The sequence below is a fragment of the Coenobita brevimanus genome, chromosome 108 (genome assembly GCF_032717465.1).
Source record: "Coenobita brevimanus isolate Jiangsu-jjx chromosome 108, ASM3271746v2, whole genome shotgun sequence".
NCBI classification, from domain to species: Eukaryota; Metazoa; Arthropoda; class Malacostraca; order Decapoda; family Coenobitidae; genus Coenobita; species Coenobita brevimanus.
Window position 1 is genome coordinate 738,587 of NC_137061.1, and position 120,837 is coordinate 859,423.

Here is a 120,837-nt window from a genome sequence, read left to right on the forward strand (position 1 = left end):
TGAGAAGAGCCGTATGTGGGAGGTCTCCCCACACGAGAGCTGTACTCTACACAGAAAAATAAAACCCATATACAAAGTCAACGTATGGAAGTGAGGCATGGACCTTGCAAGAGGGGAACAAGTCAAGAGTAAGAGCAGTGGAAATGAGTTACTTGAGAGAAGCATGTGGAGTGACATGGAGGGACAGGTTGACGAATGAAGTGAAGGAACGCTGTGGGGTAGATGTGGATGTGGTTGAGAAGATTAGGAGAAATACACTGAGGTGGTTTGGACATGTGAAGAGAATGGAGAATGAAAGACTGACTAAGAGGGTGTATGTAGGTGAGGTGGAGGGAGGGAGAGGGAGAGGTAGACCGAGGATGAGGTGGAGGGATGGAGCTGAGAGGTATATGAGGGAGAGGGAGGTGAGTTGGGGGGAGGGTAGTCAAATGGTGGGTGACAGAGCGACTTGGAGGCGTTTTATCTGCGGCCACCCTTTGCGGGATTAGGGCGTCGGGCTATAGATAGAATAGATAGATAGATAGCGTCTGGATTGACTCAATCGGATGCGTTTATGTGAAGTTACAAAACTTAGTGAATATTTTTGGCATATCCGATAAAGCCTGGATTCCGAGGGCTTAAATGATGAGTGAATGGAAGCGTGGCCCATTGGATTCGGAAAATTTGGGTAGTCTGGACACTGCTACTCCTCACCCTGCCCTAAGGTGGAGTCAAAGGCTTTTCGTCTCATTAACTCTCCTCCTCTTACTGACTCCCTTCAACCTCTGTCTCTTCGCCGCACTGTTGCATCTTTATCTCTTTTCTATCGCTACTTTAATGGTCACTGCTCCTCTGAACTGTCTGCTTGCATTCCTCCACCTCTACGACGGGCGCGTAGCACCCGTCTGGCAGCAAACTCTCATCCCTTTTCTGTCCAACTCTCTAATGCAAGAGTTAACCGTTACTCCCAGTCTTTCATTCATGCAACAGGTCAGCTCTGGAACTGTCTCCCTCTGTCTGTATTTCCTCCTGCCTATGATCTCCAGTCTTTCAAACGCAGTGTGTCCAGGCATCTCAAAATGATCGGATCTTGAATTTGGCTCTCTATTGTATTTTGTTTTTCTCTTGGAGGGAACTGTTACTGCGGGCTCATGGCCTTTGGTTCCTTCTTCCTCGCATTAAAAAAAAAAAAAAAAAAAAAAAAAAAAAAAGCAGGTAAGGATGATGATGATGATGATGATGATGATGATGATGATTTCTTTTTTAACCCCCTGGTCTTACCCTCAACTGAATGGAGACATAACTGGGCCGACATCTATTAACCGAACAGACACAGCTTAACTTTTATTTTGATTTACCGTCCTATCAGATGCATACAGGATTGGGGCTACATTATTGTACTTTCAATATAGGATAACCACTTACTAACCAAGGAGCACCATCATTATTGTTTGTTATTTTTTTTTTTTTTAAGAAACCACAGGCCACAAACTATCAACCCCAATCACCAGCATTCAACCCCTAAATCACTCGCTCAATCACTCCTACATCACCCCCTAGATTTCACCCTTCCTCTCCAATGATTTATTTCTTATTTTGGTCTTGGAAAGTAATTAATGGTGAATATTAACGTGTTACACAAAAATGCAATGATCTACCGGTCAAATATGTCCTTCTGCCGTCCACCATCCTCCTTTTAAGGGTCTGGGAGGGGACTGTGCAACTTTTTTATAACCTGGAGATCTATTTCGCGGTTACATCAGTCTTAGAACATGAAGGCGTCCATCACCAAAAAATATACGTACGGAATAAATGGGACGCAAGCTAACCAGCCGTAACATATGCCTGAAATTTCTATCACCCAGTGATCGACACATCTCACTATATTACATAAATTAAACAACAACAATTTACTCTCCACAGAGTCTGTAACTGGTACAAGTGCTTACATCAGCTTTAGATGGGCAAAAACAGGTATGCAAGTCTATAAATATGAGCAATCTTACCCGTATAGATGGCGTCGACGACCGTAGGCGACGGGGATCTGAAAATAAAGGGTGCGAGTTCAGTAAAACTTCCAATCGTTTAACTATACCTTAATAATTATTCGGAAAAATTATGTCATCTTTCCAGCTAATTCTTTATGCAATGTATCAGTTATATAATGTACGGGTAGATTTATAATTAGCGAAAAGACTTGACTCACTGCCCACCACTGAGCTCTCGAAATGATGGGGGCGAGTGTTTGCCTTACGGTCGCCATATTGAAACACAAGCACTCCACCCCCCACAATCATTCTTGCTCTCTCTGTTAGTGCTGCTTCTATGTACACATACAGTATATATCATAATACAAACATAGATAGATAGATAGATATAGATAGATTATGATTTTCGCTGCCTAGCTCAACGAATTATATGAGGGTACATTTAGCCAAGAGTAGGAATAAACTGCGGACGACAATAAAAAAAAACTGCGGTTGATGAAAAGTGCACATAATTAGGTTATAAGGAACATGTGTAACCAGTGATTTAATGAAATCCCAAGGGAATTCGCGAAATGAATTAAATTAGGATGGGTTAATTAAAGTCAGGTCAATTTAGGCTGAGGTTTTGTTAGGCTGGGATAATCTAGGGGTCAGGTTAGGTTAGGTTAGTTAGGATTGGTTAGGTAAGGTTAATTTATATAATGCTAAGTTACTGTTAAGAGTTCATCTATATTAACCTAACCTAACCTAGATTATTCCAGTCTAACCTACCCGCAGCCTAATTAACCTAACCTTAATTAACCCACCCTAATTTAAACTCATTTCACGAATGCCCCAGGGACTTCAAGAAATCACTGGATACACAAATTCCCTGTAACATATAAGCACATTGTATAGTGTATCTATCTATCCATGTCTATCTATCTATCTATAAGTAGCTGTCTATCTATATAGATCTATATATACATATATCATTGACACTGAAGCACTGAACTCTGTATTACAATCTCTCTCTCAAATCACCCTATCAGGTTGCCCTCTCTCCATCACGTACCAACTTCTCCACCCCATCCCTCCATTTCACCCTCGCTCTCCCCCACCTCCTTCCCTCCCGTCCACCTCTCACATAGCTTACACTCCTCGTTAGTCTCTCACTGTACATCCTCCCCACTCCATCCCTCCATTTCATCCTTGGTCTGCCTCTCCACCACACTATCATACACTCCTTGTTAGTCACTCACTCCCATCCTCTCCATTCCATCCCTTAATCTCATCCTTGGTCCCCCTTTCCACCACACTATAATATACTCTCCTAGTTAGTCTCTCTCAATCCTCTCCACTCAATCCCTCCATCTCATCCTTGGTCTTCTCGTCCACCTCACTCACATACATGCCTAGTTACTCTCTCACTCTCTATCTTTTCCACAAGGCCTATCTTTCCATGGTCTGGTTGCTTTCACCTGACAGTCTGTATATAATTCCTTTTCAGTTTGGTGCTGGAGAGGGACACCTTCACGCGGTGGCACTGATATAGCTGGTCGGGTCCACTGCCTGGTTATACAAGCGTCTCTCAACTCTCTCCCTATCACTCGAAGAGAATGGTGGACTGCAGGAGAGCAGCTTCACCTTGCAGTCCACTTGGTTCACATTTCAGATGAACTTGGGGTTATTACTGCTGCTGCTGTTGCTACTACTACTACCACTACGACTACGACTACTGCTGCGACTACTCAGTTCAGCTGATGGCCAAGAGTAGTAATTTAAAGCCTGACTAGTAATCAAGGTCAGTCACCCGTCCCTCATAACCACTACTCGTCGTATCTCATGCAACCACCACGTAATATTAAAGGTGCGGGAGTTTACCCAGTCTCGTCAGATAAAAACAGACCAGCTATACGTTATGAGTTAAGCCCATCAATCCCATAACATATTTCATACTGTATCGTTCGTACCGTATCGTTTATAAAGGCTCCAGCATGCTTGAATGTGTCGGCATTGGTCACCCACGCTCTCCACGGTGCTCCATTTCTGGTAGCCTCCCTCTTCAGTCCCTTATCTCTGAGGTCACACTCTGTGACCTCGTCCCAGGTCTTTTTCAGTCTGCCTGCCCCCGATGTTCACGCTTCTCACTTTCCGCACCCAGTTGTCAAACCTCCATCCTCTCCACATGCCCAAACCATCTCAATCTACCCCTCCTCATCACAACACCAATACACTTCAATCCCATCCTTCCTCCCAAACCATTTCAATCTACCTCTCCTCATCACAACACCAATACACTCCAGTCCCACTCTTCCTCCTAAACCATCTCATACCCCTCCTCATCACATGACCAATACACTCCAGTCCCATCCTTCCTCCTAAACCACCTCAATCTACCCCTCCTCATCACAACACCAATACACTCCAGTCCCATCCTTCCTCCTAAACCACCTCAATCTACCCCTCCTCATCACAACACCAATACACTCCAGTCCCATCCTTCCTCCCAAACCATCTCAATCTACCCCTCATCACAACAACAATACACTCCAGTCCCAACCTATCTCCCAAACCATCTCAATCTACCCCTCCTCATTACAACACCAATACACTCCACTCCCATCCTTCCTCCTAAACCATCTTAATATATCTCTAATCACAACAATAATCCCATCCTTCCTCTCAACTCTTCCGTCGTAAACCTAGCCCCTCCAAGGACTCGCATTCAAGGACACTGCACATCCACCAAATCATTGTCATATCTGTACATTTGTGTCTATGAATATCCTCTCCCTTTCCTGCTTGGTCTCACTACCATACAGCATTACGCTCCTAACACCGCAAACTTGCACCGAACATTTTCAACAATACTGAATATTTATGGGTGCCACCTATCCATCGTCGTGGGCAACGGGAAGACTATTCTTCCATATTTAAGCATGGCTCACGAGCGAATGTGATCAATCGTTTTGCTAAATTACATGATTTGGTTCTATGTTCTTGGCAAATATGCTGTACTCTTTAGCGTGGGCAGGCTGTCAGTCTGGGGACGGTATTCTGGTACGGTCAGGAAGCTTTAACACCTCTTTCTTACCGATTTTTTTCTGATTCTGCTCCGTTACTACATTCTTTTGTACTGATCAGGGAAAAGTGGAGAAAGTAGTGTGTGGTAACCATAGGGGCATTTGTGTTCTTAGTGTAACAGGAAAAGTATAAGGTAGGATACTTATTGACAGAGTTTGGGAGAAAACAGAGGAATTAGCTGGAGAAGAACATGGTGGTTTGACGAAGGGAACAGGTCGTAAAAAATACTGTATACTCATTCTTAGATCTTTAGTGGAAAAGTTTTTAGAGAAGGGAGAGAAGTTGTATGCTGCCCTCATGGATTTGGAGAAAGCATATGACAGGGTGGATAGGCAATTATTCAGATTATATGGAGCAAATGGGAAGTTGTTGAAAGCAGTGAAGAGTAGGCTACGTATGAGGGTGTTAAGGCTGCAGTGAGCGTGGACAGTGAGCTGAGTGAATTTTTCTGTTTGAATGTTGGATTGACACAGGGATGTGTTATGTCCCCATGGTTGTTCGATTTGTATATGGATGCGGTTATAAAAGGGATACAAGGCAGGGCAGTGGATGTTGGAGCGACCCTAACGAGAGAGGGCAGCGTTTGGAAACTCCCTGTACTATTGTTTGCAGATGATACTGTGCTGTAAGTGAAGGCGAAGGGGAGCTGCAAGGCTTGGTTAATGAGTCCGGGAGTGTAAGAAACGGAATCTAAAGGAGAATGTAAAGATATGGGCTTTGAGAGAAGTGAAGCCATATGGATGTACAGTGAGGCTGGATGAGAAGGAAATGGAAAATGTGAGTGTGTCTAAGTACTTGGGTAGTGTGATGAGTAAGGATGGAAGTTTAGAGGATGTGCTTGAAAGGGTACAACAAGGAAGAAAGGTTGCTGGTTGTTTGAATGCAGTCATATGGAACAGGGAAGTGATTAGTTTGTGGTCACCCCTTATGAGATTGAGGAATCTAGCATTGTTAATAGATAGATGGATCTATGTCGATTCTGAATAGACATAAGCAAGCTAGGAGATATTAATGTGTAGTTTGAAAAATAAATCGTTAAGGAAGACGTGTTGGGGGGCCTGCTTCCCGATGAAAATACGGGCCCAGGTGAGGGACTGGAAGCTGGAGGTAGTCCCCCTGTGACGACCATCTTGTCTGTTACGCTAAAAGTCGGCAGGCCAGGGAATTAGACTCACTCTGGCACCAATGTTCGCTGCTTTGTTGACTACTGTGGCGGGGTTAATGAGGTTGAATGCCTTTGAGAAGTCAACGAAAGTGGCTGCAACGGAAGTTTTTCACTTTTCTAAGCGGGTGTAAATGAAGTCTAGCAGGCTGATTAGGCAGTGGGTGGTGGAGGGTGGCTTCACGTCGCCAAACTGCTGTGTACAGTATATGTTTGGTGCTATGTCCTCATAAATCCATTCTGCAATAAAGTGTGTGTGTGAAGTTGAGGGAGCGAGAGGCAGGGGTAGACCTAGGACGAAATGATGGAATGGAGGAATGGAGACGTATGTGAGTGAGAGGGGTGTAAGTTGGGGGGAAGGGCAGCGAAATGGCAGGGGACAGGGCGACATAAAGGTGGTTTGATTGTGGCTGCCCCTTACCGGATCAAGGCATCTGGCTATAGACAGATAGATAGATAAACAGATAGATAGGTGACCTCCTAGGTGGGAAAATGAAAGTCTTGTGTACGGTGGAGCTGAGCCTGCAGATCTGAGGTGTCTACTAAATTGAAAATGGGAGAAATGGAGTTCCCCCGAGCTAAGCCCTGTATTGGACTATATAGCCCCGCTAGGGTTACAGGAGGGAGCTACCCCTCCCGGCACGGCAGCCCGGGCGAGGCTCGAACTTGCAATCCCCCGATCACAAGTCCAGCGCGCTACCACTGTGCTACCGCGCCCCCCATCTACTAAATTGAAATGTCCGCAAATGACGAGTTTTGAAGAGAGGTACGTAGGTCTGTATTGTTTATCAGATGAAGCAGCAACAGATCCTTGGCGGCAGCTCGAAGTGGGTGATATACCACGCACTATATAAATGAGGCGGAATGGCCTGGGTGCTGTGGCAAGGCAACACGCACCCACAAAACCTCCACATCAGCTGCAACTGTGATACCCAGAAGGGATGCGCATAACGCAAATTGCACACCACCACCACCACGCCTCCACCTGTCCGTGCCGTGCGTACATTATGAAAGAAATCGTAGTTTTGCATGTGTAGTGTCCTCATTTGCCACGCCTCTGTGATGGTAACAACGCCAGGACGTGTGGTGGCCATCACTGTGGTTAGTTCATCCAGCTTATTGTTCAAGGACGTTACAGTCGAAATTATTATTGCGGGAAAAGCTGTAAACCTCTGGCGGGACATTCAAAATGCTTGTATGGCTTGGAGGTAGCTGTCGCCGTTCACTTTACTGCCGTTTGATTCTAAAACCTACTTCACTTTGGATGAGTAACGTGTATCTCTATATGGCCAGAATATACACCGACTGAAACTCTTATCTTGCACCTCAATCTTACCTCAGTGTCACCATGTCCTCCACTGAGAGGCTGCCTTATCTCAAACTCACACACTCCTCTCGTATAAGTCTCCACCTCGTCACTCCAACTCATCCTTGGTCTCCTGCTCCTCCTCCTCCCCCTCCAACTCAGTCACATACACTCTCCTAGTCAGTCTCACATACTCCATCCTCTAATCATAATTATCTGAGCATAACAGTGAGGATATCAAATATAAATATATAGATAGATAGATAGATAGATAGATAGATATAGATAGATAGATATAATCCACTCACTTGATGTAGTGCTGCCTACTTCTTCCTTAGCCTTTATCATTCTTTTTTCTGCGCCTTCCCTCCTCTCTTCCTATTTCTCCCATCTTTCCTGTAACTTCTTATTGCTTTTCTTTCCATTACAGGTGGCTTTACATTGAGTGGCAAACCAAATGGTTTCCTGTAAGCCAAGAAACCATTTACAATGCTGGGTGGTAACCATATAACCAAACCATACGTGCTTCCTACGTGTCAACAAGTGGGTTGGTGAAGGGTTAGTGCCCCTCCCTGTCAAACAGATAACTCAGAGTCAAATGGCCACCCCTTACGTGATTATGGCGTCTGGCAATAGATAGATAGATAGATAGATAGATAATAAATAAATCATATATATATATAAATAAATTATATATATATATATATATATATATATATATATATATGAGCCTCTGTAGTACAGTGGTAGAGTGTGCGTTTCGTACACGGGTGGACCAGGGTTCGCGCCCCACCAGGGTAATAAACTTTGGGAGTGTTCATCCGGCCACGTACTGCATTGGCGGACATAAGGGGTGCTGTGGTTGAACCAGTGTCGCTTACTGTAAAGTATGCTCAACCCAGTCGGCTTGCGTGGGCCAATTACACTTGGTTCACAGACTACACACACATCCAAAGCCACTCCAACACTACAATTACACTTACAAGCACTTCTCACCCTACATACAATCTCTACCAGACAGCCTAAGCCACTTGGTAGAGATACATTGGCTGTATCGTCCCGACTTCGGTCGGGATAGGCCGGTCCTGCAGTGGATACTCAAACGGCTGATGATGATGATGATGATGCTATATATATATATATATAGAGAGAGAGAGAGAGAGCAGTAACGACCTAAAGCACTCAAACACCTGATTTCATTTGCTCCACCACCTGTTACCCGACATCTCTTAGTAGACAATTAACCGGAGTACAGAGTCATTAGTAGTAGTAGTTATTGTGGTAGCAGTAACAGTAGTAGCTGTAGTAGTAGTCATAGTGGTAGTACTGTAGTAGTCATCTTAGAAGTAGTAGTAGTACTAGTAGTAGTAGTGGTAGTACGAGAGAGAGAGAGAACAGGTTCACGGATAATTAGGCCTCGGAGAATACAGCAGGTCCTTGGTGACAAAAAGTACGCCATCCCATGACGAGGAAATAGGCCCATCAGGGAGTTATTCACTGAGGTGGTTTGGCCATTTGGAGAGGATGGAGAGCGAGAGACTAATGAGGAGCGTGTATGTGAGTGAGGTGGAAGGAGGGAGAGGGAGGGGATGGCCAAGGATGATATGGAGAGATGGAGTGGAGAGGTATATGAGAGAGGGGGGTGTGAGCTGGGAGCAGGGTAGTGAAATAGCAGGGAACAGGGCAATGGAGGCAATTTGTTTGTAGCCACCCCTTAAGGGATTGAGGCGTCTGGCAAGACTGACAGACAGATAGCAACATTTAAATCTTGCCATAGGAGGAACATAGCCCCATCAAGAACACGAAGGGCTCCTTGAAGGGATAGTAGGTCTACAATGGAATACGTATGTCCCCAAGAGTGATATGTATAGGTAATGGGGGGATAGGTATGTCCTGCCCCTCCAAAGCAGTGGAATGGGTCCATGGGGAAATAGATCTGTGCCACATTAGCGGGAGCAGAACCAGCAAAACCAGGAAGGAAAGGTTAGCTGGCTTCGTGTGGAGAAGCAGAATAACAATGGATCCACACGATGCCCACTCACAGTTGAATAAAATAATCAGGAAATAGAAAGAACAATAACAAGACATCCCCAACGTTAAGTAATTAATATCTACATCTGCATAGACCACCTCTGCACAAGCATTCTACCTTCAATTCTCTGATGCTTAAAAAAATTAAACATGACTGACTCTATCACAATTTATACAAAAGGCTAATTGTAGCCACAGTTTCATCTGGATGTGAACTCAGTGGACTGCAAGCTGAAGATTCACTTTTCCTACAGTCCACTGTCCTCCTTCTGAGGGATAGGAAGGAAACTGGGGGATGTCTGTAGTTATACTGGTACCACTACATGAAGGTGTCCCTCTCCAACGTCATAAATGTTAAGATGATAATACAGCATTATACAGTACGGTATTATAAAAATTTACTTCATGTTTCAAAACGATCTACAATACCCCATCAACGTAATAAAAATACACGGGGGTACTTGCCTTACCTCAGTCTTTCCTTACGTTCAAAAACAGTGTTCTACCTTACAAATGCACACTCCAGTGGCTATGGCTTTGAGTCATGCATAATATTGCAGGTTTATATCCAAGGGGTGGTTAGGGTTTACTGCTCACGTAATCCTACTCAGGGATGAAGGAGGCTGGTCACTCTCATCTTAAATGTCAACCAACTTGCCTAGCCCAGGGCTTCTATGCTCCTCATGGGCAACACTGGAATAGATGATGATGATGATGATAAAATATTACTCAATTTAACTGATGACAAAATATTACTCAATTTAACTCCTTCACTATACTGACATACCTTTCATATTACTTATTTGGTAAGTGGGAGCACCCATCAACCACTCACCTGATGTAGTAATAGACATAGATGACTCTACATGAATGATAAGCCTAAAGGATGCCTGTATAACAAGAAAATATATCTGACATTTGCTGAAATGGGATACCAGAGTTGTCTCTACCCTAAGAGGAGTATATTATTGACTTTTATTTTGTCTATGCCAACAATATCAATGTCAAAAAGATATAAAAGATATGCAAGATATTAATATCTCCTTCACTATTACAGTATAATATATTTAGCCTTTTCATTCTTGTTACCTTAAATGTACTGCATTAATCAGCCTGAGGGAGACATCAGTGAGGCAGAGTCCAATGCAGCTATGGTCTGGTTATAACCACTTTTCATACACAGGGTGGTCCATATATATCATTCCTCTTTCATCAGGCAATTTCTCATGTGTTGTGGCAACAGCTCATTCAGCATTACCAGTGCCTAACCTACATCATTTATTCCTTTACTATTCCTTTTACCAAATCCCCAAGCACATGAGCAGACTGAGCCATTGCCACAACACAAAATTAATCAGGCAAGGTTCTAGTGGAGTGCTATTTACATGCCACCCAGTATATATCAGAGGACAAGCCTATCAATATATAGCAATAATTTGAATTGTCAGCTTCTCTGTACAGTACAGTTCCCTATACAGGTATGTACAGTATATTAATAAAGCAAATACGGAGAGTAATCCGCATGCAACAATTTTTTAAAATGTCGATAAAAAATTCTACTTTGAACAAAGTACAGTGTAAGTGCTTATTCCTCTAACCCATTAGCTATTTGAAAGTTGCATGACTAAATAAATACACTCTCATCAACTGTAAATGCATTAAAATTACTGAGGGACATAATTATATAATAGTTGTTGTATAATAACCGTAGTCCCAGGTTCATCCGAAATGTGAACACGGTGGACTGCAGGCTGAAGTTGCCTTCTCCTATAGTCTACCATCCTCCTTTTGGGGAACTGGGAGGGAGTCAAGGAACACTGACATAACTGGCCAGAGGAGCAACTCAGTTGTTTTGGTGCCACCACATGAAGGTGTCTCTCTCCACCACCAAATAAAGCAATATAATAGCTAATTTAAAGATACAGTATGGGTTTACAGAAAGATCATTATCAAAAAGTGGTAGGTGGGGGCACTCACCATCCACTCATTCGATGTAGTACTGCTCTCGGGTAGCTGCCCTTTCCTCTCTTCCTTCCTTCTTTCCATTCTTCCCCGTATTTCCTTCTTTCTTTCCTCTTTCTTTCTGTCTACGGGTGACTCTGCACTGAGTGACAAGCCAAATGGTTTCCTGTGCACCAGGAAACCATTTACTATGCTGGGTGGTAACCATATAACCAAACTATGGCCCCTAATGGTTTAGTGGGTAATTAAGGCACTCCAACCGGATTCAGCCTGTGTAGGTTTATATCCAAGGGATGGATGGGGTTTACTGCTCACATAATGCCACTGAGGAATGAGTAAGGCTGGTCACTCTCATCTTTAATGCCAGGACCAACTTGCCTAGCCCTGGGCTCCTATGCTCATAATGGGGCAATGCAGGATTAGATGATGATGATGATGATGATGATCAAACGAGTGAAATCTGTAGGCTTCTAATGATGTACCAGGTAGTATTTGATATCAATATCTGTAACTGTACAAAGCATTCATACCTTTTGTTACTTGGATGCTGGCTTGTCTGTGACTTCTTCTAGTGTCATCAAACAATTTCATGTGTACATTCATATACAAAAGTCAGTCACCTCTCCAGCCTCTCTTTCATGACTGAACTGATGGGCACTAGGATGTACTGTACTGGACTGAGGTATGTATCATCATCCATTTATGGGCGATAATATGCACCTTTATCCACTAAATGTTATTCGATTATCTATGAATTTATCAATGACAGACGCAGGAGAGGCAACTGTACATTAGTATTTGACTGTACATGCACTTTACTCATTAATTCCAATATTCACAGACTTATAAATTAACTGCAAGTATGATTCTTGTTCAAAATTTCAGACACATTCCCTTATTCAAATCAAATATGTATGGACTTACAAATGACCTACAATCACAATCATTCCTGCTCACAATTTCAAGTACAAATTTTCTTACTCACTATGGGCTTGCACTATCAATCTTGTTCACAATTTCATGTACACATTCCCCTATTCATTTAAACACTTATGGACACCAAAATGACTCCCCTACACAATCACTCTTAATCAAAATTTCATATACATATTTCCTCACTTTTACACTTACAACTTTCAAACATAATCATTCTTTAAAAATCCTTTATTCAGTCAACAATTATGGACCTATAACTATCTTGCAAACACACTCACAACAGGTCACTCACTTACCTAAACACTAATGAAAAAATAAAAAGTGCTTCTTGTTCATCAGTAGTATGCTCGTCTTGGGTTATTCTGTAAAAAAAATAAATATATAAAATAATAATAATAATAATAATAATAAAACTGATATTACTGTTGTATGGAACATCATCAGTATTTTTCAGCATTTTAAATATTACCATTACTACCTATAAAGCTGATCTGCAAGTTTCTACCAATTTACTGTAACAACTGTATGGGAAAAATGGTGATATATTGGAAGCTGGAACAATTCCCTAACTTAAAATACACACTGCCTGGATGGCTTGTGAGCCATGATGGTCCTGACAAAATTCCAGGAATTAATAGTTTGATAACTATATGCAGTAGTCCTGAACAGCCCCAAGTCCCTAAGGAAGGAAACGGCTGAGACAGGGCTTTCCCACACAGCTCTTATGGAGTGTATGTTTTGTTGTGCAGGCAACTGTGTGCAATGCGGCCTTCCATAATGTGCTTAATAGTATGGGGTGCTGTGTTGCATCCTGGACAGGCATCAGTAACAGAGCTATCCAGCCTCTTTTGATAACTCAAGAGGGCTGGATGATGCCCACATCTCAGCCTGGCCAGGTGGACCCTGTCCTCAAGAGGGAGGTAGGATTCAGAAGAGTGGATATTAGGAGCCCAAGCATGCAGCTCTGTGTTGTATTTGAGTGACTGAATGGAGCAGTGAGTGATTTGAGCATGGATATGGCTCTGGAAGTTGGTTTGAGGCAGGCAAGAGGGTAGAGATGACTGTACTGTATTTTTGTATGACACTGTGTGCTGAGTGATGTTTTGATGATCTTTGGTGTGTGTGTGTGGATGTGCTGCCATGTACTGTAGTGGATGGTGTGGGGTTGTGGAGGCTATGGCAAGAATTTGTGTGCCTCTCGTGTCTAAATGATCCTTGACTTAAAGTATATGTTGTCACAGTTGCTGAGCCCCCAGACTCATATGAATATGGACTCGGTGGACTGCAAGCAGAAGTTTGTCTTCTGCAGTTCACCATTCTCCTTCCTAGTGATGGGGAGTTCAAAGATGTTTGTGTGCCAGGTAGCAGTCACCCGGTTACATCAGTGCCACTGCATGAAGACATCTCTCACAAGCACCATCACGTTATTAAAAACTATAGGATTATCTACACACCAGTGGGTTTGGTCTGAATCGATATGCCAACATCATGCGCTTCCTGTATGCATCGTACTCGTCATCCTCCTCGGCGAGAGAGTCTGGTCGATCCACACCCAGGCCCTGGCTCTCAGACCGACCATTCCTGTGCAGGTAATACAGTCTACTACAGCATCGAGTAATCATATTTATGGCTGTTCACCTGACAGTTCTCCTCAGCCTTGCTCTGTTCTGTGCCAGCTCTCTGGTAATGCCTCTGGATATAAGATAAGCATACACCTCTCTGTTGACAGCCTGGTACCTCTATGCTTCTACACTTCACCAAAATCCCCAGGTCTGTTCTCCCAAACATGTCCAAATCACCTAAACAGGAGAAATGCCTTAGTCCTTCAGAGAGGAGTAAATGATGTAAAACTGCATCGTCCATCACAATCATGAACAGTAGAATACCATCAGATATGAGGCACTTTATCTCTTTACTATCGCTACTTCAGTGGTCACTGCTCTGCCTAACTGCTAATATCCTCCTCCTGCTGGGTCAGGCTCATGGCACCCATCTGGCTGCACACTCTCACCCCATTTCTGTATAACTTGGATGCATGAGTTAAGCAACACTCTCAGTCCTTCATTTATGCAAGTCAACTCTGTCCAGGCATCTCAAAAAAAAAAAAAAAAAAAAAAAAAAAAAAAAAAAACCCTCTTTTGTCTACTTTTATCTTGGAGAGAACTCTGAGGGTTTCTAGCCTATTATTCCTTCTTTGCATCAGGGAAAAAAACAAGCAACCAACTGGTGGCACTGAGACAATCGAGATTTTCACTGCTGCATCCTAGCTGTACTCAAACACTGTAGCTATCTTGCATTTTATAACAGTAAAATGGCAGAGGACAGGATGATATGCAGGCATTTTGGTTGTGGCCACCTCTTACAGGATTAATGTACCGTATCTGGCTACAGAAGGACGGGGGGAGGGGGTGAAACTCACTGGTTAACAGGTGCAGTGATTCCCTTGCCTTCTGCACCCAGTCCCATCCCCTCAGTCCATCCCATACTCTTCAACATGCGGTACCCAACGTTCTCCTCCGTCAGCTTGTGATCTTGGTAGTCTGACAGATCTGGGTCACGCCCCTCCTTGATGGCACGGAACTGGCAGGGATGGAGGTGACAGAGTTGGTAAGAAAATGTGATGGAACAGTACTGAAGGGATGGTGGGTTGACAAATAAAAGTGACTACTGTGCATGATACCTGTGAAGATCAAGAAACAGTGATTCAGTATAAGTATATGATTAGATGGTACTAAGAAAAGACTGAATCAGAAAGAAAATGTGGCTGCATGGTATTGGGTGGATGAAGAGATAGGGAGCTGGTAATCGACTGTGACTGCATGGTATTGACAAAGACAAGGAGATAGAGAGAATATACTGTGCTGCAAATACCTAACACATACATACCTTCTCCATGAACCTGGCCAACTCATCAGGAGGCAGAAAGTCCCCGATATGGTGCTTGCCCTCCCCCATGCTGGTCAATTCTGCTGCCTTGGCCTGTGTCTCCTGCATCTCTACTGCACGTCTGACAAGAAGGAAATAATGACAGGGAAGCATACCAATTCCCCCCCCCAACCCAAAGACTGATGAGTTCTCATTCTATCAGTCTTTTTTCTAGCTCTCTGGACCCTATCTCACCCCATCCTAGGGTGGGATAGGAGGTCCGGATGATGATAATGATGGTGATGATGTACGTTTAACTGTTATCATTCATTCATCATCCATGCCCGTGTTGCCCCATGAGGAGCACAGGAGCCCAGGGCTAGGCAAGTTGGTCCTGACATTTAAGATGAGACAGACCAGCCTCACTCATCCCTGAATGGCATCATGTGAGCAATAAACCCCAACTACCCCTTGAATATTAAGCTGCCCAGGCTCAACCTGACTGGGGCACCTTAACTTTACCACCCAGCATAGTAAATGGTTTCCTGGTGTACAGGAAACCATTTGGCTCGTCACTCAATTGAACAAATCACCAAATAGGATTGCAGCACCAAGAAGAACTGCTGGGCCTTAGGGAAATGACCAGACCTGGACTCACAAAAGAAAGAAAAAAAAAAATCAGAAACTTACCTCAGCTGTGATCATGCTTGTTGGGTGTGCAAAGCTGCACAAAGGAAACATTTCTAGACAAAATGCAAAAATTAGAAACCCTGATACTGAAGGTTAAGGAACACATGAGTGCTATCATGAAAATTATCTGGACAACAGACTTGAAGAGAATGTGCTTCATGGTACAGTCACTGGGAAGCAGTATGTATAAAAAAAGCTGCTGTTGCTCTGCCCTGGTCTATCTGTCTGAGCAGACCCAGCAACCGCATGGAAGCAACTGCTTTCCTGCAGCAGACAGTGCCTCGCCAGCGTCAGAAAATGGTTCGTCTGCATGGCAAGGTGCAGGGAACATGAAGCAGGCATAGCCCCTAAGAAGATGAGCTGTGCATCGAAGATTAGCTGTACTTGAGCAGTGGTCTCAGCCTGACCTCTGACCAGATGTGGTTAAGTACCCCAACTGGGATTGCTGTGCAAGGCCAGCCTCCAGACCTTGGTCCCACAACACTCCTAGAATAAGGGTTACCACCCGCCCACTACCTTTTTCACTGGCTAATAGGTGCTACACCTTGCCCAAGGGTGACCCTAGACTATGCAGGGCAGGGGCATCCATCTTCCCTGAGACAAATACGTGACCGCCGCAAACCCCATTATCTATGCTAGAATCTGCCCCAGTAGTAGTATTTTTATTTCTATTTTTTTTTTCTTTCTCGATTTTTACCAATGAGCCTAATCATGTATCACTGTTTCATTTTCCCTCTTCTGAAAATAAATACCAAAATCAATGTTTTTAGACATTTAAGTTTTCCTTTTAATTGCCCTGAGAAGGCAGAAAATCCAGTTTCAGTCACTTAATATTTCCAAAATTTTCTGCCCCTTTCCCCCCCCAAAGCATAAGGTCCCCCAAATGGCAAGGATCAGCCCTGATAACAGAAGCCTAGCCTGGGGCCCTGCAGTCCAAGGGGCTTAATAACTCACCTCTTATGCTCCCAGGTTCCACCTTCAGTGTCTTCATCCGAATCATACTCATACTTGACCTTGCCTTGCTGCTCAAGACGCTCTGCCTCTCGTTTCTTGGCCTGAAGCAACTGATACACTACATTCATCTGCAAGCAAAACATTCATCATCCTCATCACTGTCGTCACCATCATTGTCATCATTCTCATAATCATCTAGACCTCTTTTCCCACCTAATGAAAAAATCTGACACAAGGAGAGCCAGCAAAAGTTTTGTAAAACATTCTATCTTGCTACTTTTCTCATTTTCAAAATTGTCTATCTATCTGTTGCCAGACGCCTTAATCCCGTAAGGGGTGGCCACAAACAAATTGCCTCCGCATCGCCCCGTGCCCCGCGATTTCACTGCCCTGTTCCCAGCTCAAATTCCCTCTCTCTCATATACCTCTCCACTCCATCCCTCCACCTCATCCTTAGCCTTCCCCTCCCCCCCCTCCAACTCACTCACATACACTCTCCTTGTCAGTCTCTCACTCTCTGTCCTCTCCACATGGCCAAACCAGCTCAGTGTGTTTCTCCTAATGCTTCCTATCACATTCACATCCACACCACAATGATCCTTCCCTTCCTCATTTGTCAGTCTGTCTCTCCATATGACTCCACATACTCCTCTCAAATAACTCATTTCCACTGCTCTCACTCTTGACTTGTGTCCCTCCAACAAGGTCCAAGCTTCACTTCCATACATCAGAGTTGGTATCACAATACTGTCATGTAGTAACTTTTTCACCTCCATGCCCACTTCCCTGTTTCTTGTCACTGTTTTCAAAGAACCACCAAACTTTCTTCCTTGTTGTACCCTTTCAAGCACTTCACCCTCCAAACTTACATCCTTTCTCATCACATTTCCTAAGTACTTAAATGCACTCACATTTTCCATTTCCTCCTCATCCAACCTCAATGTACATTCAGTGATTCATTTCTCTCGATGACCATAATTTTACTCTCCTCTACATTCACTTTTAGATTCTGTTTCTTATACACTCTCCCAACCACATTACCAAGCCTTGCAGATCCCCTTTGTAATCACTTAAAAACAAAATATCATCTGCAGGCAACAGTACAAGGAGTTTCCAAACACTGCCCTCTATCATCTGCAAGCAACAGTACAAGGAGTTTCCAAACGCTGCCCTCTCTCATTAAGGTCGCTCCAACATCCACTGCCCTACCTTGTATCTCTTTTATACTCCCATCCATTTACAGATTATACAACCATGCAGACATGACACATCTCTGTTTCAATCCAACCTTCAAATAGAAAAATTTACTCAGTTCACTGTCGACATGAACTGCAGCCTTAGCACCCTCATACCTAATCTTCATGGTATTCAACAACATCCCATTTACTCCATGTATTCTTAATACTTTCCACAATCCTTACCTACCCATCCTGTCATATGCTTTCTCCAAATCCATGAAGGCAGCATACAACTTCTTTCCCTTCTCTAGAAACTTTCCCACTAAAGACCTAAGAATGAATATCTGATCTACATAATATCCTCCTTCCTAAAACCTCCCTGCTCTTCTCCAACTAATTCCTCTGTTATTTCCCTAACTTTGTCAGTAAGTATCCTACCATATATTTTTCCTATTACACTAAGAAGACAAATGCCCCTACAATTACCACACACTTCTTTTCCCCTTTTTCCTTTGTACAGAGGAATAATTATACCTGGCTTCCTATCCTCCCGGACTTTACCTTCCTCCCAGGCCAATCTGCACAGCTTCCATATCCATTCTACTACTATCTCTCCCCCATGCTTCAGCATTTCATCACACACTCCATCAATTCCTGGGGCTTTCCCCATGTTGACTTTCTTCACTGCTTCCACGACTTCCATTCTACTGATTTCTTCCTCTCTTCTCACATCCCTCCTTCTCCCAGTCATTCCTGTCACTTGTATTCGCATTATTTTCATTCTCTTTGTTCAATAATTCCTTAAAGTGTTCTCTCCATCTGCTCACTTTTTCTCCCTTCTCCAATAGTAATATACCATTTTTACCTTTCACTCCCCGACTAACTTCTTCAAAATCTTCATGATCAAATTATGCATATTCTGAAGGCCCTGCAAATAACAGTCAAGTCTATATATGAAGGCAAATTTCTCCTTGCTGTGAAATAACTTTAAGCAAGAGATGCTTCTGGTTTGTGACTGAAACATTACTAAGACTTCAAGGATTTTTTACCCTTCAGCCAAGATGCGGACAGGCACTTTTACCTTACATTTACTCGTGGCTTGCAGTCTGATAGATGCTGAGTGGCCATGCGGAAACACAACTCAGTGACCGGGCAACTTTGAACGTTAGGAAGAGAGGCAGACGGTTGCTGTCACCGAACATGTACTCGTGGCTTGTGGTCTGTGTTTGATGGTGGTGACAGTTGGGAAAGACTTAGCCCAGTGACTGGGCGAAACTGGACGTTCGGTAGAGAGGCGGAAGGACGCTGTTAGCGAACATGTACTCGTGGCATGTGGTCTGTGTTCAATGGTGGTGGCAGTTGGGAAAGACTTAACCCAGTAGCCGCATGACACTGGACATTCAGTGGGGATGCGTATGAACATTCTGACAATGCTTGCGGGTTATAGTCGTATTACTTGGGTGCTGGAGGTTCACTGGGAGTGATCAGACGAGTGTGTGACTTTGACCATTCAGTACTGCGGCGTACGAACATTTTAGCTTTGGTTGTGGATTATGGACAACTTCCTGCTCATGGCTCAAGCCCAGCGACGACGATACCGAATGTTTGAACACGTTGGCTGGCTACCTGAAGTTCTTGGGGACTTTTACATCTGGATAATACCAAGTAAATGTAGATAATGATTTAACAGAGCCAAGATCCAGTGTCCAGACAATGAACACGTCCGGATGAATGAGAGACTACTGTATAAACATTTCGTCAATGCTTGCTGAATGCTCTACAACCTTCTCTCAACATGCACTGACGAAATGTTTATATATGTGTGAAATCGGCATTGAATAAATGAGTGATTGATAAAATATGGTAATTTCTTTCTTTCTTTTTTTTGTTTTCATTTATTAGGTAGATCATTTATTCACTTATAACATGCAGCAATGTCATAACAATACAGTTACAAATAAGGGCAGGGGAGAAAGTTGAATGATGCAATAGAAAACCATGGCGAAAAAATACCGCAACCTACATGGCCAGATGCAACCTGAGTCGAAAAAGTGCGATTGAATGGATTTCACTTGGACACAGCCTGCGTCGAAAATGTGCGAGTGGTTGGATTTTTTACCGTGCCCTCGTGTGAATGGGTTAAATGAGGGATAGGTGTTTAATTCATGAATAACTTAATAACAAAGCGGCCTGAAACAAGACCAGTAGTATAGTCAGGCCTCCATAAAAAGGGAGGGCCAAGGGGAGGCCAAGCCATATTTCGGGATGCCCCACTGCTGCACAGTGTGCACACATTAAATGATCAGAAATTCTAAATGGGGGGTTAATGAAGGGGGAGGGGCTGACTGAGAGAGTCCAGGACCCCTAAGGTCCCTTCATGGCTATGCCACTGACAACTACTATCTGTATTCTCAAACTTTTGGAGTTTATAAGTATAGACTGGCGAGGTTCAGCACAACAGATGCACCATAACCATTAGATTAAAAGCATTCACATACCTTCATCTGGTCCTCACATTGCCGCCACTGAGCCTCTGTCAGGTCCAGTGATCCAAAGACCTTCTGAGCATACGAGATGATTGCCGGGTTGTTGCGTGTGAGGCGGGTCACCATCACACCCTGGATGGCCTGCATGTGCTCACCCTCACCCACCATGCCCATCAGGTTCTCAGGCACGTTGAGACACACTGTACTGGGTGTGGCTGCACCTATTGAGAGAAAGTATAGTTAAATTTTTAATACAAGCACCATGCATGTATTCATCCTCATGCAGCATGCCCATAAGGTTCTCCTGCATGCTGAGATACACTGATGGTCATTCTGTACTGCTGGAAGGAAATGCAGTGTCTGCACCTATGGGAAGGGATAATATATATTAAGTTTTAGCTACATGTGGCCTGCATGTGTTCACACTCACCCACCATGTCCAAACAGGTTCTTAGCCTCATTAAGTCACACAAAATTATTGTACGTCATGGCTGTACCTTGGGAAAAAGATAAAGTACACTAAGTTCTCATTATACACACAGGCAAGCCTTGTTATATGCATTTTTTAAATTTTTATACTACAAACTCCTCCACGTTACAGAAGTGTGACAGATTCATAATGATAAGTGAATAAAAATGAGTGGGAAGAGAATCATGGGAAACTACTTACGGTATATTTATTAACACTTCAATGTGTCAGACTGCATACATCCCAACCTGAGATACATACATACATACATAAACACAGTTTTTAAGGCAGTGCTCCATGCTTGTGTAGGCCAGCCTCTCTTCATCTGACGACTGCTCTCTAGGCTCCACAGTCCCCTGCGGTACTCCAATCAAATCCCCTAATTAGCCTTCATGTGACGCCGGCAAGAGACACCTTTCTGTGGTGAAACCAACATAGCTGGGCACCTCCACTGTCTGATCATGCAAACATCCCTTACTTCCCCCCATCCTCTACACGGACGGTGGACTGCAGGGGGGCAACTTCAGCCTCCAGTCCACTGGGTGCAGAGCAGGACGAGTCTGGTGTTGTAACTATTAGTACTACCAGTACTACTGCTACTGCTAGCCCTCAAGTCCCTTCCCAGAACACCATCTTAAGTTTTCACGGGGTAAAGATTGTGGTAGGTGGGGGCACTCACCATCCACTCACTCGGTGTAGTCCTGCTCTTGGGCGACTGCCCTTTCCTCTCTTCCTTCCTTCCTAGTCTGTCTTTCTTCATTCTCATCTCTTCCTTCTGTCTATGGCTGACTCTGAATGACAAGCAAACTGGTTTCCTGTATACCAGGAAACCATTTATGATGCTGGGTGGTAACCATATAACCAAATTATGGCACCTGATGGTTTAGTGGGTAATTAAGGTGCTTCAATTGGATTGAGCCTGTGCAGGTTTATATCCAAGGGGAGGTTGGAGTTTATTGCTCACATAATGCCACTTAGGGATGAGTGAGGCTGGTCATTCTCATCTTAAACGTCAGGACCAATTTGCCTTGCCCTGGGCTCCTATGCTCCTCATAGTGCAACAAAGGATTAAATGATGATGATGTCAGTCAGAACCCTCCCTTCCACATCCAGGTACAGGATTTACATGGCTTCCCCCAGTTACTCTCACACATTCTCTCTGCATGTCCAGACTACCCCCAGCCCACCCACGCAAAGAATTTTATTAATACTCTCAAAGCCAAGTACCCAGTTAAATCTGCAGATGTTTTATCCCTTCATGAAACCCTACTTGCTCATCTCACTATTCTCATTTCATTATGCTCATTTCTATGAACAACTTCTCCTACACCCATGTTTCTGCTATGTAATTTGCAGTCAAGTTATCAATTTTGTGTATAACTAAGCCTGCTATTTGGCGCCCCAGCAATGATGTTTCCCATCCCCAAGTTAGATGTACACTGACCTGCAGCCACATTAGGTGTCGGTGTTGCCCCCGGGGCAGCCTCCCCCCAGCGGCTCTTCCTCTTCTTACTCGCCTGACTGTGGGTGGAGGAGGAGACGTCGTCGCTGGGGCAAGCTGAGAGAGAAACTAGCAAACCTCATCAATAAAGCTGCCTCGTTACTACCCTAGCAGCGGGAGGCGGGAGAGAAACAATAATTACCTCAGAGCCAACATACACCACCTGTTTCATATTAGCACCAGTAATTACCTCAGAGCCAACATAGATCACCTATTTCATATCAGCACCCATAAAGCATTACTTGTAGCTACTATACAAGTATCACTATTGTACATGATTAGTATCCTTTCTTTATTTATCTCTTACTCAGAGACTTGAGATCCCCATGCAGACTATATATAACCATGTTTATTACAACTCTAACACCATCAGTACAGATCATAGTGTACGGTAACTGGTGATTATACAGTAGCTTTGTGACAGTACAGGGGTAGTTTATATTTCTTCACTTTCAGCCATCGTCACTTTCCAAAACTATGATTTACTCAACACTAACATGGTGAGGACTTAGCTAATATGTTTTAATGAAAATTGATGCTTCCTTATCCCTACAATAACTTAAAAGCAATTAGTACGCATTAAACTGCTTCAACTGCAATTCCCTTTTTTAACAAAAACATAGAAAAATCAACACTGATATAAAACAAAACACTAAACTCATCTACCACATGAAAAACTCAAGACAAAGGAAATTGCTGCTGTTAATTATAAATAAAATTTACTTCCACTGCATACATCAGATACCACCATGATGCTACAGTAACATGAAAAAGTTACATCTTACTACTGCATCATTAACCTGGAAGATCTACAAGATACGTACTAGCACTTATAGTGAAAAGGAATTGTGCATGCTTACATCCTGCACTTGCAAGTCAGGAAATGTAATTAAATGATCATTCCATCTTGTTCACCACCATAAATATTAAAACTGTTATAGTAACAAAACTGAATCAAGAGAACACTACTATATATGTTTGTTGTACACTACAGTAGTCTTCTTATGACTTACAGTTCTCAAACTGGGAATAACTTTTATATATACCAAAGAAATCCAAAAGTATATTAATATAATGCCAGGGTATGATGAGAAAATGGTACAGAGCAGTTGACATTCTAACGATATATATTTCAAAATAGCTCTATCAAGTACTTATATTGCATGAAATCACTAAGATTCAGCTTAAAAATCATACATAACATCTACACAAAATGCAAACATTACATTTACTTGGGCTACATTCATCCAGGAACAGCTCAATGAAATGTCTAATGATGTTGAGAAAGCTGAATATTACTCAACATGAAGTGGTGCCAAGGCACAGCCAACCTGTCCCCAGCAGTCATTTTAGTGCTGACGTATAAACACAACAGGATATATAGTCAACGACGTCACATATCAAATTTGGAGAAAATCAAGTGAAAACTGACAATTTTATGCCCATCTGAAATTTTCAGCTCAACCAATCTGACACTGACCCCCCTACCGATAACTAGGGGGGTGACCCCCCTGATGTAATGAGGCATGTTATAAAATGCAGATTTGACATATGCACCATGAGGTTTTTGTTTCAGGTTGATATGATGAATTTGAAAGGAATTATGGCAGAAAAAATATATATATATATTTATTCTTTTTTTTTTTTTTTTTTTAACATTCTTTTTGTCCTACAGCCTGGGCCTTGGCCCATTTTTGGCCCAAAATTTAATCAGGTGATCAGGAAGTCACAGCCCACCATCCCTGTAATTTTAGTCAAAATCACACCAGTGTTTTTTTCCATAAAGTTGTTAACAGACAGACAAATGTTTTTCTTTTGGTTTTTGAAGGCTCCAACATGCTTGCATGCGTCAGCCTTGGTCACCTAATGACGGCTCTTCATGCTGCTCAATCCCTGGCAGCCTCCCTGTTCAGTCCCTTAACCCTGAGGTCACTCTTAATGACCTCATCCCAGGTCTTTATTTGGCCTACCACTTGCAAACCCACCCCTAATATTAACGCTTCGCACTGTCTGCACCCAATTATCATCCTCCAACCTCTCCACATACCCAAACCACCTCAATCTACCTCTCCTCAACACAACAACAATACACTCCACTCCCATCCTACCTCTCAACTCTACCATCATAAACCTAGCCCCCCCAGCCCTTGCATTCAGGGATGCACTGCACATCCACCTAACCATTGTCATTTCTGTACATTTGAGCCTGTGAATATCCTCCTCCTTTACTGCCCAGGTCTCAGTACCATACAGCATTAACCTCCTAATACATACTGCATACAAAGATCACTTAGCATGTAGGGAGAGCCCTCTCAATGTCAGGAGAGGCAACAGTTCCCTGAACTTCTTCAAAGTACTCCTTACCCTAGCCACAGAGCTAGTTCCAGCCCCACCTCCAGCACATAACATGTCTCCCAAATAACAAAACGCTTCCACACACTCAAGAGACTCATCAGCAAGTTCAATCCTTTCATGTCTGACAATCTCCACCTGCTCTCCTTGATACACCGCACACATAAAATCAGCATTATCTCACAGTCTACCTCTAATTCCACTACATCTCATATGCACCCACTTATCACAAACACTGCAAGATGGAATTACAGGCAAGTCCTTGTTAACAAGCAATCGCTGAACAAGAATTCGCTAATACGAGGTTTTGGAAACCACCGCCTGTTTAATGAGCAGGTAACACCCCAAATCCCAACTTACGAGAATTGAGACAAGGGTACAGTATTTGTATTTCATGTATTAATTCTTTATTCCTCCTTACAATTGTCTGTCACAGGTGCTGGTGGTCGGTGGAGGTTACTTGGCTGGTTGTTCACCCCATCCCCATTTTACCTATAATTTATGTTATTCTGCTTACATTAATGCTGTTTTTATACTTCAGGTATATTACCCTCTTGTATTAACCCTTTATTCCAGCTTAAAATGATCAGAAAGTCAGTTTTCGTGCTTTGGGGGGAGGTTGCTCGGAGGCATTGCTCCCTAACCCTAACTTTCCCATAAGTTCTTCACTTTGTTTAAAGAGAATTCGGCTAACAAGCAAAATCCTTGCTCCTAATTAGCTCATAAGGTTGGGACCCGCCTGTACTTCCCCCTTGTGGCAAAATGCACATGGTCACTCTCCCTCTTCTTTGACAGCTCCACCACCAACCCTAAATATGTCGCTGATGCCTGTCCAGGATGCAACACAGCACCCCATACTATTAAGCACATTATGGAAGACTGCATTGGACACAATCACCTACGCCAACAACACAACATACACTCTTTGAGAGCTCTGTGAGAAAGCCCGGCCTCGGTCGTGGCCTTCCTAAGGGACTCGGGGCTGTTCAGCCAGACTGCCTAGGGAACAACTACTACTACTACTACCCTAGATTTCATTACTTTTGTTTTGTCTGCACTGACTCTTAAGCCCTTGTGCCCAGTACCATCTCTACACTTCATAAATCTTTCCTCCACCTCCCTTTCATTCTCTGCAGTCAACACCAAATCATCAGCATACAGTACAACATCTCCCACAGGAGTCCATTTCTGACGTCACATGAGAGGGCTTCAAGTATCATGATAAACAAGAAGGGACTCAAACAAACAAACAAAAGACAGACAAACTGAGTGAAAACAACACCCGTCCCCGAGCCCCTCTGAGGCGGGGACAGATCATTAGAAATTGTGATTAGGCGAAGGCAATACGGTTGTGACTTGGCAACTAACCTTGAGATGTTTCCTGTAGCTCCTTGGCCTTGGCTTGTGCCCTCTTTAGTGCATCCTGGAACCAGTCTGGGTCACTGTCTGCCTTCCCATGGTCATCAGCACATTCATCCCTCTGTATACACACAAACAATTCATTATCCTCATCATTGAAATAATAATAATAATAATAATAATAATAATAATAATAACTACAGTACTTGGTCTCTTTCTCAAACCAGCCACTTCTGGTAAAGACCACACAAGCACAAAAAAGCTTGAAATAACAACATAACTATCAATCCACATGCAGCACTGCATCAGAAAAGTGACGCCTACTCGTATATTTTGTTTATCTATCTATTTCCGTATCTATCTGTCTACAGCCAAACACCTCACTCTCACCTACAAAATATTCTCAACTCACCTCAAAATCATCCTCAGTTTTGACTTGCTGTAGGTCTGCAGAGGAGGAGGGTGGAGAAGGCATGGAGGGTGTCATGGATACAGGAGTTTGCATCTTTTTCTTCGGCACCTGTGTTGACTTGGAGCCCTGCAAACTTTCACCACTTGATCGTTTCTCTTCCTTTATTTCTGAGGGAATAAAAGTATGGTAAACAATGAGCATAACTTGCACCATATTATTTTTTTTATGCTTTTTAGCTACGAAGTTGGCTTTTATCCTTTATCTCTGCTGAAAATGAAATAAAGTTAAATCTTTGTTATAATTTGCATAACCAAAAATCTGACACACTTTTTTAACGTTGACAGCATTTGGATTGGCTCTATCAGATAGGTATATGTGAAGCAACAGAATGTGGTGAAATTTTTTGTGGCCTGTGATGGAGACAGGATTTCAAGAGCTTGAATGATAAGTAAATGGAAGCATGGCCCATTGAACTGGGCAAACTTCGGCTGTCTGGAGGTTGCTACTCCTCACCCTGCCCTAGGGTGGGAAAGGAGGTCTGGATGATGATGATGATGATGATGATGATGAAGATGATGATGATGATGATGATGATGATGATGATGATGATGATGATGATGATGCATTTATTATCATTTTTTAAGATACGGAAAGGATGCGGGATGATAATTGGGATGATACTTGGGCACAGAAAGTTAGATGTGTTAGCGTTAGAGGTAGAGTTGTGAGAGGTAGACCAAAAAGGGCCTGGGACAAGATCACTATGGCCTCAAGGATAAGGGACTGAATAGCAAAGCCGCCACAGATCGAGCAGTATGGAAAGCCGCCATTAAGTGACCATGGCCGATGCATGCAAGCACGTAGGAGCCTTTACAAAACAAAAACAAGTGAATTACCGTACCCAACAAATGTGACTAAGTTCCACTGCTATCTATAAAGCTAATATGCCAGTTCCTGTTCCCCTATCAGAATGAATACTGATCCCCTTGGAAAACTGACCTACCTGACATAAATTAGGGTCTGAAATATTTACATGAAGTAATGATTTCCTGTAAAGATGGCAGCACCTTTAAACCAAATAAATACTTCTCGTGTACGCTCCAAACCTAAGTCCTCTACGCAGGGGCAACGCCCCAGCCTTTATCGAAAAAAGGGGAAACGGCAGTATACAAAAATATATATATAAATGTGGAAATAATATCAGGAGTCAATTTCCAGCCATATAACACATCACAGTGTAAAATTCATTTCTCCCATGGAATACCTGGTTTCTAAGCCAAACAATGAAAATCTATGAAAATGCATAACCACACTGTGTATTATTGTTATTTCTTTATCCTTCATTGTCCCTTTAAAAGCACGAGGATCCTTGGCTAGCCTACTTAGTGCTGGTACAACATTCAAGGCAAATGAAGAATCCCACACGTGGTTTTATGTGTGCAATAAACCTCAGCCTTTCCTCAGTTTTAAGTCTTTAAGTGCCATAACTGGTAGGAATGCCTTAACCCACTCTGCTACCCTGTCCTTATCTGTTGGCTACTTAGTAAACCTCTTGGTATGGGCTCATATGTAAGTAGGTCTATGGAGGATAAAGAATATTGAGTAGCTACATACCTGGTTCCTTTTTTGCCAGTTTTTTGAATTGTTCTAAGAAGCTGCCATCATTGTGAAACTTGTTGGGCACTTGAGCACCTGGTGAGCGACTGCAAAAGAAGGAAAAAGAAAACAATAGTATTTACATAGTGTACAATTTTAAGCCTTTCAATCAGATGACACATGTACAGACGCCCCTTGTATATTGTCAGTGTTAAGGAACGGACACTTCTTTGCACAGCAGTACGGTACTCCACAGATAACAAAAGCCCACTTAAATGAACCCTCAGTCATAAGGTGTCATGAGATTGCCCAAAAAACATTTGTGGTGCCCCATAACATTATAAAACATTAGATTCTTTGTGTTCAAGTATACTTTCTGATGACAACAAGAACTATTACCAAAATCCCACGATACATACTAAACTACTGTAGTCCGGGTTCAACTTTCACATGAACCTAGGGCTACTATTACTACTACTACACCAACCAAGGCTCCTGTAGATGGAATGGCTAGCACTCACCTGCCACTGGAAGACACAGGTGGATGAGAAGGTGGTTGTTTTGTTGATGACCCCGCTGGTCTGGTGACACTCTTGCCGCCGCTTCCTTGCTCCCTCATTTTTCTCTCAATCTCACGCTTCCTCTTCAATAATATCTCCTCCTGCTTGGACATCTCCCTCATCCTAACCTGGACGGGGTATTTGTTTGACATAGCGACAGTAAAACAAGCCACAAATACTTCAAAAACTTAATGGCCACTTCCCCAGCAACTGCGAGTCTACAGGAACAACACTTCGTCAAGCATTCATATTTCATAAATTATCATTGCTCACCAACTTTCTTCAAAGTAAGGATTAACTCTGATTAATCAATATTGGAATGGTTGCTTTATATATTAAAAAGAAAAAAAAATTGACAATACTAAGGAATTCGATTACGATTTGAATTTCCGTGACCCGCGACTTTCGAAAATTGATCACCCTTTTGCCACGACGTGTTATATCAAACCATTCATGGGATATATGTATCGTATGTTTTCTCAGCAGGGGTGGTCCCATGATTCAGTGGTTTGAACGTCCAGCTTGCGAATAGAGAGACCCCCCTACCCCCGAGATTAATTCTGAGTTTGTCACTCTGTGAATGTGTCCCTCTTAGCCCCATTCACCCAATTATGCAATTGGAAACTTGATTGTAACATCAATGGTTGTAGATCATGTTCTACAACGTTGACGGGGTGGCTTGTAAATGCAGTGCACACACATTAACTTACTGTACTGTAAAATTTCCAGGGAAGGAGGAAGTCAGTGGGGAGGCCATGGGCCTGATTAGGTAGGTCCAGGCCCCCCCATAGATATACCAATGAAAAAAAAAAAAAAAAAAAAAAAAAAAAAAAAAAATGCAGCCATTTTCAACTGTCACATGTATTTCCCTTCCATTCACAGTTCATTCATCCATCATCCATAGTCCTTTTGCTTCAACTTCCACACCTTGCATATTTTCAGTTTCATTTATCAATTCCATCCAGCTACTATGCAACTATGGAAAAGAAGCTTGGACTGCCTCCGACAACATCTCCACCACTACCACTCCTTTCTTGTTTCACCCTTTGACGCTGCACATTCACTCTGTTATGCCTCTCTCCTGAGGCTTGCCTCTCTTGCTCCTCCACAAAGCCCGAGCATTCCTCATCGAGCATGAGGTTGGCCACAGCATATTTTGCATATTTCAAACATACAAGCACCTTACTCCATTCCCATGACGATTTTATTTTTTAACTCGTCATCATACCTGCAGGTTTTCACCCCTTACAGTAGTCATGCTTGGCCTTCCCTTTACTGCCTGCTGTTCCACCTTCTTACACCATTTCCACTACCACCCGGTCCACCTCCGGCTCCACTTGAAGCACAAGATGACATACTAATTATTAATTACTAATCAAGGATGTGAGAGTGTAACACTCAACTTGCAAACACATTGAACAAGTACAGGAAACAGGCTGAAACTGAGTGTTGGCGCTGGCGTTGCCATGGCAAGAATCCAAACCTTGTGCTGCCGGAGGGCACAAAAGTGAATTTTTCAGTCGTGAATGTGCACTCATGGGAATATTTGATGGCTGCCACCAAAGTGCGATTTTGCCAGTCTGGATGCCGCAAAACCTAGTGCCTTGCTGTATTATACAGTATTTAGAAATGTGGTGGACTGATGCATACAATACAATAGGACAAATGATGCTGATACAGTACAGTATATTAAAAAATTATTTGACCTTCAGTATTTACTTTATTTACAAGGAAAATCACTGATGAACTACTGTAGTAAGTACAAGACATACAGTACTGTACAAATTCAACCACTGTCCAGTACATAGTGGCATGGAAGAAAACACAAACATAAAAAGGAATGATGTGAAGATTGGGAAAATGATAAATTATAGTACACTTGTGAACATGTATACCAAAACTTCATGATGCAAAATGATAATTCTCAAGCCTGTGAGATACATTTACAGTGCTTGTATTATGTATATGCTCCATGGAAACTTGACATACTGCTGCTGATAATACAAACAGTGTAACAGTCAATCCCACATTACCCCTTTTGAGGTGTAGGTGTCTGCATTAGGCTATGGCAGTCCAGTACATTTAAGGGAAGGTGACCAGCCTACTTCCCTTGGTGGAATTACTGGGTGCTCCAGGACATGATGCACCAACTTCAGGTGGTGATCCTAAGGCTTATTTTGAGTAGGAAATACTATACCAACATGGCTCCAATTCTCAACCATCATGGATTGATGTCCTTATGGGTGAATTATGATGCCGACTATTTTTGCTCATTAGGATATCAGTAACTGCAGCTCCATAACAACTGATACCTGGAGCCATGTTGATTAATAAGCCCTAGAATTGCATCCTTAAGTTAGCGCGGCAAGTCCCAGGACACTCTGTTTATGACTGAAAAACCTCCAGTCATCTCCTGGGATTAAACCTATGGAAGGCCGTCACTCTGACTGGAGCATCTTAATCACTAGACCACCAGGTGTCTCACATGCACAAAGTGTACTGTATTTCAGACACATTAAATTACAAAAAAACTAGCTTTGCATTTCATTCTTGAGCATATTATTATTCCTACTGCCACGCTTGGCATCGTATATATTCAACTCTAGGGATGACTATTAATAAAGTCAGCTTTCTGCAAAACTAATTAAATGAAAACCAGAAAAATGAAGACCATGTGCTTAACACTTTGAGCCATACTCTTGGTGGCACTACAGTATAGCCTCCAAGGCACCTTTTCTTAGCAATTTATTATACATATTACACATACTGATATTCTCTTTAATGTTATCTATTCATTTCTAATATGGACACTGCCTCAGTAATGTCATCATCATCATCATCATCATCATCATCAAGAACCTCCTTTCCCACTCTAGGGCAGGGTGAGGGGAAGCAACATCCAGTTTGCCCAATGCAATGGGCCACACTTCCATTCACTCATCATTCTAGAGAATAAAACAGTTACATGTAAAATAAATCACTATGGAAACCATGCTATGTCACCTAGAGTATGACCAACTACGAACGGGAAGCCAAGCCCTCAATTTTTCATAATACAGTACTGAAATTTTTGAAGTATGTGACCAAGATGGAACATGCCTAATCTTTCCATACACTATAGTTTCCATCCACTATCTTTAATGTGAGAAGCAGGCTTATCTAATTTAATGCACGCTTATCAAAATGACATAACCAAAGCACTTCACAAACATTCATCATATATAAGGGGCTTGCCATCCCTTCTGTGATTTAAGTTTTAACTCCTTCACTCCAAAGACATAGCCTTTATTACATTCTTACTACCTCGAAATAATTACAGGTATGTTATTCTTAGGAGCTATATTTCAAACTAAGGTGATCAGATATAGCTTTCATTACCCCTTCAATACAATGTATCTCCCCTAAGCTATATACAATCATCACGAAATAACAATAGAGCAAATAACTATGTTGTTGGAGTGAAGAAGCTATGCACATGACGGAGAATCGCAGCTCACTGCAAAACTATAAATTCAATAGCAGTACAAAAAACATGAGGTATTTTAAACATACACAATAAAATATTCAGCAGCTATTAGAACTTACAACACTGCAGATGAGCATTAAAAAAATAAATAAATTAAAAAAAAAAAAAAAAAAATCCTGCACAGCACTCTTTGAAACTTAAGGGCCTGAGACTACGCTGGTTTGTTCTTGCTACCCCCAGGCAACTTTTTTCATCTCAGAAGAAAGACCTTTTGGAGTTGTTATTGCTTAGCCTCATTCTGTCTGGCTGAGCAAACTCATGAACCACAGGTAAGCAACTGCTTCTGTGGCACCAGTCTACAAGCACAGTACAGTATGTACATTTAGGGATCCAGTTCCTCCTTGTAGCAGACAGCACCTCACCAAGGTCTTTCCCACGGCAAGGTGAGGGAAGGACGTTTTGTAGTAAAAATGGTCAGTTAAAAGTTATATCTAGCAATAGTTGCAACCGCTGGCTCATCTGAAACATAAACCCAGTGGACTACAGTCTGAAGATGTTCCCTTCCTGCAGTCCACTACCTTCCTTTTGGGGGATGGGGAGGGAGATGATGGATGCTTGTTTAATTGGGCAGCTCTACCACCTAGTAAAATCATGTCACCACTTGAAGGCATCCCTCTCCAGTACCTGAGCTTTTTTGAACTGTCCTAGTTCAAAAAGTCTCCCCTAAACTGAATAAAACCATCTGGAGGTAGGAAGAATAATATAAAGCACTTCTCTGACTCAAAGGTTCAAGGGTAGTTGACCAATCTACTCTTCGCAGTGGCATGGCATGATTTGGAAAACACTGTCACCTCTTTATCAAACCCAGTTATTCCGACTGGGGCTTTCTGACTACTAGACCACCTGGTAACCTTCCATTTATAAACAGTATGTACAGTTGGGGACTAAAGTTTGCCTAGTATTTCACCTCTTCTGCTTCTCACTTTCCTCTACTGACAAAAACTCTTAGAGAAGAGAGGCTTGGTATGTTTCTCAACCTTATACTACCCTTATTTTACCTCTCACTCTCCTCTGTTGGCAAATATTTCTCGGCTGAGAGAGGTCTATTATGTTTCCTATATGATATTTGATATGATGCATCTGGGATAAAAGTGACAGACATGTCCTAATTGTACATCAGATGCAGTGGAATAGCAGACCAAGTGTTCTCCCTAACTGTACTATATGCTAAAAAAATAATAATAATAAAGTCTTAGTCTAATAAAAAATACTAGGAACTTGAAAGCAAAGATCAACTTTGTATCACTGACACTTCCCCACATTCAACCTTTGTAATCTGATCCTGTATTTTTGTATTTGATTTTTATTTTTTTATTCCACCTGGTGTTGGAAAGAGCTACCTTCCCATGGTGGCAATGATACAGACATGCAATGGGGCTGCCTTGTTATACCAATGTCCCTGAACTCCTTCCCTGTCCCTCAAAGGTGAATGGTGGACTGCCAGAAGGGTAACTTCAACCTGCAGTCCACCAGGTTCATTTCAGTTGAACTTAGGGCTGCTACTACAACAACTACCACTACATTCGCACTACCTCCAGGCAATTATATTCGTTAGGAAAAACCTCTTTTACTCAAGGATCAATGATGGAAGCAAGTAACCCCTTCTGCTCAAAAGTCTATCCTAGGCTGTATAAAATCATAGGGATGTAGTAGTAATAATAGTAGCAGTTGTAGTATTAGTAAGAGTAGTAGTAGTTGTAGCAGTAGTAGCAGTCATAAGTAGCAGTGGTAGCAATAGCAGTAGTCATTAGTAGTAGTAGTAGTCATAAGTAGTAGTAGTTGTAGTAGTAGTGGTGATGGTAGCAGTAGTAGTATTATAAGCAGTGGCAGCAGCAGTAGTAGTAATGGTAGTGTAGTAGTAGTTGCAACCCCAGGCTCATCTGAATGTGAACCTGGCACACAAGGCTAATTACCCTTCTACAGTATTTGTCCACCATCCTTCTTCTAATGGGCAGGGAGGAGGCTGAGTGACATCTGTATAGCCAGACAGCACAGCCACCTAGTCACATCAGTGTCACCATGTGAAGGCATTTCTCACCAGCACCAATTATGAGACAGCAAGAAAAATAAATTAAATCCATCCATCATCCAATCCCATGTTGCCCCATGAGGAGCAAAGGAGCCCAGGGTTAGGAAAGTTGGTCCTGACATTTAAGATGAGAGTGACCAGCCTCACTCATCCATGAGTGGCATAACATGAGCAATAAACCCCAACCACACCTAGGATATAAACCTACAAAGGCTCAATCCGATTGGAGAGCCTTAATTACCCACTAAACCACCAGGTGCCATAATTTGGTTATATGATTGCCACCCAGCATAGCAAAAGGTTTCCTGGTGTACAGGAAACCATTTGGCTTGTCACTCAGTGTAGAGTCACCCATTAGCAGAAGGAAGAGAGAAGAATAAAGGAAAGAAAGACAGAAGAGGGAGTGTCATGTCACACACAGGCAGATGGAAGAGGAGAGGAAGATGGAAGAAGTAAGGAAGAGAGGAAAGGGCAGACACCCAAAGCAGCACTACATAGAGTAAAATAAGTAATGATAACAACAATAATAATGTCATCGGATTCGAGGGGTTAACCACTTACCGGTATCTACCTTTAAAGGAATGGATTATTTAATGTCTATATATATATATATATATATATATCCACTCACTCAATGTAGTGCTGCTCTCGGGTGTCTGCTCTTTCCTCTCTTTCATCCTTCTTTCCTTCTGTCCTCTTCTGTCTTTCTTTCCTTCATTCTTTCCTTGTCCTTCTGCCTACGGGTGACTTTACACTCCCTCTTTGGTCTTTCTTCCCTTCATTCTTTCGTTTTCCTTCTACCTGTGGGTGACTCTACACTGAGTGACAAGCCAAATGGTTTCCTGTACACCAGGAAACCATTTACTACGCTGGGTGGTAACCATATACTGTAACCAAATTTTGGCACCTGGTGGTTTAGTGAGTAATTATTGCATTCCAGTCGGATTGAGCCGGTGAAGGTTTATATCCAAGGGATGGTTGGGGTTGATTGCTCATGTAATGACACTCAGGGATGAGTGAGGCTGGTCACTCTCATCTTAAATGTCGAGACCAACTCCCTAGCCCCGGGCTCCTACGCTCCTCATGAGGCAACGTAGGATTGGATGATGGATGAATGAATATATATATATATATATATAAAATCTCACTTTTTTTTTTTTTTGGTGGGGAGGGGGGGGAGCACAGAGAGGAAAGCTGAAGAGCATTTGTAAAACCAGGCAGTGGAGACACCCAGTTAAATTGGTGCCACCAAAAGAAGGCACCCATTGCCAGCACCACGTCATCAGATTAAAGAGGCTACAGAGTAGAAGTAAGACATGTAAATTTATCAGCAATTTTATGTGAAACAACTATAGATGAGGATCAAGTGTTTATATCACAGAAAATGAATGTGGGGCAACCTCATGCCTCATGTAGGAAGACAGGTTGCTGGAATAAATCATAATAATAATAATAATGAAATAATAACAATCCTGAACTTTTTCCAACCAAGAATGCAGTATGGTATAATAATGATAAAACAATTACTATTACTGTACAAATAAAAAAATAATACTGCTAATAATAATAGAGGCAGTAGTAGTAGTAGTAGTAGCAGTAGTACTAGTAATAACAGTAGTAGTAGTACTAGCAGTAGTAGTAGTACTAGCAGTAGTAGTAGCAGTAGCAATAATAATAATAATAATAATAATAAATCATCCAATCCTACATTGCCCCATGAGAAGCATAGGAACCCGGGGCTAGGCAAGCTGGTCCTGATGATTAAGATAAGAGTGACCAGCCTCACTCATCCCTGAGTGGCAGTATGTGAGCAATAAAAACCCCAACCACCCCTAGGATATAAACCTTCACTGGATTAATAACAATAATAATGATAATGATGATGATGATGATGATGATGATAATAATAATAATGACTAAACTTTATGACATACAGATATTTACAGTAATTTGGGCAGTAGGGCTGTGTGGTTATACAAATGTCTCTCAATCCTCCCTCTATTCCTTGAAAGGGGGATGGTGAACTGCAGAAGGGGAACTTTGGCCTGTAGTTCACTAAGTTCACGTTTCAGAAGAGCCAGGTGTTGCAACTACAATAAACAGGGCAATCCTCAAGTTGCATAATACTGGCCTGTAACAATAAGTTAAAAAAAACATCACCAAGATTCAAAGGGTCACCAAGTGCTGGAGAGGGACACCTTCATGTGGTGGTATCAATATAACCAGACAGCTCCAGTGCCTGGATATGCAAATATCCCTTCACCCACTCCCTAACCACTTAAAGGAGGATGGTGATTACAGAGGGTAAATTCAGCCTGCATTCCACTGGCTTCATGTTTCAGATGAACTTGGAACTACAACAACAAGGGGTTAACCATGGTGTCATCCAACAGCACGTTTTTCTAATACCAATTCACCTGCCATGATGTGGATATCCACATTTTCCCACCCACTCACACCACAAAGCCAATCCTCATTGTACAATTTTATTCACAAAAGAGAATTTAAATAAGTTAGAATTAGGTTAAAAATGACTTATCAACATTCTCAGTAGGTCAATTCAAAATACTATACTGTGCTCCATCTTAGGGCATTATAATACAGTACTTGAATACTTTGAACATGCTCCCATTGACCTCAGCATATCTGGGATGCCTTGTGAGATTTTTGGAAGGAGGTAATTCTTCGGCTAATTCTGAGAGAGAGAGAGAGAAAGAAAAAATATATATATCAGCATGGGTCCAATTCTCAACCAACAGAGCTACCGGTACAATTGCTGATGATCTTGTGGGTTTATTATGATGGAGACCATTTGCAATGGAGGAACAGAAGAAGGGAAGGACAGGAAGAAATAGTCCATACAAGGAGGGTACCGTAGAAAGGTCGCAAGAGGTTGGAAAAATGGCAGAATATAAGAGAGAGATGGAGGAGCGATTCAGTAAATATGATTTGGAGCAGATGGGGGAGGTGGAAGAGGTGTGCATGATATTCACAGAAGAAATCTGCCCAGCATGTGAGGTGGTGTGTGGGATAAAGAAAAGATGAAAGGGGGTGCAAGGAAGTGCATGGTGTAATGAAGAGGTAAGACAAGCTGTGCCACATAAGAAGAAAGCATATAGTGAGTGGATGGCATGCAAAAGTGTGGTGGAAGCTGAGACACTGAAGAGAGAGTTATATTTAGAGAGGAAGAGAGAGATGAAGAGATTAGTAAGTAAGAAGAGAGTGGATGGGGAATTTGGAAGGAATTTGTGTGTTGAGTTGGGGGAATGCAAGAAAATGGTCTGGAAAGACGTAGAGTTAGACAAGGTGATAAAGAAGTAAGTTGGGAAGTGAAAGATAAAAATTATAACTTGCTATTGGAGATGGGAGAAATGTGAGCAGATGGAGAGAACACTTTCAGGAACTGTTAAACATAGAGAATGAAAGTGATGCAAGGATAAGTGGCTGGGGAACGGCTAGGAAGAGGAGGGAGGTGAGAAAAGAAGAAGAAATCAGTAGGACTTATATAGTGGAAGTAATGAAGAAAGTCAAAATGGGAAAAGCCCCAGGAATAGATGGAGTGTGTGGTGAAATGCTGAAGCTGGGAGAGAAATAGCAGTAAAATGGATATGGAAGATGTGCAGATTGGCCTGAGAGGAAGGTAGAGTCCTGGAGGCCTGGATGTCAAGTATAATTATTCCCTTGTACAAAGGAAAGGGGAAAAAGAAGCATGTGGTAATCGTAGGGGCATTTGTCTTCTCAGTGTAGTAGGAAAAGTGTATGGTAGGATACTTAGAGTTAAGGAAACAACAGAGGAATTAGTTGGTGATGAACAGGGAGGTTTTAGGAAGGGAAGAGGTTGCATAGTTCAGATATTCATTTTTAGATCTTGTGAGGAAAAGTTTCTAGAGGAGGGAAAGAACTTGTATGCAGATGACAGGGTGGATAGACAAGGAATGTGGAAAATATTAAGACTACATGGAGTAAATGAGAAGTTGTCATATGCCATGAAGAGTACGTATCAGGGGGCTAAGACTGCACTGAGTGTGGATAGTGAACGGAGTGAATCTCTCTATTTGAACGTTGGATTGAAACAGGGATGTGTCATGTCCCCATGGTTGTTCAGTCTGTATATCAATGGGGTTATAAAAGAGATACAAGGTAGGGCAGTGGATGTTGGAGCATCCCTAATGAGAGAGGGCAGCATCTGGAAACTCCCCGTACTGTTGTTTGCAGATGATACTGTATTAAGTGAAGATGACAGGGAACTGCAAGGCTTGGTCAATGAGTCTGGATGTGTATGAAATGGGATCTAATGGTGAATGTAGGGAAGAGTAAAGTTATGGTCTTTGAAAGAAATGAAGCCACTGAATGTACAGTGAGGTTGGATGATGAGGAAATGGAAAATGTGAGTGCATTTAAGTACTTGGGTAGTGTGATGAGTAAGGATGGAAGTTTAGAGGGTGAAGTGTTTGAAAGAGTACAACAAGGAAGAATGGTTGGTGGTTCTTTGAAAGCACTGATAAGAAACAGGGAAGTGAGCATGGAAGTGAAAAACTTACTACAGTAAAAGTCCAATTCTTTGGCATCCAATTCCCCGGCAAATATGACATTTCGGCAGTTTTGAGAAATAGTCCCATTTACGAAAATCTCTGATCGTTCGGCAGATTTTCCGATTTTTTTCGTCCCCTCTACTGCTGGGGACTTCTTCCAGCAGTAGCAGACTCCAATCAACCCCTTCTATTGTACATATGTAAATAAGGAACCTACTATAAGTTTAGGTAAGTGCATGTGAACTTGTAGGCCTACTGTATCATTACATTTATATACAGTATGTTCACTAATTCCTTTATTTTTCATATTCATATACTGTATAGTACTGTATTCATTACAGTATTGTACAGTATCAAACAGTATACAGTACTCTCTCCAAACACATTTGTAATGATATGAGTAGTGATGATAATGTTCACCGAAACATATAAGGTACTGAGTGGGTAGGGTTTTTGATAATTCGGCAATTTTGATATTTCGGCACTTGCCTGGTCCCATAGATGCCGAAAAATAGGACTTCTACTGTACATGACAGTACCTGTATTGTGATATCAACCCTAACGTATGGAAGTGAAGCTTGGACCTTGTTGGCGTGACACAAGTCAAGAGTGAGAGCAGTGGAAATGAGGTATTTGAAAGGAGCATGAGGAGTCAAATGGAGACAGACTGACAAATGAGGAAGTGAAGCACCACTGTGGTGTTGATGTGATAGAAGGAGTTAGGATAAATACAATGAGGTGGTTTGGCCATGTGGAGAGGATGGAGTGTGAGAGACTAATAAGGAGAGTGTATGTGAGTGAGGTGGAGGGGGGAAGAGGGAGGGGAAGGACAAGGATGAGATAAGAGGGATGGAGTGAAGAGGTATATGAGAGAGGGGTGTGTGGACTGGGAGCAGGGCAGTGAAATGGTGGGGGATCGGGTGACATAGAGGCGATTTGTGTGTGGCCACCCCTTATGGGATTATGGTGTGTGGCAATAGATGGACCATTTTCTCCCAGAAGGTTATCAGTAATTGTTGTTCTGTAACAATACAGAACTAGGCCTATGTTGCTATGGCATTTTCAACTCAATATTAGCCCTGGATAACCTATCAAAGTAAGTAGCTCTGTAACTAGGCCCATGTTGATATAATATTTTTAACTCTGTCAGCCCTAGGACAACCTTTCAAAGTTTCTCAAAAATCTCACAGGACACCTTGTACTTCGATGAACAAAAAATCACCTCCTTGGGATTAAACCTAAGCAAAACATTTTGCAGCAGATGACCTGCCTACTTCCCTTGATGGCATTACAGAAAACCCTCCAGCACATCCTGGGAGAGATGACCAGCATACTTCCCCCTATCACATTCCATTATCAAAAAAACTCCAGTCACTTCTTTAGGACTGAATTACCTAAGGCCATAACTATGACAACCTTGCTACAATTCTTCCATGTAGCAAGTCACAGCACTCTATGTCAAGACACTATTTTTGTGTCTGGATTCACACTGGCGAGTTCAACATATTTTCAATGGGAAGAATTATAGGTTTGCACATTTAGAACCTGACTTGGGTAGGGCAAATATAGCTTTACCTTCCCCATAAAGAACAGTTCCATATGTAAGTAAAATTCTCCCATGTACAGATTTCATATCACTCTGATCTCAAGACACACAATATTTTCGTGTCCAGATTCATACTAGTGAGTTTAACATACAGTATTTCGGAAGGAAGATTTATTAGTTTATACATTAGGAACCTGAAGTGGGTAGGGTAAAAATGGTTATACCTTCCCCATAAATGTCTGTTCCATATGTGGGTAAAATTCTTCCATATACATATGGTAATTCATGTCACTGATATCAAGACATTCAAGATATTGTCATGTCCGAATTCACACTGGTGAGTTCAACGTGTGGCGTCAGGTTTACAAGTCCAGACAGCTGCTGCACAGTTAGTCTCACTGGCACCCCACCACCCATATTGACAAAGGCATATATATTGTCCAGCTTTAGGGGTGGCTGGGGTACCCGATATACACTGAACCCATCCTCACTATCACTGCTTACTAGGGGCGGAGGACGAGAGGTTGATTTTAGAGCTACTCCAGGTTTCTTTGACCTTGTGAATGACTTTCTGGCTGTATTTTTAAGTCTAGGAACCTCTGGCACAGGCACCGTCGTAGTATGCAACTCAAAACTGCTCGATTCAGCTTCTGACGTCGTGGGAATCGAAGGAGGGGGTAGGGAGAGAGATGCCTGGCTCCTGACTTCCGTGGCATGGCTGGAAGAGGGGCTGTGAAGGGAGGACAAAGCTTCATCCATAAGGTTTGTAATGCTGTGCTTGAGGTGGGAGTGGAGGAAAGTATGGTGGTTGTGCATCTCCTCCAAGGTCTCGCCAACGTCCCCGCAGTAGTTGCACTTGAACGGCTGCTTGATAGGTGGCCGCATGGGGGACCCGAGGGCCAAGCGGGTGAAGGTGAACTCATCTGCCTCCGGGTGCTGTCGCCGGATGTGTTGGCGCACCGAGGACAGGTTCTTCACCACATGCCAACACACCTCACACCTGCTCACACCAATCCCAACACACCCAGTCCAGGATTAATGAACTTGTATACATTTCTAGTTACTCCTTGAATAATACTAACAATGCTGTACTATCATTTACTTTCCTCTGAATACAGGTTATGTTCTTTTACATTTGTTCTTGTTGCTCCCCAATTTTATTCAACTTAGGGCAGGCACCTCGTACTGGAGGGGCTTATAAAGGCTATATTAAAACCCATCTAGTATGAAAAGTCTATCCTAAGCTGAATAAAACTGTCAGCAGATGGCAAGAATAAAGTAAAAAAAAGATATCTCCCAGCTCAAAGGGTTATGAACAATTCATCATTATTATAAATCACTTTTTTTTCTTCTGTTAACAGTAAATTACAAAATGGCTGCCTATTATTACTCCACTGCCACCTATAAAAGTTGATATAAATTTTGAAACTCATACCTTACAATTTTTATTTTATTTTATTTTTTTAAACGTCATGTCCCCCTTTTTGGATGCAGGCTAAGGCACTGCCCCTGGGTAGAGGGCTATGGTTTTGGAGCGTGTAGCACTTTATGACTGGATGCCATTCCTGATGTCTACCAATGACCCTTGGGTGGACTCGAACCTCCGACCCTTCGGTCAGAGTGCTCTAATCCAGAGCCACAGCTGCTACAACCAGCTAGGTGACAGGAGAGTGCTACCTCTCCCGGCAAGGCAACTTACTCTGGCAAGTCACAAACTCACGACTCTTCAGTCTTGAGTCAGGTGCTCTACCAGTCTGTTCTTCAAATTCTTTTAAATACTGTATAGTTAAGGCCTTGGTATATGCCGTGGATGTTTGGGGGGGGGGGGGAAATGTTTACCTTTTATATAAAGGGTCCTGTAAATTAGGATTTACTGATAAATCAACTCTACACATAACAATGGAACTTTAATGGCTTTTTTTTCCACCAAAAACACTGCGGAGTTCACTGCATTTTTTTTTTTAGTACTGAAAGTGATTGGTGACGAAATATGCGTGATGCTGGCTGGCCATTATTCACATGTTGTTTAGGTCAAATTTTAGCTTGATTTCTAATGAGGACTTTCAAGAGGCTTAGTGGCAATCCTTGGTGATTAAAATTTTTATGGGGAGTATTAGGGGGCAAAACTAATCGGTTAGGTTAGGTTAGACTGCAGTAGCTATGCACTGATGTGTCCAGTCGGTGAGGTCGTATGTAAACACACTGTCTTCAGTGTCTCAAGGCAGACGTATTTCTAGTAACCTATCTTTAAATATATTTTTAACAAAAAATATGAGGCTCCTAGAACCTAACCCCCTATTTTACATGTAAATATATGTCACGTTTTAGTGTGAAATCGATTCTGAATGAGGTTCTGCATAACCTATCTCGTGTTGTATGAAGACTCAACTGTACTGTACTGCAGTTACCTGGATAACTGTACAGTACTTTACTACAACACCACACCTACCTGCTTTCTTTTGTTCTAAATATACATTTTTTTATTGATTTTGTATGTCTGCACATGTTCATATGCTTAAAAATGTGTTAAAATGCGTTAGCGTGAGTTCCAGTGGTATTGATAGGTGTAAGCCCCAATCAAATGGAATTTTGTTTTTTTCGGCACGCTCAGGGCCCCCTAGGGTGCCGTTAAATTGAGGTTTTACTGTAACTAGGCAAATCAAAATACTGTACTATAGCTTGTTGTTGTTGCTGTTGCTTAACTCCAGTCTGTGCAAACCCATCAACCACGGGTAGGCAATTACGTCTGTTGGGTCATCCTACAGGTACAAAGTAATACAGTTTATACACCATGTAGGTACCTGACAACCCCTTGCATTAGACAGTCCCTCACCATGGTTGGACAAGGGTCCTTCCAATGGTAAGATGCAGGGAAATATGAGGAGGTTTGACTCCCAGGTGAATGCCGCAGCTGTTCCACCCAAGGTGTACAGTGCCACTGCGTGTAACTCCTCATCTGCTCCAATAATAGTCAATAAAACTGCATATACAACTAATTTCTACGACTACTTCAAAGTATACTCAAAGAAAATACTCCACAGGCATTTATTCCAGTCAAATTAGACACTTTATTTGCAAAGAAAATGCTCTACAAGCACATACAGTCTGCCAGCTAAACATGCACAACCATTAGCTTCCCCCAATGTATATGTTTATCATGAGCAGATCCAGTGTCTAAACAAAGGCAGGGAAGGGGGACCAGCATCTCTTTACCCACTTATGATTGTTTTATGTGTATGAGTCAAATTTATTAAAGAAGGCATGGGAAAATATGCACTAATTATTGTTTGAAATATACAGTCCTGTTTTCCTATCCTTGTCTTTGACCCATAAAATAGTAATGTTAGTTATGAAATATCTTATAACTCTGATCTGACTCAATGACTGTGTGTTATCTGTTACTTTGATTAACTGACAGATTATTGTGTGTGTTTTCTGTTTGACTGATGGATTGACTGGTTGTGTGTGTGTGTTTTATCTGCCTGTTTGATTATGTGTGTGTGTGTGTGTGTGTGTTTTATTTTCTAACAAAAAGCATTGCTCTTTCCTCCTGTCATCATCGAAAAAAAATAAGAGCTGAGAAAAGTAGGTCAAGATTCCCAATCCCCCTTCTGGATCTGCCCCAATCAGGGCATGAGGAACACTGTCATTCCTTTACTTAACAATCTGTCTTCAGTTACAACCCTTCTCCCATTTTAACCAGTAAGAAGCATCAATCGTAATCACTGTTTCATATCTTCCCATATCTCCAGTAATTCCTTGCTTAACACATGCTTTCACGAAACTAATTTTTCATAATATAGCCTGTCCTCATTCATATTTGTTTCACTGAAGTTACTGCTGTTTAAACTGCTAGCAAAATTTTTTAAAAATCACTTAGAGATGCTTGAGATTATAAAGTTTTTCTGATCAGTTTTTCAAGATGTTTCATTATTACTCTGCTAATGAATTTAAGGCAAAAAGATACAGAAAAAATCACAGATGCATTTGATTAATTACAAAATTAGTCCAAAGAGAGATTTGATATTTTTATTTCTATTTATTAATCTATTTTATTTTTTATTTTTTATTTTTATTTTTATTTTATTTTTTTATTTTTTTGGTGCATTAAACCTGGTGATCATGAACCATAACTGCCATACAGTACGTCTAACTTGAAGTTGTTTCATTTATCTGAAGTTATAATTTGCCTATACACATCATAAACTTTAAGTAAGGACTGTCTGCATAGCTGATTAACATAGGAACACTTTTCAATGAAATACATCACTGTTCAGTACTGTATTAAGCAGTCAAGATGTCCAGTGGAGAGTAAGGAATGGTACAACTCACTACTAAATTATCAACAAATATCACTGGATTTTAGCCTGGAGAATTGCATTTATCTATGATTTATTTTTTAAACGTACTGTACTCATGGGCTTCAACATTTATGGTAATCACAAAGATACATCCAATTACAACATTAGCTGGATTCTGATAATTATTTGGAGCCTTGAATATGTTGTATATCTTGCTCACTGGAACACAACCCTCTATAAGAGCAGGTTTAACTCATCATCATCACCTTGACTGTTTTTTCCCCTCACCTGACCAGATGAAAAACATGGCAGTCTTTACAAACACATATATGGTGTTCTGCAAGGAATTACTGTACATACTTGTTATTGTAGAGTATACAAAGTCCTCGCTATATGTCATACGTTCAATTTGTTTTTTTTGGTAACTTCAGAAAATTACAGAAATATTGTCAGTTAAAAGTTTCCCTCATATCTGGAATTAAATTGCTAGTATCCCCATTTTACGGCACTACATATATGGAAAATGCACCAGAAGTATAGGAAAAGTTGAGATATTTCTAAAATAAAGTTTAATTTCTAAGAGGGACTGCTTACATCTGTCAGTTCCTTCAATTTGCAACACCAGATATAAGGAAGAAGTTGAGAAAATATTAAACATTTCTCATTTATGGGGAACAGCACACATCTTATTTCTTCCGGTTAAGAGCACCAAATCTGGAGAAAAATTTTGCAATATATTTTAACTATAACACATATCGAGGACAGCCTGATTACAACAACTGTTTAGTACAATGAGTAAGGCAACATACAGTCATGCGCATGTAGAGGAGAGCAGGCAAAGTAATGCGTCAAGAGTCGGCTAGGGGTGGAGAGTTAGCACCCCTTGGCACTTTTCTCCCGACACCACTGTAAAAGGAATCTGCGTCGGAGCAAGTGTCTCACGGCTATTACAGTCATCCCTGGTTTGCTGCAGTGTTGATTTTGCCATGTGTGTGTGTGGGGTGGGGGGTGTAAGGTGATAGGTGGCAGGGGAGAGGAAGATGAGATGGAGGGAGAGGGAGGATGAGTGGGGAGACAAGGAGGGGAAAACTAAGGATGAGATAATAGAAAAGGGGACACAAAGATGAGATGGGGGATGGAGATGAGGAGACCAAGGATGAGATGGGGGATGGGGAAGAGGAGACCAAGGATGAGATGGGGATGGGGAGGGAGAGACCAAGGATGAAATGAAAGGAAGGGAAGGCCAAGGATGAAAAGTGTAGAAGGGGTGAGGGAGATTGAGGATGAGATGGATCAAGAAGAAGGGGGCGACAAAGGATGAGATGAAGGGATGGAGTGGAGAGGCATCTGAGAAGGAGTGTGGATCAAAGAGAGGGGAAATCTGATGGCAGAAGACAGGGTGACATGAAGGCAACTTACCAGATTATGGCATTTGGCAATAGGTAGGCATATAGATGGATTCATTATACTGTATGCAGATTTCCACTATTCACAGGTGTCTTGCCCCCCCACCCCCCAAAGAAAGAAACAAGGGATGACTGTACACATTCTCATAAAACTGTTACTACAGAATTTTACATCTAAAGGGAAAGGAGGATACTACACAAAACTGTACAAATACTAATAGTTTGTTCACCTTAACTTGGCATTTTTTTTTTCACCTATTTCTTGTAGCTTAATGGCAGAGTTAAGGCAATATTACAGCTCTACAACCTCCCTATAGTACTTCTTTATGACTAGCATCATTTTCTAAGGTTAATCTTTACTTACAGGTCAGCATTCAGGATGGCGAGGTGGTAACTTTAGGCCAAGTTAATGTGTACATTGCACTAGTATGAGGTCCAGTCTTCTCTGCTTATGAGGCTTTATAACACTTCTTTCTTACTAATTCTTTTGCCTAATTCAATTTAACAACCCTATCTCATCTTTCATACCTCTTTAATCCCTTGGAAGGTGCTGCAGAGGAACATATTTATGTGGTGACACAAACATTCCTCAACTCCCTCTCTCTCCACCAAGAGAATGGTGAACTGCAGGAGAGGGGCAACTTCAGCCTGCAGGCCACTAAATTCATATTCACATAACTATTAATGCCATATATACCTCATGTGGGACAAGTAGGGGGTATACAAAGCTCAATTAAAGAGAGATTCCTTAAATTTGGATTTACAGGCCTGCAATTATGAGCCAGTAAGCAAGGGGCAGTGCATTCAGTACCTTCCCAGCATAATCCCATCTGAAGGAACTTTTGACCAAAGAGAATTTAATGTAGTAGTAGTAGTAGTAGTAATAGTAGTAGTAGTAGTAGTAGTACATATACATCACCTAATCCTGTGTTGCCCCATGAGGAATGTAGAAGCCCGAGGCTAGGCAATTTGGTCCTGATATTTAAGATGAGAGTAACCAGCCTCACTTATCCCCGAGTGGCATTACGTGAGCACCAAACCCCAACCACCCCTTGGATATAAACCAACACAGGCTCAATATGGTTGGAGTACCTTAATTACCCACTAAACCACCAGGCGCTGTAGATTGGTTATACTGTTACCACTGAGTGTAGTGAACGGTTTCCTGGTGTACAGGAAACCATTTGGCATGTCACTCAGTATATTGCCCAAAGACTGGAGGAAATGGAAAGAAAAAATGAAAGAAAGACATAAGAGGAAGGAAGGAAGGAAAGAAGAGAGAGTAATAATAACAATAATGATACTGTCTTTTGCTTCACAGAAGCACCAGTTCTTCCAAAGGAATCTGCAAGAGCTCATGACACATTTTCACTTTTACAATTACAATGTACCATATGCTGATTTGAAATTAGCATGGAAAACATGCCCAACAGCCTCATTAGCCGACAAGAACACAGATCTCTATGTGTTGTATGTGGGAGGGATAGGAGGAGGATGCAAAAACTAACTACAACTGAGCAAAGGGTCAGGGGCCCGACCTGAAGTAGATATTTTGACGAGGGGGTGGAGCTACACGGGAGATGTTGAGGGGCAGGGTCGGGTGGTTGGCCTTGTGGTGACGGTGGATTGGCTTATGACGTCCCCGGAGACCACAATGTCCACACTCATACTCCTGCCGGTACAGATCCTCGAACATCTCACGAGGAAGTTTCTTTATGGGGACTTTCCTGTCAGGATGGATCTGTATGGAAGACAGATATACTGTACAGCTGTCATTGGACATCTTAAAAAATGGTAAAAATATGTCGAACACGTCCACAATGGGTGTACTTTTATTCTTGCTGGAAGAGCTCCTTGAGCATTTCACGAGGAAGTTTCTTTATGGGAACTCCTACATCATGATGGATCTGCAGGGGACAAATATGAAACGCAGTGAAACGTCAGAAGCATCTGAGTTTCCAGCCTAAGAGTGACGATTGTGAGGATAGTCACCAAGCTTGTAGTCAAACTTCCTTCTCATGGTAGTACCTCCTCGGGCTGATGGTAGCCAGCCCTCTGTTACCTTGTATTATTGCATTATACTGGGACATGAGAGGGATGTGTCCATATGATGGTACCAATCTAACAATGATGCTCTGCTGCCCAGTTATACAAATATTCCTCAACTACTTTTGCATCCCTTGAAAGGAAGATGGTAGACTGCAGGAGAAAGACAACTTCAGCTAGCAGTCCACCAAGTTTACATTCAAATGAGCCTGGGGTTTCAACTACCACCACACTGCTATTACTACTACTACCACTACTACTAAGCTACTGTACTATAATTTATGGAAGAAACAATAGCTTACTTTGTTCACATGGGCTTCTAAGTCCTCCAACTTGGCACTGCTCTTCTTACAGAGGCTACACTTGTACACAACATCCTCTGGGTCAACGTTGGAACCCAGCGGTTTGATGAAGGTGGTGTCTTTGCCCTCCATGGCCTCATCCACATCATCATCATCATCATCAAGGTCCATGCTGCTGCGGGGTGAGGTCAGGTCCTTGGTAGATCCCCGTCTTCGTGATACCGGTAGAGGACGCACAGTGGAGGTCTCTGAGCTGCTGGAGATTATTGAACTGGAAGCTACAGCTGGGCTAGTATCTGTCGAACTAACACTAGTATCAGCCACAAAGCTATTGTCTTCCATGGTACTCTGAGGCAAATCTTTATCAACAGTCGTGCTGCTCACAACCTGATCTGAAACCTCACCAGAATGCTTTAAGGCCAAGTTATATTTGAAGTCCAGCAAGGCATGGTTCTGTAACCAGTGGTCCATTGCCTGTGCTAGAGATATGCTTTCCACAACACAGTGTATGCAATTATAGGTGTACACTTCCTTAAACACCTTCTCCATCTCTTCTCGTCTCACTTGGTATGGCAGATCCCGGTGCTGCTTCTTCATATGCTCTTCAATAGCTAGCTTCCTTGACTTATGGTTACAGTGACAGCAGCTGTATGTTGTCTCTGATTCATTCTTCTGTACATTACTAGTGCTTTTAAGGCCTATGGGAATTGGAGCAACAGGCACACTCTTAGTAAATGACTTCCGTGCTTTTGACTTTCCAAGTTTCAAGTCTAGCCTAGGATGGGGTGGCATGTTAGAAGTAGCTAAAGGATCTAGCTTCTCTGGGCTTAAATCTGAACCTATGAAACTTCCATCAATCTCTTGTTTCAGCATTTCATCACCTGGTTTTTGATACTGTAGATGAGTAATATCAGGTTTGAGGTTTTGGTGCTTCCACTTATGGTGACGCAACGCATCAAAGTTTGTATTAAAGCGTCCATGGCAGTACATACACATAAATAAGCGTGTGTCTGCATGCTTGTTGCGCTTGTGGTTATTAAGTCCAGATGAGGTATTGGTAGAAAATGGACAAAACTGACAACTGTACGTTTTCCCGACCTGTATGTCCCCAACATGTTCCACATTCTCGATCACCTCTCCCAACTCCCCTTCTGCCTTAATCTCTGTTTTCAATTCACTCTTCACTTCTTCTGACCCCTGGATTTTCTTCAAAACTGTCTGAATATTTCTAGACTCGATATTCACATCATCACCTTCATCAACCACATCTACTGCCATGTTTTCATCGCCCTTCTGTACCCTGCATCTCTGTGATACATCCAACACCTCACTCTGTAACCTCGGGTGCTTGACGCTACTGTGCTGCTTCACGGCATCCTCACTATTGCTGGCAAATGGGCAGTAGTGACATTTAAACCTGGAAAGAGAAAATTTTAAGCTCTATCAATCCACCGATGTAATTTCATTATGTTATTACTGGTCAGCATATTTTCATATGATGGAACTAAGCCACACCCATAATGTGAAACAGTGTCACGGTTTCATGAAATTCAATGAACAACAGTTATGAGCTGGGAATGAGTCTCCTTGTTTGCAAGTCAAATCTACCCTACAATTTGACTACACTGGGCTACCAAATGTTAATGGTTACTGACAGACAAAAACAGACTGATTAGCTATAGCCGACGGATAAACTGAAAGTATTTGAAACAGCCTCCCTTAACCCCTTCAGCTACTAGTACAGGTCGAACCTAAGTTAAATATAACTGCCTGGTAATTGAAGAACTGAATTAAAAGTACACAATTAGACAGAAACATATATATAGACAGAAATATATATAAAGATAAACAGAGACAGCCATTACAAAAGGCAACAGGACCAGCTAAGTAAGGGAGGTGGTACTACAAACTAGACAGTAATGTATGATGTACAGAAGCTGAGGAATAAAGCAAATGACACATATCAATTTTTAAATGGAGGAAGAGATCCTAAGCCTATATGTCTCATTCATTAAGTCTTATATATTCAAGGTGAGCCACTCTAAGATAAATGTTATAATAAATATGGTACTTTAATCTTACAAAACTCTATCAGTAAATACATGAAGTACCTGGCCTGGTGCATGGCAGTGGTGTGGCTCTTTAGTCCAGCTGCAGATCGACACTCAGAGCCGCAGGTGTCACAGATAAACCGACGCTCAGATCCCGAGTCATGCAACACCAGCCCACTCTCACCCTCTCCTGAAAAGACAAAAAATGGGTAAACATGATTAATTAAGGTTCTGATTAATAACTAGACATCGTCATCATCATCATCATCAACACCACCACCACCATCATCATCATTTTCATTTTCACCCCAAAAAAAGGACAAATGAAACCATAAGGTTAATTATGGTACAACACAATACATCATCATCATCATCATCATCATGCAACTCTCACCTCACCTGAAAACAGGGAAGTGGGTAGTCAGCACCTGATTAATTTAAAAATCAGCTCAAATTATCATGACCATCATCATTCAGAACTCCCTTGCCATCCTACAGTGGGCTGAGGCAGGCTCCAGAGAGTTAGAAAAACCTGACAGAAAGAGATACCAGCCAAAGTTTGGCCAAGTGGACCACAATTCATTATCATGCAAGCCTTTGGAATCCCACCTTCACCCAACAGGTACAGCTTATTCCTCATATAGCTTCACATCCACTTATCCACCAGTCAATCTGACACCTATGAAGTCAAAATGGGGCGCAAAACCCTGGTCATGCACTCCACACAAAATTCAACCAGTCATCTCGATTTCTTTTCAGTCCCCTAGCCATACCAACTTCCACATCTCTCTTTTTCACATACTTACTTACCATATCAAATCCAATTTACTCCTGGTCTACTACATCTCCTCCCACCTTCAAAGTAACTCTGATATGCCATTTTTACCACTATATTCATACCCATTCTCTCCACATACCATTTTATCTAGACTAAGCTGATCCCTGCATTTGTTACCTCTTACAGAGGTTAGTTTTTGCAAGACTGTTCATGACTAGCTACCACCGACCCTGGGAGGCACTACCATAAGAGTGAAATGTGGCTACAAGCTTGGTAAACAGCCACAAAACCTTCACCTTTTGGCAGAACTTACAACCAAAAGTAAATTGAGTCAAAGTCCAAACAGTGACTCACAGTTACAAATCTGATTAAATGTCTTTTTATTTTTTTCTCCCCAATAGATTCTTGCAACTGCTGGGAAGTAATCAGCTGATTCTGGCACTTGGTTTAGCTTCCAGTCCAAACAAAACATCAGCTGTATCATGCCCAACCTCAAAATATTGATTCCTTAAGATGGGGCAAGGCACCATTTGATTTAATTTACAGTACTATCTTCTAATATAGACAGGTGGACAGTAAGTTGTATATTCTCATGTATTATGGAGGCTCCCTAGCATTGCTTCCTTAGTTTATTTCTGCATTAAACACATTCATATTCTCCTTTACGTAAAAAATTAAAGATAAATAACATACGACAGAATATACGGTACGAAAGAATACAATATGTGTGACTTACCCTGTGCTAAGCTTGACACCGATGCTGTGGAGGAGCGTCGAGAAGGGGTACTGGCTGGAGATTTTGAGGGGGACAGTGCCACTTGCTGCTGTGGAGAGGATGATAAAGGGTCCACCTGCTCCAACATACTTCCACCACTGCCAACACCAGTACCACCACCACCCTTCTCCCGCCACTTCCTTATCAAATCCTGCTGGTGTTTGATCACTGACTCCACCTGCAAGTAAGCATTTTGGATACCAGGTTATGAAATACGGCATGGGAAAAAATAAACCACCATACCTCCCTACCTACCTATGACTCTTATCTATCCATCCATCCACCTATGTATCTATCTATCTATCCACACCCAATCCCAGAAGAAATGACCACAAACAAACTCCCTGTGTTTCCCTCCACCAGGCTGCCCTTCCTCAACTCAAACCACCCTCAATCATAAACCTTTCCATCCTATCCCTCCACCTCATCCTCAGTTTCATCTCCCCTCCACCTCCCTCAGTTATACAAAAAATCAAACTGCCACCATCCACCCATCATACAATTCTTTAATGTCCTATCAGGAGCATAGGGGTCTGGGGCAAGGCTACTCTGTCCCAACATATAAGGCATGGAGGAATATCAACAGCCAATCCTTTATAATCCCTTTGGGGGTTCCAGAGGGGATGAGAAAAACAAGGGCCAAGTGCTAGATACCACAGTCCAGATTATTTATCATGCCACAGACCATGCTATACTCCTGGCAGCATTTAGATCACAGAAAAACCTCCAGCCACCTCTTGAATTTGACCAGAGGCAAGTTAGTAAATACTTTCCTCTGTCCCAAAACCTATATCAATCATGCACTGGTTCCTCGTAAGGAACTTTTGTTCTTGTCACAACACTCCTAATGGGGTAATTAAAGATAAGACTATACATGTATGTATACAGACAGATATAAAAACTTACCCATTCCTCCTTATCCTCTTCGGCAGGTAAATTTAGATAGCTGTCAGCAGTGAAGGGCGACTGATGTATCTTTGTGAAGTGACGTTGGAGGTTTGGCAATAGGGCATTGCTGATACCACACTCAACACATTGGTACCTGCACAGACACACAGCAAATATCAACACATATTACTCACAGTGACATGCATGTACAGTATATGCAATTTATTATTATGTGGTGCAAGAGAGGAATGCCATCACATGGCAGCAGATATAAATGGGCATAAGAGCAGCAGTTTTAATACCAAACTCTTCTCAACATGAACCTGGTGGACTGCAGACTGAGATTGTCCTCCTGCTACAGACCCCCATCCTCCTTATACAATTGTCACCAAACTCCCTCCCTATCCCCCTAAATGAGGATGGTGAAATGCAGGGGAATGGCATCTTTGGCCTGCAGTCCACTGGGCTCACTTTCAAATGAGTTGGGAATCACAGAAACAACTATTATGTGGGAAAAAACTATGATAAAGCACTTCAATATTACCGTACAATTATTTTTTTAACCCTTTAACCGCGGGTGTCATCTCAGAATGACACTGCAAAAACTGGACCAAACCGCGGGTGTCATTCTCGAATGTTTGTGAATATTTTGAATACCCCGCGTTTTTTCCGTGCGCCAATTGTTTCAAGGGAGAGTAGCTATTAAGTTCTTTCACTCCAGCCGACCCCCACCTCCCTCCTCCCACCCCCCGGGCCCCCACCTCCCACCCCCCGGGCCCCCCACCCCACCCCTGACCAACACGCATCAGTATCTGTCCAGCTGTGTGAGTGACAACACTGCTGATGTGGAAGTGAAGTGCAGGCAATTACAGTGCCTTTTACCTGCCTCAGTGAACACAGAGTGGGTGTTTATCGTATGTGCAGTGTTCATATATGTTTATAGTATTATTATCAGGATGAGGTTGGCATTTGGTAATGGTGTGTGAGCGAAAAATAGTGATTACAACACCGCTGATATGGCAGTGAAGTGCGGGCAATAACAGTGCCTTTTACCTGCCTCAGTGAACACAGGGTGGGTGTTTATCGTATGTGCAGTGTTCATATATGCTTATAGTATTATTATCAGAATGAGGTTGGCATTTGGTAATGGTGTGTGAACGAAAAATAGTGATTAAACATCGCTGATGTGGCAGTGAAGTGCGGGCAATTACAGTGCCTTTTACCTGCCTCAGTGAACACAGAGTAGGTGTTTATCGTATGTCCAGTGTTCATATATGTTTATAGTATTATTATCAGAATGAGGTTGGCATTTGGCAATGATGTGTGAGCGAAGGTGATGGTGTGTGAGCGAAAAATGGTGATTTTAGATCGCTCACTTCTAACGGCACTGCCCATCCAGTGATAGTCAACGAAATCATGAAACCTACATCATTGCAAAGCCGAAGGTGAGTACTTTCTAATGGTACCTTATTTTTTGTTCTAGATTAATTCTGTGCAGAGTTATAAAGGTTTAAAGTTTGTTTACATTTTGGCTGAAACCCCCGCGGGAGAGGACAGTCGGGGCAAAACAATACCCGCGGTTAAAGGGTTAACATGATGCCTAAATACTGTACTTAGTCAAACATGACACAGATAGATAGAGTGATACAGATAGATAGTTGGACAGACAGACAGATACATATTCAATCCAACATGTCAAATTTACATAACCCTGACCTGTCATAGTCTGCCTCACGACAGAGGTGGGAGCGGAAGGTAGCCACACAGGCAGTCTTGAACGACCCGCACCTTGGACATACAAACTCACCCTTGTCCGGCTTGCCTGTTCCAGTTCGCTTCAGCCAGTTCTGTGATTATTATATTTTAATTAATAATTCCATTTTTTGGTGGGAGAAATAGTTATCGTCATCATCGTTGTCATCAACATCACCATAAAAACTTAATCTATCTTAGTAATTACTTACATAATTCAGAGGTCTTCCCTGATAAAAACTCAATCTCGCTAATCTTACTTCTCAAATAGTTCAACTTTTGCTTAGAACATCATCTACCATATTTCATCACTTGAATGAACCCGCTCTCTTCTCTAATAAAAACCTGATCTACCCAATCTTGTCACTAAGGTGAAGTCTGCTTTCTTCTCACACAAACTCAACCTCTCATATTTCAATACTAAAATAATTCAGTCTTCTTCAGTGATGAAAGTTTGTACCTTTTTCATCTCAGGATCATCATCAATAAGGATGCCTCTGATGTGCCTGATGCGTTCAGGGTCATTCCTCTTCCACAGGGGCTCATGGGTGTGTTGGTCCTCCCCATGTGAGATGGGTTCAATGTCCTCTGAGTCCAATCGGTAGTACATACACAGCACCTGCAATTGCAAAGAATTTATTGCTGTAATGCATATACTGTATATATATATAAAGAGATGCCATGCTTCATCTGATGGAATCTCCATAATGAGACTGGCCACAGTACAACTGCTGTTTTCTATGGATTGGAAACTAAATAGATGCCAGAACCAGCTAATTACTGCCTAACAGGTAGCATCAACATTATAACAGAGGCAGTCCTTGTTATAGGTCATGGATGAGCTTCAAATTATAACTAACGTTAACTGTGAAATCAGCTTTATAGGTAGCTGTGAAACTATAATACTGATTGACATCTTTATGTAATTTACATGGATGTAATAGCAAAAAAAAAAAAAGAGTAAAAAATGGTTGCTTACATTAATAGCTGTACCTACTGTACTTTGAAAAAATTAATACATACCCTGAATGGCTGGGAAGGATGTTTAGCGGCAAAGTGAGCGTCGAAACTGGTGCGCACAGATGATCGAACAGTGCAGTATCCACACTTGAACTGGCTCTTTATGTCATGCTTGAGGCTGGTGTGATTGACCATCTCTTGCTGGGTCACAGAGCTGAATTTGCACAGACCGCACTGCCATTGGGGTTCCTGAGGCACGGGCGGTGGTGGGGCAGGGGAAGGCTCCTGAAGGAATATGGGAGTTACTATCAGATGTGTCTTGTTGTAGTTTGTCTGTGAGGAGAAACGAGAATGGAAAATTGACATGAATGTGTACACGAATGAGGTGGAGAAGACTGAGGAACAGATGGAGGTATTGTGTGATGTTTCTGATGGAGAAGGTGTGAGTTGCAGAGATGGCAGTATGACAGCATGAGATGATGACATGGTGGCAATTTGTCTGTGGCCCCCTTCCAGGATTAACACACCTGACTATACATAAGACAGATGGACTCTTTCCACCCTAACTTAGCCTATACACCACCATCTCTTCACATTGAATATTGAGATGTAACAACACCTGGTGGTTTGGTGGGTAACTAAGATGCTCCAACTGGATTGAGCTGGTGTCGGTTCATATCCAAGGGGTTGTTGGGGTTTATTGCTCAAGTAATGCCACTCACGGATGAGTGAGGCTGGTCACTCTCATCTTAAATGTCAGGACCAACATGCCTAGCCCCAGGCTCCTATGCTCCTCATGGGCCAACACGGGTTTAGATGATGGATGGATGGATGAACAACAGATTAACACTAAAATGGAGAGATGCAGTTTAAAGCAAAATGAAGTGAGAAGAGTGTTATGAAGACTGACAATATAATCACTGGGGATTAAAACAAAATTAAATGAAACAGACAGACACACACACACTACTCACCTCGGCAGGAGTTTCATCCACCTTCTTAGGAGCATCTGGATCCTCAGGTTCCCTTATGACAAAATCAAACATCTTCTTTGGTCGATGTTTCTCCTTCATGTGTCTATCAACCACATTACGCCGATAGGAGATGTACGGACACCAACCACACCTATATTAATAGTAATAACAATAAAATAGATGACGATGATAATAATAAAAATAATCATATAACAATAATAATAATAATAATAATATGAAAGTAACCAAAGAAGAAAAACTATCTGATGGCATGAAAAACCTATCTATCTATTTCCAGATGCCTTAATCCCATCAGAGGTGTCCAAAAACAAATTGCCTCCATGTCACCCGGTCCCCCACCATTTCACTGCCCTCCCCCCAGCTCACACACCCGTCTCATATACCTCTTCACTCCATCTCTCCATCTCATCCTTAACCTCCCCCTCCCTCTCCCCCCCTCCATCTCACTTATATACACTGTCCTCATTAGTGTCTCACTCTCCATCCTCTCCACATGGCCAAACCACCTCAATGCATTTCTCCTAATGCTTTCTATCCCATCCACATCCACACCACAATGCTTCTTCACCTCCTCATTTGTCAGTCTCTATCCCTGTAACTACACATGCTCCTCTCAAATACCTCATTTCACTATGCCACTCTTGACTTGTGTCCTTCCAACAAGATCCAAGCTTTACTTCCATACATTAAAGTTGTGTCACAATACTATCATGCAACAATTTTTACTTCCATGCTCACTTCCCTATTTCTTATCACTGCTTTCAATGAACCAGCAACAGTTCTTGCTTGTTGTACCCTTTCAAGCATTTCATCCTCCAAACTCCCATCCTTGCTCATCACACTTCCTATCAGTATATGTAATTCCAGCTTGTCTGCTTCAAGAAATTTCGTGACACAACAATTATAAGATAAAAGACTCAAAACATGTCACTATATTAGTTTTATAATGTACTGTATTCTCTTTTTCTGTGGGTTATATGACAGAACATTATAACACAATACAGTATCCTTTAAACTTTATGTCGTCATAAGCAGAAGTTCACCAAAAATCCTCTACCAGCATTGTTTCTCATTCCTCCCTGAACAAGAGGGCATCCTTCTTTCCCTTAGTCTTCTGTTCTGTGCTTCATATTGGTATCACATAAAGAGTTCATGTATAACCTCCCATTGCCACAGCAAGCTAAAAAAAACTTTAATGAACCTTTGCTAAAATCTGTACAGTACTGACGATGTTCATTATCAAACCTGTTTTGTCAATGTTTTGAGAAAAATAAGATTCACTTCAAATCTTCATCATTATCATCACCATCCCACCTCCTTTCCCGGCTGCAGATGGGATGAAGTAGGGAACAAAAAGCCAAGAAAGGAAGGCAAATTGTAGTGGAAACTAATCAACAGAATACATAATGAAAACGGCTACTAACCCATTCATTCAATACAAATCAAATAAGGGAAATGTATCTCACCTGTATAGCCTCTCGCCATGCAGTTTGAAGTGTGGACTCATTTTCTCAACGGTGATGTGAACGTCGACACAGTGTGGGCAGGGGAAGGTGGTGGCGTGTGCGTGCAGGGTTCGTATGTGGTACTTCAGCATCATATCATCACATGAGAGGTAGTTACACCCATCTATTCCACACGTATAGAGTTTTTCCTCTGGGACGAACTTTGGGAGCTTCTGATACTCCTCAGGAGGAATAGGGTGCTTGGTGCGGAGATCTGTATCTTCTGTTTTCTTCTTATACTCAAAGCTGCTCCCAGCGAGATTCATCATTTTATCAAACATCAACTCCTTGCGTTCCAAACATGGCACTGGGTTCACTGGCTGTTTGATGGGGATTGGGCTACTGGTTCCTGCAGTTTTGTGTAATCTGTGGGGAATGCCTTCAGGGTACTTTTCGTGAAGCCTGATGTGTTTTATGAGATTTAGTCGCACTTTTGACACGAACGAGCAATAATAGCATTTCAGGTCACTGTAGGAGACATGGGCACGTGGGATGCGATGGATGTCCTCAATCGCATACTCGTTCTTCCTCTTTCGGTGTCCCTCTCTCATCAGGTGCGTAGCATCCTTGGGGTACACCACATACTCCTGAGTCTCCGGCTCCCGATTCTTACAGTCCTTGATGAGCTGCTTGAAGCCCGTGCAGCGATGTATCTGCTTCATGTGGTTCTTGAAGTAGTGAAGCATTGTAGCTCTATAATCACACCCAGTAACTCCACAGTGGTACCTCTTGGGGCCATGGACCTTGAGGTGGTCAAAGAGGGTACTAAGATGCCGGCATTGCTTCCCACAGTGATGGCATCGCACCACGGTTGAGTCCTTAGCCAAGTGACACACCTGTAGGTGCTCCCTCAAAGGTATCTGCGAAGCACTGCTGTACTCACACCCTTCATTCCCACACCGATACAAAGCATGGCCGCTTAACCCGGTCTTCTCGGTCCGATCTTCCTCACCAACCTGCTGCTGGTTGCTGCTGCTGTCTTCCTCCCCTGTTGTGGGATGCATCATAACTAACTTTGGTCTAGGCACAAGTATAGTAAGAAAAATATTGTATTCTTGTCAACTTAAGAAATTATCTAGTATCTCTGCCTTACCAGTTTATTTTTACATGTGGCACATTAATACTGGAGGAGATAGAGGAGTATTATGCAGTCTCCTAAGCTGACAAGAATATTGGCCAATGTTTATCACTATACATCAACTTGGAAGGATGGCAGCCTAATAACTGATGACAGGGTAACATGGAGGCAAACTGTTTGTGACCACCCCTTATGGGATTCAGGTGTTTGATCATATAAAAACAAATAGACATGTGTAGAACTTTCCCAAATCCTTTACTCCTTCTACAAGAAACAGATCATCATTACGAGAGGAATAAGAGGCATTCATGACCTACGAGAAGAATAGAGCAAAATTCAGTAACTACTGTGTGGGTTTCCACGAAGGACAAGGATGAAAAATGCAGAAATTTCCCATGATTCTTGATCTTCCTGTAAATCAAGAGAAAAAGAACTGATCACAGCTTTGTTCATGAATCTAGCCCTTGATTTTCCTGTTTCCCTGATGTACCATTTTTGGTGTACATGGGTGTTCATTTTGCACTGCTTGGGTGTTTGATAAGTGTTTATTTGTGTTTGTCTTAGCAAATTCATGAGGAAAAAGTTGTGACAGTTTGGAATACATCAGTGAATTATAACAAGGACTTATTGCATTGTATCTGTGAAAATAATAAACATATAGCGATGAGCTTGTATATACAGTATTAAAAATAAATGGTTGCTGTCAACCCCCTCTGAGATGCCAGGCTACCAAGGTCCAGTACATTTAAGGGTAATGAACAGTTTACTTGCCCTCACCTCATTGGGATCAAACCTGTGTGCATGGCTAGACTGCCACTCCAAATGGGGCACTCTAAAACTGACCACAAGGCTCATACTTTATAAACTTACCATAAAATAAAAGACAGAACATCATACTGACTCTTTTTCAGTCGTCATAAGTAACTATAGCTCCATTATGGCTCAGAATCGATCCACAATGGCCTTTGGGTGAATTAACTATGAGTAAGACCATTTTTACCCTTAAGGCTATCAGTAATTGTAGCACTGTAACAAATGAAGACTGTAAAACCACATCAGTTGACAATAAAGGCATTGTGACTTAACCAATCCAGTGGCTGAGGCACACCTGACATTTTATTTTTTTTTTTTAATGCCAGACAATTTCATTCAACTCACGGTAACCTCTCCCAGTGAAAGAGTTAAAGCCTACTTAACCCCTTCAATCCAATTACATCTTTTTCATATTATTTTGGATAATGTGATGATTTTATTCCCTTCAGAAGAAATGGTTTAAACTTGAGCCATTAGATACAGCCATCAATAACCCCTCCTCCAATACTGTGCTGCTTTCCTAAGTTGAACAGAATCATCTAGAAATAGCAAGGCAACAGAACAGACCATCAGACTGAAGGGGTCAAAATCAACTACAGTAAGAACTCACTATAACGGACTAATTGGGGCCCAAACCATTCTGAAAAATGCAAAATTCCGATAATAGCAACATCCGGACTTCCCCCTGCCAACTCGGACTTGTTTTTATATATCAGACATTAGTCCAGATCACAAGAACGGTTTTTAAACTGTTTTGACTACCACTGCGGTACTGTACTGTGCTATAACTTCACTACAGTAATCAAATAGTATAATATCTATAATAATACTGTACTGTACACTGATAAACATGTCTTTTATTTACCTTATTATGGTGAACATAGCTGAAGTGGTCAGCCAGTTCAGACTGCTTCAGGCTTTATCGGACTTTTTTCGACATATAGGAATTTAGTCCGGTAGCTCCTCGAGTCCGATAAAAGCGAATTCCGGTCTATTGAAGTCTGTTATATCAAGGTTTTACTGTATTCCCTTCAGTGGACAAGACATTTAGGGATTATTATAACCAGTATTCAGGTTAATGCTAAACAATTTTAATCAGAGTAGCCTCTACTAATGGAAGGCGAATCCCTTCACTAAACTGCTGCATTTGTTTTATTTTTGTATCACGTGTCTCACGCCATGGCAGCCAAGTAGTTGGCACTGCTGCTACAAATCTTCTGTCCCAACAGTACCAGTGTTTGACTCCTGGGGTGGGCGGCAGGCATCACTCCACTCAAGCGTTCATCCACTTGTGCGTTGGTGAGCAAAATGATGAATTCATTACAAGGAGAACACCAAGGAGAAATAAGTGTGGTAACATGTGATGCCTCTTGCGAAGGAAGGTATGAACACCACAAATAAACACATCAGAAAAAAAAAAAAGTAAACATCATACTTTTTTTTTTTAAGCTAATGGTATGTACTTTCTAAACAATCAGTTGTGAGAACTGCTGACTTCAAAATGGCTTTGTAAATGGCAATAAATTATTACCCCTTTCATTCGCCGCAACCTTTACCAAGGCATGACTACATTTTTAGAATCTATACGGTAAATTTCACTGGAAGCAGACACAATATGGTAGTGGCTGGTGTTTGCATTGGCTGCAGTGTCTGATGGACATTAGTATCCTCCATTACTCTTCACCAGTGTACAAGTGCAGCATGGTCAAGAGGCATGTTAGTACCTTCCACTGTTAGGTTTTGGAGGCAATATGGAGAGGGGGGGGGGGGGAGTACAATATGGTAACTTTCAACTGTAGGAAGAGATTTCCAAGCCAATGCAGCAAAAATTAGATAGGACAAAGTTACATTGTTATGATGTGCATTTTGGAAAATGTGGTTTGTTGGTCCTTTCTGTCACAGAGGGCCTCATGTGGCCTTGTACCTTAACACAGGCTCATGTGGCCTTGTACCTTACCACAGGCTCATGGTATCTACTCCTGCCTTTTATCTTATCAGACTATTACATTCAACTTTAGGAAGAATCTCTCTTAACAACAGGAAGAGAGACAGTGTCCATCAACCCTTGCACAACAAGCCTTCCATAAGCTGCGTACAGTAATCCCTCGATTATCCAGATGTCCATCATCCGAACGATCCATTACCCAGACACTGTGATCTGGGTGTATTAAACCATTATCCTATACATACACTGTTCCATTTCATCCAGACAAAATGCTTGTGTCCAGGTGGAAATTATGGCTGTGCAAACATTTTCGTCCACCTGGACAGAAACAGCCAAGTGGTGTCACGCTGTCTGGCTCGGTAGTTCACCCAAGTGTCCGCCAGAGGCCCCTTGGTCATTCCCAGTTCCCGCCCGGCGACCATGTAGTGAGCAGCTCCTCTCATATAGTTGCTATGGTGGTGCACATGGTGGCTTTTGTGGTTGTTCCCTACCAGCTTCAGGCCCATCAGGGTATGCCACTAGACCACATGGGATGTACTGTGCAGTGCAACAACTTCACCAACCACAATGCAACAGTCACAGTCAAGGAGCTAGCAGGTTATTCAGCATGATGCCCTGCGAGGAATCATGAGTGCTGACATTGACTTCATTCTAGCTTACTGTACTGTACCATGATTTTATTCAATATTACCATGACTTTATTCCATTTTACCATCATGTTTTGTGTGCCTCCTGCATTTTTCTTGTGTAGCTGTTTGCTGCATGTTTTCACCGCTGGGTATGGCCCTCCATTGGTGACTGCTTGTCTGTGGCTGATGGGTTTGCTTAACCACAGTAATTGCTTGGCTGTGGTTTATAGGTCTGCTCAACCAGATACAGTACAGGTATACCCTGGTTTAATTATGCAATTGGTTAATTAAAAACCCACCACTAGGCGGGGTATCGTATCCCGGGGTAGATTTAACATGTAAAGGATAGAGATACGTTTTTAAGCCTTGGGTTTCCCCCCAAACGAGTCCTAAACCCACCTAAATGATTATATATATATATATATATATAAAAAAAAAAAAAGTTTCTAGTTAACCTAAACCTGCAAATAGATTTAAAACAAGCTAAACTAAGCCTAAAAGCAGTTTATAACTCACCTAAATCCAATAATAAAATATGAAAATCATCAAAAATGTCTGGAAAATATCATACTTATTCAGCTGTACCCCAAAATGATAATGTTCACCCCACCTGGGCACCTGGGATTAAAACACATTAATCTAACTCTAAAAAACAGTTCATAAATCAACCTGAACACAAAATTTAAGTCTAAAATATCATCAAAATCGATAAAAATAAAAAAAAAGGGAAAAATCCATCGTTAAACCGGGGTTTGGCCATCGTTAGGCAAGGCATGGTGGTATTTCTACCCCCATCGCTAAGCTTGGGTATCGGATCTAGGGACATACCTGTAGTGCTAAACAACACAAACAAGTGTTGCATGATATACAGTAGTAGCCTTTTACAATGGCTTTCAAACATAGGTTATGTATGAAGGGGGGACAAGGGAGAGGACCATTATCCGGACAGATCCACTTTCTGGACATGCCTTTGGCTCTATTACGTCGGATAATCGAAGGATTACTGTCTACACTGATCATCGGAAAGTGCTGAGAGTGAAATACAAAATTACCTCGATTGAAGGGGTTAAGGCTGATTCTATTAAAGAAAATAATAATAATAACAGTAATCAGAAGGTTAATGAAAATAAAAAGTAATTAAGTAATGGTATATTACAAATAGATAGTTTTGCCAAACATTCCACAACAATATACAGTAAGTCCTCATTATAAAAAGTTTCATTTTTTCTTGAAAATTATTTGCTATTAACCCCTTCACTCCGAGGACATATTGTGCTTTTTCTCACTGTCTGCGGACAATTTTATCCAATTTAGGGAAAACATTTTAGTGAAAGGGTCAATGAAGCCTGTATCTAGCCTCTCCTATTAGAAAAGCTTCCCCAAGTAGACAATTTCGATCAGTTTATCGGATATATATCTTGTAATGAAGAGGTTAATGATGTCTATATATACCTCTCCAATTTAAAATACCTCACTTAAGCAGAATGAAACTGTGGAAAGATAACACTTCTACAATACAGTACTAAGACAATCGCCCCTCGTTTTTTGTAATTTTGACTTTGCCAGTTTAAACAACCTTTCAATCAAGTTGATTACAAACTCTGTTTGGTGATGTTCGAGGGTACTACAAAGGCTTTTTGGTAAGCATACTTAAACTGTGGCTGTGAGGGCTCATTTAAATTGGTTTTCATTATTCACAGATCTTCAGTATTTGCAGGTTTGTCTGTTCCCTAATACCCAAGAAAAAGGAGAGATGACTGCATCATCAGATTGAAGAGGTCTACAGCAAATAACAGAAATTACCTAACAAAATTCTTTTGCTACCTATGACGCTGATGTACTAGTTATAAGTTCACATTAAGTAACAGAAACTGTACATCAGACTTCCAGTGCTACAAAAGAAGATTTGCCAGTACACAAGACACTGCCCAATTATCAAAATGCCATTGCTATCTATGAAACGAATTTGCTGGTGCTTAAACAGACAATAAATAACAAAACACTGTTTATCAAACTCGCACTGCTACCAATAAAGTCTGTTTCTCAATTATTAAGTTTGAAATGCATTGACAGAGTTTGCCCTTTTAAACTCTGCTACTACCTAGGCAAATGATGTGCTAGTTTCTTCATTTACAATATTACTTATAATGAAAATAGTTAAGACATTCTATCAATGAACCAGATCTGCCAGGGATTAAGTACAGAATGTATTGATTAAACTTTCATTTCTACCCAAATTAAGTTGATCTGTCCGTTGCTACTGTATATAAAGTTCGCATTAAGTAAAAGTTTCACTGCTACCTATGAAGTTGATATGTCAGTCTCCCCACCACTTACAACATCACTTACATGGCAAATGTTGTAATATACTATCTATAAAACTGATTTGCTGGTTATACGCAAAGTATGCATTAAGTATAACAAAATGTTTGCCCATCGAAGTCCAACGCCACCTACGAAGTGCATCTGTTTAGTTTCCCAGCATTTAAAAGTACAGTACTATTTTCCCACCTAGAAACAAATGGGTATCAAGGGATAATAACAGTAGCAGTGGTAGTAATATAATAATAAAATGGTAATCATCATCATAATAATAATCATCACAATAATTATAATTATAGATGATGGACGGATGGATGGATGATGATGATGATGATGAAGATGATAATAATAATAATAATAATTAGTGTACAGAAAATAATATATGAATCTACCTTAAATAGCTTCCAACAATCGTATTTTAATTTTCTAAGTCTATAAAAATACCATATGAACAGGCCTTACATTTTACTATCACTCCATTCTCATCCTCATCATCCATCATCATCATCGTCACTGTTGTCGTCGTCGTCCACACTTCTTTTCCCACCTAAAATATTTCCAAGCTAACAAAAATATCACATGCATCAAACTTTTACTTCCACTCATCATCATCCACACCTCTTTTCCCACCTATAAATGGGGTGAAGTAGAGTCCAGAGAGCCGGAAAAAAAAAAATATATATAAAGATAAATAAATAAATAAAAAGCTTTCTTTCTGAACTACTTCATTTATCACTACAATATAAGACTGAGCAACTGGTTCCTGTTAAACACTTTAACCTCTACATTAGGCTTATGTAGTGTTCCATTTCACCCCAACAATCCCATGACATTTATCTTATTATGTTCCAAATATCTACAGACAATTTTATGCAGCTAAGGAGAGACTTTTCTACCTGGAGAGATTAGATATAGCCATCATTAACTCCTTCATTGGCAGGGTTTTTTTTGTTTCGTTGATAAAGTCTCCAACATAGCTTGCATGTGTCTGCCACAGTTACCTAAAGGTGGCTCTTTATGCAGCCTGATTTATAGCAGCCTCTCTATTCAATCTTTCCAATACTGAAAAAAATCTGTCTGGAGACAGCAAGAATTAAATACAAAAAAGCATCATCAGATTGAAGAGGCCAATGTAGGAATATGAAACTGAGCAATTAAATTCTGAAAAACTCATTAACCCCTATTGCCAACTATCACCAATTAACGATTTTTTTGTACTCATTTCTTCCTGCTGTTGTTATGGCCCCAGGCTCATTTTAATGTGAACCTGGTGGAATGAAGGATGAAGCTGCCATTCTGCAGTCTATCATCCTCCTTTCCGAGATTAGGGAGGGTGTTGCTGGATATTTTTGGTCAGGCAAAAACATTGGAGTGCTCCATTTATATCTGTTCCGTCCCTCGCCAGCATCTTTAATTCTTACTACCACGAGACAACTCAAGCCAGAGTCTATTGGGTTTAGGTTCACATTTCAGATGAGCCTGAGGCCATAAAACAACCAAGAAATAACAAAGACATCAATGCACTGGAGGGATTAAGTAGGAACAGTCAACAATCAGCCACAACTAAATTATACTTCTAAGTACAGCAACATAAAATTTTTATAATTCTGTCACACAAATACAGGGTGGTCTGTATACTACATTTCAACAGAAATCCTGAGAAATCACCCTGTGGAGTGTTATATCTGGATCACCCGGTGCAATTTCACAATGTATGCACTGGGTGTACAAAAATGCTTAAAAACCATTTTAAGATGCTATAAAGAAAATGTGCCCATAAATGTGGCAACCGGCCACGCAGCAGTTAATCTAAGGTAAAAAAAACTCAGCCGCACACAGTCAAAGTAAAAGTAAGGACCTTTACTGTACAGTTATAAATCTTATTGCACACCTTAGTTTTTTCTTTTCTTTTTCTTTCTTCTTTTTTATTTTTTTACAAAATCAGCAACTGTATCAAGCTAATTAGGTGGTTTTAGCACTTTGTTTAGTTCTAGTTCCGTAAGAGGGAACATAGCATCATTTTTCAATATGTAAATACGAATTCACATCAATATCAACTGTACAAGTAAGACACGACAGTCTTAAAATGTCGATCTTTTACTGATAATGTATGTGCCATCCCTGAGCTACATCACTCACACCCTCCCAGTTATTTATATATTATACTTCCGAAACTGCACTCTCTTTCTTCCCAAAGGAGGATGGAGGACTGCAGGAGAAGCACAACTTCACTCTTCAGTCTATCGCATTCACGTTTCAGATGAGCCTGGGGCCAAAAAAAAAAAAAAAAAGCATAACATGGACACCTACAAAAGCACATGAAGTTGCTCTCTGTATGTTGGTACTTCATTTCTTCAACATCGTTATTTAGTATTTCATCATAACACCATAAAATGTGGTCAACTATTTTCGGACACCCTGACTACATAATCCATGCAATGTACTGCTTGTTTCAATCAACACACATTATGGCACAAAATACATTTTATATACAATAAGAGTAACACTGGCCAATGTCTCAGTAGATATACCCATACAGAATGGGACATAAAAGTCCAAGAGTTTTCAGAAAGTCATGTTAACTATATTCAGCTATGTATATTTTTTATTCCTCTTGCTTACACCAGATGATTTTATTCAACTAAGGAAGAATCTTGGCTTGTGAAAGAAATCAGTAGCAGTGGTAGTGGTGGTATTTGTAACTCCAGGCTCACCTAGGCATGAACCCAGTGGACTGCAAGCCAAAGCTGCCCTTCTAGAGTCCACCATCATCCAGTCAAGGGTTAGGAAGAGGACTGTTGGCATCATTTGTACAACTAGGCAGTTCCACCACCTGATCATATCAGTGACACCAATTTAAAGAGTCTCTCAAAACATCAAAGAGGTTAAGATGGATACATATACAGTATTGTCCTCAGCTCAAAAAGTCTCTCCTAAGTGGCATTAAATCATCTGGCAATAGCAAAAGCTGAGCAAAAAATGCCATTACCTGCAGTCAATGGCCTAAAGGTATGTTCACCAGGTGGGTATCAACTTACCCGCTTTTTTAGCAGCCTGAACCTTGGTGTCCAGCTCTCGAGAAAGACTTCGGGATATACGACGCCCTTCCAAGTTTTGTGCTGTTGATACCTGAAAATAATACAAATACTAATTCTATGAATGGAAAAGTAGGGAATGTGAAGGTGGATGGAGTAGTTGGAGAAGGGGAGTGCCTGCAGAAGTGGATGAGAATGGCAGTTCTCTAGTGGACATTTGTGCAGGAAGGGGGTTGGTGATAACCAGTACCCTCTTCAGACATAAAATGATCCATAGGTATAAGTGGTAAGTGATGAAAAGGGTGGGTGGTGAACTAACTGAATGGAAGGCAATGACTGATTACGTGTGTGTGGATGATAGAACGCGAAGGTGTGTAATGGATGCAGGGACATACAGAGGTTGGGGAAGTGGACTGTCTGACCACCACATAGTGGTGACGAATGTCAAGGTTCAAATGAAATGGAGGAGCAGGAGAAGGGAACAACAAGATGAAGTACAGTAGTCCATACAGATTTATCTCGATATACAATACCCCTAGATGCAATACCCCACCTAACAATGTCCAAACCCCGAGTTAACGATGAGTTTTGATTTTTCTTTTTTTTTTACCGATTTTTATGATATTTTAGTCTAAAATTGTGTTTAGGTTGATTTATAAACTGTTTATAGACTTAGGTTAATGTGTTTTAGCCATGGGTGGGGTGAACATTGTCATTCTGGGGTACAGTTTACTAACCATGATTTTTTCCAGACTTATATTAGACAATTTTCAGATTTTGTTTGTTGGTTTTAGTGAGTTATTTACAGGTGTTAGATTTAGGTTAGCTTCTTGACAGTTGTTAGGCCATTTAGATTGGCTTTAAATTTGCTTTTGGGCTCATTTGGGTGGGTTATGGGCTTGGTTTGGGGGAAAACCCAAGGAAGGTAAACACTTCACATTGCTTTACACGATATACGATACCCCGCCTAACGATGGGGTTTTACCCTACCAATTACATCGTGAAACCAGGGTATGCCAGTACAAGGAAGGTAACAATGTTGCAAGAGGATGGAAAAAGGGCAGAATATAAGAGAGAAGTGGAGAAGCGATTAGGTAAATATGATTTGGAGCAATCGGGGGATGTGGAAGGTGTGTGCAAGACATTCGCAGAAGAAATCTGTGTAGCATGTGTGATGGTGTGTGAGGGGAAGAGAAGACAAAAGGGGATGCAAGGAAAAGCATGGTGGAATGAAGAGGTGAGACAGGCTGTGGCACAAAAGATGAAAGCATATAGTGAGTGGATGAGAAACAGGAGCATGAGGAAGCTGAGAGATGGAAGAGAGAGTTATATGCAGAGAGGAAGAGAAGAGGTGAAAAGAAAAGTATGAGAGGAAGACAGTAGATGAGGAATTTGGAAGGAATTTGAATGTAAAGAGGAGGGAATGTAAGAGTATGTTCTGGAAAGAGGTAAAGAGAGTTAGACAGGGTGATAAAGTAAGTCAGGGAGTAAAAGATAAAAATGGTAGATTGCTAGTGGAGAAGGGAGAAAAAGTGAGCAGATGGAGAGAAAACTTTAAGGAATTGCTGAAAATACAGAATGAAAGTAATGCGAGGATAAGTAGCTCGGGAATGGCCAGGAGAAGGAGGGAGGTGAGAAGAGAGGAAGAAATCAGTGGGATTGAAGTTATAGAAGTAATGAAAGTCAAAATGGGGAAAGCCCCAGGAATTGATGAAGCATATGGTGAAATGCTAAAGCATGGGGGAGAGATAGCAGTAATATGGATATGAAAGATGTGCAGATTGGCCTGGGAGGAAGGTAGAGTCCCGGAGGATTGGAAGCAAGATATAATTATTCCTCTATACAAAGGGCGGCCATCATCATCATCAAAGACACATACAGGTATACACACAGAAAGACACAAACACATTCTTACCTGTGACCGCTCTTTGCCAGGGGCACGTGATGTATTAGGTTTACCACCCTCGTCAGTCTTGCGGTTGGATCTAGCAGTCAATGACTTCAGTCTTAGGCCAGAGTCAGAACTTGAATCTCCATCCGACACTGAACTACTCGCCGCCGCTGCTGCTGCTGCTGCTGCCGCTGCCGTGATCTGCTTCCTCAACAGCACCTTCCCAGGTCGTCCAGGGTGGCAGTTCAGCAGGTGACTGAGTAAGTGCTCTTTCTCACTCTCCCCATGTAAGCAGTAAGGGCACTGGTACTCATTCATCTGGTGTTCACGCATGTGCTGTGCAAAAGATATTAAAACAGTCACCATCAACATCAGCATCATTGCTGCTGCTGTTACAAAGAAATCATCATTTGCTAATGATGTACAAAGGAATTAATCATCATCCTCTTCTGCTGGACAAAAGATATCATCACCATCATATGCTTCAACATCATCATTACCATATTCCACGAAAGAAATCATCATCCTAACCTTTCTTCCCATCTAAAGATGAAGTAATAATCATAAAACAGTATTATTATCAAATATTTGGAAAGACAATCTTTACTATCAAAGTGCATTCACCATTCAGTCTGGATAGTTAGCACGGATTATACTTGCTGTGAGACAGAAAATTAAGTGACAATAAGTATATACTGTGCCAGATACAATACAAAATACAGAACTGTTGACCAAAAGAAAGGTCATTTTACCAAAATCATAGGCAAAAGATGGAAGTGGGGGCAAAGAACATATAGTCAGGCTTTATCTTTCCTGGCACTTCACTTTGCCAGCTCGGTTACTTGCAGGTGAGTAAACCAAAGAATAACACGTTTTAGGTGCATTTTGTTGCTACATCATCTTTAAATACATATTAAAAAAGCAGATTCTAATACCTGGTAATATTTGGGGACACTACCAAGGGTTTTGGGGCCATTAAATAGCTCAATTATGGCTGTGTGTGACCTTTTCTCTGGATATAATTACTTTGGTGACTTTTTTTTTCTCATGTGTCCATGTAACCAAATCTCTGCAAAGGATGGGGGGGGGGGAAGGTAAAGGGGTATGTTTATATGCTTATAGTGTACTGGATGCAACACAAAATGGAATTGTTGACCAGGATAAGAAGTGCCTTACCTGAATTAAAGGTAGTACATGGAGGTGCTTATGGCAAAAATCACAGCTGAGGATGACAAAAGCCCCATGAGTGTTGACATGGGACTTGAATGCCTCTGCATCCACTGTACGGTACTGGCACTCCTCTGTAGAAAAAATCATCATCACCACCACCACCACCACCACTGCCACTGCCACAACCACAACCATCAACACTCACTCTCTCACCACCATTAGTGCTCTACTGTAAAACATCAAAATTTCAAGCCATACTCTCTTTCTCCTCTCCTTCTCCCCTCTCTTTTTCCCTTCTTCCTTGCTCACCTATCTCTTCTCCTTCTCCTCTCTCTCTCTCTCTTCACTCCTTCCTTACTACCTTTCTCCTCTCCTTCTCCCCTCTCTTCTGTCCTTCCTTCTTTCCTCCCTATATAATAAGAGTACAGTACTCACGGTATGTGCAGCGGTATGGTCGAACAAACTGATCAATTGCCGGATTAGGAGGGTGATGTTGGCTGATGGTCTCCACTTTGATGTACCGGGGCTCATCATTTGGGTGGAAGTTTCTCTGCAAAAAACGACCAAACATTTTAGCATTATCAGGCTCCTATGCCTCTCAAATGATTAAAATCATCTGACATTGGCTCAAGCAGGGAGCAGTTAAACTATCTGAATTTTCTTAAAACATGTACTTACCTTAAACAAAATCCAGTGTCATAAAAATAACCCCACTACTATCATCATGCCAGTCCTCAATGAGATGGAATGTACTGAATACAGACAAAGGGTATTAGTGCCCAAGTGGTGATGTGTTAAAGTGTGTTGCACCCAGGACAGCTGGGCCTCAGGGTATACACTACCAAGTATTTACCCAAAGTTAGGGACAGTAAAAATGAATCCTGACATTTAACAAATGCATGCCCATGTACTTCTTAAGGCAGTGTCATACTGGGCCAAAAGTGGCTAACATGCAAGCAGCTTTTGTTAGCTGTTAGTCAAAATGACCAACAGTGAGTGAGACTTTGCCTGCGATGCAAAATGGATAACAATTTTTGTTCACAGCTTGTCAGTAGGTGGTGGCAGCCATTATCCACTCACTTGATGTAGTGCTGCCTACTTCTTCCTTAGTCTTTATCATTCATTTTCTGTGCCAGCCCTCCTCTCTTCCTATTTCTCCCATCTTTCCTGTCACTTCTTATTGCTTTTCTTTCCATTACAGGTGGCTTTACATTGAGTGACAAGCCAAATGGTTTCCTGTAAGCCAAGAAACCATTTACAACGCTGGGTGGTAACCATATAATCGAGCCATAGGTGCTCCCTACATGTCAACAAGTGGGTTGGTGGAGGGTTAGTGCCCCTCCCTGTAAAACAAATAACTCAGAGTCAAATGGCCACCTCTTACAGGATTATAGCATCTGGCAATAGACAGATAGACAGATAGCTTGTCGGTGCGATTAGAACTTAAATGAGCCTAATATTAATTCTGTAACTGGTGAGATAATAATCTGTTATCACAGAGAGAAACTGTAACTAAATTTGTTAAGCAAATACAATAAAATTCAATCTATCTATCTACTGCCAGACGCCTTAATCCCGTAAAGGGTGGCCACAAACAAACCACCTCCATGTCGTCCAGTCCCCCGCCATTTCATTGCTCCACTCCCAGCTACACCCCCCTCTCTCATATACCTCTCCATGCCATCCCTCCATCTCATCCTTGGCCTCCCCCTCCCGCTCCTTCCCTTCGCCTCACTCACATACACTCTCCTCGCCAGTCTCTCACTCTCCATCCTCTCCACATGGCCAAACCACCTCAATGTGTTTCTCCTAACACTTCCAATCACATCCACATCCACACCACAATGCTCCTTCACTTCCTCATTGTCAGTGTGTCTCTCCATGTGACTCCACATGCTCCTCTCAAATAACTCATTTCCACTGTTCTCACTCTTGACTTCTGTCCCTCCAACAAGATCAAAGCTTCACTTCCATACATTACAGTTGGTATCACAATACTGTCATGTAGCAGCTTTTTCACTTCAATGCTCACTTCCCTGTTTCTGTCACTGCTTTCAAGGAAACAGCAACCTTTCCCATTGATGCACTTCACCCTCTCAACAATAAAACAAGCACTTCACCCTATAAACAATAAAATTACTGTGGATTTTATTCTTTTCTATTTTTTTCTTGTGCCATGAAATCAGTACCGTACTTGGGCACCCTGGTGGCCAGCCATGAAGGCTGTCTGTTTTGTTTCCAAACAATGGATGAAAAGCAGATTTTGACCAGTATTCGATATGGATCCTGCGGCAAGGAAAACTCTACTAGGCTGCCTTGTGGCCCTTGACTTCCTGCAGGCAAATGCAGATCCATATGAGGTCATGGTGGTTTGTTTACAAATGACCACAAGGCGCCAAGACAGACGACACTGCTAGCCACTGCAGTTCACATAATCACAGGCATGTGATGACAACTCGACTTTGCAGGCCGTTTCAGTTAACCAAAGCAGCTCGTATGATAGTCACTTTTGGCCCAGTGTGACAGTACCTTTAGGAAGACTACTGGTCCTCAGGGGGATGACTATCAAATACAGCAAAAGCTTTCAAATCCAAAATGCTTTGATCTGAAGACTACAGAAAATGGAAAATTATGGAATGCAAAACCATACTGATAGCTATAAGATAATTAGGTAATAAGTAGATTACAGCACCATTTACACTATATACAAAGAAGTGCTTCATTTTTGTACCTTATTATCTGTTCTTGTACAAGTCCACAAACAATGATTGTTGTCTTAAAATAAGCATCAACTGTGTGAGGGCAGGTAATAAACATCCCCCATCGCATGAGAAAATATTTTGGAAAGTAGAGGCTTTCAGAGAGTTTCTATTGCATATGCCAAGGGAAAAAATGATAAGAAAAAAAGTAAACACTTACCAGATGTACACCCATGTATATCTTGGTGAAGGCACGGTATAGGCAGTATTTACATTGGAACTGACAGTGGCTGTGTTCTGTCAGTACATGCTGCACTAGGTGGTCAGGTGTGGAGTGTAGCATCAGGCAATAGCAGCATCTGTACATGCACAACAAGAGGGGAAAAGTAAGATGATGATGATAATGAAGATGATGATGATGATGATGAATATCACCACCACCATCATCATCATCATCATTATCCCAATCCTTATGCACACCTAAAAATGGGGTTAGATGACATACAGAAACATCACCACCATCATCATTACCACCCCTACAGGTAGTAAGATAGGAAATCATCATCATCATTATACATTCCATTCCTTACTTCAAGAATAAAGACAGGATGAGGGTAGTGGATGTTGGAGTGGCCCTGGTGAGAGAGGATAGTGTTTGGAAACTCCCTGTACTGTTGTTTGCAGATGATACTGTGTTGTTGAGTGAAGACGAAGGGGAGCTGCAAGACTTGGTGGATGAGTCTGGGAGAGTGTGTAAGAAACGGAATCTAAAGGTGAATGTAGGGAAGAGTAAAGTGATGATCTCTGAGAGAGGTGAAGTCAGTGAATGTACAGCGAGGTTGGATGGTGAGGAATTGGAAAATGTGAGTACATATAAGTACTTGGGTAGTGTGATGAGTAAGGATGGAGGTTTGGAGGGTGAAGTGCTTGAAAGGGTACAGCAGGGAAGAAAGGTTGCTGGTTCTTTGAAAGCAGTGATAAGAAACAGGGAAGTGAGCATGGAAGTGAAAAAGTTACTACATGACAGTATTGTGATAACAACTCTAACATATGGAAGTGAAGCTTGGACGTTGTTGGAAGGACGCAAGTCAAGAGTGACAGCAGTGGAAATGAGTTATTTAAGAGGAGCCTGTGGAGTCACATGGAGAGACAGGCTGACAAATGAGGATATAAAGGAGCGTTGTGGTGTGGATGAGGATGTAATAGGAAGCGTTATGAGGAACACACTGAGGTGGTTTGGCCATGTGGAGAGGACGGAGGGTGAAAGATTGACGAAGAGAGTGTATGTGAGTGAGGTGGAGGAGGGAAGAGGGAGGGGGAGGCCGAGAATGAGATGGAGGGATGGGGTTGAGAGGTATATGACAGAGGGGGGTGTGAGCTGGGAGCAGGGCAGTGAAATGGCGGGGGACAGGGCGACTTGGAGGCGATTTGTTTGTGGCCACCCCAAACGGGATTGAGGCATCTGGCAATAGATAGATAGATAGATCATCCTAACCTTTCTTCCCACATTTAGATGGGGGGGGGGGGATCTAGAAAGGAATGGGAATATACAAGTGGGAAAACCATCATAATCATGCCTAATGAAACTGTTCAAACAGTTATTCACACATCATTCAAATCTTTTACATTATTTTACTTGTGTTGTCCTAATACTGACATAGTTTGCATAAATAACATACAAAAAGATAATGAGGAAGAATTTTTTTTAAAGAGTTTTATGTCATGTCCCATTTCTTTGATAAGGGCTAAAGCATTGTCCCTGGGTTGGGGACTGTGGTTTAGGAGTGCGTAGCACTTTATGGCTGGATGCCCTTCCTGATGTCTACCAATGACCCTTGGGTGGACTCGAACTTCTGACCTTTGGGTCAGAGCACTCTAACCCACTGAGCCACATCTGCTACAACCAGCTAGGTGACAGGAGAGCGCTACCTCTACTGATTGGGCAGCTTACCCAGGCGTGGCGTGAACTCACGACTCATCAGTCTCAAGTCAGGCACTCCATCGAGTCAGGCACTCTACCACTGAGCCATCATGCCTCCAACAATAATATGGTGCAATAAACAAAGGGCAGGGTTGACCCCTGATGTGCCAGATGGCCAGTGTCACCATCCCAGCTCAGCTATGGCTGAAATAAACTGCTAAGGAAGAGGCGTTAGGTAATCTCTATAGCCACTCAAAATACAATCGCAAATCTAATTACACTGAAGAAAAAATAAATATATACAATTTCCTTCAATCTCACCTGTAGTTAGTGCCAGGGTGTTGCATGAGGTGTGAGAGGAACGCGTCAGGGTCATCATCGGCAAAGATACAGCCACGGTGCATACACTTGAACACCTCTGGTGCTAGCTTCCTCGTTAATGTTGTAAAGGCATCAGCTGTCTGGAATCTGTGCCAAAAATAAGTGGTATTCATCAAAAAGATTAAATAAATAAATAAACAATAAAATGGTAGACGAGGGCACCCATCATCCACTCACTCAATATAGGCATACCTTATGGTCTCTACACTGAGTGTCAAGCCAAATGGTTTCCTGTACACAGGAAACCATTTACTACACTGGGTGGTAGCCATATAACCGGGGTTTTTGACTGGGTTGTGTCCTTCAGATTCCCCTACCTAAAATCACTTAATCATGGCAAATATTTCGTAGAGCCTTGGAGGGCCCAATACCTGCTCAGGGCCCCAAACAAATGAGCAGATTTGCACTGCCATGTAGTATGCGAGAGGTGTGAATGAGGAAAGCAAGAGGGTGCAAGTGGTGAATGTGTTCAAGACTGCAAGATATGCAGTGATGGAACTGTGAAACAAAAATGAAAGGGTGTGCAGTGGAGGAGGAGAAGGGTGTGATTTGTGTAAGATTGGACATAAATGGGCAAGGAAGATGCAAGGAAAGAGTTGCTTTGTTGATAAATGAGGTGTGGCAGAGTGGAATGAGAGATTATAAATGTGTCAGCTCGAGATGTATGTATGTCAAGTTCAAGTCTGAGAAGGTGAAAGTGGCAGTGATTAAAGCATATGCACCGTGTGATGACAGGAGTGAGAGAGAGAAAGACAGGGTTTGGGATGAGCTGGATGAAGCAGTGGGAGAAATGCCCAGAAGATATAAAGTGAATGTAATGGGCAATATGAATGGAAGAGTAGGCACTGGTCCTGGGATGTAATGGAGTACCAGGAGAAAATGATAACGGGAAGTGACTGAAGGCTATGTGTCCGGAGGGGAGGTTGTGCATTTGAAACTCGTATTTCAAACACAAAGATGCACATAAATATACATGATATAGAGGGAATGGGGGTCGTGCTGAAAGGAGCCGGAATGACTATGTGCTCGAAAAGAGGTCGATGCTGGGAATGGCTGCTGACACGAGGGCCATGAGAGGACGATGTGGAATGAAATGGATCTGGAGAGTCTGTGGAATGCATACAGGGACTGCTTAGTTAGGAACACTAAAGCGGTGTGCGGTGTGGCAAGTGTAACAACTAAGAAGAAAGGTACGGCATGGTGGGATGAGGAGATTAAGAGAGCAGTAGAGGAAAAGAGGAAGAAGTGGCTAGAGTGGTTGCAGGACAAGGGTTCAATTGAAATAAGAACTGAACATACTGAGAGCAAGAAGTACGTAAAGAGACTAGTGAAGAGGAGAAAGAAGGAAGTAAGTGATGATCTAGGAAGAAAAATGAATGCAAATTACAACGCACCATCAGAGATCCTTCCAAAATTTAAGTAAACACTCTGGTGGATAAAAAAAAATTAATGATAACTATGCAAATAAAATGACAGAACTCATGATGACTGCATGTAATTGATACTCACTTCAAGAACAGGTGCTGGATAGGGACGGTAGGTGGAGTCTTTGGTACTGTAGCCATGCCTGGGGGAAGCCCCTTGCCTTTCATACATGGAGATCTATCATCATCATCATCAAATGCATCACTGGTGGACTGCGACAAGCTGGTGGTCACGGTATCAGGGGTGCTAGGCAGCGAGGGTCTCTCTGAGTTCGGAGATGTGACGGAGGACGAGACTCCCGATGTACTTGTGTGGAATGGAGACGCACCAGAGATTTGCAGGGATGTGCTATATGTGGTCTGAATAGATGAAGTTCCTGACAAGCTAGTGTGATAGGGAGATGTGCCAGAGATCTGGGGAGATATACTCTGTGAAACTTGAATTGGATCGTCCATATTTGAGGGCTCTGGTAGGGAGAGGGTGACCTGGTTCTCTGCTGGCCTACTGGTGACCGTGGCTGGCAGGACTGTGTTGCCAAACCGTATGGCAACTGGCGATGTGATTGTGATGCCCTGTTGACTGGATATGGCGGGCCTTACAGGGGACTGTGCCTCAACAGAAGTGGAGGGGGAGCTGCTGGATCCACCATGATATTCTGAGAATAAGGCACACACATTATGGTTTGTTTACAACCGATGGAACTAGCCCACTCTCACAACTTAAATACTGTACTCTACATATCACCATGATATTCTGTGGATAAAGTCCTTTTGATATAAGGCAGGAGTGAATCTCCTTCCTTAATGGTTACACTGACCCTTCAATCAGACTACACTTGGCCATCAACTGAGCTGAGGGGAGATCAGACTTCTGACAAGTTCATATAAACATGCCAATACAAACCATCACCAAACATCTGCAAGGCTGCAGTTGGATCCATTGTGCTGACACTCTCAATGCGAAGAAACCCAGGGGCATCAGAATCGGGTTCTGCAGGAGGGGAAAAAAATAAAAATAAAAATCCATCCATCCATCATCATCCAATCCTACGTTGCCCCACGAGGAGCGTAAGAGCCCGGGGCTAGGCAAGTTGGTCCTGACATTTAAGATGGGAGTGAATACAATATGAAAATCCACATATAACTGAACTAACAAGTGAATCAATCATTGCCAAGCAAAACGAAGTCTCCAATCATATGACAGCCACACAATGTACTTGACCTTGAGAGCAGACAGCTGGTTATTCCGCGTGACATACCATCATGGTATGGGGAACAATTGTGTGAAGTTATATCAAAATCTGTTCATGCATGTGGATGGTACAGAGCAGATATGAATGTAGGTATGGCTGTTAAGTATGACAGCACCCAACCTTGTTTGAGCCCCAAGCGTGGCCATGACTTTGGGAGTAGACGGTTGGTCATTACTTCAACACACTGTCATGGTATTGGGAACAATTGTGCGAAGGTATATCAAAATCCGTCAATGTACGTGGAAGCTACAGAAGAGACACAAAGCTGCAGACGGACATACTGATGGAAATGAACAAACCTGTAATCCACGACCAGTTTGACCAGTAAGGGACTAATAACCAGACATGAATACAATGACCTCAACCACCCTTATCATCAACATCCTCGCACTTACTGCCACTAAAAATGAAATGGAAAGAGGAGAAACCAAAGAAGAGCTGAAAGACGGCCCAATGAGATGGGTCACACAATCAATCCCTCATCAATCAAGCCAATGAATTGTCTCCCACAAAAGACGAAAAAAAAACAAAAAAAAATCCTTATACTATATATTTTCTTTTATACGGGAAGCTGCCGTCCATTAATTACCATACATAAATAAATTATGTAAAAAGTGATACATATCATCGTTCATCATCATTATCCGGAACTCCTTTCCCTACCCTAGGGCAGGGTGAGGAGTAGCAACATCCAGACAGCCAAAGTTTGCCCAGTAATAAATAAATAAATAAATAATAAACTGGATGTTAAACTTTTACAAATTCCACTAAAAAATTACTCACCTTCCACTAGGGGCTCCGGTTCACTAGGAGTTTCGGCATGGTGGTCTGTGAGGTGGTCTATCAAGTCGGCAAAATGACGGAACACAGTCTTGCAGTGGAACGGGCACACCAGGAAGTTCAGCTGAAACACAGAAGTAAACATATTTAACACTGGGATGAATTCTAACCTAATCTAAGTCTGCAACTTAACAGAATGGGATTAAGGATCTTTTTGTTTGGGTAGAACAAAATTGCCCTAATATCCTGAGCATTTCCTCACATTTGGAAACCTGTTGTACAGATAATTTCTTGGCACAGTTAATGTACTGAGAAACCTTTGACATGTTAACCAAGTTAAGCTTAGAAAAGGCCTGCATTCTGTTAAGATGCAGACAAACATTGTCAGACTGGATGGTTAATATGACTAGTAACCAAGAAAAGTTATTCCCAACTCATAACTAAGACTCACAGCTTCATGCAACCACAACTTACTATAGTACCGGTATTCTGGCTATGAGAATGGCCCAGTCCTGTCAAGTAAAAACAAATCCACTATACAGTAATAACTCACAAACAGTATGAACTGAATACTAACATTAGGGTGGAGCTTGATGAGATGCATGGCAAAGAGGTCTCTGGATTTGGTGACAAACTGGCAGCCAGACGCGATGCATTTGTACGGACCATGTGCTGTGATGATGTGTTGTATAAGGTCAGTGTTGCTGGTGCTGCTGAAGTAGCAATCGACAACACAGCACTTGAACACTGTCACTAATGCTTGCTTTTTACCTCCCTATTATTATAATTAAGAAAAAAAAAAAAGATCTATAGTAGAAATAGTAGTACTGTTATATATAAATATGTATGTGTGTGTTTATATATATATATATATATATATATATATATATATATATATATATATATATATATACACACACACACAGTATATAATGTCACTAAAACATCAAACCAAATATCAAGGTGTACTATACTGCATATCATACATTCTTAACAAAGGGGTGTTATGAAGCCTCCAAGGATACTTACAATACTGTAGTCCCTAGTCTTACCTTCCAGTTGCGTACAGGCATGAGTTGGTGGGCAGGTCTTATCCTCAACTTGGGCAACTTCTCTGCAGCTGACTGACTACTGGGCGTTGCAACCGTCTCCCTAAGGATGGAATGGATCGAGTCTTGTAGTGATGACTGCGGACTCGAACTCACATCAGCTATGGCACTCTGACTTCCTTCTTGGGGAGTTACCCCTCCCTCACCCTCATCCTCACAAATCACCAGGTTATCAGAGTCACTGTCATCATCATCATCATTTACGCTACCTGACTTAGTACACGTAACCTCTATATCCCTCTCACTTTCCCTTTTTTCTGGTTCCTTTCCTCCAGCTTTCCTCTTTTCATTCTCAACTTGTTTCACAGAGTTTTCACCGCTCACAGACCAACCCTTTGCCGTCTTTCCATTTTTCTGATCAACTTTTTCTCCACTCACAACCTTCTTCCCTTTGTCTCCAAGTGACGGTCTCTGTGTATCCTCCTCCAGCTTTGCTGACAGTTTTCGAATTGTCTCCTGCAGGGAACTTTTGCCAGACGTTACCAAGTCATCTTCAAATGCATCCGGGTGGAAAGCACTCATTGTTGACTCATTATCACTTTCTACTGACGTGCTATAATCACAGGACCGCTCCTTGCTAGAGCTGTTGCTCTCTTTTCCAGCATCGCTACTGCTCTCTTCATCAGCATTCTCCTTGGTTGTTAAACTTTCCTTCTCTCCCTCAACTTTATTTTCACTAGTGCTATCAACAGCCACTTTCTCACTCTCCTTTTTTTCATCTTTTTCTTCCTTTTTATCTATCGTCTTATCTTTTTCTTCAGTGTTTCCTCCCACAGTGTCATTTAGTTCTCCCTCCTCGTTCTCCTCAGTCTCTTCATCCAATTTCTTACTGATGGAATTAAGCAAGGACATTCTCTTCTGTGCCTCTTGAACAGACATGGTGGTGTGGATGTTGGAGGATATTCGATCTACTAATTGCTTTGCCTCCTCCTCCTCTTTATTCACATCCTCTTCCTCCTCCACACCAAACACCTCTAAGTCAGGAAATTTCTTGCCCTTCCGCTTCTTTCGCCCCTTTATCTTTGCACGCAGGGCCTGCGATGAGGTTGTATCCACAGAATCTCCCCCACCACACTTCCTTAACTCTGAATGTAAGACAATGTGCCTACTCATATTGGCCTTATGGATATCAGCTTTCCCTCCATGCTTCTGTTGGACATGCAGTTCTGTTGCTTCCTGGGCAATTCTAACAAACATACAAAGTTTGCATACATATATATACAGTTGCCCATCCTCCTCCTGCATGGGAGAGGTAATGATACTTTCTCTTTGTGATGCATGACATTCCTTGTGGTGAGACTTCATGAGGGAGATCTTATACGCACGATGACCACACAAATTACACTTGTAGCGGTATTCCCCTGTGTGACTCGACATATGGTTATAGAAGTCCTCTTTCCTCTCAGACATAAAGTTGCAGAGCCGGCAATGGTTAACCTGGTGAGCGGACTTGGGTTGGTGCTCTAAATAGTGGTACACAATGTCAAACCGGCTGTTGGATATGTAGTCACAGTCTTTGCAGGTCACACTCTTCTCGAAATTCATGTTCTCTGGGATCCACCTCAAATTCAATGGAGGACAATCCGTGGCTGGCTTTGCAGGTGGCCCTACATGATCCTTTATCACAGGTGTAAAGTCCTCTTTCTTAAACTCACATGGTAACTCTCTCTCACTGTGGAAGTTTACTAAGTGATTAGCAATGTGGCGCCCAACATAATCGCACAGGTCACACTGGAACAGGTCCACCACACCTCCATCATCCCACTCCACAACCTCTGCCGTAAGTGGCTGAACGATGGATCCACGTGTCACCCTGCGACACTCAACAGAAGGCAGTGAGGCAGACTGCTTACCCTTCTTACCCTTTTTGGACATTTGAGATTCTGGCGTCTTCAGGTCTCTGCCTTCACTAGACACCACTGAGGCATCATCCACAAAACTGCTCGTACTAACCTTCCCAACACTAGCCGTCTCGTCAGCATCACCATCATCCTCGAGTACCGAAGTGTCACTTGTACTTTTATCCAACTTGAGGGAAGAACTTGCATCACTGTCCTTAGCAATGGGTAAGCTTGGGGTTTCAATTTTTTCTGAGCTAATATCACTCCCTCTGGTAACAGGTACTTCCTCATCCTCTGTCTTTTTGGGTTTCAAGCTTTCACTGAAATTTACATCACTTACAGACTTCACTTCTTTTACACTTGTATCCTCCTGAACTGGTGAGGCCTGCTTCTCCACTTCAGATTTTTTATCAAGTTCATCTGTGCTTTGTGGCTCCTGAGGCTTGGATTCTTTCAGAAACGTACTATTGCTATCTTTGCTCTTACTAGCTGTCTCCTCTTCTACAGCTGCTTTGGGTTTGTCTTCAGCTGGTGTCTCAATCTTGTCCAAAACACCATCAAAACTTTGGCTCTCCTTCTCTGTCATATCTTCCATTGCATCACAAGACTGACTTCCTCCTTCAGTTTTACCGTCCTTTACAACCTCAGGCTTAACTTCTTTGCTTGTCTCCTCTGCTGGTTTTTTAGTTTCATCACTCTTAATTTCATTAGTCTCTGCCTTTACTGAATCAGTTGCTGCATTATTTGATTCACTCCCACTTTCATTTACCAAGTCAATCACTTCATCCAGCACCTTAAGTCCTTCCTTATCTAATGGTTTATCAGCCTCACTTGATTTTGTAGACTTGGTTTCCTCAACAGACATGATGGTTTGGTTTTCCTCTACTACCTGATTAATTATACTTTCCTGACCTTGCTGGGATGCAGGAGGTGGACTCAAGACATTTGCCAACACTGTCGCATCAGGCAAAGCATTACTGATGGTGGGGTCAACATCGAATAAGCTTGGAGTTATCTGCGTCAAGTCAGGAAGGTCCTCTGATTCTGATAGGCTATCGTCAAACAGATTAAACTGCTCTGTGTCCTTGCCTTTAGTTTCAGCCAAGCGCATTTTTTTCTCCTCTCTTCCAATGGGTGATTCAAGGGCTCGCTTTCCTGTATCACCTGTACTGTGGGATTTTGAAATGGTATCTTTAGCACTTACCCTGGTCTTCTTTGTGTGTGTTCTTCTTGGCAAGTTGGATTTCTTTCTCTTATTCCCTCTCCTTGAAGTTGGTGAGCCTAAAGACACTTCCCTCTTTAAAGTATTAATCAATCCTGTGTTCTCTGGCAAATATGCTTCATAGAATTTGCCCACTTTTGCATTATATTCCCAGTATCCTTCAAGGGGCTGAATAACAGGTATGGAGGAAATGGTATCATCATCATTAGCTTCCACAGGTCTCTCTGGAGACTTGGGTTTGGGAGTTTCCTTAGCTTTCTTTGCTCCTATAACCACAATGTTTTCTGTGTGTGGTGGTTCTGGGGTCTTCTGCTTTCCGCTTCGTCGTCTCTTTGATCTCTCATCCTGCCATATTGAGACCACTATTTTCTGTGGGACTGGGATTAGAACCTTCAATTTATTCTGCTCCTTAATTAACTCCTCTAACTCTCCTTGCGTGTGACGAGTCAGTTTGAGTCCCAATTCTGGCCTGTATCCACTGTCACTAGCATACCTGTCTTTCTTTCCACCGCGATTTTTCCTAGATGAGGCACCTGATTTGGTCTGTGCCTTTGCTTTACTCTTCACCACTTTAGTACTTCCTTTTGTCTTTCCTGATCCACTCTTCCCCTTCTTTTTTATCTGCTTCCCTTTGCTCACCTTATCCTTAGTCAATAAAGCCTGGTCTTCAGACATATGTGAGCTAGCCTCTGAACCTTCAGTTTCATTTGTCTCAGAGGTGACACTCTCGTCTATAACCATGGACCCTTCATCATCGCTATCATCGTTATTGTCATCCTCATCTCCAGCAATCAAGTCTTCTGGTTCTTTGCGTACTGGTAACACACTCTTAAACTCATAATTTTTCTTCCCCGGTGATTCCTTAGATACTTCCTCTACTTCAGAATCAGAATCAGAGGCAATTATGATCTTCTTGAATTTCCGGACTTTCTTGCTTGATGCCTTTGAAGTGGCCATGTCATCCTCAGATTCTGATGTATCTTTGCTTACTATCTTGGCATTACTCTTCTTACCTACTTCAGCTTCATTCTTCTTACCATCAGCATCATTCTTCTTACATTCGTCACTACTACTGGCTTCCTTCGCTTCTTTCCTTGTTACCTCAACATCATTGCTGCTCACTCCCTTCTTCTCCCTCCCATGTGAACTTGTCTGGTCTTTCTTACTAGCAACTGGCTCACTCTTTTTACTGTCCTTCTTGCTAACAGTTATTTCATTCTTACTAGACTTCTTCTCAGGTACTTCAGCCTTCTTACTGTCACTCTTAACAAGCTCCTTCTGAACTGGTGTATCCTTTTTTATTTTGGGTATCTTGAAACTTGACATGCCACTCGTCTGCTTGGTCTGTAGCTTGACCCCACACAACTCCGTATATTTACTGGACTTTTCAACCTGTGAGGGTTCTGAGGTCTTGCCGGCTGTTTCTGTTTTCTCTGGGACATTGTGTCGGGACCTGGATGGGGTTGTGCTTGTGGGCGGTTCCCTTGGTCGAGGCTTGTAGAATGGATTGAAATTTCCCCTGGGTCTCAAAGGAATGCCCTGCTTTGATTCTCTATCCCTGTTCATTTGATCATAGGCAATCTTGGCTTGTCGCAGAATACCCACAGCGCAGATTCTAAGTTCCACGGGACTCCCTACAAAGTGTCGGCCATTCAGCAATTCCAGGGCCTCCCGGGCACTAGCATGACTGGGGAAGTGGACATAAGCTGTACCTTTGCAATGGTAATGTTGGTCCAACTCAATGCACATATCACGCAGCATGTACTCCTGGAAGAACCCATATATATGATTGGAATTTGTGAAGCCTGGCAGCCCTCTCATCATTAAACATGTGAATGACTTGCCAATTAAAGACCCACTGGCAGATACACCAGGATTAGAATCAACCATGACAGGGGTATGTGATTGAACAGGGTAGTTGCTTTGGCTTGAAACAGGTGGAGGAGGTGGTTGCTGCTGTTGTTGTTGTTGTTGTTGTGGCCACATTCCACCCACATGTCTATCTGCTCTTGGTGCCATCCTAGGGTCTCTCGGTGCTACGACACTTTCCTGTCTTGAATCCCGGCTACTACTTCTTGGATCTCTGTTCTGTGGAAATTTGCCTGGTGGATCTCTACTGCCTATACCTTGAGGCCCATAAAATCTCCCAGGTTCATCCCTTCCCTCCTTCTGTACTCCACTGGAAAAAGGGGCATCCTTCCTCGGGTCCAAATTTCTCTGTTGGCGTGGATCCCTGTTAGCCACTGATCCACTGGGAGCACCAATTCTGGGGTCTCTGTTCTGGACGACACTGTTATCCTGTTGTTTAAGCCTTGGATCCCTGGGAGGTGCTGAGGATGGACTCATACCTGGTGAACGTACATCTTCACTTCCCCCTTTCTCGGACTTAGACTCAGGTAGCAGCATGTCAAGAACAGATACAGGTTCCTTGCTCTTGTTTAAATCTGGCTTACCTGGCATTGAAGTTTTGCTTTCGGACATACTACCTTGCTTCTTGAGCCGGTATTTCTCCATCTGACTGGCTGCCACACCTTGCTGGCCTGGTCTGATGAGCTCATTAGCCTGGTGTGCAATTCTCGATTTAATCCCTTCTAACCTACTGATGGGGTACTTTGCTTTGTCGGAGGGGTCATCTGGAGGTTTGTTTGGTACTGAAGGCTGTGGGGGCTTTAGCAGGGCTTCTGGTATTTTAGGTGAAGGATGCTGTTGTTGCTTATTGACTACTGAGGGCACTGGGGGCTTGGATTGTGGGGTGATATGCTGCTGACGCCTCATATCCACATCTATGCCTTCCCTTCCAGCATAACCAACTCTTGAATGTGGGGATGACTGAGGCTGCCAACTAGAAGAAGCTGCATGAACACTAGGCTTGTTCATGGGGAAATTACTGTTTGGTTTGTCCTCCATACTAGACTGCCTTTGGTGAGGGGGTAAGCTTGAATGAGGAGAGCCATGTGGGTGAGGTACATCTCTTCCATGAGGGATGTGTGGGGTGGAGTGATGGGAATGACTCTGAGGTAGTGACAATGAACTGCTCGATGTGAGGCGTGGGTCCCTATCTTGTTGGTTGGGAGGGCCTGCTGAGCTACTTGAAGTGAGACGTGGGTCCCTATCCTGCTGGCTGGGAGGGCCTGTTGAACTGCTTGATGTGAGGCGTGGGTCCTTATCCAGTTGGCTGGGACCTGAAGAGGTGCTTGATGTGAGGCGTGGGTCCTTATCCAGTTGGCTGGGACCTGAAGAGGTGTTTGGCATGAGGCGCGGGTCCCTATCCTGCTGGCTGGGAGGGCCTGTTGAACTACTTGGCGCGAGGCGTGGGTCTCTATCCTTCTGGGTGGGAGGAATTGTTGGCTGTGTTGAGGTACTCTGCATTTCCTGGCTGTTCCACACTTCCTCAGGATCATATGGCGCATCCTCATCCATGGTGGCAGGACCCACAAAGTCTTCATATCGGTAAGACTGTTCTGACTTCTGGGTGGCCTCGCGTGATGACTCAGTTGCCCTTATCTGAGCTAATGCCTTCTTGATAGCCTCCATGTCCACCCCCTTCTGCCGCTGCTTATCGTTTTCGAGAGGAATTTGTTTGACAGGTGAGCTCTCCTCTGATGAATTAACCGGACTGAAGGAGGCATCAGCATCAGGTGATTCAGGAGTATCCATAACATAACCAGAATTCGGTGACTGGTCTGGGGACATGGGCGTGTCAGGAGGCTGGCTGTGAACTACTGACTGTTGCCTTGGATCATGATGGAAGGAGTCTTGGTGTGAGCTCCCAGACCTCCATGTGTCCGTCATACCTCTGCTCTGGCTGTGAGGGAAACTGCGAGACATTCCGGAGTAACTGGGGCCCCACTGATGCGAGTCCTGATTTTGTGACAGCCTTGAGGATCTTGGGTACTGGTCCTCAGCCATCTCGTGTCGCTCGCTATGTACATTTTTGGTAAAAAGATCGCTTCTTGCCCTTGTCTCGTCTCGCCATGATCTTCCCTGAGTCCCCTGTCCAATATCTCTTTCTACTGGCTTTGTCATAGAATCCCCTGATATACCAAACAGCCTCTGAAGCTTTTCTCTGGAGCTCTGAAATCTATCCTTGTTATGAGGCACTTCCTGACCAGCTCCTGAGGGAGGCATGGGAAGATCGAGGAGGCTATTGCGTTTCGAGGACAACTTACCTTCGTGTTCAGCAAAACCCCTGCTATCTGACCTCCTGTCATGGTCACTATAACTCCTGTGGAAATCCCTCTCCCTTCCCCGATCGCTTCCCCTTTCCTGTGAGTTTCCAGCCCTATCTCTCTGTCTCTCGCTATCACTTGAGTGTCTCATCCTCCAATCTCTATCACTGCCCCTCTCTGCTTCTCTGGGTCTGTCATTCTCACGCCTACGATCATACTCCCTCAAACGATTCCTGTCATGGTCCCTCTCCCTGCTCCTCTCCCTATCACGCTCCCTGCTCCTCATCACGTGCCTCAGATCACCGAAATCCCTAGGTCTATAGCCGCTATCCCTAGATCGCTCGCTGTGCCCAGAATCTCCTTCCTTCTCCTCATGCTCCATCCTAGATTGCTGCCAGTCCCTTGAACTCTGGTGGAGCTTTGAGGTGCTGCTGCCATGGCCACTTGGGGATTGACCAGGGGCAGATTGGCCTGACATTCTATCCAGCGGGGGACCCAGGCGGGAGAGGACGCTGCCGGGTGGATGGTGACCCTCCAGCCGTGGCATTCGGGGCTCCGGCCGCGGCACGGCTGCTGGATGGTTGGGTTCTGACATTAGACTGGACTCAGCACCTTGTTTCTGGAAAATTACGCAGAAAAGTATGTTAGCATAATTTGTAACGTTACTGTTGTTGTTGTGGTCACAAGCTCATCTGAGCGCGAACCTGATGGACTGCTGAAATTGTCCTTCTTATGTAATCCACCATCCATATTTTGGAGGACAAGGACCATGCTGAAGGATACAGCATTTGTGTAACTGGGCAGCACAGCCAACCAATTATATCACTGCCTGCATGTAAAGATATCCTTCTCCGGCATCTAGCTAACAGAAAAAAAGTAAATAAAATAAAAGTTTATCCATTAACTGTGAGGTACATAAATACATGTCATCATCATCTTCCCCCTTTAAAATTAGGCCAGGTAGGTGTTAAAATCTTTAAAATACAACTAATTTACATGCAAAGTCATCAAAAACCTATGCATCGAAAGGCCTTCCTTCAAGTGGCTATGGAAATCTCACAACACCTCTCTCTTAACAAGCTGATTTAGACTCATTACATCTCAATATCCTCCTGTATGATACTTATGCAAACTATGCTGAAGCTAAAATAATACAAAACGCATACACATGAACATCAAGGTGTATTATGAATGGTAAATCACTGAGGATGATATGCTACAAAGTCTCCTGTGCCACTTATAATACAGACAATAAACTCAACTAAACTGCACACCACTCACCCCTTGTGCTTTCTGAACCTTCTCCTGGATGCTGCGTATCACAGCTTCCATCTTCTCAAGCATCTCCATCCTGGGCCTGTAAATTCATCAAATCAAGTAACACCATTCACAATATCTGTGAGATGTGAAGATTAAAACCAGAGCATGGAAACTTCTTACAATTTAGTCTAGACATACATGCAACTGAATATGTGATAGATTTATGTTATTTTGATGCTCAATCAGTAATACCTACTGTATAGTAATCTCTCACTACTTGTTCTCTCCACTTGGCCACACCATCTCAAGGCAGTTTATCATCATCATCATTGTCATCATCATCCAGGCCTCCTTTTCCACCCTAGGGCAGGGTGAGGAATAGCAACGTCCAGACAGCCCAAGTTTGCCCAATCCAATGGGCCACGCTTCCATTCACTAATCATTCAAGCTCCCAGAATCCTGGCTCTATGTGATATGCAAAAAAAATTTCACTACATTCTGTAGCTTCACATAAACGTATCCAATAGAGCCAGTTTATTTAAAAATAAAAAATACACAAATGAAAATAATGATTTTGCCAGTCCTGAAAGAACATAAGGAATGGACAAGCAAACAATGGTGGATACATACGCGCGAGGGAGTGGTTTTGTGAGGAAGCTGTGCAGGCCGTGCAGGCGTTCAAGCTGGCCGTGACTGGTGCCCACCTGTTGTGTCCGCAACTCCAGCTTGCCGATCATCCGCTCCAGGAACGGCACATAAGACCTCAGGTGCTCAAGCTTCTTCTCCACTTCTGTAAGGTTAACAATACAGCAAGTCCTCAATATACAGCCTGAAGTTCTCTCTCTCTCTCTCTCTCTCTCTATACATAACCAGAAGGATTAATGTCAGAAGGGTTTGTTTTCTCAAACTAATTCCAAACACATAACTGTCTCCAGACCCAAACACTAACCGCTACAATGGTGCTGGTGCATCCCTTCATGTGGTGTCACCAGTATGACCGGTTGTTTTAACCACCTGGCTATACACACATCCCTCAACTACTTCCCTATCCCCCCAAAAGGAGATGGTGGGCTGCAGAAGAATGGTAACTTCAGCCTGCAGTCCACTGGATTCACATCCCTCAGCTACTTCCCAATTCTCCAAAAGGAGGATGGCAAACTGTAGAAAGGTAACTGACACCTGCAGTATACCAGGTTCAGCAGGGTTTGAACTACTACCACTACTACTACCACCACCGTACCTTTTCTTGTACCAGCAACTGTTCTGAACTTCTCTACTCATCTGAAAAGTTTCTACACAGTACCAACACTATACACACATTCTTTCTTGTATGTTATGGATAGGCAGCAAAATCCCATAACTCTTCCTTACAAATGGCACTGGTATATGAGGCTTATTAAAAGAAGTTCTAATAATGGATGGCAGTTAAATTTTATTTTCACCAGCTTTTACCAAGGCAGAGCAGTAATGTTTTTGCCCGTGTGTGTGTGTGTGTGTGTGTGTGTGTGTGTGTGTGTGTGTGTGTTTTCCCATTATATCTCAAGAATGGCTTGAGCTATCAACATGAAACCGGCAGGTTATCAAGATATAGCCAAATTCTTGGACGAGTTCAAAAATGGGCAGTCAGGATCAAGGTCACAAAAATGGCTGCCAAAGGTCAACTAGTTTTTATTGCCCAGCTTTAGCGCTGCTATATCTCCGGCATGGCCTGACATATCAACACGAAACCTTATGGGTATCAAGACATGGTCAAAATTTCCCCCCTCACCCTGGAAGGCCACCTTCCCTGGGCCACCCAGGGGTGGTGCCCCCCCATCCCCAAGGGGGGCCCCACCAAACCACCCCAGGGCACAGGGAGGGGGGTTTCTAACTTGGCCAACGGCATATTCTAGCGAGCGATTAGCATTCACCTCCCGAATGATTTTCTTTCATTTAAGTATTATTTAAATTTATTTTTTGTCATTCAGTAGGATCCCCAACACTCTGGGGAATGTTGCTGCTGATTGCCAAGGAGTAAAGGATAAATGAATGGAAAGGGTCATTGGACACTTCAGTTATCCCATTCAAAGTACTGTACTCTCCTCCTGTATATACACAGTCTTGGTGTTGGAGAAGAACTCTTTCGTGTGGTGGCTCCAATACAACCAGACGACTCCACTGGCCTGTTTATCCAATGTCCCTCAGCTACTTCCATATCCCCTGGAAGTACAATAGCGAGAGGGACCCAGGCAACTTAAGCCCGCAATCCATTAGGTTTACATTTCTGATGAGCATACAGCCCCAGCAACAACAACCCACACATTTGTCTGATGTAAGCAACGTTTAAACTCTTCTGTCTAGGCCATCTCCAGGATGTTTGTTATGTTAGATTACATGGCTTTAATCGTGTCAAAGCAATGTTCTTTCACTACAAGCTTCAGTTTAGGGGACAAACATGCCACACCATGCTGCCAGGCAATTTTTTTCTTTCTTTTAATGCAAGGAAGAAAGAACCAAAGGCTACGAACCCGCAAGGCATTCCAAGAAAAAAACAAACAAACAAACAAAAGAGAGCCAAATTCAATATCCGTTCATTTTGAGATGCCTAGACACACTGCGTTTGAAAGACTGGAGATCATAGGAAGTAAGAAATACAGACAGAGGGAGACAGTTCCAAAGCTGGCCTGTTGCATAACGGTTAACTCTTGCATTAGTGAGTTGGACAGAAAAGGGATGAGAGTTTGTTGTTAGATGGGTGGTATGCACCCGCCGTAGAGGTGAAGGGATGCAAGCAGACAGTTCAGAGCAGTGACCATTGAAGTAGTGACAGAAAAGAGATAAAGATGCAACAGTGCAAGGAAGAGACAGAGGTTGAAGGAAGCCAGTAAGAGGAGGAGAGTTAATGAGACAAAAGCCTTTGACTCCACCCTATTGAGATAAGCTGTATGTTGGGGGCCTCCTCATGCATTAGAGTTGTACTCTACACAGGAGCGAATAAAACCCATGTATAAAGTCAACAACTGTGCAGGGGTAAAGAAGGTGTGGAGTTGGCTTAGCACACTTAATCTCTTGGAAGCAGGTTTTACAAGAGATGTACTGTAATATAATTTTTGGTAGGTCAGGGGGCTCACCATCCACTCACTCGATGTAGTGCTGCCCTCAGGTGTCTGCCCTTTCCTCTCCTCCATCCTTCTTTCCTTCCATCCTCTTCTGTCTTTCTTTCCTTCAGTCTTTCCTCATTCTTCTGCCTACGGGTGACTTTACACTCCCTCTTCTGTCTTTCTTTCCTTCATTCTTTCCTGTTCCTTCTGCCTGTTAGTGACTCTACAATGAGTGACAAGCCAAATGGTTTCCTGTAGACCAGGAAACTATTTACTACACTGGGTGGTAACCATATAACCAAATATTGGCGCCTGGTGGTTTAGTGGGTAGTTACGGTGCTCCAATCGGAATTGAGTCGGTCAAGGTTTTTATCCAAAGGGTGGTTGGGGTTTATTGCTCAAGTAATGTCACTCAGGGATGAGTGAGGCTGGTCACTCTCATCTTAAATGTCACGACCAACTTGCCTAGCCCTGCGCTCCTTTGCTCCTCATGGGGCAATGTAGAGTTGGATGATGATGATGATGTAATATGATCTTTCCAAGATAAGTCTTGAGAGAATAAAACCCCAAGTAGGTTTAAGGATGATGCAGGATTAAGAGCGGATATTTTTTAACATTAGTGGGTACTTCTGTGGAAGATTTTGTCGAGTTGATAGGTGTAAGAACTGAGTCTTCGATGCATTAAAAACAACAAGATTATTTTTGCCGCAGTCAGAGATACGAGCCATGTCTGATATTGGGTGTGCCATAGCCTTATCCCATGTTTGTTGAAAGTAACCGCTGAGATGAACGTTGCAAGAACCGAATGGAAAGGTGAAGGGTGGAATCATCAGCATATGAGTGGATAGGGTTAGATGCACAGCTTAGAAGGTCACTGATGAATAAAAGGAAGAGAGCTGGTGATAGGACTGAGCCCTGAGGAACACAATTGTTGATAGACTTAGGAGAAGAACAATGGCCGTCTACAACAACAGCTATAGAACGATCAGAAAGGAAGCAACAGATAAAGGCACAGATAGAAGGGCAGAAACCGTAAGAGGGCAGTTTGGAAATTAAAGATTTATGCCAGACTCGATCGAAAGCCTTTGAGATGTCAAGTGCAATGGCAAAGCTTTTGCCAAAATCCCAAAAGGAGGATGACCAGGAGTCTGAAAGGTAGGTGAGAAGATCGCCAGTGGAGAATCCCAGACGGAACCCATACTTACAATCAGAATGAAAGTTATGATAGGAAGGGTGCTTTAAAATTTTTCTGTTAAGAACAGACTTGAAAACTTTTGAGACACAGGATGTTAAAGCAACTGAGCAATAGTTAGAGGGTTGAGAATGGTCATCCTTCCTTTGGACTGGCTGAATGAGAGCAAACTCCCAGCAAGAAGGAAAGGTACAAGTTGACAGACAAAGGCGAAAAAGTTTACCTAGGCAGGGTGTAAGCACAGAAGCACAGTTCTTCAGGACAACAGGAGGAAATCCATCATATGCCTTGTTAGTACTGAGGCCAGTAATAGCAGAAATACATCATCTGAAGAAATTTTAATGTCCCCCTTGAGGAAGTCAGAGGGGGAAATAGGACAGATAATGGACTTTTTTTTTTTTTTCTTTTTTTTTTAAACAATCGGATAACAAGCAGTATGACAGGGAGTGGTGCTGTGAAGATGCAGCCACCTACCCCTCCAAACATATCAGTTACAAGGTGGCCTGCAGTCCTAATCGACCCAGGTTCGAATCCTGGCTGGGGCAGGGTAGAGTTTAAGGATATGAATTTTATAAAAAACACTTTTCTGCTCTGCTCTTGTGGTAGGTGGGGGCGCTCACCATCCATTCACTCGATGTAATGCTGCCCTCAGGTGTCTGCCCTTTCCTCTCCATCCATCTTTCCTTCCATTCTCTTCTGTCTTTCTTTCCTTCATTATCTCCTTGTCCTTCTGCCTACGGGTGACTTTACACTCCCTCTTCTGTCTTTCTTTCCTTCATTCTTTCCACTTCCTTCAGCCTGTGGGTGATTCTACACTGAGTGACAAGCCAAATGGTTTCCTGAGCATCAGGAATCCATTTACTATGCTGGGTGGTAACCATATAACCAAATTTTGGCGCATGGTCGTTTAGTGGGTAATTATTGTGCTCCAATCAGATTGAGCTGGTGAAGGTTTATATCCAAGGGGTGGTTGGGGTTGATTGCTCATGTAATGCCACTCAGGGATGAGTGAGGCTGGTCACTCTCATCTTAAATGCCGGGACCAACTGCCTAGCCCCGGGCTCCTACGCTCCTCATGGGGCAATGTAGGCTTAGATGATGGCTGGATTTTCTACTCTACCAGAAGACCCACTGACATGTCATAAAAGTCTCCCCGCTAATACCAATACACCAGTCCTATATGAGACAACCCTAGCATGTAAGCAGTATGGACAGTAGGTGTTAGCGCTGAAGTGGTGACATGTGGAGGTGTAGGAGGACTACTGGGATAGGCCACTGTCCCCAAGAAACAGGCCCTGGAGCCTTTGCCCAGTGTCACACACACACACACACACAAAACTTGGGCAAACATTGTACACTTTCCAAGTAAGTAATCTGGGGAGAAATTTGTATGCACAATTTCTTCCATGTCAAAAACATAAGCAGCATGAATTTCATCTCCATGTTGACTGATAACCTTTCAGGGGTCTCAGTGACTGTCATCCTTTGGGATCTGTCAATTGGTCTGTGGATCACATCCATAACCCAAGTTCTTCTCACAACATAAACTTGTATGTGAATATAAGATCTAATACACACTGATCAATCAGACTGGAGGAAGAATCACATAAGCTAGTGCTCCACTTGCTCATCTGTGAGAATGTCACATCTTTCCACATACTGTAAAAAAAAATCAATGGCGCACTGCTGATATCTTGCTCTTGCTAGGGTGTATATGGTGATATGTGGCAAGCACAAGAATACAGCAATGGATGTACTACATGCAACAGCATAAATCACTGGCTGCTCAAAACAGACTGGTAAGGTCATTATCATAATCTTTTTATTACACCTAATAAAGTGATGGAAACTGGCAAATCAGCCTGCGAGGTATTAACTGAACTGCTACATGTACAGCAGTTTTCATTAATTCACTGAGAACTTCACAGCAAAAAGAAAATTTTAAAAAGGTAATATACTGATGATAATTTACAGCACACACATTCTTCCTAGAGTGTAAATGAAATGCATTTTCCCCTCACCACTATGAAAATTACCATTTAAATACCACTTTAGCACTCCCACTTACATGCTAATATATATGATATGCTGTTGCTCTACCAGTTACTGTTGCTGTTCAGTAATCCATCTGTCTGGTTGGGTAGACTCCTCAATCGCATGGAAACAATAGCCCCTGCAGGGCCGTCCCTTGCAGCATTAGCACCTCAAAACTGTTTCCCCACTTTTATGGTCAGTCAAGAACAACTTCATTGTATTCACCCTCACCATTATTCTGAAATGATTTGTGTACGCCTGCATGTGTCAGCCCTGCTTATTTCACTGCAGCTCTCCAAGTTATATGACCTATAACAGTATCTCCATTCAATCCTTCAACCTTAGGGTAATTTTTGGTATAACTCTTGTCATTCTACCCTCCATTTCCATAATCATTTTGTTCCCCTATCATATACCATCATTCTGGTTTTATAATTTTCCTAATATGTGCAATAATGTCTAAGTAAAGTACCATAAATAGGTAATGTAGTCCACATAGCAGACTAAACACTAAGAGTTAAAATGGCTTTGTAAACAGTACAAAACAAGCTACAATACATATACATACCCTGAGGATGATCCATTGTGGATGAATTACTAGTCTTAACGTCTTAGCTGAAAAAGAAAAAAATCATGACATTACTATGTGAACACTAAAATTATTAACTGGTAAGAGTACAGAAAAAAAAAAAAAAAAATGAATGTGCAATATAAGAGCTTCTTCCCTCATAATCATCACCTCTGACATCTTTAACTTTGCTTGAGAGAGAGAGAGAGAGAGAGAGAGAGAGAGAGAGTGTCAAATACAAATTTTAGTCCAGCTAGTCCCATATGATTTAATTTAGCTGAGTGAGTTACAGCAGTATGGGTGAGTTAAAACCATTACCATTAACCCTCTCATGGACAGAACAACTCTAGCATCCTGTTCCAACACAAAACTGTCACTATTAATCTTCTCATGGACAAAACAACTTAGCATTTTATTCCAGCTAATATCAAACCCTCTCATGGACAAAACAACTCTTAGCATTTTATTCCAGCTAATATCAATTTTGTTCAGCTACGTGAGTCACTGCCACTGCTAGTCCTTCGTAGCGTAGATAATAGACAGAAAGTCACAGAACAGGTAACTGAGTGCCAACCCTGACATGCAGTGTCGGTAAAAGACAGACAAAGGACGAGATGGTGAGATGTGATTCAGACACTCAATGAGAGCGGATGGAACATGTCAACAGCAGGTTGTTAGAATGGAAAAAGAAAGACAAAAGAAGTCTTTGCCCTGCAGTGGATTGATTCAGCCTGCTGCTGCTGATGATGATGATGATGATAACAATGACAGCAGGGACAACTCAAGTATTCTATTCCTGCTAATGCCTGACAACTTTTGTTCTGCTGAGTGAATCATAGGGGCAAGAGTATGTAATTTTCAACCAAAATACTTTATGATACTTCCAGACTTCTAAGTTCTTGCACCTGTACTCTATCTACAGCACCTTATAGCAAGTAATGCATGAACATTCCAAATGATGAATGCAGTTTTATATTCACCTCTACAGCATCTTACACATAAGCAACTTAACAAATGATGAATATACATATATTTAAAACCTATTCTGCCCACCAATTTTTCTTGGGAAGGAAGAGGAGGCGTTTTGCTAGCTCTAAGCCTCGAATTCTTTATCTGTGACAAAAATTGGGTGATGTGAGCTCAGCAAAAATGCATTACCTAATTCACTGATGTCAGTACAGTTTATTGGATGTTAATGTAGTACAGTAACATATAACAGTCCTGTAAAGTTATATACTTGCCTGATCTTATCATTACATTATTCAAATACCTGAACTGACAATGTGCTACTGTTCTGTACTAGTTGCAAAAGCAGAGGAATTAACATGGGATCAAAATGTATGGATGAAGTATGTGCAGAGATTTACAAGACAAAGGCTGCAACTCTTTATTTAATTTCATAGTTCACAAAATGTTTAACCCATAAGTGTACAATAAGTGCAATTCACGTTCATACACACACACACAAACATTATACGCTGATGGGCTTGTCTGGTAGAGCATGGATCTCGAAGGCCATAAAGATTCAAGTGAATGAGGTGTTTGGCACAATTCACTGAGTCCTCTTTCTTTGTTACTAAATCCTACCACATCCTATCTCTTGGGTAAGTGCTAGGATATGATGATGATGATGATGTTTCCTTGTCTTTTCTACTACCATATATCCTACCTCACCCCATCCTTCAGGTGAGAACTGCAGTTGCAATGATTGATGATGATAAGCTCTACTGAGGTTACAATTAGCTGTACTGTAAGTTCATGATTATTTTCTCTACATCTAAGAACTCAATGCCACATCAACCAGACACAGGCCCATTTTTATGCTTTAGGTTAAGGACTAATACTGAAAAAAAAAAAAAAAAAATTCTATATGGAGCAAGGTGGAGGAGAGGGATGGCTGTGGTATGCGACCCTGTAGTCAGCTGCGTCTCTTCTTGCAGCCCCCCTGACCACTGTCCAACGTCTTGCTAAGAAAACTTTTGGTGGTAGGTGGTGGCAACCATCATCCACTCACTTGATGTAGTGCTGCCTACTTCTTCCTTAGCCTTTATCATTCTTTTTCTGTGCCTGCCCTCCTCTCTTCCTATTTCTCCCATCTTTCCTGTCACTTCTTATTGCTTTTCTTTCCTTTACAGGTGGCTTTACATTGAGTGACAAGCCAAGTGGTTTCCTGTAAGCCAAGAAACCATTTACAATGCTGGGTGGTAACCATATAACCAAACTATACGTGCACCCTACCTGTCAACAAATGGGTTGGTGGAGGGTTAGTGCCCCTCCCCGTAAAACAAATAACTCAAAGTCAAATGGCCATCCCTTACGGGATTATGGCGTCTGGCAATAGATAGACAGAAGACTCACCACTGCACCCTTCACTGACACTAAACTGAATGGAACAGCTAATGGACACAAAAGGCCAGGTATCAAAAGTATTCAGAGAAAGATATATTACAGAAAATGTAATGGAAATGACAATTGTTAAAAAAAATAAAATAAAATACAGTAGTAACAAAACACAGGCAAGGCACACTCCAGACAAGCTAAAATATAGCCAAGAAATATGAGAGCATTAATACCTAAAGGGATCCCACATGGGTCTAAACCATTATAATTCCTGAATAAATATATGGTACATTGTAACTTTTCCTCACACGGGAATAATCTATCTATCTATTGCCAGACGCCTTAATCCCGTAAGGGGTGGCCACAGACAAATTGCCTCCATGTCGCCCTGTTCCCCGCCATTTCACTGCCCTGCTCCCTGCTCACCCCCCACTCTCTTATACACCTCTCCACTCCATCCCTCCATCTCATCCTTGGCCTCATTATATATATAATATTATCTATCTTCCTATTATCCTTTTTTTTTTTTTTTTTTCCTGACATACCCAGTAACTCACATAAACACATGTAGCACTCATAATTATCTGGTCCAATCTGCCCTGACAATTTTATGCAGCTGCCAAGGTAAAGTCATGGCCATCTCCAGGAAAAATAAATCACATATCAGTACCTGAACCTAATATGTAAATGAAGTTGTTCTCATAAACTGGTTGTAGAAATGGTACAGTATACACCACCACCACCATGAACATTTTCCCACCCAAGGAGGGGCTATGGTACACAAGAACCAGAAAACATGGAAAGAGAAGCCATGAATGCTGGAAAAATCCAGAAAACAAGCAAACATAAGTATAAGTTTGAAAACCTGAAATAGCATGCCCAATAAAAAGGGCCAAGTCACTCATTCACACAGCACCCAAGCTTTGAAAACAAATTAATCTTAAGTGCTGTCTACTTCTTTCTTAGCCTTTGTCATTCTTTTTCTGTGCCTCCCCTCCTCTCTTCCTATTTCTCGCATCTTTCCTTTCACTTCTTGTTGCTTTTCTTTTCTTTACAGGTGGCTTTACATTGAGTGACAAGCCCCCCACCTGTAAGCCAAGAAACCATTTACAATGCTGGGTGGTAACCATATAACCAAACCATACGTGCTCCCTACGTGTGAACAAGTGGGTTGGTGGAGGGTTAGTGCCCCTCCCCTTAAAACAAATAACTCAAAGTCAAATGGTCACCCCTTAAGGGATTATGGTGTCTGGCAATAGATAGATAGATAGATAGATAGACTTTCAGAATCCAGCTATAGACAGATACAGACTTTCAGAATAAGAACCAAAGGTCAGTGTCCTTATTTGGCTTACAGCAAACACATTGCTGGCATGGTACAGTGTATGTTGAAGTACACAGCTTACCAAATAAATAGTCATGGGCAACTAACTGATGGGAAATTGAACACTAAGCAAGGATAAACATACCTGCAATTTGTTTCAACCCATGATATACAGTAGTTGAAAATGGCACTAAATCTTGCACATACGGTAACTATCACAGGTTGATGAATGTGATAATGATTCTAGATTATATTCACTGAACCAACAGCTCATAAATGTACAGTTCACTGGTGTTCTGAATAAGAACACATTAATTTCACATCATTACCAAAAATATGCCTAAAATATTCAAAATAATATTTACCTCCACACAACAATATAACATTTTAACCTAACCTATTCTCACAGTCTAACCTGTTACCCTAACCTAACCTATTCTAACAATCTAACCTAACACCTTTCCCCAGCTTAATCTTAACCCAATTAAAGTTAATTTTATTAGATTATCTGGGGATGGATTGGTTTGGGGGTTAACAACCTACAGTACTTACAAACTTAACAACATAAAGCTGTAGTTAATGAACAGTCTGATACATAAGTTTGCCAAATATTTCACCTCTACTGGCAAATATTTCTGAAGTTGAAAGGGGCTTGGTATGATTCTCATCCCATTGGTGATTTTCTTTGTTATGATGCATTAGGGAGGAAAGCATTGGACATGCAGTGTAATAGCACACTAACTTTTGTCCCCTATTGTACTAAAACCACAATCAAGAAACATATTTGCCATGAAAACTAGCTAATTACTTGCTTGCTTGCTGTGGCTTTCTAAAAACAAATTTTATTATCATTATTTACACTTAGCTGACCAAAACAGGCAAAGGCATGATCCAAATATTAGCCAAGGTTTTCCATCTCAACATATTCCAGAGTAACAAACAAGTCACTTCATGCCCTTCACTGTATGTTTGTACTTCACATAAAGACAAAGAGGAAATTTCAAATTGTAATAAACTTTCATTTCTTTTAATACCGTACTCTATGTTCCAGGGCACTAAATATAAATAATAAAGGTCACTAATATACTGTCACATATCCATGGTAGCATTTTTAGTCTTTTCCCATACACACACACACACACACACACACACATATATATATATATATATATATATATATATATATATATATATATATATATGACCCCATGTTTGAATCTGGTGCACCCTATTATTAGTATATATCAAATCCATAATCTAATATCAAAGTTATGTTGTTGGCATACCTCAGAATCATACCTGGTTAATTTGGCTATACAATGCTAGGCATCCCCTGCTTTCCCTGAGCAATAACCATGGCCAGGGTGGTGTGTATTGTGGGTACAAAACTTGGTGTGGACAAAACAAAGACCAGTCACCCTAACACACTTCTTGTTGCCAGGTGATCACCCTATATGGTTGCCAAGCTCCCTAGTATTCTCCCGATATTTCACGATATGTATGCGAAATTCATTCCACTTATTGCCCGCGATGCCTCGATAGCTCTAAGAATCACCATTTGTTCGTCTCAGCACCAGACTCGCTTGAAATCAGCCAGCAAACTGAGCTGGTAGTTTCATTTCAGAACGATGTACTATGCAACATATTTCCACCAATAACAAGCTTCAACCAACTGCGAATTCTGTAGCGGAGAGATGTAGGTCACGGTGCACCCACGGGATTGGTGGAAACTGAGTTATGAGGTCTTTAAATCCGTCATCATAGTGCTACGAGGGTCTCACTGTTAGAGCCAGAGTTCAATATGGCCTCCAACAACAGCAAAGCCGCGGGAACACATACCAAGAAAAAACCTTTCCTATACAAAAATCATGGCATGTTCAGCATATGTCACTCGCTATGTAGATCTCCCAACACCAATCTAATATCTGGGCCCAACGCTCGAGGAATATCAAGGAGAGTCAAGATGGTTGGGGGCAATACTTACAATACGTGACAAGAAGAGAGAGCGGGCTGGGGTGTCATGATGCGTGGTGGTTTCCGCTGCTGCCGCCAGGGGGCCTCACCCACCGCCATCTTCCCTCACACAGATAAACAAACCATCAGCTGACCCGTTTACCCCACATCACACTCTACACAGACACCACATATATCACCTCAAGGCCGGAATTCGGCATCCAGATTACGTTAACACTGCGAGAAGCGAATTTCGGGAGTGCCGTGGCCACGAAACCGTAAGTGAAAATATGTAGGCTAAGCTAACCATCAGCTGACCGCACAACTCCACATCTCAAACATACGATACCACCAAACCCTTCATCCTAAACAGCTATTCAACATCCGTACTGCATTTCTGAGGCGTACAGGACATTTTGTGAGTGCCGCGGTCTCAACCGTCTAAGTGAAAATATGTAGGCTAAACAAACCATCAGCTAATCCTTTCACACCACATCACACTAACGCACACCACATGTATCATACCAAACTCGCCAACCCACCGAGTGCCAGGGGCTTTAGACCTTGTTGAGTGCTATGTTAGGTGGATCAAAAGCGAATTTCGAGTGTAGTTGCAAAGAAAATATGAACGTGTAATTGCCAAGAAAGTGTGAACGAAAATAAACACACCATACCCTGTCACAAACAACTGCAGCCATCACACCAAACGCGGTATTCAGCCTCCAAACTAGATTACTAATACGAAAAGCGAATTGCTAGTGGCGTTTTGAAACCGGGAAACAATATATGCGGACAGTCCGCTACCTGGTCCCTCCCGTGCACATGCAATACCACCACAGCCATTTAGCTTCCATGCGAATTACTGGGGCGAAAAACGAATTTCTAGCGTGTAGTGGGCACGAAAGTAAATGTGGAAATAATCCATCCCTGATCCAGACCCTCCCGCACACCCCAACAGCCACCACAGTTCCATTAGCCCGCCCGTCTGCTTCCACGCTACCTTACCAAGAAAAGCGGATTTTGAGTATGTTGTGGTCACGGAACTGTTTATGAAAGTACGTAACACACAGAACCACCATATTTATCACCCTGTACCTGCCATTCAGCATCCATATTAACATCACGAGAAGCGAATTTTGAGTCCTGTGGTCTTTCTGCTGACCCAGCCTCGCCTGCGCCGACACACCACCAAAATATCATCCTCAACTCGCTACTCAGCTTCTATGCTACATTGATTGAACGAAATAAGAATTTTGAGAACGTAGTGGTTGCGAAACTATTGATGAAAATATGTGAAGTACTCCAGGTGGTTAGATATTTAGGGAAGGGTTTAGATTCCTCTGTGATTACGTAAGCTTGGACTATTGACAAACACAAAATCCCATTGCCACCTATTCTTATTTATTTCTAACCACCTCCAGACGATTTCAGTCAGCTACACGAATATCCAAGAGTCAAAATACTGACTTACCCATACCCAGATTATTGTATTGAGCTACAGATATACAGGTTTGGTATACTGATCTAACCAGACAGACGATTTTTTAAGCACAGGGATATCCTTGGGTCATAATACAATCATCTAATCCTGCCAGACGATTTATTAAGCAACGGGTTTGGGATATTGCCACGTAGTCAAGATGGCACAGCAGGCCTCGTAACACCTCTTCCACAGTGATTTAGTCTGCCACTCCAACATTCTGTTCTATGCTATGGATATCGTTTTAGTATCGAAATCATTTGCATAGCCAGAGGGGAGGCCAGGACGGCCCTCCCCACCCTTGGAATACACCTGGCCATCCCAGTGACCACCCATAATTTGCGGGGAAAACATCCGGACCCGTCACCACCACCACCACCAGAATAGTTCTCCTTGGGCCACCCCATTTTTTTTTTTTTTTTTAAATTCTAGCTACACCCCTGCATATTTTCATGTAAAATGGGGAACAAACCGCTAAGGTAGTGTTACGAAATCTTCATTAACGTGTAAGAGGATACGGAAGTATAATGTGCAGAATAAACTGTTAAGGAAGTGGTGTGACGAAATTAGTGCCATTCAGTTACCCTTTAACGTCCATACGCTGTGGAAAGAATATACGCCATTGCCTTATGTATTGTAACATGCAAAATAAACCGCCAAGGAAGAGCTATGCTGTGAAAGGAATAGCTGTATGTTTGTCAGAGGCCTATTTAAATTTACCAAAAATCAGTGAGCTCTGGGTGAAACCCCGATTAATTACTGTACTTTGACTCCAGAATGGTGGGGGGCATGAAATCCGTACTGTGAAAACTAAGTACGCGAAGGTGCAATATTATTAACACCAGATTTACGGCGGATTTATCAATTAGTGTGGTCCCGTTAGTAGATGACATAGTAAAGCCCCTACCATGAAAAGTGAGTGTGCGACAGTGGGGGATAACTAACTGTGACGCCGACGTGGAAAAGAGGGACAGTGAAGGTCATATGGGAGAGAGGTTAGAGCTGGAATTCCTTATTTTCTCTGACATTTCGGGTTACAACGTTACAGAAAATAAAGACGTCAAGTTCTAACTAGTATCTCTCGAATCCAGCATTTCTACTTGTTCATCTGCCAAGGTCATATTAACATTGGGTACGCTTAGGTCAAAGATTAGCGAGACCTCGAAGTGAACAAGGATGTAGTGAACACCGTATTTAGAAAACTGAGTACGCGAAGCTGCAGTACCTCCGATTTATGACGGAAAAATTTATAAATACTGTGACTACGTACGCAGAAAAGTGAAATGCCGTTTTATGAAAAGGGAGTACGCGAAGGTGCAGGAAAGCCTCTAGAGACTGATTACCTACTACACACATCGAGGTGGTTTGACCTCGTGGAGTGGATGGAGAGCGAGAGACTAACGAGGAAAGTGTATGTGAATGAGGTGGAGGGGGGAGAGGGAGGGGGAGGCCAAGGATGAGATAGAGGGATGGAGTGGAGAGGTATATGAGAGAGGAGTTTTTGAGCTGGGAGCAGGGCAGTGAAATGACGGGAAACGCCGACATGGAGGCGATTTGTTTGTGGCCACCCCTTACGGGATTAAGGCGTCTGGCAGTAGATAGACAGATAGATCTACTGCCAGACGCCTTAATCCCGTAAGGGGTGGCCACAAACAAATCGCTTCCATGTCGCCCTGTCCCCCGCCATTTCACTGCCCCACTCCCAGCTCACATCCCCCTCTCTCCTATACCTCTCCACTCCATCTCATCCTTGGCCTCCCCCTCCACATCACTTACACTTTCCTCGTCAATCCCTCGCTCTCCATCCTCTCCACATGGCCAAACCACCTCACTGTGTTTCTCCTAACGTTTTCTATCACACCCACAACGCTCCTTCGCATCTTCATTTGTCAGTGTCTCTCCATGTGACTCCACATGCACCTCTCAGATAACTCATTTCCACTGCTCTCACTCTTGACTTGTGTCCCTCCAACATGGTCCAAGCTTCACTTCCATACGTTAGAGCTGGTATCACATATTACTGTCATGCAGTAACTTTTTCACATCCATGCACACTTCCCTGTTTCTTATCACTGCTTTCAAAGAACCAGCAACCTTTCTTTCATTTTGTATCCTTTCAAGCACTTCACCCTATAAGCCTCAATCTTTACTCATCACACTACCCAAGTACGTAAACGCACCCACATTTTCCATTTCCTCCTCATCCAACCTCACTGTGCATTCACTGGCTGCACTTCTCTCGAAAATCATAACTTTACTCTTCCCTACATTCACCTTTAAATTCTGTTTCTTGCACACTCTCCCAAAGTCATTCACCAAGCCTTGCAGCTCCCCTTCGTCTTCACATAACAACACAGTATCATCTGCAAACAACAGTACAGGGAGTTTCCACACACTACCCTCTCTCATTAGGGCCGCTCCAACATCCACTGCCCTACCTTGTGTCTCTTTTATAACCCCAGCCATATACAGATTGAACAACCATGGAGACATGACACATCCCTGTTTCAATCCAACCTTCAAATAGAAAAATTTACTCAGTTCACTGTCCACACGCACTGCAGCCTTAGCACCCTCATACATACTCTTCACGGCATTCAAAAACTTCCCATTTGCTCCATATATTCTTAATACTTTCCACAATCCTTCTCTATCCACCCTGTCATATGCTTTCTCCAGATCCATGAAGGCCACATACAGCTTCTTTCTCTTCTCTAGAAACTGTTCCATTAAAGACCTAAGAATGATTATCTGATCTACACAACCTCCTCCCTTCCTAAAACCTCCCTATACTTCTCCAACTAATTCTTCTGTTATTTCTCTAACTCTGTCAATAAGTATCCTACCGTATATATTTCCTATTACACTAAGAAGACAAATGCCCCTATGATTACCATACATTTCTTTCTCCCATTATCCTTTGTACAGGGGAATAATTATACCTGTCTTTCAATCCTCCGGGACTTTACGTTTCTCCCAGGCCAATCTGCACATCTTCCACATTCATTTTACTGCTATCTCTACCCCATGCTTCAGCATTTCACCACACACTCCATCAATTCCTGGGGCTTTCCCCATTTTGATTTTCTTCATTGCTTCCACAACTTCCATCCTACTGATTTCTTCCTCTCTTCTCACATCCTTCCTTCTCCCAGCCACTTATACTTGCATTACTTTCATACTCTGTGTTCAGCAGTTCCTCCATCTGCTCACTTTTTCGCCCTTCTCCACTAGTAATCTACCATTTCTATCTTTCACTTCCCGACTAAATTCTTTTACACCCTATTTAACTCTCTTAACCTTTTTCCAGATCATTTTCTTACATTCCATTCACTTTACACTCAAATTCCTTCCAAATTCCTCATCCACTCTCTTCTTACTCTCTCATACTAATTCACCTCTCTCTTCCTCTCTACATATAACTCTCTCTTCTGTCTCAACTTCCTCCACACCTTTGTTTCTCATCCACTCGCTATATGCTTTCTTTTTATACCACAGCCTGTCTCACCTCTTCATTCCACATACTATAATATATATTATAGACTGCCTGCTATATTTCCTGAAGTGGAAAAACACGGTGAAGGTTATATTAGTAAAACTGCATACGCTATAGTGCAAAAGGCGCCCACAGTATATGATGAAATAGCCTAATGATTATCTCCTGTGACTCCGTAATGGAAAAGGAAGTACTGAGGATATTGCTAAAAGTGAGTACGCAAAGGTTCAGGATATCCATTAATTTTTAACTAATCACTTCCTCATGTTGTATATGTACTTTACTTATAGAACAATAACTAAGTCAGTCAGTCATTTGTGTGGAGAGGAAATAGTTATACTGCATCCTACCCGATACCAGGGGGTTGCTGAAAGGCTGTATCTAACCCCTTTCAGTTCTAAAAGTCTCTCCTAAGCTGAAGGAAATCGTCTGGAAGTGTGGTGAACATACCTAAGAAAGGAGGATCACTGCAGTAGACCTGATGGCCCAAACGAGGCACTTTCTTGAAGAGTGTGGTTAGACTACTTCAATAAGACAGGGATATCAAGCATGGTTCTCCCCTGCCCACCAAGTCCTCCAGCCGCAACTAACAGTAATAAGTGAAAAGGAACAGCACGTAGTATTGAAAAACGTGGAAATATTAAAAGAAAGGTCGATTAAGGCTAACGTTAACTCCCTCCAGTTCGAAAAGCTGAATAAAATCCTCAGGACATGTAGTGAAGGCTGTATCTAAACCCTCTGGTTCGAAAAGCCCTATGCTAAATATAAGCCTCTGAAAAGTACGAAAAATAAATAAATAGTAGCAGTTGCAACCCCAGGCTCATCTAAAATATAAACTCGATGGACTGCAAGTTTGAGCTGCTATTTTGCAGTTCATCATCATCCTTTTGGGAGGATAGGGAAGTAGCTGAGGGACGTTTGTATAAGTAGGCAGTTAAGCCACTTGGTTATATCGATGCCACCACATGAAGGCGTCACTCTCCAGACCAAGCAACAAGTATACCTCATCTTTAAAGGGTTAGCCATCTGAACACGACCAGACACTTCAGTAAAGATATTATCAGCAGCAAATGAATATCAGAAAAGCATATCAGTAAGTAATTTTTACCCTCGGGGCACTGAACAGACAGTCCATTGCCTAAGGCCCAATCTCCACCATCTCTACGACATACAAACATACATACATCCATACACATACACTGATTTTTTTTTTTTTTTTTTTTTTTTTTTTTACCTTCAGACGATTTTGTCAAACACTGGAGATACCAGCTGTAGCGACGGGGTTAAATAGTCTCCAATAATCCTTTTACAACCCTATTTTCTCCCTTATCTCAAGAAGTAATCTGAAGGCAGGAGATTGCAGTCCGCCAACGCCAATAAAATTGAAGATTTACGCTATTTCCTCTTTTCCAACAGTCTCAGAGAGAGCATACCTCCGCCGACGCTAATGAAATTTATGACTTATTACTGCATCTGGATCCGGATCCACTCAAAATCTAATTGTCTTCCTTGACTCACTGGCCACTTATCGACCATTTTCATTGAGACCCGATAACAACTCCCTGAAATATCTTGAACACAAACAGACAGACAGGCACACACGGGTGAATACATGACCGTCCAACTTTGCTGGCGGAGGTAATGAAAAATAAAATCGTCATCGACTTTGAAATAAATTATCTGAGAAACACCTCTAAATATTTATACATTAGTGTGTGTGTGTGTGTGTGTGTGTGTGTGTGTGTGTGTGTGTGTGTGTGTGTGTGTGTGTGTGTGTGTGCGTGTGTGTGTGTGTGTGTTTCGGTAATTATCATCAGTAATTTGGACATGTGGAGAGAATGGAGAATGACTGACTAAGAGGGTGTATGTAGGTGAGGTGGAGGGAGGGAGAGGGAGGGGTAGACCAAGGATGAGGTGGAGGGATGGAGTTGAGAGGTATATGAGGGAGGGGGGGGTGAGTTGGGGGGAGGGTAGTCAAATGGTGGGTGACAGAGCGACTTGGAGGCGTTTTGTCTACAGCCACCCTTTGCGGGATTAGGGCGTCGGGCTATAGATAGACAGAATTATATCACATCATTCCAATAAACATCACATCCCAATTGTTACGTTTCAGACTTCCTCAGTGACAGATAAGTGTCTAATATGTTCAGTTTATGCCTAATTACTTCTCATAATTCGTATGTTATGCTGTGTGTCATAATTATGTTCAATTTTTGTGTAATTTTTTATCGTAATATGAATGCGTGAAGCCTGAATTTTTGTTTTATTTTCCTTTTAAAATATATTTTTTGTTTATGTGATGACTGAATAAAGTTCATTCATTCTCTCTCTCTCTCTCTCTCTCTCTCTCTCTCTCTCTCTCTCTCTCTCTCTCTCTCTCTCTCATAAGCGCAGAATGATTAATGAGCAACAAAGTACTACATCCTTCAGTAGCTCTAAGGTATGTAGTAGTATTAGTTGCTGCTGTTGTTCTCGTAGTTGTTGCTGTAACCCCAGTAGACTGCAGGCTGATGTTTCCATCCTCCTGCAGTCCATTATTCCCCTTTCCCGCGATAAGTAGGGAACTGAGGCGCGTTTGTATAACCAGGCAGCAGAGTCGCCCGTCAACATCAGTGCCACCGCGCGAAGGAGCCCCCACCCTCCAGCAAGCCATAAACTATAGAAAGGCGATACAATTCTGGTGCTAAAAGTAACCAGCCATTACAATAAAGTAGAAAAATTCGGGAACGAGTTTTGGATACCGTTGAGATGAAAGTTTGTGTATTTGATTAAGTCATCGACCTACGGATGGTGTGATGCTGAAGAGGGGTGCCTTCCTGTGGTGGCATCGGTATACCTGCGTGGCGGAACTTCCTGATTATATAGAAGCACCTGCCATATCCCTCCCCACCCTTCGAAAGGAGGATGTTGGGACTACTAAAGGGCATTTTCAACCTACAGTCCACTGGGCTTACGTCCAGATGGGCCTGGAATTACAATAACAACAACCATTACTACTTCTACTGCTATTACCACTACTACTACTACTACTCATACCTGAAAAAGATCCCTAACCCCTTTCAACTCAGCTGAAAGAATAATGGAATTTCTAATAACTTGGCCACTTTGGCTGATCCTTAATCACTTTCACCAAGTTTGGCTAAAATTGAAAAAAAAAAAAAAAAAAAAAAGTTATTTTCATTACACACACACACACACACAGCGCCCACTCTGACTTCGCGAGAACGGGTGCAATAAATCGCTAAGGAAGTGGTGCTACGGGCCTCCCATGCCACCCTGAATAGGGCCCCCTGTCAGACTCTCATTCCACCCCATCCCCCCCCCCACACACACAACTTGGCAGCGGGGGGAAGGGAAAGTAGTAGAGCTGGAATGAGTGAAAGACTATACAGGTTTCGTAACGCCTCTCCCGTGGCGAGTTATTTTCTTCATTATACCTTACTATGTTCTTCAGCGGTTGTAGTGTTGACCAAGTTTGCATCTATAACATACAAGAGAAAAATGACGTGTAATGTGCAGAATGAGTCACTGAGGAACATGTGTTAACTAAATCTCCATGGCCACTCGGAATACTGTCAAGTGTTCACAGGAAGCTGAGGAACATACCTTTCTCTCTCCTCTCTCTCTCTCTCTCTCTCTCTCTCTCTCTCTCTCTCTCTCTCTCTCTCTCAGACGGCCATGGGATACGGACTGTATAACGGTATGTCAACCGCTCTTCCTTCCCTTTCACTCTCTTCCCAAATATCACTCTCAGGCTCTTCCAGTCTCTCTGTTTTGAGAGAGAGAAACCTGTATAGGTATAACTGGGAATTTCAGACGTGTCCTAAAACGACCTCTCTCTCTCTCTCTCTCTGGGGGGCGCGGTAGCACAGTGGTAGCGCGCTGGACTCGTAATCGGGAGATTGCGAGTTCGAGCCTCGCCCGGGCTGCCGTCCCGGAAGTGGTAGCTCGCTCCTGTAACCCTAGCGGGGCTATATAGTCCAATACAGGGCTTAGCTCGGGGGAACTCCATTTCTCCCATTTCTCTCTCTCTCTCTCTCTCTCTCCAACCAATCAAGCCAGTGCTGAGAGGGGAAGGTGTAAGGGAAGGGGCAGCTATAATTAGAGATTATCACTAGAATATGATGCTCGTTACGAAGAAGTGCCGTGGAAAGCATGTAGAGCTGTAGCATTGTCTTTTCATAAGCTACGTGGACGAAAATCTAGGGAAACTCAAGGTTAGAAACTGTGTAGGACATGGATGCCTTCATGTGGTGGCACCGATATAACCCGGTGGCTCCACTACCTGGCTATACAAACGTCCCTCATTTCCCTCACTACTGTATATACCAGAAGAAGGATGGTGAGCTCAGGGTAACTTCAGCCTGCAGTCCACCGAGTTCACATTCAGATGCGCCTAGGGCCACAACAACAATGAGGAAAGCCAGAGTGAGGAGGGAAGGTGAGAGAGAGAGAGTGGGTAGTGACGTAACAAAAGCACGGTTTGAATTATGACCAATCGAACACGTATATGTATCCACTGTTGTTAAAGCCCAGGTGTTAAAATATGCACGAGATACTAAGAGGTCAGACTGGTGGATTCAGTTTGTTTTCCACTCCTCCTCCTTCATAACATGGGCCAGTATGTGACCAGTCGAACAGATATAAGCATTCATTGTTGTTTAAGCTGCCTCGTTAAAATATTCAGGACTGTATTGCCGAGCGCAGTAAATTGCTTCATAATAATATAGTACAAATAATAAGGAGGAGGAGTAGAAAGAAGAAGGAAAAGCAGTATAAATAAATACATTTTAAAAGCTGCAGAATAGTAAAATAACTGCGGGAAAAATCATAAATGCGGGGGTTGACGTCCGCACAGGGGTGGGAAGTGGGAGTGGGTGAGTGAGTGTGAGGTTAACGGGTACAAGAGGCGCAAGGACGTCTCTCTATTTAAGAACAGCCAGGAACAAAAATTAGCCCAATATTCCACCTCCTCTGTGTTTCATTTTCCTCTGCTTGCTAGTATTTACGTTCAGTTAGGAGCAAAAAGTTAGCCTAATTTTTCACCTCTGTTTATATCCTTCCTTTGCTGGCTTGGTACATTTCTCTGTTTAATAGTTTATCTCTCTGCTGGCTTCTATGTCTAAGCTGTGAATGGCTTGGTATGTTTCCCTGCCTAACACTGCGTCTCATCTACTTGTCAGTGTTCTCTGTTGGTTAATATTTCTGAGAGAGGCTTGGTATTTCTCTGACCATACATTATTCTCTTTGATATGATGCGTTAGGGAGGAGTGACAACCATGCCCTCTGTGTGAAGCAGACGCAGTGGAATAGTAGGTTAACTTTTGTCCCTAATTGAACAGCAGTGAGCAAAAGTTCGCCGACACAATTCTCTGCTGGCAGTGACAGTGGAAGGTGTTACATGAACCGTTTTTATGTTATAACGATATAAGAAACACAACAGAGTATGAGGGAAGGATACTCTCTGTCGTTTGAAAAGGAATAAGGAAGGTGTTGCATGGATTATTTTTGTGTGATAACAATATGAAGCACACATCAAAAACTCTCTGTTGTTTGGGGAGGTATGAGAAACGTGGAAGGCGTTAGCATACATGACTTATTTTTGTGTGGTAGCAATATGACGCACACGGCAAAAGAGCATAATGAAGGAAGGATACTCTGTCGTTTGGGGAGGAATGAGAAATATGGAAGGGAGAACACAATGTTGGCCAAAGACTGTCAGCGATTTTTTGCTAATATCGCCACCTATGATGTTGGAGTACTGTACTGTAGTGGAGAATAAGTGGGAAACAATGGTGTAGATGTGAAGTGAAGCGTGAATCACCATCCCAGCTTCTGATACATTTTTCATTGTGCGTTTCGTCACCGTGTTTCAAAATTGAAGAGTAGTGTACGTATATTTTCTCTCACTGGACGCGTGTACCTTATCTTTGTCTTACTGTCTCCAGACGATTGTATTTAGCTCAGAAGAGACTTTTCCAAGTGGAGGGGTTAGATACAGCCTTCGTTAACCCCTTCACTTATTATACTCAGCTCAGTTTAATTCGGCATAAAACTGGCATCCCTCCATCTTGAATCCTGACCTGTAACAATAGGTTAATAATAGAATATGATGCTAGCCACGAAGAAGTGCTATGGAAAGGATGCTGAATCACAGTACTGTCTTATTGTGAAGCGATTTACGAAATTAAAGACTGTGAAAGGGCAAAATCTCCGTTAAGTTAATGAACATTACATTTCTGTCCTAAGCCGTGTAAAAACGTCCGTAGAGGGCAGGAGTAAAGTAAAAGGTGATCCATAAATAACGCTTCACCTAAAACTCGCCTGATGGTACCTTTACGTGTTTTGAGGGCGGCTCATTCTGCTGGTGTGGGCGTTGGTGTGATGGTGGGAGTAGAAAATGAATACATGATGCTGGATAAACACAGACAACTGTGGCTCAGCCGTTCCCGCAACACACGAAAACCTGTTTGGCGTGGTGGGATTAGGAAATGAATAAATGATGCAGGTTATTAAACACTTACAACTCAAACTGAGACGTAGGGCGGAGTGGAAGTGGAGGGTTACATATAGACCACCGTTAAGAATATATGCCACTGGGGAGCAGGGTTAAGGGCCAGCAGTCCCCCTACGTGCCAAACACCTTCACATTTCACCACCATGCTGAAACAATGTTTACAGGCCCTGGAGAAGTGACCCGCCCCCACCTCGCCCCTACCCAGTGCCCACTTGTGTTCCATCACCCTCTCTTTCCCGCATATTTAAAGTTTCCTCCTCTCCTCCTCTCTCTTACCTCCTAGCTTCCACTCTCCATCTCGCACCATCACACTAATCTGTTCCCTCCACTCTACCTTTCTCCTTCCCTCTCCTAATTCCTCCACGGAGTAGACTGCAACACCTGTCGACCAGGGCAGTACACCCAAGGTGGATGGAAAGCTGATGACAGGGAGAGCTGGAGCTCCCGTTTCATCAGCCTTAGGGACTAGTTCCTGACCATCCCCCTTTGCTGTACTTTTTAAGTGTTTCAGTAACACAGAGAGTAGGCCAGCATACTCTCCAATACAAGTGTCTCTGTCAAGACCAAACTACATGCACACCACACACTACACCCCCTATTAAAAAAAAAAAAAAAAAAAAAATGGCGTCATTGAACCAAGCCCCGGAGTTCCTGAGGGGGGGGGGGCATAAATGTCCCCATCGTCCGCCCCTCTCCCCGTGACGACACAATGAGCTGCCTGGAACCACTGTCTGCCTCGCTTCTTCATTTCTGCAACATTTGCGGCTTTTCCTCTAACTTTCTCACTGTTCAGCACCATCTCTCCTCCTCCAAACCTCATCTCTTCTTAAGTGAGACTCAGCTGTCATGCAACTGACAGCAAACTCTTCTTTGTATCCTCCTACTTTATACTTATTTCAAAGCCAAGGGTGGCAGCTGTGTATATGGATGCAGCAACTTATCTTGCTCTCGTTTTCCTGAACTTGATTCTTCTGAATTCTCTACTCTCTGGCTTCGGCTCTCCTGTCATTCTCTGACTAAATAATTATGTCTGTGCTGTTTACTTATCCCCTAATTCTACTATGAAAAATTCTTCGACAATCTTACTTCTACGATGGAACACATGCTATCCATTTCTCCTTTCTCTGAAATCTCCATTCTAGTATATTTCATTGTTCAACACCACCATTGGCTCTCCTCTCGTTTCATCGATTCACCTGGTGAACAAGTCTACATCTTTTCTATCCTAAATGACCTAGTGCAGCTTGTACAGCACCTTACCCGTATCCCTGACCGTCTAGGAGAGAGTTCCAACATACCTGACCTCTGCCTTACAACTATAACCCTTCTGCTTACGCTGTTAATCTTTCTTTCCTGTTGGGCTTCTCTGATAACAACCTTATTACCATACCCTGTCCTATCGCTCCAGTATGGCCTGTGGACCCTCCAAAGTAACATCGGTTGTGGCACTTTGGAGCAGCGGATTGGGAGGCCCTCAGGCAGTACTTCTTTGATTTTCCCTGGAATGATTATTGCTTCCATGGCTGGGAGCCGTCTGAGTGTGCCTTGCGCATTAAGGAGGTTATTCTCTCTGGCATGGAAGCGTACATTCCTTTCTCATATCCACTGACTAATGCAAAAAAGCCTTGGTTTGATTACGCTTGTTCCAATGCTGTCCACAACAAGAAGAGGGCCTATAAAAGGTACCAGCGCCAACCCACCCCTGAATCACATCTTTTATGTTTCTGCCCGGAATCGTGCTAAGTCTGTTCTTCGCTCTGCTCAAAATAATTTCATCCGTACTAAATGCTCTCAAATCTCCAACTCTAATTCTTCCCGCTCCTTCTGGCACCTTGCCAAAAACTTTTCGAACAACTTTACCTCATCATCCTTCCCTTCTCTTTCTACTCTGATGGTTCTGTAGTTATTTCTTCTACTGATAAAGCAGACCTCTTTGCTCAGACTTTCTCCTTCATTTCCACCTTATACGATTCCGGTGCTCTTCCTCCATCACTTCCCCCCCTCTGTCTTCCTAATGGCTGAAATTAAAATTCCTTCAGCTGATGTATTTTCTGCCATCACTGGCCTCAATACTAGCAAGGCATATGGGCCTGATGGAGTCCCTCTTGTTGTCCTCAAGAACTGTGCTTCTGTGCTTACACCCTGCCTATGTAAACTCTTTCGCCTTTGCCTATCAACTTGTACCTTTCCTTCTTGCTGGAAGTTTAGTCTCATTCAGCCTGTCCCAGTGAAGGGTGACGATTCCCAACCCTCTAACATCCTGTGTCTCAAAACTTTTCCAGTATTTTCTTAACAGAAAAATTTTAAAGCATCTTTCCTATCACAATCTTCTTTCTGATCGTCAGTATGGTTTCCGTCAGGGACGCTCCACTGGCGATCTTCTCACCTACCTTTCAGACTCCCGGTCATCCTCCCTTCGGGACTTTGGCGAAAGCCGTTGCACTTGACATCTCAAAGGCTTTCAATCGAGTCTGGCATAAATCTTTAATTTCCAAACTGTCCTCTTCCAGTTTCTATTCTTCTATCCGTGCCTTCATCTATAGCTTCCTTTCTGGTCGTTCTATAGCTGCTGTTGTAGACGGCCATCGTTCTTCTCCTAGATCTATCAATAGGACAGAGCCCTGTTCCTCAGGGCTCTGTCCTATCACCAACTCTCTTCCTTTTATTCCTCAATGACCTAAGTTGCACATCTAACCCTATCCACTCATACGCTGATGATTCCACCCTTCACTTTTCCATTCGGTTCTCGCAACGTTCATCTCAGCAGTTACTTCAACAAACAAGGGATGAGGCTAAGGCACACCTAATGTCTGACTTGGTTTGTATCTCTGACTGGGGTAAAAGTAATCTCGTTGTTTTTAATGCTCCAAAGACTCAGTTCTTACACCTATCAACCTGACAAAATCTTCCACAGGAGTATCCACTAATGTTTAATAATATCCATCTCAAACCTGCATCATCCTTAAACATACCTGGGGTTTCATTCTCTCGGGATTTATCTTAGATCATACATCTCTTGTAAAATTCCAAGACATTAGGTGTGCTAGGCCGACTCCGTACCTTCTTTACCCCTACACAGTTGTTGACTTCATACACGGGTTTTATTCGCCCCTGTGTAGAGTACAACTCTCATGTGTGGGGAGGCTCCCCACATAAAGTTCCTTTCAACAAGGTGGAGTCAAAGGCTTTTCATCTCATTAACTCTCCTCTTACTGGCTCCCTTCAACCTCTGTCTCTTCGCCGCACTATTGTATCTTTATCGTTTTTTTCATCGCTACTTCAATGGTCACTGCTCCTCTGAACTGTCTGCTTGCATCCCTCCACCTCTAAGACGGGCGCGTACCACCCGTCTAGCAACAAACTCATCCCTTTTCTGTCCAACTCTCTAATGCAAGAGTTAACCATTACTCCCAGTCCATCAATTATGCAACAGGTCAGCTCTGGAATTGTCTCCCTCTGTCTGTATTCCCTACTTCCTATGATCTCCAGTCTTTCAAACGCAGTGTGTCCAGGCATCTCGAAATGAACGGATCTTGAATTTGGCCCTCTGTTGTATTGTTTTTGTTTTTTACTTGGAAAGGAACTGTTTGCGGGCTCCTGGCTTTTGGTTCCTTCTTCCTTAAAAAAAAAAATAAAAAAGTCCTCTCTCGCCTTCCCTCTCAGTCTATCTCCCCTCCCTCACCTCCTTTCTCTCTTTCACCTTCCCTTCCCACCCTTATAGTTCCCACTTCTCATCTCTTCCTGTCTCTCCTTTCCTTATCCTCCTTCTTCATCCTCATCCGACCCAGAAATATCTAGGATCATCATCATCATCACCATCATCATCATCATCAAACTTACCTTACTGAAGAACGAAACGTAGTCGACACTGCACCCTATACGGAACACACACACACACACACACACACACACACACACACACACACACAGTCTTATTAACACTTTACCTCTTGACCTAATGCAGCAGCGGTTGGAATACTTATCCTGCACCTGTAAAGAAAAGAAAGAAATTATATATACCGGAATATAACCGGCCATAACCCACCACAGCAGGGACGAGCGGTGAGCGGCGGGGGCAAAGTTTGAATTGGGAATTAATTATTTAGTTAACATTGATCAGGCGCGGTGTTTAAATGTCAAACTGTTGGTGTCTCTCTCTCTCTCTCTCATTCCCTGCATCTCGCCATGTGGAAAGACCCAGTTCCTACCCCGGCCAGGCGCAGTCTGCCACAGAAAGATCCCTGCTTGCTTGTGGTCGATGGATCTACTCTCCCAGACAGACCGTGGCAGAACACCACCACCACCACCACCAACAACAACAACAACAGCAACTAATAATAATAATAATAATAATAATAATAATAATAATAATAATACATATGAATGCCAAAAACTCCATTAACCAGTGCACATCAGAGGAGGCAAAGTCTTCACTGCCGCACCTAAACAGAAGGTAGTCAATATATTGCCCCCTCCAAGCTTGTGTGCTCCTGGGACGGCTCAATCTGCCCTTATGAACGAGTATATGGTTTGGCAGCTCATGACAACATAATGAACCATGCAATCATTGGACGAGAGAGAGAGAGAGAGAGAGAGAGAGAGAGTTAGTATCAGTACTGTATTTTCCTACAAGACAATGAGGAAACGAAGTGTGTGTGTGTGTGTGTGTGTGTGTGTGTGTGTGTGTGTGTGTGTGTGTGTGTGTGTGTGTGTGTGTGTGTGTTTTCAGGGTCACACTGATGTTCTCGTAATGGTTGAGGTCTTTTTTCCTAGGCAAATATCGTTCTTCACTACCTCACACCAGTTCTTGTTGTGGCCCCAGGCTTGTGTGAAACGTGATCCCTGTGGACTGCAGGCCAAGTTGCCCTTCTCAACTGAGTCGAGTCGTTCATCTAAGAGATTAACATTTCCTGTTGGCTGGTAGTTCCCTGAGGTGATTAAAATCGTTTGGCGCCTACGAAAATAAAACACAGTAGTTGTGATTTGCCCTAAGTCATTTTCTACCTTCCGTAACCTCTCTCTCTCTCTCTCTCTCTCTCTCTCTCTCTCTCTCCAGTGACACATGTTTATCTTGTTCTTTCATGTTTATCAATCTGCTCATCCGTCTTCGTGTATCTGTCGATAGACGTAACCGAGGAGTTTGCTGAGATTGAAAGAAATATTGGAAATGTACTTTAGATTAGTGGCTGCCCCTCCATCAACAGTTGATTGGAAAGTGCGGGGCTGCCAGTAAAATGGTGAGACGTCGAGTAGAGTGAATAGGTACTCTCTCCCAGGTCCCCTTGGCTCTCTCTATCTCAGTTTCCCTCTGTGTATTCTCTGATCGTAAGTGAGACGAGTTATAGTCACTTCTTGGGTTACGGAGTTTTACTGTACAAGGTTATATAGAGATGTGATTGACAGCGTAACAATATGACAGCGAACCTCCTAGCTGACCCTAACTCCTGCCTTCTGCCCTTGATCTTATACTCTCTGGCTCACTCTCACTCTCTGTCTTCTACACCTCGTCTTTGGACTTACGAGTACATCCCCCTCTGACTTCCGGCTAAAGTGTGTGAGTGTACGTGTGCGTACTTCTGTGCGTGTGTGTGTCGGCCACGCTTCCGGCTGATAAGAGGTGTCTGGCATATATGAGATTCTTGGTTGTCCGGACTGGCGAAGTGTACCTTATCTCTTCCTGAAGAACTTAGACATAACTTTCTGCCCATTACATATTGTACTAGTGTTACATATTAACAACTGTTACCTACGACATATTTAATATATCTATTTTTATTTTATTCTTCCTAGTACCAGACGATTTTATTCAGCTCAAAATGGGTATGGAAACCCTATGAGTATTACTACCTGTACAATCAGCCCTATCATGGTAATGACAACTCTAGTATTCTATTCCAGCTAATGACAGACGATTTTATTCACCTGAAGTCACAGAAGCCTGATATTCAAGAAGCAAATGTACATGTAGGCAGGTGACGTCATTCGTACAAGAGATGACACATGGACAACCACGGTAACTGAGTGGCAGCCGAGGAACAGAGTGAGGAAGAGGCAGGCAGAAAACATGATGGAGAGAAAAAATGCGCAGATATGCTGGGAGTGGATAGAACAAGCTAATAGCGAATAGGTCTGAGTGGAAAAAGATGCAAGAGAATTTCGTCATGTAGTGGACTGTTTCTGACTTTCGATGATGATGATGATGATGATAAACAAACGATCTCCAATACAGTCTAAATTAAAACAATCTTATGAGTACAGCTCCAGGACAGACGGAGGGAAAGATGAAATACAAGGCAGTCTGAGTAAACGTATAGGAAAAGGAGAGGACGTACTGGACTGATGTAGGGTGAACATGTGTTTGCAGCCACTCATTACGGACACTTGGCGATTTTATTGATCGGAGAGGATCAGGTACTGAGAGAGGGGAGAAGAGAGTGTGGGAATGACGTGGGAGAGGAGGGGGGGGGAAAGAAGAGGTGGAGAGACAGAATGGAGAGGAGGAAGGACAGACAAAAGGGAGGGTGAGTGGAGAGGGTTTGGAAAAAAAAAAAAAAAAAGTATGGCTGGAGGCAGACGCCATGAAGCGATCAGCTGCGGTGCTCGTCTCCTCAACTTTGGCCTTGTGTGGTTATGCACCCAATATCCTGGGTTACAGAATGCATCATCCATTTCTGTGTGTGTGTGTGTGTGTGTGTGTGTGTGTGTGTGTGTGTGTGTGTGTGTGTGTGTGTGTGTGTGTGTGTGTGTGTGTGTGTCCAACTCTGGGCATAGCTTCATAGCCAGCTCCAAAGGCCTAGTAGTCCTCCTGCATATCATACACCTCCATATGTCACCACTTCAGCGCTAACACCCACCATCCATGTTGAATACATGCTAAGGCTGGTTCATACAAGACTGGTGTATTGGTAATAGCGGGGGTACTTTTACGATATGTCGGGGGGTCTTTTGGTATATCAGTAATGTCTGTTTTTATTGAATTCAAATCCTTAAACCGTTTCTTACCCCAGAGGGGATTCAAACCTGGGTCTGCTGAGACTGCAGGCCACCCCTCTATCAGTTCAGCCACCGTTTCAGCCAGGTGCGACGCCAGGAACTCAGTTTTACTACCAACCCACAGAGGTGTTCAAAGAAAAGCGCACAACTAAATTACTGGGCGTTTGGAAGTAAAAAGAGACTAAGATTTTAGAAGTATGTCATCGGACTGAAAGAAATGAACTTCCATAAATTATATACTCCCCAGGTTAATATTATGTTTGTGTTGTGATCTGCGTGTGTATATTCAGAGGTAACAAGTACAGAAATCCCATACAGATGCAGGAACATAAGGGGGCATCGGAACTCCTTGGGTAATGAAGCACCGAATGGAAAAATCCTCAAGGAACTACGGCACCGTATGGGGTTTCGCTAGTGATGCACCTTACGTGTGAAAATGTTTGGGGAGCTAAAGCGTGAAAATCCTTAGGCGACTGATTGACCGAAGGAACAAATAATAATATGAGTGACCGGGCCGCTCCTAGAGACGCTCCTGCTGAGTCCTGCATCTAAAAATACGCTACTGGATTGGAGGGGTTGCCTTTAGGCCACCAGAAGATGCATTTGTTCATCCTGAGGGAACTTTTTAGAAATGAAAGGGTGTTGAAGGTCTCATTATCACTGGCAATGCTCAT

The 120,837-nt window shown here is 42.5% G+C and overlaps 2 protein-coding genes across 2 annotated transcripts; both read right to left on the reverse strand.

Annotated features, from left to right (window-relative positions):
- Positions 1–12,205: 12,205 nt before the first annotated feature.
- Positions 12,206–29,051, reverse strand: LOC145416879 (uncharacterized). Its single transcript, XM_080285745.1, has 11 exons — positions 28,814–29,051; positions 28,311–28,399; positions 26,697–26,863; positions 26,294–26,405; positions 22,517–22,642; positions 20,616–20,824; positions 16,940–17,067; positions 15,317–15,437; positions 14,850–15,010; positions 13,885–14,011; positions 12,206–12,792 (listed from the first exon to the last, which is right to left on the reverse strand). Exons 1-11 carry the CDS (start codon positions 29,002–29,004, stop codon positions 12,766–12,768), a joined length of 1,458 nt encoding a protein of 485 aa, XP_080141871.1. The 5' UTR covers positions 29,005–29,051; the 3' UTR covers positions 12,206–12,765.
- An 11,740-nt stretch (positions 29,052–40,791) lies between these two features.
- LOC145416917 (uncharacterized) lies at positions 40,792–96,076 on the reverse strand. The gene is made up of 27 exons (XM_080285776.1): positions 96,061–96,076; positions 89,817–89,976; positions 89,208–89,283; positions 85,753–88,545; positions 84,939–85,713; positions 80,638–84,746; positions 80,163–80,360; positions 79,589–79,709; positions 78,457–78,543; positions 77,638–78,208; positions 76,069–76,215; positions 74,047–74,185; positions 71,563–71,677; positions 71,134–71,258; positions 69,972–70,293; positions 68,070–68,150; positions 58,206–59,232; positions 56,719–56,869; positions 55,808–56,029; positions 55,245–55,403; positions 54,749–54,879; positions 53,051–53,186; positions 52,106–52,322; positions 50,652–50,781; positions 48,541–49,957; positions 47,731–47,933; positions 40,792–41,485 (listed from the first exon to the last, which is right to left on the reverse strand). Exons 1-27 carry the CDS (start codon positions 96,074–96,076, stop codon positions 40,792–40,794), a joined length of 14,322 nt encoding a protein of 4,773 aa, XP_080141902.1.
- Between the last annotated feature and the right edge of the window lie 24,761 nt (positions 96,077–120,837).

Coding starts and splice junctions, on each gene's coding strand:
- LOC145416879 (XM_080285745.1), bottom strand. CDS start 29,004: ATGTCAAACAAATACCCCGTCCAGGTTAGGATGAGGGAGATGTCCAAG. Junction 26,406..26,696: donor AAACTGAGGATGATTTTGAG/GTGAGTTGAGAA, acceptor GTGTGTATACAG/AGGGATGAATGTGCTGATGA. Junction 17,068..20,615: donor AATGTGAGGACCAGATGAAG/GTATGTGAATGC, acceptor TTTTGCTTGCAG/ATGAATGTAGTGTATCAGTT.
- LOC145416917 (XM_080285776.1), bottom strand. Junction 71,259..71,562: donor ACCATACCGCTGCACATACC/GTGAGTACTGTA, acceptor TTTTTTCTACAG/AGGAGTGCCAGTACCGTACA. Junction 56,030..56,718: donor TGGATGAAACTCCTGCCGAG/GTGAGTAGTGTG, acceptor ATATTCCTTCAG/GAGCCTTCCCCTGCCCCACC.